The sequence below is a fragment of the Talpa europaea genome, assembly GCF_964194135.1.
Source record: "Talpa europaea genome assembly, chromosome: 3".
Taxonomy (NCBI): Eukaryota; Metazoa; Chordata; class Mammalia; order Eulipotyphla; family Talpidae; genus Talpa; species Talpa europaea.
Genome location: NC_140069.1, coordinates 88,382,692 through 88,526,870, shown reverse-complemented (window position 1 = coordinate 88,526,870; position 144,179 = coordinate 88,382,692). Strand labels below are relative to the sequence as shown.

Genomic DNA, 144,179 nt, shown 5'->3' with positions numbered 1-144,179 from the left:
GTGAGAGAATTCACCAGAGCCAGAGCAGGGAACAGAACAGGCACACAGATGAAGTACACTGCTGAGGCGAGCAGCGGGCACGGCAGGAGAGGTCTGTGCACCATGTGGGACCCTTGCAGGTGGCCAGGGATCGAACCGGTGCTGCAGAGGCTGCGGGCAGCTTCGCAACCCAGCGCTCAACCGCTGCACCACCGGGGAGGCCCAAAATGCTTGATTTCTTTAAAAAGTATTTACCTGTGTGAACTGACGTGCACACGTACAAATGCACACACAAAAACAGACCTATTTATTTTATTCTTATTCTGTTCCATCTAATTTAAATGCTTTCAGACTTCACGGTAATTTTTCTTCAGAAATAATTCATTTTCATCTTACAATATAAGCAATACTAATATAATGGCATTAAATAATGAAATGAAATTATGACTATTCAAATTGTATAGGTAAATTAGTGAAAGATAGTATTACTGCATTAGGTATTTCTTAGTAAAATGATTGGCAATGTGAAGTCATATCAGAAAACTAGTCTAATGTTGATTTAATCAAATAAAATAATGCTAATATTTTGTCTTTCCCATTGTGTTACAAAGGGAAATGTCCTGGGCAAGAATTATTTGTTGTTATTGCTACATTGTTGACATTATTTGGAGCGTTGGTACTGTGTTATTACAAAGTCCCATTACTACCTGGAGTGTGAAAGGAATTGGAACAATTTTCTTTTTAAAGATTTATTTATTTATACAAGAACCTGGGTACGGGCCAGATGAGCGGAGGGTGAGAGGATTCACCAGAAACAGAGCGGGGAATAGAACAGGCAGACTGACTGGTGGCGCAGCAGTTGAGCGCTGGGTTGCTAAGCTGCCCGCAGCCTCTGCTGCACCGGTTTGATCCCCGGCTGCTCCCCGGCCACCGGAGGAGGGTCCCACATGGTGCGCAGACCTCTCCTGCCGCCCACTGCTCCCCTCAGCAGTGTACCTCGGTCCTTCTGCCTGTTCTGCTCCCTGCTCTGGCTCTGGTGAATTCTCTCACCCTCCCGCTCTTCTGACTGTACTCAGTGCTTGTATAAATAAATAAATAAATCTTTAAAAAAATTAAAAAAAAAATAAAAAGTTTGAAAAAAAAAAGAACAGGCAGATTGATTGAAATACACTGCTGAGGGCAGCAGTGGGTGAGACAGGAGAGGTCTGCTGCACCATGGGGGTATCTCCCTGGCTGGCCGGGATTGAACTTGCACTGCTGAAGCTGAGGTAGAAATTTACAAAATAACTTTACAAAGAGGTGGAACAGAGTCTTGGAATCCCATAACCTCAGTAAATGCCTACTGAATGAATAAATGATCTAAATCGAAATTTCACAAATACAAGTATTCAGTATACACTGTTAGTGTAGACACTATTACATATATAAAACAGTTTTTCTTGGGGCCTCCCCAGTGGCGCAGCGGTTGAGCGCTGGGTTGCGAGGCTGCCCGCGGCCTCTGCGGCGCCGGTTCGATCCCCGGCTGCTCCCCGGCCACCTGAGGAGGGTCCCACATGGCGCGCAGACCTCTCCTGCCGCCCGCTGCTCCCCTCAGCAGTGTACTTCGGTCCTTCTGCCTGCTCTGCTCCCCGCTCTGGCTCTGGTGAATTCTCTCACCCTCCCGCGCTTCTGACTGTACCCAGTGCATGTATAAACAAAAAAAACAAACAAATAAAAAAAAAAACATGCCTCTAAAAATAAAATAAAATAAAATAAAACAGTTTTTCTTTAATCAAATACATCCTATACTTGGATTTCAATAGCATAAAATTTATTGTCCTCCTCTCTTCCTTTAGAAAAAAAGAATGCTTGTCTCCATCTTATTGCTATTGTCAAGCTCCATCATTATCGTTGGTCTCCATCTTTAGCAAACTATTTGTTCTTCTCTCTGACTGCTTCACTCTCTAGTTTGTGTAGATTATGTATTATGGGAAGGGTTTTTTTTAGCTTTATTTATTTATTTATACATATAAGAACTGGGGTACAGGCCAGAGGTGTGGAGGGTGAGAGGATTCACCAGAGATAGAATGGGAAACAGAACAGGCTGAAATACACTGCTGAGGGGAGCAGGAGGCAAGCCAGGAGAGGTCTGCTGCACCATATGGGTTGTTCCGTGACTGGCCAGGGATCGAACTTGTGCTGCAGAGGCTATGGATTGCTTCATAGTGCTGTGCTTAACCCCTTGCACCACCAGGGAGGCCCTATGGGAAGGTTTTTAAGTCTGTAATTTCTTCAGGAAAGAAGATAAGTCTATGAAGATATCTTCATAGACTGTGTCTGTAATGAAATAAGTCAAAAAGTAGAAATAGGGCTACTTGTGTCCTAGTTATTCAAAAATCTAATTCCATGAATTGAGATGAATAGTTTTGCCAACTGTATTATTCATTACATTAGAAATAGCAACTGACTTTTGATAGAGCAATTCTGTGGCACATGCCTTGATGAGAAGCAACTTCCTGCTGTTCATAGTCAGAATAGATGTTGGGAGCAACTAATCCTAGGTACTAAGTGAGACCACTGTACTAAACATGACATTTATTTAGATTATATATAAAGAACAAAATAAAAATTTTGGCTTTCCAATTAAACTATAAATTAAATCAGGGTGCTTTAAAATAATTAAGCACATGAGCAAGGAAACACCAATAATACTGTTTTATCTTCAATCAAGACAAAAGAGCCTGGACCACAAAACATCATTGACTTCAGTGAAAAGAATGAGATTTGGGAAATGGATTGGATACTACAAAGTCCTTTCCTTATTGCACCAAAAAAAATTCCACATTCCATTATTCAGCAATCAAAAAAGATAAACTCATGCAATTTGCAGTAACATGGATGGAGCTGGAAGGGAGCATGCTCAGCGAAATAAGCCAGAAAGAAAAAGAAAAATTCCGGATGGTCTCACTCATAGAAGGAATCTAGAAAACCTAAATAAGGGACCAGGAAAAAGAATAACTATAAGAAAGAAAAAATCAACAAACAACAAACAACCATGAACCAGAGACACACTATGGGGGGGGGGAAGGAGGGATTGGGGTCAAATTAAGGGGGGTGCAATTGTATGGAGAATATAAAAATAAAAAAAAATTAAAAATCCCACATTCCCACACTCGAATACTACTCAGCAACAAAAAAAGATAAACTCATGGCATTTGCAGGAACATGGATGGAACTGGAAGGGATTATCCCAAGTGAAGTGAGTCAGAGGAGAAAGATAGATCCTGGGTGGTTTTTCACTTATATGTGGAATACAGAGAAACCAAATAAAGGATAAAACAAAGGCAAACTTTAAAACTGACCCTTCAAAGCCGACCATAGATCTGAGGCACCTATGAGGGAAGGGGAAAGAGGAGGAGGAAGAAGGAGAGGAGAGAAAAGAGGAGGGAAGAAGAGCACAATAGACTACGGTGGAGGACTATGGGTGCTTTGGTGGCAGCAAAACTCTAGTGACCACACCTGAGGGGAGCAACCCTTTATTGTGAAAAAACTAACAAGGATGTAAAATAACGGTATGTCATTATTTAAAATAAATAGTTACAATAGGGGAAAAAGAAAATGAGAGGGTAGAAACAATGGTAATTTTTGTTATTACCTTTAAAAGATTATTCTATATTGTGGTACAAATACTTTAGGAGTTGTAACTAATATTTTATTAGTAATTAACTGATGAGTGCTTCAAGAAGATTGACAGGGAATTCCTGCAGGAATAGCCAGAGGAGCAGGTTCTTTTGTCAAGGGAACAAAAGATGTTACCAAAGACAAATTTAACAAAGTACACAGTTTTGCTCAGTGACCAGCAAATCAAACTGTAGAGGTCAGCATGACAATCTCTATATAGATCAAACTGGAAGAATTGCAACAATGAGGTATTATCATAGGTGCCCCAAAATACTGAGTAATTAAGAGAAAAATGGATTTTTTTTAAAGATTTATTTATTCATACAAGAACCAGAGTACAGGCCAGATGCACTGGAGGGTGAGAGGATTCACCAGAGACAGAGCAGGGAACAGAAGAGGCAGACTGACGAAATACACTGCTGAGGGGAGCAGCCAGCAGACAGGAGAGGTCTGCTCGCCATGTGGGTTGCTCCAAGGCCAGCAAGGATTGAACCAAGTGCTGCACGGGCTGCGGACAGCTTCACAGCACTGTGCTTTACTGCCTGCGCCACCAGGGAGGCCCCAAGAGAAAAATGGATTTTAAAGGACTTCCTATTTAATCACTTTAGTATTAAATAGTATTGTGTCCTTAGTATTTATGGGCCAAAAAAGCTTATGTAGTTATTCACTCAAAGGCAGATGTATAAATTAGAATATCTTCAACTTTAACTTCTGGGATCTATTACATCTATGCATAAACCATCTGACCCACCCCCACCCCATAATTTTAGGCACTTGCTGCCACCTAGGATTAAGAATAGAGAATTACAGTTTGAACCACAGTGCACATTAGATTTTGGCTTGAGAGTCATAACATTTTAGTTCAGATTAATTCAGTCTAAGTAATATCTACTATCATATTTAGACACTGATTTAGGACTGGACATTCAAAGATCAATAGCAAGACTTTAATTTTCAACTTGCTTATATTCTAGTAGGTGACATAAACTAGAACAGATATAATTTTAATACCCTGAGACAAAAGAAAATGTGTGAGCCTTCTTGGTGGCACAAGTGGTTAAGACACAACCTATGAAGCTATCCTCAGCCACTGTAGCACAAGTTCAATCCCCAGCCAGGGAGCTACCCACTGGCGCAGCAGACCTCTCCTGACTTACCTGCTCCTCCCTCAGCAGTGTTTTTCAGTCAATCTGCCTGTTCTGTTCCCCACTCTGTCTCTGGTGAATCCTCTCACCCTCCACACCTCTGGCCTATACCCCAGTTCTTGTATGCATAAAATAAATAAATCTTAAAAAAAAAAAGAAAATGTGCTCTGGGTCAAAGCAGAATTAACTTTTAATAATGCCTAATGTGAAGCAGGAGGCTTAAAAAAGTAGAGGGAGAAGAGAAGAGAAGAGAAGAGAAGAGAAGAGAAGAGAAGAGAAGAGAAGAGAAGAGAAGAGAAGAGAAGAGAAGAGAAGAGAAGAGAAGAGAAGAGAAGAGAAGAGAAGAGAAGAGAAGAGAAGAGAAGAGAAGAGAAGAGGCCAAGAAGTCAGACATAGCCTAAATGAATAATTGTGTGTTTTAAGGCAGAAAAAAATTCATATAAATAAATACAGCATAAAAGTGTGTGGGCATATGCACATGCAAACACATTAAATCCTGAACATTTGGATGCAGATGTTGAGTATATGAATCTGAAGCCCAGACAAAAATTCAGGACTGGAGATTCACACCTATGAGTTGATGAGTACAGGTATAGTTAAGCATGAGAAAGAACGGATGACAAAGTCCTACTATATAGACAAAGTGTGAACAATGGACCAAGAAAAGGAGTTAAGAAAACATTTAGTTAGAGTCAGAAAGCAAGAGATATACCAGGTGATAATTTATAAGGGTAAAACCAGTGATCCCTTGGCTACTGAATATAAAGTTCTGTATTTTTTTCTTTGACAGGGTTTCTTTAAAAAAGTTTGACAAAGACTGGGTGGGTGCTAGTTCAGTAAAAATCAATATAAAATAACATTAAATCAAATACATAATGTTAAATAACAGCCGTTAATATAACCAATATAATCAGTACTAATTTGTGGAAGTTAATATACTTAACTCAGTTACAGAATACTAAATCAATACTAACTAATAGTTAAAATTTGTCCCTCTAGTTTTATATTTTTAAACAGAGAAATGAAACTTGGAAGCAAGAAAAAGCATAGTTTATAGGAAAGGATGTTGTTATTCCAATCTCAATTTGCAAATAAGATTTTTATGTGTAAAACAGCTGTTATACTTGACAATAAAATAATATTTTACTTTAGGGCCTCCCTGGTGGCACAAGGGGTTGAGATACAATATATGAAGCTATCAGCAGCTACTGGGGCAAGAGTTTGATCCCTAGCCAGGGAGCTACCCACATGGCGCAGCAGACCTCTTCTGACTTGCCCGCTGCTCCCCTCAGCAGTGTATTTCAGTCAGTCAGCCTACTCTGTTCCCCACTCTGTCTCTGGTGAATCCTCTTACCCCCGCACCTCTGGCCTATACCCCGGTTCTTGTGTGCATAAATAAATCAATCTTTTTAAAAAATTAGTATTTTACTTTAAATAGCAACAAGTTCTGAAAACCTGGATTCATAAAATGATATAACTTCACATAGGAAAAAATTATGAAACCTTTGGCAGAAAAAAGTAGGTAAGTATAACATTACATCAGATTTTACCAAAACTCTATACTGAATTCATTTTATATCATTGCTTCTGTCCTCAGATCAATGGTTACTATTTTGGCAAAGTGTCTCCTACTAACGATGTGTGATTGCCAGTTGGCAGTGTCCTGGGAACCCTGGAATGAAACTCCAGGATTCCCACTCCATCTTCAATGAAAGCAGGAGACACGATTTTATTTGAATTTATTTTTAATCTTTGATAAATTAAAAATACACTTATCTAGATGATTTCTACAGTTCTAAAAAATGTTATTGTTTACTGAATTTAGAATGTATTTTTATGCTGGTTGATTATTGTGTAGATTAGAACATACAGAAGTTCTAAAGAGATTTGCCTTGAATTTCAATATAACAAATAAACAAATTCATATAAAAATTAAGAAATAACCACTTGGTAATTGTCAACAATTTTGAATGTAATCTGCAAGGAATCTGCGAGCAAATCATGGCTGGTATGCCAAGAAAAGAAGTGTCCTGTAATAGTAAAATAATTTTTATTGTAAGACTGCTATAGTAATTTGTTTACAGATTGTTTATGACTGCTTTTGCCTGAGAATTGCGGAAGTAAATGTGGTATATATATAAATATACATATCATATACACACACACAATGAAATATTACGAAAGAAAGAGATGAACTCTCGCCATTCGCAACAACATGGATGGAACTGAAGAGAATCAAGCTAAGCAAAATAAGTCAGAAGGAGAGAGATAAATACTGGATGATTTCAGTCATATGTGACAACAAAGGAAGAAAAACAAAGGAACAGATAAAACTAAAACAAACAAACTCTAGAAAGCTAACCGTAGAATTCAGGCTATCAGAGGGGAATAGATGAGGAGCGTGACACGAAGGGGGAGGGGTCACAATGGACTATGGTGGTAGTGATGGGTGTGGTATGGTAACACACATCCAAAAAGATGTAAACTTATACCTCTAAAACATATTCAGTGTTGTAAACTAACATTACCTCATAAAAAATACAATTTTAAACAATGGTTTAAGCATTGCCATATTTCATTTTTTAACATCCTCTTTATTCATACAGAGGGAATTTGTTTCTTTGCTGCAAGAACTAAAAACTGCTACTTTTAATCAAAACTGAAAGAAAATGTGAGATAGACTTTCAGTAATATAAAATGGTTCGTTATAGTTAGATACTATCATGCTGTCAAACAAGAAAGTAAAATGATAGTGACAGTTGTTTTGTCTGATACTGCTCAATAAGAATCCATAAAGAACCCCTTTTAACTTGATCTTGATTATAACTAATACTTGATTACGGGTAATTTAAAAAATAGACTGGGAGAATTGTTACACTTTTTTTTCTTTATGAAACACTGTAAGTTGATACTAAGATCTCAACTAAAAACCTCTGGAATTTTCATTAAACATTCATTACATGTTTTCATAAATTAGAATTTATGTAAGAAGTATCTACTCCCCCTCCACACAATGTTATGTTTCATTTTTGCTCTGAAAGAATGGGTATCTTGTTCACTGAAAAATATTTTTCTCCAAGATCACTTAGTATTTTACTTTCAGAAACATTATAAACTTTTAAATGATCATTTCACTTTAAAATAAAATGATTATATTGGGCCTCCCCTGGTGGCACAGTGGTTGAGTGCTGGGCTGTGAAGCTGCCCGCAGCTTCTGCTGCACCGATTCGATCCCCGGCCACCGGAGGAGGGTCCAACATGGCACGCAGACCTCTCCTGCCTCCCGCTGCTCCCCTCAGCAGTGTACTTCATCAGTCTGCCTGTTCTGCTCCCCACTCTGGCTCAGGTGAATTATCTCACCCTCCTGCACTTCTGACTGTACCCAGTGCTTGTATAAATAAATAAATAAATCTTAAAATAAAATAAAACATGTTTAGGCATTTCAACTCCTCCTCCCCTTTCCACTTTGCCAGTCTGAGTAAGATCCTCCTATCTCTAGATAGACCTGAGCCTTGAACCATGGTGCTACCAGAATAAGCAGGTCAGACTCTAAGGATTATTTTCTTTTCTTCCTTTTTTCTTGCATCTAACAAAGGTCCTACTAATGATTCTATTTTTCAGGGTCCCAGAAGATGGAAAAACACCTTGAGGACTGGGACAGGCAGAGAAAAACAGGATAGTGATATTGCATTTAACCACTTAAGAGTTACTGAATCAGCTGGAGGACCTGCTCCCTCTTGAAAAGCATTCGTACTCCAGAAGATATGACCGACTGGAGACCATCCTCAGGACAATCTTAGTGGCTATGTGGCCACATGTTGAGGATGGCAGGTCTATATAAAGAACTATGTGACACTGAAGATGTCAGGTCCTGGGTAACTGGGTCACAACTAGAGAAAAATGGCTCCTACCCAGGAATGCTTGGGCTAAACTGCAGCACACTGGCTCCACTAGAACACTATACAACGTGAATATGAGACTGACTGACATCTTTCAAATTCTTATCACTGAAACCAAGGTCATTGAAGTCCTTTGTTGAGTGGTTTCTTTCTTCTGAGCCTAATCACTTGATCTAACAATATAAAAATAAGGTAGATATTTTTCCACGTTAGGGACATGTCTGTGATCTGCATAGAATGATCAGTCTTCCAGACTGCTGAAGGACACTTTAATTCAAAGAAGAATCACAGCTGGAGACATGTGTATACTAGTTTCGTATTGTTGCCTGCACCACAATTATAGCACTCTGTGTATAATGGCACTGTTTAGATCCCCTAGATTTCCTGTGGTGCCAAATTAACCTAGAGTAGCCCTAGCTAAGAGGCTGTTCTATTCTGGCTTTCAAAAGCTTTTTCCATTTCCCCCAATATTTTGGACAAACATCACTTTCTACTTGGCTGTACCAGAGCACAGCGAGAGAGCACATTTATAAAATCTGATCACCCTGCATCATTCCTACTAATGCTCTACCCTGGTTGTCAGAAGCCTGTCTGGATTGAAGGAAAACACTTGCAGATTTCCATGTGGGCATTTGTAACCCACAAACTGATGTCCACAGGGCCTCTAATGCCATTTGGAGGCAAGCAGGGCCTCCTGACAGCAATGAAAATGTCTTTCCAGCTGGTCCTGTGGCAGTTGTACTCTGATGGTATTGTCTAAATTATGGACACAGGCTCAACTCAATTTGGATTTCTCTGTGATTCCAGTTTTTGCCATGTGGTCCTTTTGCACCTGCAATTTCAACACGCAGTGAAGGGGAATGGCCAGAGAGGGTCAGGGTATCCCCTGCATTCTCAGGCCTAGGGAAGAAGAAGCAGGGATATGAGGTGAGGGCATAGGAATCCAGGGTGATGTGCACTTTTGGTTCAGATTTAAAGCAGATGACTCCAGCACATCCACATACATAGCAGGACATCTGATTTTGATGGCTTTCATTCCAGTGTAACTCTTGCCCTTTAATTGATGATGCATTTTCTTTTATCAAAGTTTTATGCATAATAACTCCCAAGACAGTGATTCTAAAACATAGATGGTTGAAATATAATTCTTATTAATGCATGATTTCCATTTCATTGGACCTTCTAGAATTAGATTGTACATGTATTACATTTCTTTTTTTAAAGATTTATTTTATTTATTTATGCATACAAGAACTGAGGTGTAGGCCAGAGGTGTGGGCTACGGGTGAGAGGACTCACCATAGACAGAGTAGGGAGCAAAACCGGGGGATCTAATGAAATACACCGCAGAGGGGAGCAGCCAGCAAGACAGGAGAGGTCTGCTGCGCCATGTGCTAAAGTTAGGACAAACTCAGGCCCAAAGTGGCTGGTGTTAGTTTGATAGAGCTGAGACTTTAACCCCTGCACTACCAGGGAGATTGTGTATGTATTGTATTTCTTAATAAACAAATTGGTCCACAATAACTTTAGCCATAACTGAAGTCTGACATACCAGCTGGGGATATTTAAAACATTAAAATCTATTTCTATAATTATCAAGTATATGAAGAAAGCTGTAAAAGCAACTTAATAATTACTTTAACAACTGATAATTAGTTTAAAACTAGCACAACATTGGGCCTCCCTGGTGGCACAAGGGGTTAAGATGCAACCTATGAAGCTATCTGTAGTCACTGCAGCATGAGTTCGATCCCTGGCCAGGGAGAAACCCACATGGCGCAGCAGACCGCTGCTGACTAGCCTGCTGCTCCCCTCAGCAGTGTACTTCGGTCAGTCTGCCTGTTCTGCTCCACACTCTGCCTCTGGTGAATCCTCTCAACCCCCACACCTCTGGCCTGTACCCCCGCTCTTGTATGCGTAAACAAATAAATCTTAAAAAAAAAAAAAAAAAAACTAACACAATGCCCCGGCCCACAACGAACCTAGCAACAACAAAATTCCTAGAAAAATGTATTAGCATTTTTGTTCATTCTCTTTAAGAACTTAAAAAAAATATATTACTTTTGCTGAGGTAACTTTGACTTGCAGCACTGCATATAACTTAGGGGTACAGGTCCACAACTCTTCATATGTTATCACCCCTTTTCCACCACCAGAGACCAATTGTCCTCATTTTTAGATGCACTTTATCTTTCACAGATGTGTCTGGTATCATTTGATTGAGTTGTTTTCCTACCACCCAGCAAAAGCTATTAAGTTATTTTATTAGTTTAATAATAATTTTATAGACCAATTTACGGATGTTGATTTTTTTTAGTGTTGTCTCATATCTAAAGGAAAGCACACATATATATTTAATTAGGCCTTCTTTTTACATACTCATTAGAATTTTCTTCATGTGCAACACAATTATTTTTATACTTATTTTTAGGCATTTTTAGCTTGTCAATAATTACAAAAATACAATATTTTAAGATGTTAATCATTTCCTTCACTTTTCCTTCTTTCTTTTTTAAAATTAGGTTCTTTGTATAAACCCTTAGATTCTGAATAAAACAGGAATATACGAGAAATCTGCTCCATACAAACTAGCTTTATTTCTTGAAAATCTTGAAACATGGAAGAGAAAGAATATTTGGAGAGTAAATACTTATCTTTGGGGAAAAAAAAACAAACCAATGAAAACAGTGAGCTCCTCTTCCTCTGTTGGCCCACGCAAACAAAGACAAATGAACACATGCCAACCAGACTCCTCCAGGTTTGGATAAAGGAGAGGGAAGCCGGGGGAAAGCTTTTAAGAGAATGACTGTAGTACCGTTCTAGAAAGACCATGATCAGCCTTAAAGAAAGTTTCCAGTGCCCACTTTTGACTGGAAGCTGCAGCAAGTGGAAAGGATCCATGACAACTGAGACACGCCTCCAGTAGGTGGCAAGTACAGAACCCCTAGTCTGACAAGTCTTGCTACAATGTAGGGGCCCCAGTACCTTGACAACACCAAGGTTTTGTACCCACAGAAACAAGTGTTCTCTTATTTTCCCAAAAGCCCTCTCTCAAACACACACACACACACACACACACACACATACACACTTTCATTATATTGATGGTATGCTTCCTCATTTAACCCTTACATGTTCCCCTCATTTTGAGACCTCATTAGATTTTAGACATGTGACCACATCCCTGGCTTTGTCATTTTAGGTTACAAATAACATATTGAAATTTCAGTTGCTGCCTTCTATTTTTACTGAGTTCTGTGAGCTTTTCAAAATTTTTAGTTATGCTTTTTTTTTTTTTTTTCAGAATTTGCCCTCTATGTATTCCATATTTCACAAAACTTGTGATTTATTTTTCATTCATTAAAAATTAGGAATGAGATTATTTATGGATAAGATTTTTAAAATTTTATGAACCTTTAATGTCATATATAACACACATATAGAAATGTAAATAAACCAGAAGTATGCTGTGCTATATAAGTATACAGCACTCTAGTTAAGAGAAGGAAAATTGTCAGCAATTTCTCCTTAATCCCCACAACCCCTGCAAATTTGGACAGTTTAATCACAAACAAAAGTTTGGTTTATGAGCATTAATCACCAATGTGGCTACTTGATAATTTTTTTTCTTTTAAAAAATAACAATTTCCTGAGCCTCCCTGGTGGCGTAAGGGGTTAAGCACCCACTATGAAGCAATCCACAGCCTCTGCAGCACAAGCTTGATCCCCAGACCGCCAGGGAGAAACCCACATAGTGAAACAGACCTCTCCTGGCTCGCCCGCTGCTCCCCTCAGCAGCAGTCCATCTGCCTGTTCTGTTCCCCACTCTGTCCCTGGTGGATCCTCTCACCCACCACCTCTCTGGCCTGTACCCCAGCTCTTGTATGCATAAATAAATCTTTAAAAAAATAAAAATTAAAAAAATTAAAAATAACAATTTCCATACACTAAATGTATCCAATTTTTGTACAGGTCTGAGGGTTTAACTAAACATAATCTGTAAGTACCTACCTCTCTAAGCAAAATATAGAGCAGATATCTCAGATAGTATTGCCATGACAATAATGACATATAAATGAAATCAAAAACTCTGTAGTCTCGTTTGAGGATGTCTACTTTCACATAGCATACTGCAACTGAGATTAATCCTTATAAAAATGCCATGTATGCTTTATAGCTCCAGTGCTGCCTGTTCAGCAACATTTTTTTTCCAAACATAGCCTGCCACTGTGGCTTATTTGCAAGAAATAAATCATTTTTAATGTTGGAGAGAGACATATAAAGTTTATTAAACACAGCTTGACAATTACTGTGCAAGTATGAATGAAGATTAATGGGTACAACAATGAGGGGGCATAGAGAGCAATGATTGTGACATTCTGGAGATGACTTACTTTCCTTGGACCAGAATTTATATCTCCTTTTATCACTGGATTATTTCAGCTGAGTCATGAGGAATAAAAAATAGTGGGAAGGCAGTTGAGGCAAAAGAAACTGTGGAAAAGGTTAGGCAATATGTGAACACATGATACATTTGGATGTCACTGTGCAATCGAGTATAATTATAGAGAAGTTTGTGCATCAATTTTTTAATTCAAATACAAGACCTCTCTATATTCTGCTAGATTATTGAGATAGAAACCCACATACTTGAGTCATAGCATGCTAAGCAAGTATCAGTGGAATCAATTAGACCATGACTTGAAAAACAATGATAGACAGATTCTTGAGAATATGATTAATTATTGAACATTTTCTTGAATTGGTAGGCAATTAGAGCCAATTGGCAATGATTGTACATAAACTTAGGTTTTAAAAACAAAAAAAAGTAGAGGACAGAGCAGTAAGCAGAGGACAGTGCAGTTACATTTGTAAGCAGATTATTGGCATTCCCATGTATCAAAGATAAGTTTCCAAATTGAGGCTGCAGAAGCAGCTCTGTCTTTTGAAACCAATAATGGGCTTTATTCCTAACTCTTTCATAAACCTACTGAATAAGTGTGTCCACTCAGATCTCTAACCTGCCTTTCCTTATCAGCAAAGTTCAAACCTTTACTAGACTCAATTTAAGTAGCCAGGTATATACTTTTTAGTATTATCAATGTTTCAGTTACTGAACCATCCTCTAGGGATAACATGTTGATTCATTCAATCCTTACTTCCAAGGACTTAGCAGTTTCGTGGCATAGACAGGTGAGAAAATGGGGAATTTCCATGCAGTGTGCAGAGATAAGAGATGTGAGAAAGCTAGGTATGTACAGCTAAGAGAATCCTTCTTGGCAGGTCAAGAAAGCTTTGGGGAAAGTGATATTTCTGCTGAGAGCTAAGCCTGGGTATCTGACTGTCATATAAAAGATAAGGAGAGTCCAATCATAGGAGGGAAATGTGGGCTCTTCAGTGAGACAAAGGGGTGCATCAAGTGAGACAAAGGGGAAAAAAAAGAGCAAATAAAAATGGAGAGGAGGGCCTCCCTGGTGGTGCAGGGGGTTAAGAGGCAACCTATGAAGCTGTCCACAGCCACTGCAGCATGAGTTCTATTCCCAGCCGGGGAGCTACTCACCCGCTGCTCCCCTCAGCAGTGTATTTCGTCAGTCTCCTGTTCTGCTCCCCACTCTGTCTCTGGTGAATCCTCTCACCCCTCACACCTCTGGCCTGTACCTCAGATCTTGTATGCACAAATAAATAAATCTTTAAAAAAAATGGAGAGGGACCCACACTGAAGATTTCTGTAGTTTATCATTTGAACATGCACCTTTATATGAAGGGCGATAGGATGTATATTTATATTTAAATTGGAATGAATGGGAGAAAAAAATGAAAGAAAATACTGTCCATAAACTAATGGGGATGTGATGGCTATCTACCCATGTAGTATCAAGGGTGGGGGAAGAAAGTGAATGTAATGAAGTGGTGTTAAAGAAACAGAAGGGGGCCTCCCTGGTGGTGTAGGCAGTTGAGTGCAGGACTGTGAAGCTGGCCACAGCCTCTGTAGTGTGGGTTCGATCCCTGCCAGCTGCAGAGATACACACATGGTGCTGCAGACCCCTCCCGTCTTACCTGCTGCTCCCCTCAGCTGTGTATTTCGGTCCTTCTGCCTGTTCTGTTCCCCGCTCTGTCTCTGGTGAATCCTCTCACCCTCCCGCACATCTGGCCTGTACCCTGGTTCTTATATGCATGAATAAATAAATCTTTAAAAAAAAAAAAAAAGAAGCAGCAGAAGGTGTGGGAGGTGCAGTGGAAGGAGGTGCTGTGGGAGGTGCAGTGGAAGGAGGCCAGATGATCTACAGGCTTCCAGCTGAGGAGAAATGAGCAAATTATTCCAGAGATAGGAAGTCATGGCTAAGAGAAATTTTGAAACAGGTGCAGATACCTGGGATTGGGCATGGGATCTGGGAACAAAAGGATAGCTGTTCATTAGGCATTTGGTTTTATAGTTATGAATTCAGGAGATATTTGTAGTTACTCACAAATCAGACACTTCCTTTCTCCTGTCTTAACCTCACACACCCTCCATCAACTGCTAATAAGAAGAATATACCTTCCTAGGAGTCATTTCAAGCCAACCAAGAGAGGTAGATCCAGAAAACTTTGCTTCCCTTTTTTCTATTTTGTCCTTTATCCCCTAGTTCCCACTGACAAAGCACACACATCCCTAACAGATTAAAATGACCTTGTTAACTGAATGAAGTGAACATTGCTTCCACCTAGTGGATCACAATGAAAACAAAAAATTGGAAAGGAGAAGTTGGAAATTGATAGTGCTCTAAAATTTTCATTCAGTACATGATGCAGGCCACCAGCAATGGAGATGGTTTTGGGTTTTGCTTAGTTTTGAAATACAATTAGCATATAGCATTATGTAAGTTTGAGGTGTATAACATAATGAGTTATATACACATTTGCAAAATGTTTACCACAATATGTAGAATTATTGTGTACCAATAATAAGCAAGAACAAGTTATTGCTTATTGTATATCACAATAAGGTTAACACTTAACTTCATGAAATTACCATTTTTGCTGTTTTTATGGTGAGAACATGTAAGATTTACTCTCATAGCAAAATAATTTTTTAAAATGAAGAAATTAAATCTTTCCAATATAACTAACAGCTGAGGAAGTTTGTTGCTAGCAAGCCTACCTTTTAATTTCACCTTTAGGTGAGAATTAAAAGACATCAGACTATAACTCAAAGCAAAATTAAGAATTAAAGCACCCTCAGAAGTTAGCCACAAAGGTAAATAAAAAAGATGGTATTATATTTTTGGTTTGTAACATCTAGCTTTTTGCATGTGATTCAAGGGACAAATGCCTAAAACAATAATTATGTATTTATGTAAATGGACACACAATGTACAGAGATGTAATTGCAATAGCAAGTATACAGAAGGAGAAGGATCAGACTGTTTAGATGTATTAAAAATAGATTTTTAGCAAACATTGTTTAAAAAATAAAAAAATAGATTTTTATAAGTTAAAGAGATTATTTTTTAAAGATTTATTTATTTATGCATACAAGAACCGGGGTATAAGCCAGAGGTGCGGGTATGAAAGGATTCACCAGAGACAGAGTGGGGAACAGAACAGGCAGACTGACAAAATACACCTCTGAGGGGAGAAGTGGGTGAGTCAGGAAAGGTCTGCTGCGCCATGTGGGTAGATCTCTGGCCAGCAGGGGGATCGAACTGATGCTGCAAAGCCTGCAAACAGCTTCATAAGTTGTGTCTTAACCCCTTGTGCCACCAGGGAGGTCCTAAAGAGATTAATTATTATCTTGAGGGCACCCACTATGAAAATAACTAAAAAAAACTATACAGAAAAAAAAGAATAACAATACACTGGAAAAACATCTAAAAAACAAAATAAAGGGAAAAAATAAAGAAATCTATATTAAGCAATTATGTAGTATATGTAATATACTATATGATAGTAAATAGTAATAGTAATTATATATAACATATAGGAAACAAATAGAAAATTTTCAGAAGAAAATCATTTCTTTTTTGTAATACTTGGCAGAAGAATTAAATTCTCCAATTAAAAGCCAATCTTAGCAGAAAAGATTCAAACATTAGATTTTAACTCTAAGGAAAAATAGGATGAAAATTAAATTTTGGAAAGGGGCCTCCTTGGTTGTGCAAGGGATTAAGTCTCAGCACTATGAAGCTATCAGCAGCCAGTGCTGCACGAGTTCAATCCCTGGCCAGGGCGCTGACCCACATGGCACAGCAGACCTCTCCTGTCTTTCCCACTGCTCCCCTCAGCAGTGTATTTCAGTAGATCTCCCTGTTCTGCTCTCCACTTTGTCTCTGGTGAGTCCTCTCCCTCACCCCATCTCTGGCCTGTAGCCCAGTTCTTCTATGTAAAAATAAAGTCTTTAAAAAAAATTAAATTATGGAAAAAAGACATTCCATGCAAAGCCAAAAGAGATCTGAAGTAGCTGTATTACCACACATAAAGTATACTTTAAAACACACAAACAAAAAAATGTTACAGAAGACAAAGGACAGTATATTTTGATAAAAAGGTGAACATATCAAGAAGAAATTTTACATTATTTTGTGTCAGGACAAGTGATGGTAATAATCACTGAAGTTGAGGTATGAAAAGATGAATTTAGTAAAGTATAAGATGTTATTAAAAATCTATAAAAATCACCCAGGGATATTTCAGAAAGATTATAATCTTCAGGTGCTTAATTAAGTATGCAAATAATTTGAGTGGATAGAAGGCAAATGATAAGTACAAAGAAAAAGTATAACTAGATCTCATTATTATAAATTTTGGGGGTGGGCCTCCCCGGTGGCACAGCGGTTGAGTGCTGGGTTGTGAAGGTGCCAGCAGCCTCTGCGGTGCCGGTTCAATCCTCAGCTGCTCCCCGGCCCCTGGAGGAGGGTCCCGCATGGCACGCAGACCTCTCCTGCCGCCCACTGCTCCCCTCAGCAGTGTACTTCGGTCCTTCTGCCTGCTCTGCTCCCCGCTCTGGCTCTGGTCAATTCTCTCACCCTCCCGCGCTTCTGACTGTACCCCAGTGCTTTTATAAATAATAAATAAATAAATCTTAAAAAAATCAAATTTAGAAGTGAAATAGAAAGTGCTTTCCTTATAAACTAGATGGTCAAAAAAATATAAGGTGATGGGAGGATCCAACAAGATTTTGAGACTCTATGGATTCAGTTATGATGTGAAGTTTCAGAGGACACACAAAATTGCTGCAAATAAGGAGAATCAGTTAGGGAAACAGGGAATTGAGATAAATTGTGTGAGTGATCGAAGAATACTGGGGTCTGGACAATACTTTACTCATGGTATTAGCTGATTTGTTGCTTTTATATTGGATATTGTCCGCTGATACTCACCTTTCATTCCCATCAACTCCACATCTGCTTTCCTTTACTACAGCAGCCAAAGAAAGCAATTTGCTTTCAAGTCTAACTCTAGGTAGCCTTTCTAGAGGCAGATTCAGTTCCCACCATTAGCCTCACTTCAAAGACATGTGTGAAAGCTTGCTGCAGCTTTTATATCCTTTCTTCAGGAAGAAAAGAATGTAAAGAAGCAGGTCTCAGTAGCAGGTCTTCATCCTGGTACCATGTCTTCAGTGCCTACTAAGAGTTATGGCCAGATTTTATGTATCCTATTTTCTATTTCCCAACATTTTGCCAATTAACAGCAGTGTTGATGGCTGCAGGGGAATCTGTAACTTCCTCACCTTCACCTCCAAATCCTGCTTTGTATCTAAGGCAATGGGTGTTTGGAGCAAATATTTCTTTTTTTTTTAAAAGATTTATTTATTTATGTATACAAGAACTGAGGTATAGGCCAGAGGTGCGGGAGGTGAGAGGAGTCACCAGAGACAGAGTGGGAAGAGGCCTGCTGCACCACGTGGGTAGCTCCCTGGCCAGCTGGGGTAGAACTCATGCTGCAGAGGCTGCAGATAGCTTCACAGTGCTGTGCTTAACTCCTTGAGCCACCAAGGAGGCCCCAGGAGCAAATTTTTTTTTTTAAGATTTATTTTAATTTATTTATGCATACAAAAGCTGGAGTACAGGCCAGAGATGCGGGGGGTTAGAGGAGTCACCAGAGACAGAGTGGGGAACTGAATAGGAGACTGACTGAAATACACTGCTGAGGGGAGCAGCAGGTGAGTGAGGAGAGGTCTGCAGCGCCATATGGGTTGCTCCCTGGCCGGGTGGGGATCGAACTTGTGCTTCAGAGGCTGCAAATTGCTTCATAATGCAGGTGCTTAACCCCTTTTGCCACCAGGGAGGACCAGGAGCAAATATTTCTTAAGGCACACATTAGTCACCTTTGTGACAATGGCAGTGAAGCTCCTATCAGATCTTTGTGATATGAAATTGTTGGGACCCACACTACAGCCATTTTTTCAATCCCTGCAGAGATTTCATAAGATACAATTCCTCCATTTAACTTCTCCTACTCACAATATCATAGTGTCATTTGTTTCCTGTCCTGCCACTTGACTGACACAACTTTCTTTTTTTAGGTAACCCATGTATTATTTATTACAGTTTCAGCTATAGCATCTAACAAATCATGGCCCATATAAATATATATTTAAATGAAAATTGCAATAAATATTACTACAATTTCTTGGGAATTTTATCACAATTAGGAGACAACAAACCAAACTGTGAAGCCAATTTGATACTCCATTCTACTGTTTTCTGAGATTATTATTATGACTAGGTTGTGCTGATTTATTAAAGCAAGCTGTTCACTATTTAAGAAATGAGGTTTAAAGAGAATGGTAAACAGTATTTTTTGGCCAAGGAGGTCCAGGAATCTTCTTATTAGATATCCTGCTCCTAATGGTGAGCTACAGACATGTTTTTAAGATACTTGAACATATTGATTTGTTTTTTGAAATCTTTCTTCATTTAATTCAGATAATGTCCTCTATCATATACAAAATCCTTTTATTACAGTGCTGTAAAAGTTTATGCCTTTTTTCATTGCTACCTGAAGTTGAAATTGCTACTCAATAGAAATAACTTGCGACTGTAATAACAGACAGGAAATTCATGCATCTGAAAAAGACTGAATTTTCTATGGTAGTTAGAGGGGAAGATAGAGTTCTCATTCAAAGGCTTCAATTTTTTTTTTTTGGAAGGCTCTCATTAAAACCATTGCTCAGTATGGTGTTATTCATAAGAAGCTGCATATTTCCCAAACATGAATTTTTTTGTTTCCTGCTGTAATGAATTATATTCATAGTTCATTTATTTTGAAATATAGTTTCTTTCTTATTCAGATTGTGGTACAACATGATGGTGAAACTGAGATACATAATGTCTCACTGACACTGGCAGATATCCTGTATGGTTGTACAGGAAATGTCAGTGTTACATATGTGGAAGGCTACAGTCTCACACCATGCGTTTTTGGAAACTTCCATGGGTACTCATATTGCTGTTATGTCTTCCTGATTGAAAATCAATGAAGTAAAGGTAATAACATAAAAATTAAACATTTTCTGATTTATGTAATAATTTTTGAAGGCATTGGTTCTATAGTCCCCAAAAGATAAAAATGCATATATGTGCTTAATCACTCTTAACCAATGAAGCTGTTAGACCAATGAAGTCGTAGTAGTATTTTCTCATTACCTCAGATCAAAATTTTCATTACCATCTAAAATTTAAGAATAGTTCCCTGTATTTGGTGGTAACTGTAAGCCAGGATGGAGCTAAAAGTTTTCTTTGAGGTATATATTATTTATCCCCTTATGCTACAAATAAGAAAGCTGGAAAACAGTAGGGTCTAGAGGTGGGATTTCTAGATCAAGTCTGCCTAACCACAAAGCTTTCACTCTTCACTGCTACAGCATCAGCTCATTTCTCCCAAATCAAAAACAATGTGTTAGTGAAAAGTACATATGGAAGGCCTCCCTGGTGGCTCAGCGGGTTGAGCACAGCGCTGTGAAGCTGTCCGTAACCTCTGCAGTGCAGGTTCGATTCTGGGCCGGCCAGGGAGATTCCCACATGGCTTGGCACACCTCCCCTGTCTCGCCCGCTGCTCCCCTCAGCAGTGTATTTCTGTCCGTCTGCCTGTTCTGCTCCCTGCTCTGTCTCTGGTGAATCCTCTCACCCTCCCACACCTCTGACCTGTACCCCAGTTCTTGTATAAAAATAAATAAATCTTTGAAAAAAAAAAAAGAAAAGTGCATTTGGACACTATTGTCAAAGAACATATTCCAACCTCACCCAAGTCCTGATTTCTGATCTCCCATCTATAAAATGAGGACCTTGATCCTGAGCAGAGGTTGCTGACCAGCAAGGGTTCTCTAGAGTTGTTACTCAATCTAAACAATATATCTTTTTTGTTTGTTTTAAACTATTTGCTACATTTTAAAAGTGGAGCATTTCATAAATATAAAAAGTAAAAATAAAAAAAGAAGAGAAGCAACATAATGATTGGCTTATATTTAAAAAAGAGACCATCTGGCAAGATAGGCCCAAATTCTACTAGTACAAAAACCCTTGGTACTGTAACAGGGTGGTCCCCAGGAAAGGGGGAGGTTCCCTGCCCCACCCAAGGGAGGGTGGAGCTGAGGAGGAAGAGGGGAAGCTGCAGAAGAGACTGAGGAAGGAAGCAGGATGGAGCCAGGAAACCTGGAGGAGGCGCATGGAGCCTAGAGACACGTGAAGAAACTGCGCTTGTCTTTTGGTCGTGGACTGGGTGACACAGATGTGGGTGAGACCCATGGGGAGGTGACAATGGCAGCTTTTATCTTGATGTTGATTTTGCTCTTTTCCTTCCGGGCTTGTCCGGTTGTTTGTGACCCTTTTCTGTGGGTCCCCACTGGAAGATGCTTTAGACTTGTGGCAGGCCTTGGGGCCTTGCTCTGGACCAATCCCATTTGGATGGACTTTTACCCACGAGGGGATGGGTAAATTTGGGTGCTTGATTTAGAAACTAGATTTTTTGCCTTACCTGTATTGTTTCCTAGTTTTATTAAAGTTCCTTTTCATTAAAGTCTCCTATGTTTTGTGTTGATGCGGCGGATGGCAGAACCCATTTAGAATAGGCAGTTTTGCGGGGTTTTGGGCTGCCCCTCTCCCTGTCCTATAACAGTACCAGCAGCACTACACATAGTCAAACCATGCTTCCTGTCCTGGCTGCCACCTCTCTCAGTCAGTTGTTTTGCACTACACCATAGGCACATGTTTGTAGCTCCCATTCTGCCTTTGTGGACCATGTACCCTGCCCTCAAACCATGCTTTGAAAACTATCCTCCCCAGAGCTAATGGGCAAAGCTCTGCAACTCTATTTCATTTTCAACCAAAGCTTTTCTTTGAATACTGATTTCTTCGAATGAATTGCTCATCTTAAAATAAGCTTATTAACTTTTGCTCTGGATTTTTCCAGCTTTAAAATAAATAACTTTTATTAAGATATACATGGTAGTTTTTGTACTGTTTTATTATTATGTAGGTCAGACGATATAGAAGTTCTAAGGTAGACTTGAAATGTATCCATAAAATAAAATTTTAAATCATATTCTAAAATTAAGAAAGAAATAAGGGCCTCCTTGGTGGAGCAAGGGGTTAAGATGAAGCCTGTGGAGCTGTCCACAGCCTCTGTAGCACAAGTTCGATCCCCAGGCTGCCAGGGAGCTGCCCACATGGCGCAGCAAGCCTCTCCTGCCTCGCTCGCTGCTTCCCTCAGCAGTGTACTTCAGTCAATCTGCCTGTTCTGTTCCCCACTCTCACGCTGTCTCTAGTGAATCCTCTCACCCCCCACACCTCTGGCCTGTACCCTAGCTCTTGTATGCATAAATAATCTTTTAAAAAAAAAGAAAGAAAATTACTATTTGGAGGGCAATTAGATAATACATATAATCTTTTAGTCATCTGTAAGGTATCTGCAGAGCCAAGGCCTACAGGCTGAACATGATGGCAGTCTATTTTAGGAGATTAAGTATTATAACACAGCCAAACTCAATCATTTACCTATTGTCTATGACTCTTTTTACTTTAAAATGATAGCAAAGTAATCTCAATGCAGATCATATCATCTGAAAATATTTACTATTTCTCAACAGAAAAAAATTGCCAAACCTAGAGCAAACGTTGGACAGCAACCTTAGAGCAAAGTGTTGTAGCTCAGGTAAGACTAAGTTTGTATACAGATTTCCTAGAGTTGTGATGATTAAGACTGCCCCTACCCACTTAGATTTCATATTCTCATTGGTACAGTTACTCTATCACAAACTGCTAAATAGGATATTTCAATAACTATGCTTATGAACAATACAGAAATAGGGCCTCCCCGGTGGCGCAGCAGTTGAGCGCTGGGCTGCTAAGCTGCCCGCAGCCTCTGCAGCACCAGTTCGATCCCCCGCTGCTCCCCGGCCACCAGAGGAGGGTCCCACATGGCGCGCAGACCTCTCCTGCCGCCCGCTGCTCCCCTCAGCAGTGTACCTCGGTCCTTCAGCCTGTTCTGCTCCCCGCTCTGGCTCTGGTGAATTCTCTCACCCTCCCGTGCTTCTGACTGTACCCAGTGTTCAAATAAATAAACAAATAAAAATAAATCTTTAAAAAAAATACATAAATATATAGGAAGTAGCTCTGCCATTTATTTAGCATTTATTTAGCCATTTATTTAGCATTTATTTAGCATTTCAGGCATTATGCTAAATCTATATGTACGCTTATAAATGGTTATAATGTATTTAATTTTTTCCCCTCACAATGATAAGCACTTATATATAATTTCCATTTTCCAGATATTGTAAGTAGTGTGCTTAACTTAAACCAAGGCATCAATGTACCTAGGTCATGAAAGTAAATGGTGAGAGTAGGACTTTTATCCGGCCTACACGTTCAGGGAAGTTTGCTAGAGGTGCTGTATTAGTTAAATGATAAGGGGTTGTAGGGTAAGGAAAATGTCAGGCTTTTCTGCCCTCCCGCCATCAGGACAGATGATGGATCCTTGCGGTCCTGAATGCATGCCTGACGGCGGGCACTTAGAGTAGGGTGTGGGCATAGGTAGATGGGATTCACCTGGGCTGAGACTGTGCTTTTGAGGGCGGCGTTACAGGGACGCCAGCAGAAGCCAAGAAGCTGAGACTGAACAGAAGTCGAAAGAGAAGCCAAGAAGCCAAGAACGAACGGAAGCCAAAAGAGGAAGAGAATGTCAGAGAGTCCAGACAGAGTAAAGACTTGCTGGGGGAAGGGAGGCCTGCCAGCCTCCCAGCACTCCTGCCTGCCATGTTATGCTAAATCCCAATAAAAGCCTGCAAAAAACCACTGAGGACTCTGACTCTTCCTTTACCTGGTCTGCTGGTCAGAAAACCTGCACTGTGTCCCGTCCTGCCCCTACAGGGGTGTACAGGAGAAAAACAGTAAAGAGGAAAGGAGTTGGGGATTTATGAAGGCACTCTCTAAATTTTCTGGCAACTTCCTGTATTTTTATCTTCTGTAGGCTTTAGTGGATAGCTGTGCTCAATTAATGGGGTTGTGCTGCTGGAATTCATAAGAAATAATATTAACAATAATAAAATCATTAATTATTTATTGAACATATTCTACATGCCATTTGTAGGGGCAGGATAGGCCACGGAGCAGGATCTCTATGACCGAAGTAGACAGGGTGAAGGAGAAGTGAGTCCTGGAGCCCTCGGTGGCTTTTGTAGGCTTTTATTGGGATTACCAGGTACATGGCAGGCAGGGGTACTGGGGGGCAAGTCCACTCTATCTGGGCTCTCCGGCATTCTCTGGTGGTCTGCTTCTGCTTCTCTGCTTCTCTTCTTCTGCTTCTGCTGGTGTCCCCGTGACACTGCCCTAAAAGCCCAGTATTAGCCCAGGTGAATCCCATCTACATATGCCCACTCCCCACTGCAGGTGCCCGCCATCAGGCATGCATTCGGGACCGCAGGGTTCCGTCATCTATCCTAATGGTGAGAGGGCAGAAAAGCTTGATACTTTTTACCTTACCCTACACCATGTATGCTAAACCTTCACTCTGTGCACTAAATATAGGCAATTATTATTATTAACTTTGTTTTTAAATAAAGAAATAAAAGACAAAAGTAATTAACTTACCCAGAGTTTCCTAGGCAGAAAGTGCAGAGTCAGTTTCCAAATGAGGCTTTCTCATTCCAGAACTCATGATCTTCACCACTCCACTGAATTGCTTAGCCTTATTTAGCCTCCTCAGTATAATCCAATAGTTTGCAAAGCAATGGAGGTCCAGGTTTAACATTCTATGTCCAGAATTTAAATTCTCCAAAGGTGAGGATGTAATGGGGCTAGACAATCTATCTGAATTAGAGCCGCCCTTTGGCAGAATGTTGATGAGAGATTTCTTCAGGTGCATCAGAGGGATACCTGGTCCCATCAGCTGTAACAAGAATTCAATATATTCAAAGAATTAGGAAGTCACAGGTTAAAGGTGGTGGTCAATTAGAGAGATTTGCATACCTCTCTATTTAGGTAGTCTTTGGGTTGAAATCTCACTTTACAAGTCAAGAAATAATATTTTTGAGCTGTTAAACATCTTGTCCAAAGTCATACAACTGTTTAAGTATAAAATCCCAATCTTGAATCAAAGTTAATCTAATTCAATAATCTTTGCTCTTTTTTTCATATTATGTTAATTCACAGAAGTGCACAGAGTTTAATTTCCTGATACCTAAGTATCAGAAAGTGCAGAACTCTAATTAAGTATATTAAAGTCTTTAAAAAATATTCCAAGAATTTGAAGTCTGAGTTTGTTATTAGACAAGTTATGCATGATAAAAACAAAATTTCAAAAGTGTTGGTAATACTTTCAGGTGCAAAGTTCATAAGTTTGAGGATCTTTTAGAAATTAACTTCAAATTTACCATCCTGATTTTATACAAAGACAAATCTTGAAGAGATTACTTTACTTCATCTAATATCAAATGGAATGCACTGACATTTTTGAGGTAATCAGTTGTTATCTTAAAATCATGGCTAAGGTATTAGGACACTACTGCCAAGAAAATTTCAAAATTAAATCATGGGGAAAAAACTGAAACCTAATTTTTTTTTTTATTAAACCATGTCTGAGGGATTTTTACTTATTATTGAGAAAAGTAAATATAAAATTTACTTTCATTCTTAAAACAAGTTTGTTTGGAAAACAATATGAAAGTTTCTTTTAAAATGATACACAGGTTTCTCATATTAACTAGAACCACACACCCACTCATAGAACTCTATCCAAAATAATGAACACTATTGTCCACATAAAGTCTTCCATGAAAATGTTCATGGCAGCATTATTCACAATGACCAAATACTGGAAACAAACCAAAATGTCCATCAACTGATGAATAGATTAACAGATCATAGCAGATCCATACAATGGAATATAACTTGTTTGTACAAAGGAATAAAGTGCTGATAAAGCTACAATGTGGATACTCTCAAAAAATGAAAGAAGCCAGTCATAAAAGGACACGTATGGTTCCATTTATATGGAAAGTCAAAAAAACGCAAATTGCAAATACATACAGACAGAAAGGAGATTAATCGTCTAAGACTGATTGGAAAAGAGAGCAAGGTTTGTCTGTAGAGTAATGGAAATGTTCCAAAATTAGATTTGGTAATGTTTATGTTACTCTGTGAGTATGCTAACATTCAAGGAATTATACACTAAACACAGGCGAATTTTAATGCTATGTCAATTACATCTCAGTTGCATCCTTATAAAACTGACTTATTTCAAATTGGATTAGGATGGGTATTTGGGACAAAAAATGAATTTATTGACATCTATTAGTTTGTGTTGCCAATCTAACTATGCATTTTCTAAATAATAAAACTACTGCTCCAATATTATCAAACATCCATTAGATGGTTATAGAATTTAACTAATTATATATTACAGCTTATAATTGTAAGGCTCAAGATGCTTGGTGATTTAGAAAGGAATTATAACATAAATTATATAAACAAAACCAGAATTGTCACATAGCTTTAACCACCTGCTACAACATTTTATTTAAGGTTTTTAGAAGTCTTAGATTCTAGAAAAATCTAAATAATATTCAAATATAATTATACACTAGCCAAGCACTTTAACTATAAAGGTGTTTATAACATATACTTAGATGCAAACAGTATTGCTTATGTATATAAATGGCTGTTGCAAGAGAAAATATACATCTTTCCAACTCCATTCAAAGGAACCTTAGTAGTCCAATCACATTTTTAAATCACATTATGGAAAATATTAAGTCAAACAAGTTAAATTCTTTATTAAAATAGTTGTTTTTATTGCATAAAAATGACATTAACAAAACCTCTGAGAAGTAATTTGTCAGTTTTCCATAAATATGCTGTACATTGAATTTATTTTTCCATATTTAAATGCTCAAATTTTATAGTAAAAAAGGGTCCACTATAATCACAGAGTATAATTTTCTCATGTTGCTGGTGAGAAAACTGTTCACCAAGGACTGCTTTGAATATCTTCCCTGATAAATAAAATTTGTGTTTCTCCTTTTAGGGTAGTAATATGCTAGCATATTAATGTGTCTGTGGAAGATACCTGGGATTTTGAAAGTCTAGGTATAATAGAACAAATAATGAAGTTCCAGCTCCCAAAATATCAAGGTACAAATCCCAGAAATTTTATGAATATGTTATTTTACATGGTATAAAGACTTTGCAAATGTGATCTCTTCAAGGATCTTGAGGTGGGAAAATTACCCTGAATTTTCCAGATGATCCCATTGTACTCACAAATGACAGCCAATTATAGATTTAGGAACTGAAGCAGAGGTCAGAAAGGAGAAAATATGAACTGTTGGCTTTAAAGTTGAAGGAAGGAACCATGAACTAAGGAACCATGAACTAAGGAGGCATTTAGAAGCTGGAGAGATATAGATAGATAGATAGATAGATAGATAGATAGATAGATAGATAGATAGATAGATAGATAGATAGATAGATAGATAGAGTAAATAAATAATTATTCCCTAGAGCTTCCAGAGGGAAGGTAGACCTGCTAAGACCTTGATTTAGTCGACTGAAATTGATTTCTTACTTCTGTCAAGATAATAGATAAAGTTTTGTTTTGTTTTGTTTTAAGCCCTTTAGTTTGTGGTAATTTGTTAAAATAGCCATCAGAATCAATACAGTGTTTAAAGAAGAATCAATGCCTGAGATTGGGGGCCTCTTGGATGTGCTTGCTTCTTTTTGTGTGCGTGCAGTCTTGGAAACAAGAGTGCTAACAACAGTGCATATGAATCACTGCTCAATGAATTACTGCAAATCATAATTCATAGCAACTTTTTTGTTTTAGTCAATTGTCTTAGCACTCAGTGACTACAAGCAGAACTCTTGGGGGACAGACTTGCCAATCAGTTGGTGGCATATGCTTCGTAAGAAAAATAGTAAACCTTTTCTGACCTTGTCTTGATTATCATACCGAGGTCTCTGCCTCTGGGTGGGACCTGTCCTCCATTTTCTGAACACGGGATGCATGAAGAAGCATGTTCTCCTACAGTGGCTGATCCAAAGGCTGATCCAAAGCCTATCTCTCCCACACCTCAAACCCTGTGCAGAATAACATCATTCCTTTGTTTGGCTTCATGTGGCTTATGTAAGGGAGAGGCTGTTGTCCTTTAGAGAGACACTCCCCCTTGAGGTCTCCCTGGAGTTTCCTGTCGCTCTATCGTGTCGATAAATCTCAGCCTCAAAAATCAGCTGCTGTGGTTACAGTCCTCATTTCATTTTTTTAGATTTATTTATTTATTTATACATGCACTGGGTACAGTCAGAAGCGCGGGAGGGTGAGAGAATTCACCAGAGCCAGAGCGGGGAGCAGAGCAGGCAGAAGGACCGAAGTATGGGTGGCCGGGGAGCAGCCGGGGATCGAACCAGCACCGCAGAGGCCGCCGGCAGCTTGGCAACCCAGCGCTCAACCGCTGCGCCATTGGGGAGGCCCCTCATTTCATTCTTGAGTGAGGAACTCAAGAACCTATAATGGCCAATACTATGGATAATAAATGTGTCATGGATACTTACTTTATTAACCTAAATCAAATAGGGTGTTTCTGCGAACTGATATGTTTAATTCAAAGTAGAGTAAACTTGTATCTTTACTCCTTCTTTTAATGTGGACATTATCTAGGCTTCATAACTTTAAAATACTAATCTCACTACATTCATTAATAAGAAGAAAACACAGTGAACATACCCTCCCTACTCCCCTTATCTGTATGGAACTTACATTCTAGTAAACAAACAAAACAAACCCAGATACTAGGCAAAGATGTTGATTAGATATTTTGTATGTTTTAAATTCTAAAAAGGAATGAAGGATATATTGGTTCAAAATTACCTGGGACAAGGACTTTTTTAAAAAGGGTACTCAGGAGGTGAAATCTGATTGAGACCAATGTGATAAACAATCAATCCTGCCAAGGGCAATGATTGTTTTGATTTAGAAACTGTCAGAAGTCTCACTAGTTGAAGCACAGCACCTGTGGAGGCAGAGTGGCTTGGAGGAAGGAAAGAAACCATTTGAATTTGAAGAGATTTGTAGGCCCACAGTGTTACAGGATGCTGTGGACCTAGGACTTGCTAGCTTCAACTTCCTGTTATTGAGCCCCCAGGGTAACAGGCCCACAGAAATAGAGCCTCCACACTCCAGTTTTCAGGCTATGGATCCTGAACCACCTAAAACCTGATGCCCCCAGGCCTTCCCAAAAACTGACCTGTAAATGACCCAGGTCTCATTAACCTGCCAAAGCTCACACCCCTGGATGGAGACCTGAGATGCTACTGCGACCTCCAACAGAAGCAGCATGTATTTCTCCTGCATGTACCCCAGTACAGTTCACCCCAAAACATGCTCCCCACTACTCTGTCCTGGTAATCAACTCCATAAAACCAGGAACCCCATCACTCTCAGGCCATGTGGCTCAAGGTACTTCCCTCCCCTGTTCTATTGTGTGATCAATATTCCTCACTTAAAACCTCAAAATTAGTGGGAGATTAATAGTTGACTCCACAAAAGATCTAAGGAATTGGCAACAATACCTATTTATATTTTCACTCGTTATCAGTGGGATGCCAGTGAGTGATTTCAGAGCAGAACCTTAGTGCGATTTATGATTTGAAATCCCATCTGTCTCTTTCATGGCAAAGAGAGATATAGATTGAATGACAACAGAAGCACAAAGACCAAGTACATGAGCAATGGTGGGGGCTTTAACCAGGGTGGTAGCAAAGGTGATACAAAGCAATAGGTGGTTTTATTTGGACATCTTATTTATGGACTGAATGAAAAGGTGGAGCACTAAATAACAGAAAGGGAGGAGGTCTCACATCTTCTGCCTAGTGTAATTGGAGGGATAGTGAATAGCGCCATCAAAAGAAGTTAGGAAATGGGTATAAACAGTCAGTTAGTAACAGGGTACCCCAAGCTCCAAGTCCATTTATCAGCCTGCTTGAGAAAATAGGTTGGAGCCAGTGAGTCCTAGGGCAAGTTAGGGTTAAGTAGGCAGCTTCAGGTACAGTGCAGGCAGGGACTCTGGGAGAGTTAAAGAGGCTTCTGAGGGCCTCCCCAGTGGCGCAGCGGTTGAGCGCTGGGTTGCGAGGCTGCCCGCGGCCTCCGCGACGCGGGTTCGATCCCCGGCTGCTCCCCGGCCACCGGAGGAGGGTCCCACATGGCGTGCAGACCTCTCCAGCCGCCCGCTGCTCCCCTCAGCAGTGTGCTTCGGTCCTTCTGCCTGTTCTGCTCCCCACTCTGGCTCTGGTGAATTCTCTCACCCTCCTGCACTTCTGTCTGTACCCAGTGCATGTATAAACAAACAAATAAAACATGCCTCTAAAAAAAAAAAAAGAGGCTTCTGAGACAAGGGCAGAGAAATCTAGGAGGGCTAGTGGGGGCAGTAAATTTTAAGAGCACTTAGATAGGGGCAGTGAAAGAAAGACTCAGAGCTGTAAAGCTGGACACAGCTGCCCCGGGAAGCACAGCCACTGAGAGAGTGAGCAAATTACTAAGAGGATGACGAGGTTTTAGTACAGAGAACAAATGTTTAAATATCCCCTAGACATGGGCCATAATGGCATCTTTGCCCCTCCTTGGCATCGCTGCCTGGGAGTCTTCACTTTACCTCTAAATAAACTTTTTATTTACTCTCTAAATAAAATTTGCTTCTCTCCGCTTATTTATCTGAGGGTTCGTCTGCAAATTCCCTTTCACGCCTTCATGGGGCAAGAACCTGTGGTGATTTAGGGGTTAAATTCCTAGCCTTTCACCACCAGATAGATTGGGGTGAAAAGCAGCGGCAGCTGCTGTAATCACAGTCACAGAACACGAGGACGACCTGCCCCAACCCAGTAAAGAGTGGAATGTTCATGGACAAAAGTTGGTCTTGGGAAGGTGGGCTAGGTAATGTGGGAAAACTCAGTGGGCTTCAGTAGGCCTAGGACACCCCTACCTGCCCAGTCAATCAGCAAGAGACACTACACGGTGACATTGAACAGCAGAGCCCCCAACACTCCAGGCCCATTGTACCCACATTAAGCACCTACCCCTCACCACCTCAGTGGCTACCCACTCGGGACTCCTCTCTGCTCGGAGGGCTTGCCTGTCCTTCTTACCTATCAATACCTGTCCATCCTCTTGTCTATCAATAAATCTCTTGCTTTTCTGTAACTCTGGTCTCGACATTGAATTCTTTCCTGCCAAAGACAAGAACTGAGAAAGGGGCCACTTAGGGTCCTCAGACTCCAGGCCTGCTCCCCAAAACCCCCGATTGACCATTTACCCAAACTAGAAGACTAGGGCGGAACTAAAACAGTTAACCAGTGGCCAGGCTTGGGACAGGTCACTGCCTGTGGGTTCTCATCCGAGCACTCACAATGGCAAGAGACCCCTCAGGCTCAGGATGCAACATGGGATTTACTAGCAAACAGGAGATGGGGGGGGGTGGGGCAGGAACCAGTTCGTAAGGCCACAAGTAGAGGCTGTCTCACCCCAGATCGTGTTCGCATATCCCGTGTTCAAAACAAAGGCCCCTCATTCAAGATGGCGCAGGCCGTGTAACCAGAGCCTGGGGCACGGCTTGAGGTGGAGCAAGATTCAAGTCATGGCGGCTGCTCAGGTGGTGCCCCTGCAACCAGCCACACCTTTTCCAAGGCCAGACTGGCCATTGCCAGACACAGGACCAGAGAGTGCCTGAGCAAGTAGCCCCAAGGTGTGAGCCGAGGATCAGACACGGTGCCCAGCTCTCCGAGGCAGCCCTCCTGGGTCAGCACTTCCAGCACCCCCAGTTAAGGCACCAGCGCCACAGCCCTTGGAAAGCCCCGCCCGGACCAACGGGCAGAAGATCATGGTTCCCGCCAGCAGGTGGCGCTGGAGGTGGTTCGCAGGCAGGAGCTGCGATCAGACGGAGGGTTGAAGCGGAGATCAGGTGCGAAGGTCTCTGAGCTCCAGGACCTTCGCGGAGGTTGGGACAATTTCCCAAAGAGTCCGTCTGTGAAGGTCTGGCCAGGAGTTGGTTTGAAGGGGCATTCTAGGCACAGCTAAATTCACGATTCATTTTAATTCTGTTCCTTTCAAGATTATGATTTTTCCTGATTCTAAATCTACGTGAAGTGGGGATGCTGTGCTAAAAACATTTTTATAATGCAGATTTCAAGGCACCCTCTTTTCAGGATCAATTTTCTTAATCTATTTTATTGACATAAAGTCACTTCACTTCATTCCTGTCAGTTTGTTCTCAGTTATGTTTACACATTGTTCAAACCTAGGAAATTCGTTGCTTAAAAAGCAGAAAAAGGAAAGAGGGAACAAAAGAGAAAGTTTAGCCTATGAATGAAAATTTTAAGATAGAGCATAGTTGGCAAATTTTAGTCATTTATTTTTATTGATTGTTGGTTTATGAATCTTACTTCTGCCTTTAGTATAGTTATTTTCACATACAATCTCTATAAATGACCACAGTCAAATTATAGATTGTTTACAGTTAGCCACAGACTTTGGAAAGGAAAAGAACTGTGTGTTCTAGTCGTCCCATAATCTTCACGTGAGGAGTATTGAGCCTGTTGTTTTTTTTTTTTTCCCCCTCTGAGAATAAACGAACTACATATTTCCCTGAAATTTTTAATTATTTAATTTTAATTATATAGGTTCCATAAATTTCCTTCCTAAACAATTGCCATGTTTATTTACTATTTATTGTTTTAAAAAGATTATTTATGCATACAAGAACTGGGGTACAGGCCAGAGGTGTTGGGGTGGTGAGAGGCTTCACCAGAGACAGAGTAGGGAATACAACAGGCAGGCTGGGGCCTCCCTGGTGGCTCAGGCGGTTGAGCACCACACTGTGAAGCTGTCCACAGCCTCTGCAGCGCGTGTTGGATCCCAGCTGGGCGGCAAAAAAAATCCCACATTGCACAGCAGACCTCTCCTGTCTCGCCCGCTGCTCCCCTCAGCAGTGTATTTCAGTACATCTGCCTGTTCTGCTCCCCACTCTGTCTGTGGTAAGTCTGTTATAGAGCAACCCCGATATTAAACGGGTTCCTGGCTGTGGGTCCTCACCCGCGCGCTTTAAAGGGACTTATGAATACTCTACTACAGACACACACAAAAGGGTTAATAAAAGGTTTATTTACAAGAGGAAAGGAAATAAGGAAAATGTACAACTCAGGGAGAAAATAGGGAAATAAAGTCTTTAATGCGTCCTACCCGATCCGACGACCTGGAAACCCCAAAGTCACTCTCAGAGCTGACCGGACGCTGCTGCTGGCCAAGAGCCCAAAATGGAGAGCCCCCCCAAAGCCCACGTGTCTGCCTTTTGTATCCACCTGGCTGCTTAACCCCACCCTCAGGTCCCAGCCACCTTCCCTTTGGTGGTGATGGGATTTGGAGTTCCCAGTGTCTTTGGCTTTGACCTGGGGTGGGGGTGGAGTCCACAAAGCCTGTATGGAATTTGCTTTGGGACCGCCTTTTCCCCCTAACAAGTCCTCTCACCGTCCTGCACCTCTGGCCTGTACCCCAGCCCTTGTATATATAAATAAATAAATCTTAAAAAAAAATACAAAAACTATTAAGTAAAACAAAATATAATCTTATGTAACAGGGTGGTCCCCAGGAAAGGGAGAGGTTCCAGGTTCCCTGCCCCACCCAAAAGGAGGGTGGAGTTGAGCAGGGAGAAGAAGCTGCAGAAGAGACTGAGGAGGGAAGGAAGCAGGATGGAGAGCCAGAAGGAGCCCAGAGGAGGCACATGGAGCCAAGAGACTTGTGAAGAAACTGCTCTTGCCTTTTGGTCTTGGACTGGTTGACACAAATGTGAGTGAGAGACCCGTGGGGAGGTGACAACAGTGGTTTTTGTCCTGATTTTGATTTTGCTCTTTTCCTCACAGACTTGTCTGGTTGTTTCTGATCCTTTTCTGTGGGTCCCCACTGGAAGGTGCTTTAGACCTGTTGCAGGCTTTGGGGCTTTGTTCTGGGCCAATCCTGCTTGGGTGGACTTTTACCCACAAGGGGATGGGTAACTTTGGGTGTGTGATTTAGAAACTATATTCTTTGCCTTTCCTGTATTGTTTACTAATTGTATTAAAGGTTCCTTTTCATTAAAGTCTCATATGTTTTGTGTTGATATGGCTGATGGCAGAACCTATTTAGAGCAGGCAGGTTTGTGGGGTCTGGGGTGCCCCTCTCCCTGCCCTGTTAACACTTATACCAATTTTTGATGAACCTTATTTTAATTATTTTTCTCTTTCCCATAGTTCTGTTGTTGTTTTTGGAGTTATTGGGTTTAGAGTATGGGGCCCTTGGGTTCACTCTGGGCAAGGTTTCACCAGAGCTCACATTTTAGCAACACGTGCCGAGTTTCTCCATGAGACAGAGATGTTAGTTATATTTAAAGAACAGGTTTATTAGGGAAAGGGACAAAAGAGTAAAAGACACTTGCATAGTGAGACAGGGCAAGCTAGGGTTATTAGGCAGTTTTAGGACAGTGCAGGAGGGGACCTCTGAAGAATTTAGGAAGGCTTCAGAGATAAGGACAAGCAAGGAAATGAAACCAATTCCACTGGGAAAAACAAATGTCCTAGCACCACAGATAATCTTGTTAAGAATGGTCCTGGTTTTCTTCAGATGATAAGATAAAGTGTAAAGATGCTCACCAGGAGGGCTAGACCATAAAGATAAAGATATAACAAATGGGGAAAGACAGACCTGTTAGATAAGGAATGTGAAGATCTCCCACTCAGTAGCAAATTAAGTGAGACAGCCGAAAACTGACCAATCACAAAGAGACTGGTGGAGCTTTAGAATAATCAGGGAAAGAAAGTATATATTCCCTGAGACACGACCCCACTTTGGCTTCCTTGCCCCTCCCAGGCCTGGTTCCCTGGCCTGGGAGTCCCACTTTATTTCTGCTCTTTTTCTCCTCAATAAACTTTTTTTCTTCTAAACAAACCTGCGCTTCTCGCTTGCTTGCCTGAGCGTCTGCGAAGTTCCTGCTGCGGCTTCGTGAGACACCAACCCGAGGGGGGTCTAGTGGCTAGGGCTCAGCGCTGCCCTGCAGCCTGGAATCCGTTCCTGGCTGGGAGACTAGGCCTGACAATTCCCGTATCAATAGACACAGTGGGCAGGAAAAGCTGCCCCGGAAGGAACAGGTTTGCTGAGAGAGGGCTGCATGGTTGAGGGCAGGCGACCTTGAGGAGACCTTTACTGCCCCTGCTGAGGGAGGTCAGTAAAGAGAAGTCCCAGCATAGTACAGGTCATGGGCAGGCAGGAGGCTGCTGCCCTGAAGAGGGAGAGAGTTGGCACCTGCATAGGCACAGGTGGGCAGACCTAGTGCTGCCTTGAGCCTGTGCAGACTGCGCTGATAGTTTTCTTCTGCCTGGGAGGGACTCACTCCTTGTGAGTTTTAGGTTAGTTGCTGATTTGGGATAACTATGCAGAATCTGAAAGGGACTGGAGATTCCACAGTGAGCCTAATCTCCATATCTTCACCTTTGGGGTCGGTTGGGCTCAATCTCCATATCTTTACCCTTGGGCCTGTGGTCTAGATACTCCCTACAGCAGTCTGATACCTCCTCGGATCTTATGCTTTGTAATCTGCGCATTGGTGGCTAAGGATCTTGGTTTCCTTAGCTGTGTCAATGGTTATGCTAATCTCTTTTACCGGCACCTCTTTGTGTGAGCCAGGTTTCTGGTCTTGTGGTGCCTCCTTTTCAGTTTTTTTTTTTTTTTAATTCCTGTCCTCCATCAGTTCTATGATTAATTTTGATTCAGTACATTCTTGTAGGCCCAAACCAGTTTAGGTAAAATTTCCACAAAGATAGGAAAAACAATGTAAGTTGCTTTTTGCCTGTCTTAACTCACTTAAATGAAGGAAAATTGTTTCTTTGTTATAAATCTATTGTAAACTCATAAACTAGCATTCATCAATCAAAAAAACTGAACAGAAGAGAAAGGGACAGTGATATCTACTCTCCCTTGCCTCCTCAGGGTCTGTTGAAAGTTAGCTGATGATGTCATCTAAAAAAGTATGAGTTATTTGCATTTCTACAGACACTGCTAGACAATAAATTTGCAAAAAGTCTTCTGATTTGATCCTGATTATAACCATCCCTTTATCTGGTGATTTTACAAATAGATTGTGAAAATGTATGTTAATTTTTCCATCTCAATTTTATTAGGGTTTTATAAAAGGAAACAAAAAAGTATACTGTATACTAAAAAATCTCTGCGATTTCATCCTGCCCACATTAAATTGCTCTTTGCTAGTATGGCTTTAAGATAGAAATCATGCCTGCTCCCATCAAAAAACTATTTCATTTTTGTCCTAGGAAATACAGTACCTTGTCTCATGAAAAGGGATGCAAACATCTAAGTTTTGTGCGGCACAACAAATTTTTTTTCCAAGATGGGTTAATGTTTTTCCTTTTGGAGATAGATTTAAGCTACTTAAATGGTACTTTGTTTCTCAAATAAAGAAAGTTATAAACTATTTTTACAAGATCCTCTTAATGCATTTGGGCACCTCGTGTCTAGTGCTGGTAGTCCAAGTCTCAGTCTTACCACTTGGAAAATGGGATGTTGGCAGGACCCTGACTCCCCAGAGTCCGCTGGGCCGCGCTGGGCGTGGCTTTCGGGCTGGGCGGCCAGAATTGCAGAGGAGGAGCAGGAGAGCTGGGACCCGGGAAAGGCTCGCCCAATAGCTGCAGGAAAGCGCGCTGCACTCGGAGCGAGGACGCGCAGCGACCCTGAAGTCTAGCAGAAACAAACTGAAAAGTCTGTAATAGGGCTTTGGGAATTCGGCGGCACCCTCCTTTTCTCCATGCATTGCCAGGTCTCCGCGATGCCTTCTTCCCTAACCCTGGCAGCGGCGAAACCCGGCGGAATCTGGGCGCTGGCGCTGGCACTGACGCTCTTGGCCCCCGGGGCGGGTCAGCGAGGTAGGGCACTGGCGAGAGGAGCGCGGGGGCGCCGGGACATTGGGGGCGGGTGGCTCCCCGATGCCGGGCATGCCTGTGCATCTTTATGGCAGCATCTCATATTTGTCCCTCATCGACCTTCCGCCCTGTCCTAACGTCGACATTATGAAATTATGACTTTAGAGCCTCGGTGCTCTTAAGTTTTCCTTTGCGTACAGGCAGTTTGGTCCTCTTCTGCTCTAACACTGTGGTTTGTGTTTTTGTTCCTGTGCTTGGTTCACGCTGCTATGCTGCTCGTTAAGTTCCCTTTAACTTACTCTGAGAAACTTTTGCTGGCTCTGCCAGGTATGTTAGCTACAAGTGGGTCCAAATTATCCGAAAATAGTTCAGCTCCGAACTACGAAAATAGTTCCGTTCACTCCATCTCACCTTCAGAAATAAGAAACTGATTAGCATTTTAACCCTACCAAAAATCAGTTAAGTCACTTAAAAAAAGTATTTCTGTGGGGGAAAAAAAAATCACAAAATAGCCAGTTTATGATACATTTTGCATATCTGTTATGCAAATCGTAACAGTTTTGCTATGTGAGTAACCTCTATGTAGAGACTAGAGCCCCTTGCACTTTGAGCCACCAAGAAACTTAGTTTATAATACAGTAAAACTAAAATAGAGCAATGTTCATTAGCCCTTCTGATTACTTTTGGGTTCATACAGATAGGGACATTAAATGAAAGGTGACTAGTTCTCATATTGTGGATTCCTTTATGTTTCTCAGAAATCTCATTTCTGTAAAACTCTGCAGCTTGTAAAAAAATTTACATGCAATATTTATAACTGTTTAAGGTATTTGATCTTTTTATCGTCTTGTTGATCTTAATATATTTTACTAAGGTAAATTTGCTCTGTAAAATAAAGGAGGGGAGCTAGCATGCTCTTATATAAAATTGTAAGTTATTTCCTGAGATAATACATCTTAGCAAGGTATCATTGGCCTGTGCTTTTTTGGGTTTGCTTACACATTGATTAGATATTCGTGGAGAACTGTTAAAAATACATCTAATAATATACTAAATATGCACTATTACAGTTAAAGAACTTTAGGAAAGATGAACAAATTTATAAAGTAATTATCGCCAATGTTTATTTAGATCACATAAAAACCTTCTTGCTTCTATAATAATAACTTGTAATCTCGCAATTGAAGGCTGATAATAATCCCTATGAGAGTCGAAGCTCAAACATGATTAAGTTGCTTGTTTCTTTAATGTTTAATAGAGTAGAAAATAGAAAGGGAGAAGAATATAAATTATTCAAACAACTTTATTAAAATAAGGTATTTATTAAAATAAGGTATTTATTAAAATAACGTGCAAATTTCTCATTTACAGTATACATGATTTATGACTGTGTACAACAGTCTATACTTTTTGGTATGTTCACAGATATGTACAACCATGAACATAGATTAGAAAATTTTTATGAAATATCACACTCTAGTTTTCCTCCATCTATATGTCTGTCATCCTTACCACTTATCCAACTGTAAAGCCATCACTACTCTATTTTCTGTACTTTATTTTTTTAAAGATTTGTTTATTTATGCACACAAGAACTGGGGTATAGGCCAGAGGGGGGAGGGCGAAAGGATTCACCAGAGACAGGGTGGGGAGCAGAACAGACAGACTGATAAAGGTTTTCCCTGCTATTTCAAAGTAGTGTGTTTCAGTGAAACCGTCCATTAGCCAAAATGGCCTAAGGTGAAAAAGCTGTTACCATTAACTATATGGAAATAGTTCAGCATATTTCCAGACTCCAAATATAGCCTGCCAAGTCAGATCAAATAACTCATATATCTAAAGCATCAGTAACATGTAAAACCAGAAATGATGTGACACATAACCAGTTGGTATGAAGTCATTCCCAGGGAAGGAGCTTGGGGTGCTTCTCCAGCTGCTTGGGAGGTGTGCTGCCTCACAGCAGCCATAACACAAAACTGACACTACTTTTGCTTTTGAAATAAAAATGAAAATCTGTTTGAGATTTCTTTCCATTAGTGAAAACAGGTACTAATATATATCTTTTGTTAAAGTGAAGGTGGCATAACATGAACTTTCAAAGAAGAGGAAAATAAATTTAGTTTATATAAATGATATATAGTAATCTTTTTGTGACTTCTTTGACTTAACATGTATATAAGATTCATCCATGTTGTAATCTGTATTGGCACTTCATTTCTTTGTGGTGGTATGACATTCCATTATAAGTACATACCACCTTTTGTATGTGAATTCATTGGCTGATTACCATATGGTCTGTTTCTACTTTTGACTATTGTAAATAAGGCTGCAATAAAAAGCTGTCAAAAGTTTTTGTGTGGATACATTTTTATTTGTGGGGGGACAACATATATGCAGGAGTGGTATTTTAGATCATAGGGTCATTAACTCTGTTTAATATTTTGAGGAACAGGCAGAATATTTTCTATAGCACTGTTTTATATTTATTTCAATGGTAGTCAGTTTATGAGGGTTACAGCTTACCCACATCCTCATCAATTAATCCCTGAGATTTTGATTTTAGTCATCCTAGTGACTGAAGTAACACCTTACTGCACTTTGATTTGCTTTTCTCTGTGGCTCATAAATTCAGCATTTTTTTCATGTATTGATTGGACATTTGGATGTCTTCTTTGAGAAAATATATCTAGAAATGTCAATATCTTTAGTTTATCATGCTCCTTATTAATTTACATTTGCAAATTGATTTATTTAAAAATAACTCTATAATCCAGAATCATGTGATAAGTGAACATTTTATTCACTTAAATTTTTTACCACAGTGAGGTCTTTTAGTAATGGCTAAATTTTTTCTTTCACACTTTAATTTCTTACTTTCTTTATATGAAGTGTCAATAATAGCATTTGCATCTTGAGAAGCTGGCTCAAATGGAATGCATTGTAGGGTCTGTCCCTTCAGGTGGTAGGGATGAATAAATCCTAGCATCAGCAATATTACTAGTTCAAGTGAAAAGAAAATAAAACTCTTGAAGCTTAATTTCCTCAAAAATATATTTTAAAGAGTTGTGTTGATTTATTTTATTTAGGCAATTAAAGTAAAGTCACCTTTCATTTGCCAAGAGACCCTGACATTTCAGATGTCAGGTGGTCTCTATGTGTGCCTAAATTAATTTGCTTTACTTCTGTTTGGGGAATCCATTTTAATTGATGACTGATCTATGTTAATGATGAAAACACACACATAAGGACACCTGTCTCTGCGTTCTAGCTCAGGAATGCTCTCCTGAAGGACACCAGCTTCTTCAGAGCCCTTATAGAAGTATCCACTTTGACTCGTTGCACCTCCAGCAGTCAGCCATTCAAGGCCTGATATGTGACCATTCCCTCTCTCCTGGGTGGTACCGATTTCTCATCTTTGGGAGACATGCTGAGATGCCAACCAAATGCGTTGAGGTATTGCAAATTACTAAGAACAACATGTGCTTTTTATTATGTATGTTTTCACATATAGATTGAAAAGTGTGTTACAACCAATTTTTTTCTCATCCTGAAAGGTTATTTTAACTTTGAATCAAGATTGAATAAATCCTGAGTATTCCTGTTACACATTTAATAATAATAGTAATATTTAATATAATGCTAATGCAATTCATCAAATATTTTTACCTACATTATCTAGAACTGTAGAATACATTTTAATTATCCTTATTTCCATGATGATGAATTACAGGAAATATATTCTCAGGTGTAAAACTCCAACAGTCACCCATCTGGAAGGTCCCACAGCCAAGTTATAATTACAGACTGTCATTCTCCATGACTCAAGTACATAACAAATAACCTACAAACAATAAAATATTGCATGTTTTTATACAATATGCTTCATTATTTCTGAAGATACGTCATTATTTCTGTCTACATAGAAGACTAAGTTTTACCCATTTTGCCAATATAATAAGAATTACACCGAAGGAGGAATTATTTTCCTGCTTAAGCATGTAATGTATAAAAATCCTCAAGAGAGATATCCAAAATTTAACAGTATTTTAAGTTGTGACAATGTAGCCATTTTATATTTTCCTTTTTGTTTATGTGCTTGTCACAATTTCAGCTGCAATAAATTTTAAAAAGATCAAAATTTAAGTAAAATTTGAAAAAGTTAGAGGAAACTTACTGCATCCTTAAATATTTGTATCTTTTTCTTTGACAAAATTAATTGTGATTGATTCTAGAACCTCAAAATGATTTCCCTCTCTCATTTCCTGCAAGTCAGTTAATACGTGGTCATTTTGTGTTCCATGAGCAATGTTCCCTATCGCCTCTCTCATACTCTTCTTGAACCAAGACTTTAGAGTATCCGTTTGGAGAACTGATAATTTTTTTTTTTTGCTTTACAGGATAACACGAGTCTATTTAAATTTCTATTTATTATGTTTAAGATAATACATTCATTCATTATATAAAACTTGGAAAATTAAGAAAGGACAGGTAATAGAATAATATTCACTCATAATCCATAAACACAATCATACTACCACTAACATTTTGCTACTCTCTCTTAATTATATTGTTTTATCAAGATCATGCTATGTGTTAAATTATAACTTTTTCAATTGCCGCTATAGCATTAACATTTTCCTGTTATTAAGAAATTCTTTAATATCACTTTGAAAATGTTAGTCTGTCACATCTATAACATATTTATTTAAACCATTATTTTGTAGGCTTTGCTAGAAGTAATTTTGTGATTATCAAATTGTGCTTATTAATCACTGTTATATGTTAGTGTATTTAGAAAGGTTGATTTTTTTTAAGGAAAATAGTCAAGGTGACTTTCTCTTTTTCAGGTTTTTATACATATAGTTTATTTTTATGTGATGCTGATTTTTTTTTTTTTTTTTTTTTTTTTTTTAATAGAGGCATGTTTTATTTATTTGTTTGCTGGTTTGTTTGTTTGTTTTTGTTTATACATGCACTGGGTACAGTCAGAAGCGCTGGAGGGTGAGAGAATTCACCAGAGCCAGAGCGGGGAGCAGAGCAGGCAGAAGGACCGAAGTACACTGCTGAGGGGAGCAGCGGGCGGCAGGAGAGGTCTGCGCGCCATGTGGGTCCCTCCTCCGGTGGCCAGGGAGCAGCCGGGGATCGAACCTGCGCCGCAGAGGCCGTGCGCAGTTTCGCAACCCAGCGCTCAACCGCTGCGCCACCGGGGAGGCCCTGATGCTGATTTTTAATTCTAATAGCTGGAGGTAAAAATATCTTTTCTAATATTGAATATTATGATATATTCACTAAGTATCTGCATTTCTTCTGTGAATTATGTTTATATATTTCATGCATTTGTTGCCTTAGTTTTCAAATAAACAATATATGTGTGAAGAAAATAAGAAATTTAACAATAAGTAAATAATATACTAACTATAATCCTAGTCACAAATAATTTTCTCCTCAGTTAGCTATTATTGTTTTTTTTTTTTTTTTAAAGATTTATTTATTTATTTATACAAGCACTCGGTACAGTCATAGGCACGGGAGGGTGAGAGAATTCACCAGAGCCAGAGCGGAGAGTAGAACAGGCAAAGTGACGAAGTACACTGCTGAGGGGAGCAGCGGGCGTGGTAGGAGAGGTCTGCGCGCCTTGTGGGACCCTCGCCTGGCGGCCTGGGATCGAACCAGCACTGCAGAAGCTGCGGGCAGCTTCCCAACCCAGCGCTCAACCGCTGTGCCAACGGGGAGGCCTGCTATTATTTGTTTTACATATTTTAAATTACTATTTAGTCATATCTCAACCTTTTATGACTTTTTCCTTTGTTTGAAGTATAATAGTAAGTATACAAAGAATTGTAATCTGGATGGTTGCACTGCGGGGGGCGGGGGTGGGTGTAGTGCTATCTACCTCATACAAAAGCAAAGGATTTTGAGTGCCTTGCCTAAGATCGTGCATTTATTAAGAGCCTCAGTCCTCCCCCAAATCAAATATATGATCTTATTTTTTCTGTATTAGTTTTCTATTTAATTCTGTTTTCCATCTGGAAATGATTTTGATTGTTAACTTCAATTTTTTACAAATTATGATCCAATTATTCCATCATCAGATTTTTGATAATCCTTTCCTAATCCTGTGATTTTTGATGCTTCCTAAAGTATGTGTTAATTTTATAACACATGCCATTTTATGCAATATTTCATGAAATCTCTAAGGTCAGTTTATCTTTGTGCTATATATATATTGACTTGTCTTAGAATGTATCAATATCTTAGTAAGTTGTCTGATGCTGAATTTCTCTTGTTTTTAGTACAAACATATCAACTGGAATAAGGTATTTAAATCAAGTGAAATTATTTTAATTATGAGGGATCTACCCATGTATTTACTATTCCATAAAGTTACCTTTTCTTTTGTAGTATAGGAACAAATTATTAGATTTAAAAGTAAAGACTGATAATTTAATATCTTTAAGATAGTTTAGAAGAAAATGCAAAGCTACCATCTATACCATGTGTGAAAATAAACTGGATTTCAACTTCTGTTTCCTCTGATGCAAAAGATGAACCACTGTGGAACACAGGCCCCCATCTGGCTGTCTCTGAGAGATGCAGAAACACTGCCTCTGCCTGGGGAGATCAAGCAACTGACAGCTTGTGCCACATGGCAATTTTTGTTTAGCTCTACAAAAGACTGCTGTCTTTTTCAAATCCCAGTGTCTGTAAGAAACTGTGGAAACTTTTTTGTGTACTTGCTACAACCCACTCAGGGATGTATGGGATATTGTGCAGAAGGTAAGAAAACATGAAAAATACACAGGAACTGCTAATCATGAAGCTGTGTGTATTGGTGTGTTTGTGCTGTTCTCTGGATAAGGTATATTGAACAAATGCAGATCTCAGACTTGGTCTACCATCTTTGCTAGAATGAAGTTAATTTTTGGTTTAAGTTGTTACATTCCTTTATAACTATCAAGATCTTAAAATTCTTTTTTTTAAAAGATCTATTTATTTATGCATATAAGAGCTGGGGTACAGGCTAGAGGTATGGTGGGTGACAGGATTTACCAGAGACAGAGTGGGGAACAGAACAGGCAGATTGACTGAAGTACACTGCTGAAGAGAGCAGCAGGTGAGTCAAGAGAGGTCTACTGTGCCATGTGGGTTGTTCCCTGGCCAGCCAGGGATTGAACTCATACTGCAGAGGCTGAAGACAGCCTCATAGGTTGAGTCTTAACTGGTTGTGCCACCAGGGAGGCCCCAAATTCCTTTTTTTAAAAAAAAGATTTATTTATGCATATAAGAGCTGGGGTACAGGCCAGAGATGCAGGGGTGAGAGGACTCACCAGAGACAGAGTGGGGAACAGAAGAGACAGACTGACTGAAATACACTGCTGAGGGGAGCAGCAGGCGAGACAGGAGAGGTCTGCCTCACCATGTGGGTTTCTCTCTGGCCGGCCGGGGATTGAACTTGTGCTGCAGAAGCTGTGGACTGCCTCACAGTGCAGTGCTTAACCCCTTGCGCCACCAGGGAGGCCCTCAAATTCTTTTTTTAAAGATTTATTTATTTATACAAGAACTGGGGTACAGGCCAGAGACATGGGAGGGTGAGAGAATTCACCAGAGACAGATCAGGGAGTATAACAGGCAGACTGATGAAAACATTGCTGAAAGGAGCAGTGGGTGAGACAGGAGAGGTCTGCCGGGCCATGTGGGCATCTCCCTGCCAGCTGGGAATCGAACCGGCGCTGCAGAGGCTGCAGACAGCTTCACAGCGCTGTGCTCAACCTGCTGCACCACCAGGGAAGCCCGATCTTAAAATTCTTAAAAATGCTTTCCTTTTTTTTTTTTTTTAAGATTTATTTATTTATGCGTATAAGAAGAGGGTACAAGCCAGAGGTGCGGGGGGGTGAGAGAAATCACCAGACACAGAGTGGGAAACAGAACAGGCAGACTGAGTAAAATATACTGCTGAGGGGAGCAGCCAGCGAATCAGGAGAGGTCTGCTGCGCCATGTGGTTTGCTCCCTGGCAGTCTGGGTATCGAACTCATGCTGCAGAGGCTGCCGACAGCCTCATAGGAAGCATCTTAGCCCCTTGTGCCACCAGGGAGGCCCAATACTTTCTATGTGTAAGTATCAAAACAGATTTCTTATCATTCCTCCACTGATCATAATGATTATGTTAAATTCTTTGGTTTTTCATGTTTCACCCTTTCGATTAGGGGATGAAGGGTGGCAAATAAAAGTTCCAAAGAAAATAAGTGTTTTATATTTAGCCTTTCAGTCAAGAAAGAATATTCAAGATTATACTTGTAATTAAAATTATTCAAATGAAAAGATTTATATGTATTATTTATTTAAAAGAATCCCCGGGGGGAAATATTTTCAAATTTTTCACATTTTTACAAACTAGTTAAGTCTCTGTCCAATGTGTAAAAGGTGTGATTTACATGAAAGTAAGCTGTAAGAAATTAAGAATGTATGCTATAAACTGTGTAGCACCCATTAACAAAAAAAAAAAAAAAAAAAGAAAACAGAACATGGTAAAATGGAATCATAAAATATATCTGTAGCACCCCCGTTAACAACAAAAAAAACAAATAGACCAACATAAAGTGAAATTGTTAAATATATTCAGTGATGTAAAGCAGTTGAAAAGTGCCAATAAAAGAAATAGAAGGCAGCAACATTGGTAGATTTAAACTTTACAGTATCAATAATCAAATTATATATGGTCTAGTACCCTAAGTGAAAATCAGAAATGATTCGATGATTCAATTGAGTACAAAAAGCAAGATCCAACTATAGACTGCTCTAAAAAATAATTTCTCTCTCTCCTCATATGCTTTTAAGTGTAAGGATAGAAAAACATATATCTGGGTCATGAATCACCATAAAGTTAGAGTGGTTATCTTATTAGATGAAGTAGATTATAGAGAAAAGAATATTATGTGGAAAAACAGGGATAATTTCCTAATGATAAAAGGTCAATTCAACAATAGATTATAACAATTCCAAATATTTATGTACCTAATAACAGAGTCTGAAATAGGGGATAGATGTGTTTATTATCTGTGACTCAGGAGGTTAGAACTGGGGCTAATTGGAAGAATTTGAGAAAAGTCTGAATTTTAGTGTGAGAGACACAAACTCTGGAGTTTGTTGACATTCCTGTAGAGCTAGGGTATTAACTTGATTCAGCTCCAAAAAGAAATCTATTGATTTTTTCTTTGTTTAGGTAGTCACCAATGTTCCACTGAACTGAGTTTTTTTTTTAAAGGTTTAATTTATTTCTGTGTAGAAGAACTGGGGTACAGGCCAGAGGTAGGGGGGTGAGAGGATTCACTAGAGACAGAGAGGGGAGCAGAACAGGCGGATCTACTGAAATACAGTGCTGAGGGGAGCAATGGGCCAGACAGGAGAGATCTGCTGATTCTTGTGGGTGAGCTCCCTGGCCAGGTATTGAACTCAGGCCTTCTCAGTGGTAGGGCTGAGACAATTCCTAGGCCACCAGGCAGGCCCCTGAACTGAATTTGAAATTGGGTTTATTATAAATATTACTCTAACAACTGTAAAACTCATTTCTGTAATCCTGTGCATGATTATGGGGGATGCAATTCCCAATGAATGTATATCAAACCAACTGTTGTATAAATTTCTGGAAATTGTAATGTTTCATTACTTAATAATGTGGACAAAAATGTGGAAAACTATAATTGTTAGAAATGTCCCATCGCCACTTATTTTTACTCTGAAAGGGAAAATAAATTATTATTAAAAATAAGAAAAAATCTTAGCCTGTACCAAAACATACTTCAAACAATTTCATCTTAGATTTTATGTAGGTATATAAACATACACATCATGCTGAATTGAATAGATATACAAACTTTAACCTTTGCAGTTATTTCTGATGCAAAATTACAACCATGTGACCCTGATGAAATTGAAATTGGAGGTGACTGTGTTCGTAAGTAGTGCATTTTGTTTTAATATTTTTACAAAGTAATGATTTCAATAAGATTTTATGTGCTGAGATTTACTTTATATGTCAAAATAATGCTAATACTTGATAGCATCTCAACCTAGTAGATAACAAAAATAAAAATCACTTAATTTTGCCCTTAAGTAGTAGTCCCGGATTAGGCAAAGGTATGGAGAATGGGTATATTCAGTCCTTACAGACAGTTGTATATATTGGTAGCATCCTTTAATGAGAACACTTGAAAAGTTATGCCAGCTATGATAAAAAGCCACATATATTTGTTCTAGCAATTAATAAATATAGCTTAGAAAAGTAAAGCTTAAAAAATATAGCTTAGAAAAATTAAGAAGTGTGCAAGTATAAAATTTATCAGCATTTTTCTAATAATTTGAAAAATAAATGGAAAATATCTAATAACTGCTAATTGACTCAATATTTTTGAGATAGTAAAATAAAATAATAATAAAATACTCTAAACGATATTAGAATACAGGATACAGGAATACACATTCTTTGATATTAGTAGATATTTATGGTGTATTGTAGCTAAGAAATCAGATTATTTAATGCATTCTCATTTTTGTCTTCTACAAATGATTGTATTTATACCAAATTGAGTCTTGAAAGATAGAGACCAAAAATATTTATTTATTTATTATTTTATTTTTTGTATTTAAGGAACAGGTTTATTAGGAGAGGGACAGAAAAGTAAAGTACACTTGCATAGACACAAGCGGGCAGGAAGAGCTGCCCCAAAGGGACAGGTTTGCAGAGAGAGGCCTGCACGGTTGCAGGCGGCGACCTTGAGGAGAGCTGCCTGGGCTGAGGGAGGTCAGTGAAGAGAAGTCCTGGCATGATACAGGTCACATGCAGGCAGGAAGCCACTGCCCTACAGAGGAGAGAGTTGGTGAAAGAAGCACCTGCATAGTCACAGGTGGGCAGAAGGGAGTGCTGCTGAGACCAAAAATATTAATGGGGATCACAATTTTTCTCTTTTGTTCAATTTGTAATGTTCACTCTTTTTTCTTTTTTAAAGATTTATTTATTTATTTATTTATTTATTTATTTATTTATTTATTTATACAAGCACTGGGTACAGTCAGAAGCGCGAGAGGGTGAGAGAATTCACCAGAGCCAGGGCGGGTAGCAGAGCAGGCAGAAGGACCGAAGTACACTGCTGAGGGGAGCAGCGGGCGGCAGGAGAGGTCTGCGCGCCATGTGGGACCCTCCTCTGATGGCCGGGGAGCAGCCGGGGATCGAACAGGCACTGCAGAGGCTGCGGGCAGCTTAGCAACTCAGCGCTCAACCGCTGCACCACCGGGGAGGCCCTCACTCTTTTTTTTTTTTAAAGATTTATTTATTTATGCGTGCAAGAGCCATAGGCTCTTAGGGGGTATAGGCTTTAGGGGGTATAGGCCATAGGGGGTATAGGCCAGAGATGCTGGGGGTGAGAGGATTCACCAGAGACTAAGCGGGGAACAGAACAGGCAGATTGACCTAAGTGCACCTTTGAGGGGAGCAGTGGGCGAGACAGAAGAGGTCTGCTGCGCCATGTGGGTTTCTCCCTGGCAGGCCAGGAATTGAACTCGTGCTGCAGAGGCTGCGGATTGCTTCATAGTGCTAAACCCCTTGTGCCACCAGAAATCCCCTTCTATAATATTCCATTAAAAATCACTCTAAAAAGATTATCTAATAAGATTAATGATATCTATCTAAAGGATGGGAAGAAATTAAAATTATTTATTGAAACATTAGCCTTTTTTTGTGGGCCCTATCAGCCCAATGTGGAAATTCTCAATGAAGAGAGATTGTTGACATACAAACAATTAATAGAATTAATAAAGGCTTTTTAATTGTGAAATTAGCCATAAAGATATAAAACAAGTCAGGATAGATCATATAATATTCAGATAAGAGGTTTGAAAAGCAATATATTTTGTCTTTAAAAGTATTAAAATGATCCTAAAAATAAATTGCTCTGAGTGGCTTTTCTATATACTATTCCAGTTGCAAACATATTGTCTAACCCCCTTCGCTCATGTCCTTAAATAAGCAATTTTCTTATCTGAAAATCTTAGTATAATTAGACCCTGTGACTCTAGTTCTCAGGAGAATAGAATAATATACTAATAATAGTAACATAAACCATATGTGTAATTGCTTGGCTGTTCTGCATAATAGGATTGAATTTTCTTTATCTGATACATAGGGTAAAACCACTTTCCTCCCTTGAATAAGCAATAATTTTATGTTGCTTGTTATGTTGTTCAGAACATTTATGCAATTAGTTGGAAAAATTGCTATGCAAAATCTTACACAATTTGGGGAAGTAGCACTAATTGAAAATTTTGAGTTGAAGTAGTTAACAGATAAAAGGCTTCATGATAAAATAATGTGTTAACATATCTAGTGTATGCTAGTAGAATTGACAAAGCGATCATAATTGTCAATTATGGCCGTCAAAAAATTTTAACAGATTTTTTTTATAAACATTGTTCTGAGCAATAATCAGCTCACACAGATAGTTGATGTTATTTAAAATATAAAGTCAAGGCCACGCCCACCAGGAGGAGACCAGCACCAGCACACAGCCCCAGCCGCCCGGTAAGCTTGCGCGAAAGCGGCGCTCGGATTGCAGCTGCCCAGGTCCCCGCGCCTGCGACCTAGGCTTGCGGGGAGACGGCGGAGGCCCTCCCTGAGTGAGCAGGAACAAGGTGCCCAGGCAGGGGAGCGGGATTCAAAAGGCGCTATTCCCGCGCCACTGATCTGGGCTACAGCCCGCGTCCTGGAACTGAGGGCTTTGGAACTGAGACCCGGACGGAGGCCCTCCCTGAGTGAGCAGGAACAAGGCGCCCAGGCAGGGGAGCGGGATTCAAAAGGCGCCATTCCCGCGCCACTGAACTGGGCTACAGCCCGCGTCCTGGAACTGAGGGCTTTGGAACTGAGACCCGGGGCACGAAATTAGGGGCGTGGGTTCCCCACGACGGTGGGGCACAAGGCAGACACAGCACCCCAAAGCCGTTGAGGTGTACCCTACCATCCCCGCTCTGCTCCCTGTCCCACGGGGTGGAAAATCAGCTCCCCAAGGGCTCTAGGAGAGATCTCTGGCGCCACCTAGTGACTTGACCCCAGCACAGGCTACTGAAGGAGCTAGTGGCCAGCTGGGGAGTTAGCCCACACCGGGCCCCTTCCGAACAAGTAGTCTGAGCCCACAGGGAGAGCGAGCACCCACAGCCGGGGCAGACCAGGCGCGCAGAAGAGTGTGCCTGAGACCAGAAGCGCAGGGAGTGTGTCCCACATCACCATTTTAGAACAGGGACATTTCTTCAGTAAAGACTACCTGCAGAAGGCTTCCTCAGGAGCCAGAGGTGAGCGGGGGAAGTTTGCCCACGCCAGACCCCCTCTGGCCTGCAGTCCAAGCCCAGAGGGGAGCAGGAACCCACCGCCGGGGCAGACCAGGCGCACAGGGGAGTGTGTCCCCACATCGGCATTTTAGAACAGGGACCTTTCTCCAGTAAAGGCTGCTTGAAACTGACAGATGACTCCTGGAAGAACCAGAGGGGAACAGAGAAGCCCACCCAAGATGCCGGCCAGTCCCAACAACACAGTGTCCCAACGCATACGGCAAATTAGAAAACAGACAGTAGGGAGGAGAAGAACCACACGCAACCTAGCAACTCTCCAGAGAAAAAGCACACCACAAAAAGAAAGCCATCCCCCAGATTGCAACGACAATAACTTGGAAGAATTTCTGAGCCTTCCAGAAAGAGAATTTAAAATTGCCGTGATTAAAAAACTGACAGAAGTCATAAAGGAAAACAATGATAAGGGAAAAATAATCAACGATCAGAAGAATGCAATTGAGTCCCTAGAGAGGGAAAACAATGGTCAGAAGAAAGAAATTGAGTCCCTAAAGAGGGAAGTAAAAGAAATGCAGGAGATCAAAGAATTAATGGAAGAACTAAAGAATTCTGGGAAAAGCAATGAAAGCAGAATAGATGAAATGGAAGAACGAATAAGTAATCTTGAAGACACAGAAATAAAAAGAACCAAAACAGAAAAGGAAAGAGAAGTACGAAGGAAAAAGAACGAAGAAAGACTTCGGGAACTATCTGACTCCATGAGGAAAGGAAATATAAGAGTTATAGGAATACCAGAAGGAGAGGAGAGAGATGTAGGAACAGAGAAAATATTCAAAGAGATAATTGAAGAGAACTTCCCAAATGTGAAGAAGGAGCTGAAAATTGATATACAAGAAGCAAGAAGAACACCAAACTTCCATGACGAAAGGAAAAATACAGCAAGACACATAATAGTAAAGCTCCCAAGAATCCAGGACAAGGAAAAAATAATGAAGCTGGCAAGAGGGAAGAAACAGATAACATTCAAAGGAAAACCAATCAGGCTGACATCAGACTTCTCCGAAGAAACACTACGGGCAAGGAGAGAGTGGAGGGACATAGTCAACAGACTCCAAGAAAACAGATGCCAACCAAGAATACTCTATCCCTCAAAGCTCTCCTTCCTCTTTGAAGAAAGAATATGGACCTTCCCAGACAAACAGAAACTCCGGAATTTCATTGCAACTAAACCCCCACTCCAAAAAATACTACAAGGAGTCCTAAAGCCAGAACCTCAGAGCGACGAATAACAATGAAAGAAGGCCAAAAAAAAAAAAAAAGTTATTAAAAGAATAAATAAATAAAATCAAAGGAAAGACAAACACAATGGCAAATACAGATGTTAACATATCAATATTAACTCTAAATGTAAATGGACTAAACTCTTCAATAAAAAGACACAGAGTTGCAGCCTGGATTAAGAAACAAAACCCAACCTTTTGCTGTCTCCAGGAAACACATTTAGCTACAAAAGATAAAAATAGGCTCAAAGTTAAAGGATGGAAAACAATCCTACAAGCAAATGGACCAAAAAAGAAAGCAGGAACAGCTATACTTATATCAGATAAAACAGATTTCAAACTCAAAAAGATAAAAAGAGACCCCAATGGTCACTACATTATGATCAAGGGGACAATACTTCAAGAAGAAATAACACTCATTAACATATACTCACCAAACGAAGGAGCACCAAAATATATCAGACAACTGTTGTCCTCTCTGAAAACAGACATCAGAGAAAACACATACGTAGTGGGAGACTTCAACACACCACTATCAACAATGGATAGATCAACAAGACAAAAAATAAGTAAAGAAACCAAAGCTCTAAATAAAGACCTAGAGCAATTGGGCTTAACAGACATCTATAGAACACTAAACCCCAAAAAAACGGAGTACACATTTTTCTCAAGTGCACACGGATCATTCTCCAGGATCGATCACATACTGGGGCACAAGACAAACATCAACAGATACACCAAGATTGAAATCATATCAACCATCTTTTCTGACCATGAAGGCATCAAACTAGAAATAAACCATAAAAAGAAGGCAAGGAACTTTCCTACCTCATGGAGATTAAAAACCACACTACTGGAAGACCATTGGACTAATGAGGAGATCAAAGAAGAAATTAAAAAATTTTTTGAATTGAACGACAAGGAGGACACCAATATCCTAAATGTATGGGATGCAGCAAAAGCAGTAATAAGAGGAAAATATATAGCGATAGAAGCTCACATCAAGAAACAAGAAAGAACGCAAAGAAACAACCTAATCTCGAAGCTCAAAGATCTAGAAAAAGAACAACAAAAAAACCCCAAAACCAGTAGAAGAAAAGAAATAATAAAAACCAAAGCAGAAATAAATGAAATTGAAACTAAAAAAACAATCCAAAAGATCAATGAAACCAAGAGCTGGTTCTTTGAAAAAATCAATAAAATAGACAAACCCCTAGCCAGGCTCACAAAGGAAAAAAGGGAGAAAGCACAAATAAACAGGATCATCAATGAAAGAGGAGAAATCACAACGGACACAGCAGAAATCAAAAGAATAATCAGTAACTACTATGAACAGTTATATGGAAACAAGTTTAACAATCTAGAGGAGATGGACAAATTCCTACAACTCTACAATCACCCAAAGCTAGATAAAGAAGAAATAGAACACCTAAACAGACCAATTACAATTAGCGAAATTGAAATGGTAATCAAAAACCTCCCCAAAAACAAAAGCCCAGGACCTGATGGATTTACAAATGAATTCTACCAAACATTCAGAGACGAATTAGTGCCTATCCTTCACAAACTCTTCCAAAAAATTGAGAAGGAAGGGACAATACCAAACACGTTCTATGAAGCCAACATTACACTAATACCAAAACCGAACAAGGACAACACAAAAAAGGAAAACTACAGGCCAATCTCCCTAATGAACACTGATGCAAAAATCCTCAATAAAATTTTAGCTATCAGAATCCAACAATGTATCCATAAGATAATTCACCACGACCAAGTTGGATTCATTCCAGGGGCACAAGGATGGTTTAACATCCGAAAATCAATCAACGTTATCCAACACATCAACAAAAAGAAATATAAAAACCATATGATAATATCAATAGATGCTGAGAAAGCTTTCGACAAAGTGCAACACCCATTCATGATAAAAGCCCTTGAAATTCTTGGGATACAAGGAACATACCTCAACATCATAAAGGCCATCTATGACAAGCCAACAGCCAGTATCATTCTCAATGGTGAAAAGCTGAAAGCAATTCCATTAAGATCTGGAACAAGACAAGGATGTCCACTCTCACCATTGCTTTTCAATATAATACTGGAAGTCCTAGCCAGGGCAATAAGACAAGAGAAAGACATCCAAGGAATCCAAATAGGAAAAGAAGAAGTCAAACTATCACTATTTGCAGACGATATGATATTATACATAGAGAACCCCAAAAACTCCACAGAAAAGCTAATTCAACTCATCAATCAGTTCAGTAAAGTGGCAGGATACAAAATCAACACGCAAAAGTCAGTAGCCTTCCTATACACAAACAATAAATCTGAAGAAGAAGAAATCAAAAAGACCATCCCTTTTGTTATTGAAACAAAAAAAATCAAATATTTGGGAATAAATCTAACAAAAGAGGTAAAGGACCTATACAAAGAAAACTATAAAACACTGTTAAAGGAAATAGAAGAAGACACAAAGAAATGGAGAGACATCCCCTGCTCATGGATTGGAAGAATAAACATTATTAAAATGGCCATCCTTCCAAAAGCAATATACAGATTCAATGCTATTCCAATCAAAATTTCAATGTCATTCTTCAAAGAAATAGAACAATTATTGATGAAATTCATATGGAATCACAAAAAACCCCGAATAGCCAAAGCTCTCCTGAAAAAAAAAGAAGGGAATGGAGGCATCAGACTCCCAGACTTCAAACTATACTACAAAGCCATAATCATCAAAACTGCATGGTATTGGAACAAGAACAGACATACAGACCAATGGAATCGAATAGAAAATCCAGAAATAAACCCACAGATTTATGGTCAACTAATCTTTGACAAAGGAGCAAAGAATATGCATTGGAGCAAAGAAAGTTTGTTCAATAAATGGTGCTGGGAAAACTGGGTCGCTACATGCAAAAGAATGAAGCTTGACCACCACCTCACACCATACACAAAAATCAACTCAAAATGGATTAAAGAACTAGACATAAGACCTGAAACCATAAAATATATAGAAGGAAATATAGGCGAAACACTACGTGATTTGCACATCAAAGACATCTTTACAGACACATCACCCAAAGCAGTGATAGTGAAGGCAAAGATAAACAGCTGGGACTACATCAAATTAAAGAGCTTTTGCACAGCAAAAGAGACAATAACAAAAACAAAGAGAAACCCCACCAACTGGGAGAACATTTTTGCACCCAACACTAATGATAAAGGACTGATCACAAAAATCTGCAAAGAGCTGATGAGACTCAACAACAACAAAGAAAATAATCCAGTCAAAAAATGGGCAGAAGAGCTAAAAAGAAACTTCTCTGAAGAGGAAATGCAAATGGCCAACAGGCATATGAAAAAATGTTCAACATCACTTGTCATCAGGGAAATGCAAATCAAAACTACCATGAGATACCATCTTACACCAGTGAGAATGGCACATATTAAAAAAACTAGCAACAACAAATGTTGGCGAGGGTGTGGAGAAAAAGGAACTCTTCTGCACTGTTGGTGGGAGTGTAAACTGGTCCAACCACTGTGGAAAGCTGTGTGGAGATTTCTGGACCTACTAAACATAGAGCTTCCATATGATCCAGCAATTCCACTCCTAGGTATTTACCCAAAGGACACAGAAACATCAATTCCAAAGAACACCTGCACCCCTATGTTTATAGCAGCACTGTTTACAATAGCTAAGCTTTGGAAACAACCCAAATGCCCAAAAATAGATGACTGGATCAAGAAGATGTGGTACATATATACCATGGAATATTACTCAGCATTCAAAAAAGATAAACACATGCAATTTGCTGCAACATGGATGGCGCTGGAAGGGATCATGCTCAGCGAAATAAGCCAAAAAGAAAAAGAAAAATACCGGATGGTCTCACTCATAGCAGGAATCTAGAGAACTTAAATAAGGGACCAGGAAAATGAATAACTATAAGAAAGTGAAAATCAAAATCAACAAAAAACTATGAACCAGAGACACTTTTAGGGGGGCGGGGGCGGGAGGGTATGGATTGGGGTCAGAATGGGGGGCTGCAATTGTATGGGGAATATAACAATAAAATTTATAAAAAAAAAAAAAATAAAATAAAATATAAAGTCAAAATAGTAATTTTCGTGAATTATTTTCGTTTCATTTATGTGTCACCCCTTAATTCAAAGAATAATTTCCATAGATAGTTTTTCACTTTTTGGAAATAAAGTCAATGTTTCCCCCTAGTTTACTTAAGAGGAAATTTTTACTCAGATATATATAATTGAAAAAAATCATTACATGCTTAAACATACTCTAAATATGTTTCCTACAAATCTGAATACGATGATTTGGCCTAATGTTTAAAATGTTTAGCAAAATGTTTATTATTTAGACTAAACTGAGAGCAATTCAGTTACTATTAGGATTTTGTATTCTGATATTTAACAAAATAAAACTTTAAGATATCCAAAAGTATTTAATTTTTTCGCTATACATTAGGTTAAGGTCTTAGAATTTTCCCCAAGTTGCACAACAGTATGAAAACGGCACAATTTTATCATAACATTACCATGTATGTTCTAGAAAATATATTTGTACATTTAAAATTAACAATTTTAAATTTTAGAAATTACTCAGATTTTTTTCTCTTTTAAAAACAGAAAAAAAGAGGGCCTCTCTGGTGGCGCAGGGGGTTAAGACACAACCTATGAAGCTCTCCGCAGCCACTGCAGCACTAGTTTGATCCCCAGCCAGGGAGGTGATCCACATGGTGCAGCAGACCTCTCCCGTCTCACTTGCTGCTCCCTTCAGCATTGTATTTCAGTCAGTCTGCCTCGTCTATTCCCCACTCTCTCTCCGGTGAATTCTCTCACCCCCCACACCGCTGGCCTGTACCCAGCTCTTTTATGCATAAATAAATACATCTTTAGAAAAAACAAAAACAGAAAAAAAGAAATCAAAAACTCATTAAGAAACATTTTAGATATCCATATTAAATTTTGCAAATGCCCCAAGTTAAAAATGATAAAACCTTTTTGAGATCTTAAAGAAATTTTCACACATTTTCAACCTCAGAAAAATGAAGAGAATAAGACTGTTGTTAACAATAACACTTGCCTAAGACAGTGTTGACACTCCTGTGATGAACAACTCTTTTAAACTGGAGTAATGGTGGGTTAAGAGTAAAATTATAAGAGTAAAATGATATCATGTGATTTTACATTGTAGTCGTTATTTTTTTATAAATAGATATTATAATTTACAAAACCTTAACCTTATTTGTTACATCTTTTTGAAACGGTAAATTTACTTAAATGAAAGTAACTTACTTTTACTTTCAAGAGCCAGACTTTTCAAGGGTAGATATATTCAATGTGCATTAATATAAGTTTGAGGTGATAAATTTCTTTGCTATCAATATTTGTAGGATTATAATCAAAATAAGAACATTACAGGATAATTATTTTTCTAAGTGTATTTTATTTTTCCTTAATATAAATCCCTGCATTGCAGTCTTTATGAGCTTTCCTTTTAAGCCAGTCTCCATTTTTTCAGATGCCCAAATATAAATTATACATTTTTGTCCCACCAGGTCAGCCGTCTGCCTCATTACCACCACCACCTCCAAGAAGGCCAGAGATTGTGGTGGAGTTGATTGAATCCAGGGTTTTCTGTAGGTGTGCTTTTGATGTTTCGCCTACAAACAATTCAGTGGGATTTCTCATAAACTGGTATAGACTTTCTTCTCAAGAAATCAAAGAGGAGGTGAAGCAAGAGACCACAGTTCAGACATTCTCTCTTTTAGAACTGGATGGTATAAATCTCAGACTTGGAGATAGGGTATGTTCAAAAGACGTATTTTTTTTTTCTTTTTATAAAAGTACTTATTTTCAAAAATAGATTTATCATATCCTATAAATAGTTTCTGTCACCATAATATAAAGCACTGACATTTTCTCTTTATTTCTTCCTTGGCAATTGTGCCAACCCCAGTGATAATCAGATGTCAGTAATCTTAGTGACTTAAATATGGGGTTTTGCTTTTAGCAGTGTATTGATTATTATCACTAATCTGTATCACTTTTTGTCTCTTTCTGATCTAAAAATGATATACTTTTATTCTAGGAGCAATGTTTTTTTTTTTTTTTTCAGGGATATTACTTATTGTCTTATATCTTAAATACATCAGAAATTTAAAGTCTATAACACTTTATGGTGAGGTTTGAATAAATAGTATATAATGATGAATTTTTTCTCGTATTTCTAGCAACTTTTTAAAATTAGTTTTTGTTATTTCTTATGTACTGTGTATCAAAAATTAAAATTAAGTACTTAAATATATATATTTCCTGTGTAACTGCTTTGTTAAATGATAATTTATTAATTGTGTTCACAGATATTCTGTAGTGCTTCCATGTTTTTCTTAGAGAAAACACACATACACAGTATAGCTATTGAAAGTCAAGAATTTTTTGCAGGCATTAAGGTATGTAACGGTGGGCCTTGGTCAAAAGATTATTAATCTGGAACTGTGTTTTTCAAAATCTGATATGTGGGTGTTGGTTCCAGGGCATCATCTAAATGCTAAAACCCAAGTCTGTGTTTTTGAAAAGTAACCCTAATAAGTAATGCGCAACAAAGTTTGAAGACCCTTTTTAATGAACTAAGTTAAGGTTGGAGAATATTTGGATTTTATTTTCAGAAATAGCTCATATGCTCACAAAGCACAAGTTATATTCCCATAATTCATTCCATTGTATAAATAAACATATGTCAATATTTGGTTAGACATTTTGGAAGCTGTCTAACTCAAGTGCCCACTAAAGTAATAGAACCTCTTGATTAACACCTGGACTTTATGGACTGCAAAGATTAAGCTAACTAAGCAAGACAATACCTATGGTAACTGCTGGTGGCCTTGAAGTCCAAGAACTGATGAGCTATCTAGCTCATATTTAGAATATGAGTAGAGGTGACAGGGAATCCAGAAGTGGGGAAAGGCATGCGGACAGTATCCAGAGGTCTAGGCAGGCAAGCACTGTGTATCCTCTGAGGTTTCAGCCATGGGACTATAATTTGATCTAGACTCATTTCTAGTTAAAGGATGAGATGAAGGAATTGATAGATTGTGATAATAGAACTCAAGAACACTACAAAACTTGTTTCTGGATGAGAAGAGTGAATATGTTGACAGGATAGCATAAGCATAAGAACAGTAGAACATGAAACAGAGCTCAGATTTTGGGACACAAAATCTTTGACTCTGTATTAGTAAGGAATCAGCAGACAACATCTGGGCCAGTGGTCAGCCCATGTTATGTTCTGAGTAAGCTAACCAGGGAGACTATTCGAAACATCTGTTTTGAGATTTAGCAAAGAACTGTGTATAAACTTCATACCTCAAAAAATAATTGGACTGCAAACTCCCAGGGAGTACTCAGAAAATCCAACTGTGGGAAACAGTGACTGAGAAATAAGCTGAAGGTGGAGGTCTTTCAAGTGACAGTAATATTTTGATTTATGCATTGAAAAATACTGAGATTTCTAATTGACATTGGTGATATTAATCCCTAACACTAAGCATTAGTGTTTCAGAAAACGTTAGCAAACAAATGGAAAAATCTAGCAATTTTTCTGTTTCCTCCAGTCTCTGTACCCAATACAGAACCAGAATTACTAAGGTAGGTTTTAAATAGACAGCCTAACATGTGCTAGAGAAACAAATTGTACCTGAACTCAGAGCAGTACAACTGCTCCATATAATCTTCTGCACGTTGCTGATGTTTTCAAGAGTTTGATACTGTTTTACTCAAATGTTCCAGTGCTGCACTCTTTTCTATAGCTAAACTATGGAAAAAACCTAGGTGCCCCAGAACAGATGCGTGGATCAAGAAGTTGTACATATACAGGATGGAATATTATTCAACAATCAAAAAAGATAAATTTATGCCATTTGTAGCAACATGGATGGTGCTTGAATGAATAATGCAAAGTGAAATAAGCCAGAAGGAGTACTGGATGGTGTCATTAATATGTGGAATATAAAGTAGCTAAATTAACAGTCAGATAAAGACAAGCTAAAAAATTAGCCCTTTTGACTACAGAACTTTAGACAGGAGGGAGAGAGAGAGTGGGGGAGGGAAGCAGACACATAATAGTCTATGGTGGTGGAGTATGGGTGAGTTGGTTGTGGATGTACTGTGTTGGCACTACCTGAAGGGGATACCCCAATGTAACCTCAATTAAAAATAAATAAACTGATTAATAACAAATATAATTTTTGCATATGAGAAATTAAACAATTTTAATTTGGTATTCCAGTTGGACTTTGAGCAAATAGATCTTCATATGACAAAGGTGTATGGGTGCTCTGGTGGTGAGTGGGATGTGGTGATACTTAAGAAATAAAAACCAAAAAACGAAAGTTCCAGTGCTTGTTAATAACACAGGTCATTTAGCAAAATATGAGCTGTTGAGTAAAATACCCTTTCAAAATTATTATATCTCAGAAGTAAACTCTATTTTTCCATGACTGCTTTGCATATTTTTTTATCAGTTGCAACCTGAATTGAGCACTATATCAGAAGATGGGAGAGAATACCAGTTGAAAATAGAGAGCACAATTCCTATTGATTGTTCTGAATTCAGTACACTTGATCAAGAATGCAAAATCTCATTAAAACTGAAAACTGTTGATCAAGGTATTGATTTTATTATTAGATTTCAAATACTAACTAATGGTCTTTTTTCTTCTAGGGGAGGTCAAGAGGTCATGATTATGTTGCTTGTTCACATCAAATTATAGCTCAAGCATACTAATAATGCTGAGAAAAATTTATAATTGCCAAGGCATTTGATATTGTAATACACATTTACCCTCCTGGAATCAAGGCATACGTTAAAAAACAATGATGCACAGTCTCCTCATCATCATTTTTCTCCTCTTCTTCCTCTTTTATTTCCCTCCTCTTTTCTTCATCTTCCTACCTACTGTCCTCTTTGCCTTGTTTTTAGAGACTGAGGGACAAACTGCTTTAGATTTTCTAGATTATGCCTCATAAGACATTTTAAGGTATGCTAAATGTTCAGATATATGCAACATGGATCTAATAATGCATTCTTTGCAGTTCTCTCCCTAATAGAAACTTATGAGCAATATCTTGTTTTAAAATTCTTCTATTTAAATTATTAATTTTATGCATTTCACATTACACTATTGCATGTAGCATACATGTCACTTTCCACCATAGAGAGAGCAGAAATTCTCCTTCAGAACAAGATAAAATATGAGAGGACAAACCAGTTATAGCAGCCATTGGGTTGATTTGGTTCATTTCCACTCCCAAAAACCTCTGATGTAGGAGCCAAAAGTAAGAGCTACATAAATTATAACATTAAGAGAGATTGTAGTTTTGTTCCCATACTTTTCATGATAGGACCAAAAAAATGTAATGTAAACACATTATGTATTATGTAATGTAAACACATTATGTAAACACATTATGTAATTTAATGTAAACATTACATTACCTAAATAAATCACAGAAACAAATGAGAAAATGCAAGGAGAGAGGGTTTCTTGGGAATGACATACCCAGGAAAAAAGATGGATATGGAGATATAAAGAGGGCTGAAAAGAACCTATCCCAGACCTCCCTGGTGGTGCAAGGGGTTGAGCACCGCACTATGAAGCAATCCACAGCCACTGCAGCACAAGTTCGATCCCTGGGCCGGACAGGGATCTACTCACATGGCGAGGCAGACCTCTCCTGTCTCGCCCACTGCTCCCCTCAGCAGTGTATTTCAGTCAGTCTGCCTTTTCTGTTCCTCACTCTGTCTCTGGTGGATCCTCTCACCCCCACATCTCTGGCCTGTGTCCCAGCTCTTGTATGCATAAATAAATAAATCTTTCAAGAAAAAAAAAAGAACCTATCCCAAAATACTTGACATAAAATAGCTTAGACGATACTAAGCTCTTAGATTTCAGGAGCATCATAAAAAACACTTTTGAAATGCAGCCCAGAAAGATGAAATTAAACTTTTTCTTCTAGAATGTTTGATAGAATTCTATTTCAAGCCACTTCTGAAAAGCAAATTTCACTATAGTTTATGGGGGACAATAGGAAGGGATGATGTTTTTGATATTTTCCAAAATTGTGTGTGGCAAAGATAATGTTCAATGGCAAATCAATGTTTTATTTGAATATTCTCAATTCTATCAATAAGTCAAGCATTGCTATGATAATATAAAAAACAACTAAATGTATTGTTACATTTGAGAGGTTTTCATATTTTGATTCATTGTCAGTTAAAATGATTTCCCTTTTTGTTTTCCTGGAGATTTCTTGGACTTCATTCCAGAGATTCCTCATCATCTTTAAGTATACTTCCATCACATTTCTACTTTCATAGAGAATAAGGTGGTGTCTTGCTCCTAGTATGTTTCTGCAAAGACTAAGTGGTGCTTTTCACCAACTTAGAGAGCAATACTGGGTCCTCATACCATACACCAGGGGAAGTGACTGAGGGGCTGTATCTAAGTCTGATATGTTCCATATTCACCTTACGTAGATAGTTAAAGTTTGGAAATTTTTATTTTGTATGTGTATGGGTAAGGTGTTTTTAGAAAAAACCTTTTAGAAAGGTTTTTTTAGAAAAAACATTTTTTCAGGAATTTTGAGTATTGCATTGTACTTATAAATGACTACTATAATTTTATACCTGACAATGACATGTGAAAGAAAAGATGATCGCATTTTTTAAAATTTATTTATTTATACAAGAACCGGGGTACAGGCCAGATGCGTGGGAGGGTGAGAGGATTCACCAGAGACAGAGCAGGGAACAGAACAGGCAGACTGAAGAAATACACTGCTGAGGGGAGCAGAGGACGAGACAGGAGAGATTTGATGCGCCAGGTGGGATTCTCATCTGCCGGCTGGGATCGAACTGGCGCTGCAGAGGCTGCGGACAGCTTCACAAAGCAGCGCTCAACCGCCTACACCACGAGGGAGGCCCAATAGCAATTTTTTAATGACTTCATTCTTTCCTCCTTGTTTCTTAGATGCTGGAATGGATGTCAGAGCAAAATTCCTCTATTGCCAGGTTTTGGAGGGATCTATTCTTTTTGTTTAGTCATATAAATTTCTGGAATTACTCCTCTTGTCATGGCATTTTCTCTCCAAATTTATTTTTCCTTGTTACTTGTTCCATACGCAAAGGAAAATCCTGAGATTCTGAACATATTGGGATGTTTGAAAGGTGAAAAGAAGCAGAAAAGAAAGCAAATTATGTTTCTTAGTGCTAGAGAAATTATGTTTCTTTTAAATATCTCAAATTATGTTTCTTTTATAGGGAAAAAGAGAAATTGTATATATTGCTTTGAAATTTTACCTAGCTATATATGGATTTATAACCTTATTGAAAATGTAGGGCCTCCCCGGTGGCGCAGCTGTTGAGCGCTGGGTTGCGAAGCTGCCCGCGGCCTCGGCGGCGCCGGTTCGATCCCCGGCTGCTCCCCGGCCACCGGAGGAGGGTCCCACATGGCGCGCAGACCTCTCCTGCCGCCCGCTGCTCCCCTCAGCAGTGTGCTTCGGTCCTTCTGCCTGCTCTGCTCCCCGCTCTGGCTCTGGTGAATTCTCTCGCCCTCCCGCCCTTCTGACTGTACCCAGTGCTTGTATAAATAAATAAATAAATAAATCTTTAAAAAAAAAAAAAAAAAAAAAAAGAAAATGTAGTATATATGTACACATGTATTGTGTACATGTATTGAAGCGCATTGATTATTTGTAAAGATCAGGTATAGACGAAGAGCTTTGGTTTTATTCAGAGAAAAATTACAGTCATTTTTAAAGAAAATAACAATAATCTCTTGATTTAGTATTCCATACTAAAATTCTTGGTAAAATTCTCAATGTGTTTCATTAAAATAGGTAAACAACAACTGGGCTTAAATTTGGCACTGTCCTCATGTCATGTGGATCTTCGCCCGACATCATCCTGTGCTAATGGAACCTGTAGCCTTGCTTTTGTACACTACACAGCTGTAACAGACTTTTCTCAAGATGGAGACAGAGTTACAAGCATTGTAGTGGAACCTATAGTTAATGAGGATTTCCTGTGGAACAGCTACATTCCAGACAGCATCCAGGTTGACAAATACCAAAAATATATTTAAAACTGATTCACTAAAAAAGATGTTTCTCACTACGCCTGGCAATGTTAAAGTTATTTTAATAAGTTATATTGGACTTTAATTGATTCAATTTTAATGACTAAGATCGAAATAATCACTAATTGTAAATTTGTTGAGATTGCTAAGCAAATGATTATGTATCATTAAATAAAAATTAATGATACTATTTACTGAAAATATCTTTTCTTTCAAGATCAGAGTGAAGGATGTGCCCACTGCTTACTGCTACTCATTTACTGACCCACATATAATTACATTTGATGGCAGGTAACTTCCTGAAATTTTTTTCGTTTAGTAGTTTTTTTTTTCTTTTGGATTTTATTGTTGTTTTATTGTAAACATCATACTATTTTATTATTTCTTAGTTCTGTTCACCTAAAGGTAATACAGGAAGGCATGTGTGAATGTCAATGACTTGTTTAAAATAGTGTTTTACTTGTGTGCAATGTTTGTTTTAACAATTTAATTCTAAGAAAAAATACAGACTAGTTCTGAGGCTCAATTTGTAAAAAATAGATTGCTACAAATCCAAACTCATTTTAATTTGACCATTTGCTTGTTATTAATAATGATTAAATTGTTTGCTATAAAGAGGTAATTACCGTATTGCTTTTCTACATGATACTGAAATGCTCTTTAAAGTTCAGTCAACATGAGTAAACTTACACATTAGAATTAATAAAAGAACAGATCACTTCTAATTCATGGCAAAGATACTGAAGGGATTTACAATTGTAGCCATCTTGAATACCTGGATATTTACCTCTGGAATTTGAAGTTAAAAAGGCAAAATGAGCAAAGAGTAATCCAAACTATCTTGCTATTATTATCTGCAGAGAAGAAATTAACTTAGTTATATTGTTCTGGGTAGAATTCATTATCCTTAAATGTCATTAAAAAATGAGAAGAACACTTCATTTGTTGAGTTAAAATTTTCTTTATGATGGAAAGTAGTTTATACTTAAAAAAATTGTGATTATTGTCAATGCAATTATTCAAAATGAGAGAATGATGTAGAACCTCTCCAATAGCAAATGATACTCCAAAGGTTTAGACAAATATTAAATAGTTGTAGGAACTAATTCTACAAACAAGAATCCTTTATGGTTATAATGAAAGTTTCAGAAGTTTTAGTGGGAAAGTCCTCTAGAAAGAGGGATGGCAATGAACAAGGCAGACAAACACCCCATCCTATCCCGTGGAACTTACCTTTTAATAATTGAAGAGCTATATATACAATAAATAAAATATATAGTGTGTCTGAGGAAGAAAGATGCTAAAGGAAATTAAAGCAGGAGAGGAAACTGAAGGCTGGAAGTAGGGATTGACTGAAATGTTGAAACAGAAGAGTCATGTGGGAGATTTAGGTGTTTATTGCTTTGTTTTATTCAGTATTAAATAAAGATTCACAATATATAAAACTATTAAAAATTTAGGTTTTCATTCTTGTATCAAAGTATAATAGATGCTTATGCACAAATTTAATATCGCTTTTGTTTTATACTATTGTGATATTTTATATCAACTCTTAATACAGCTGACTTTTGTTAACGATAGGGTATATGATAATTTCAAGACTGGAACATTTGTGCTTTATAAGAGCACGTCACGTGATTTTGAAGTCCATGTACGTCAATGGGACTGTGGAAGTCTACACCATCCTGTGTCCTGTAACTGCGGGTTTGTTGCCAAAGAAGAAGGTGATGTAGTTACTTTTGATATGTGCGGTGGTCAGCTACATGAATCACAGCCATATTTATTTGTAAAGAGACAAGATGTAACCAGCAATATCAAGATAAGTGAATCTTACCTAGGAAGAAAAATCACAGTATGTATATTTCCTTACAATTAAAATATATTTCCTTTTCATAAAAGATTTTTGATTAAAGTCTGAACATTTTTTCATGTCTATGAAATAAGGGGCTATCTTTTTTTTAAAGATTTATTTATTTATGCATACACGAGCTGGGGTATAGGCCAGAGATTGGGGAGGTGAGAAGATTCACCAGAGACAGAGTGGGGAACAGAACAGGCAGATTGACCAAAGTACACTGCTGAGGGGAGCAGTGGGTGAGTAAGGAGAGGTCAGCTGCACCATGTGGGTTGCTTCCTGGCCGGCCAGGGATCGAACTCGTGCTGCAGAGGCTGGGGATTGCTTCACAGTGTGGTGCTTAACACCGTTGTGCCACCAGGGAGGTCCTCTTTTTTTTTTTTTTTTTTAAGATTTATTTATTTATTTACACAAGAACCGGGGTATAAGCCAGATGCACAGGAGGATGAGAGGATTCACCTGAGACAGAGTGGAGAACAGAACAGGCAGATTGAATGAAATATACTCCTAAGGAGAGGAGCTGGTGAGATAGGAGAGGTCTGCCGCGCCATGTGGGACCCTCGCTGGCCAGCTGGGATCAAACCGGTGCTGCAGAGGCTGCGGGCAGCTTCACAGTGCGGCACTCAGTCGCCTGTGCCACCAGGGGAAGGAAGCCCTGTTTTTTTTTTTTGTTTTTTGTTTTTTTAATAAGGATTTATTTACATATTTTTAAATGTAGCCTCTTTTCTTTCTCTTTCTTTCTTTTTTTTTTTTTTTAAGATTTATTTTTTTATACAAGAACCAGGGTATAGGCCAGATGCATGGGAGGTTGAGAGGATTCACCAGAGACTGAGTGGGGAGCAGAACAGGCAGACTGATGAAATACACTGCTGAGGGGAGCAGCGGGCGAGACAGGAGAGGTGTACTTCGCCATGTGGGATTCTCGCCGGACTGCCCGGATCTAACAAGCGCTGCAGAGGCTGCGGACAGCTTCATAGTACGGCGCTCAACCACCTGCGCCACCAGGGAGGGCCTATAAAGATTTATTTATACAAGAACTGGGGTATAGGTCAGAGGCATGGGAAGGTGAGAGAATTCACCACAGACAGAGTGGGGAGCAGAACAGGCAGACGGACCGAAAACACTGCTGAGTAGAACAGTCTGCTGAAGGGCAGACAGGAGAGGTCTGCTGGGCCATGTGGGTATCTCCCTGGCTGGCCAGGAATCGAAGCTGCACTGACGGGCTGCGGACAGCCTCACAGCGCCGTGCTCAACCCGCTGTGCCACCAGGGAGGCCCTATTCATGTCATTTTGTCTAGAACTTTCCTTTTGAAAATTTGTCATGACAATATAATTATGGATATGTGTAGCCCCAATGATGCCATTTCATCTATCCTTCTAAGAGGGAAAAATTGTCATTAATCAGTGACCAATAAAAGGGTTTAACCAAATGTCACACATTACAACACTTTGTTGTCTCAAAAATCTGGTAGTAGATATATATTTATTGACAGGGAAATACATTAATGAAACATAGGAGAAGTTTTTGAATAATTCATACTAATATCTTAATGTTTTCCACCTCAGATTGAAAAGAAATATAAGGTTTGTTTGTTTTTAAAGCAATTATTTTTGTAATGGACTCATACCATTATATAAAGGGCTATTGATAATTTTGAAAAATTAAAAGGAGGTTGGGGAGTCAGAGGAACAATGATGGTATGTCCTCAGTGATTTTTAGAAAAGTGTTCCTCAACCAACACATCCACGTTCTGGTCTGGATGAGGAGATGCTCCCCTATAATGAAGTAAGGGGGATCATAATTAGATGGCACAAGCTATAGTGATAATTCAACAAACTCTCTTTGTTCTCATTCCAGTTCCCAAAGCAACATTTCGGTTATAATTTGGCTTCTGATTCTGTTTGCCTACTGGCAGCAAGAGAATGCTGATTAGCTGCAGGAACATGTACTGCTCTGGAATTTCATTTTTCTATGTACATTAATTAATCTACAGTCCAGTTCTTAAGTAATTATTAAATAATTATTATCAGAGGTATTACTTGATTAACCACAAGATATATATATATAGCTGTTTGAATCATACAAAGTATCTGCCTTTTAAATTATTTTAGGAAAGAAATTTGAACAAAATATCTCAATAAGAAGATCAATATAGAGATCAAATTTTGAGTTAGCAAAATGAAAAAACCCATTTTGACATCCATCATTAAGAGGAAATTTGTAGGGCCTCCCCTGGTGGCTCAGCGGTTGAGCGCTGGGCTGCGAAGCTGCCCGCAGCCTCTGCAGCGCTGGTTTGATCCCTGGCCCCCAGCGAGGGTCCCACATGGCATGACAGATCTCTCCTGCTGTGCCCGCTGCTCCCCTCAGCAGTGTATTTTGTCAGTCTGCCTGTTCTATTCCCTGCTCTGGCTCTGGTGAATTCTCTCATCCTCCCGCACTTCTGACTGTACCCAGTGCTTGTATAAATAAATAAATCTTAAAAAAAAAAGAAATTAAATTTAAAAAAAGGAAATTTGTAGTCTAAAGAAACCTAGTAATTAATTCTTTTTCAGATTAAGGGAATAAATAGGTTTGTTAATATCTTAAATATTAACGTTTCCCCCTAATGTGTATTGAATAATGTTTCAACATCTTTGTTTCTCTATTTCAGATCTGGTTTTCTTCTGGAGCATTTGTGCGTGCCGATATGAGTGAATGGGGTATGAGTTTAACAATCAGAGCTCCTACCTTGGATTACAGAAACACTTTGGGACTTTGTGGCACTTTTGATGAAAACCCAGAAAATGATTTCCATGATAAAAATGGGATCAAAATTGATAAAACTTTTAATAACTGTAATGCCTTTATAAATGAATGGAGGTATGAAAGTAATTTTTCATTCATGTTTATATTAACGTTAACGTTAAAATTTTAAAATTGGTGATGGGGATTATTTTGCTTTGTTTTGCCACACATTACTGGGATGAATGTTCTTGTCTTAGTGACTGTTCTGTTTTCCTTCTGGAAGGATTTTACCAGGAAAAAGTATGTTTGACACAATGCCAGTTTCTCTGCCATCACCTGAAAAACACTCTTATTATAGCTGCTCACTGGACACTACTTCATTGTATCCATCTCTAAATCATCTAAGCAGTGTTTCTCAATCAGCAGTTATTTCAGCCTGCAAAGACCTCAGACATGTCAAATTCTTTTCCTTAATACCAGATCTAGATGTCACCTCTGAATATATATATTCAGATGCTCTTTTTAGAGGGATAAACGAGTATATCTCACAAGAAGAAAACAACTTGAAAATTGTTCCTCAGGAAAATAAGCATGTAGACCAAACCAAACTGGACTTATATTTGCAAAAACGTCCTCAGAATGAAAATCAAGATGGACCAAAAACCTTGGATGATGGGAGACATATGACAGACAGCCACAGTCAAAAGAAGAGGTGGGATCGACAAAACAGAAAGAAACGGCGAAACTTTTATGAGTTTCTTCCACTGTTTGCTTTCCCAAGTCTCAGCAAAAGTGACCTAGAAGAGTTTACTTATTTCTTCCCTGAAGATCATATTGAGGATGTCCACCAAGAGTTTGCCCTGACGTGGCCCACACCCTCTGGCCTCAGCGAGCACAGCACCTGGGTCCTGTGTCAGCAGACTCTAGCCAACTCCAGCATCGGAAGGCACTGTCTCATTTTTCTTGGCAAGAGACTAGACAGTGTCATAGATATGTGTGTTAAGGATGTTCTCTTAAAAGATGATCTTAGCTGGGCAGAAGCAGGCTTGGCACTTTTAGAAAATGAATGTGAAAAGAGGATGTTGGAAGAGGGAATATACAACACAGAAGAATATGGTGAGTCGATTGAAGACATTCTCTCGGAACTAAAATGCCCCAATTTATGTAGCGGCAATGGGCAGTGTATGGAATGGGGCTGCTTGTGTTCCCCAGGCTTTAGTTCCTATGACTGCAGTAATTCGCATGGTAAGTAAATATCCTCCAACGTTGATGTTGTACATGTTATTTGATAATGAATTATCTTTCTTCTTTCTTATCTGTTTTTCTTACCTGATAAAATAAGGTTTAGTCTGATTATGTAATAGGGAAAAGGTTATATTAATACATTAATAATATTCCAAAAGTGTCTCATCTTTTTCAAAGTTAAAACTGAGTATCTTATAATATCCCATAAGACACAATGTGTTCTGGTACATTTAGGAATCTCATGCCCTGCTACTTTACCTCTCTCACTCATTCCATGTCACCGACGCTGCTCTCTGTGCTGTTCCTTCATAATACCCAGTTCTCTTGACCTCAGAGCTTCTGCACACAACTCACTCGTCTATCTGCTTGAAGAAAATGAATGTTTGACTAGAACTTAGTTTTAGTATTTTGAAGCACTGTATCTATAATATTTTGTCAATTACATTAATTTGCTTAAATGTTTTCTCTAATCCATCTACATGGTACAAACTATTTTGCATCTTTTTTTTTTAATACAAGAACTGGAGTACAGACCAGAGGGATGGGATGGTGAGAGAATTCACCAGAGACAGAGTGGGGAACAGAACAGGCAGACTGACTGACTGAAATACACTGCTGAGGGGAGCAGCGGGCAAGACAAGAGAGGTCTGCTGCACCATGTGGGCAGCTCCTGGCCAGCCAGGAATTAAACCTGTGCTACAGAGGCTGAGGACAGCCTTACAACCCTGTGCTCAACCTGCCACGCCACTGGGGAGGCCCTATTTTGCATCTTTTTTAATGAAGTACCATTGTTTCACATCCTTATTAATTTTTTGACAATATAAGATTTCTGCCTCAGGTGTAGTCTCCATGGCTCACTCACCACCAAAGCACCCATAGTCCTCCCCCATAGTCCATTGTGCTCTCCCTGACCCCCTTTTCTCACCTCATTCCCTTTACATCCTCCTCTCCCTCCCCTCATGGATGCTTCAAATCTTACAGTCAACTTTCAAAATTTGATATTAAAGTTTGTCTGATCTCTTGTTTGGTTTTTCTGTATTCCACATAAAAGTTAAACCATCCAATATTTATGTTCCTCCTTCTGGCTTATTTCGTTTAGCCTACTCTTTCCAGCTGCATTCATGTTGCTGCATATGGCATGAGTTTTTGATTGCTGAGTAATATTCCATTGTATATATGTACCACATCTTCTTGATTCACTCATTTGTTTGTCTTAATACATGTGAAAGAAATTTTTTAAAGTCCATTTGAGTCTATTACCCACTAATCCAATAACTCATGAATTTTCTCCTACCACTATTATGGTCATTCAAAATAGAACTTTTCTTACAGTCTCATAAACTTTGTCTCTCTTAATATAGCTAATATACTTTTTCTTCCTAGTCTTAAAAACACACTTCATTTTTTGTCCTCCCATGTTAGAATGTGAGTTACATGAAAGCAGAGACTTTTGTCTAATTTATTACTATTGCCCTAGTTCTTAGAAAAACACCAAGAAAATTAGAAGTTGCTCAGTAAACATTTGTTGAATATATGACGTTTGCTGAATCAATGAATGAATAAGCCAACACATGTTTTTTTCTTAATTTTCATGAATATTTTTAGGGTTCTGAGTACACATAACTTATTCCGTGTCCTACTGTCAGTGAAGTTATATTTACTTAGATTTTTGTATTTGGACAAAAGACTCAATTGCTTTTACATACTGTATTGATCTATTTTGACAATTGGAACTTATTGATAGAGATAATGTATGATCTTACCAAGATCAGGATGAGAGGTAGAACCATATGAAGGTCAATTAACTCTGACTACTAGAAGAAATTTTTTTCTCTTATGATTGAGAAGTACACCTAATATAATAGTAACATGTAAGATAGCAATAACACATTAAATGTCAACAATACTAAATATCAGCATGCATAAATTTTGGAATTACATCTTAAATTAAGAGGTTTGAAATTTTAATACATTGCATAGCTAACTATATTATTTTGTTACAAAGTCCTTAATCTATTACCTACCTATAAAATAGGCCACTCTAGAGGTAATTTGTTAACACTTTATTGTTAACTATAAAACATTAATTTAACCAGTACATTTAGGCACTGATAGTAACCATAATGCTATTTTCATTGGTTTTATGATAGGTAACATTTCTTTTCATACCAGATTACTCTTATCATTTAATAGTTTAAATAATGTACTGAGTAAATAGGGTAGATTTTGAACTACTGCTTTACATGTGCTTTAATTTTTCATCTTAAAAATAGTTGTTTTTTTTTTTAATTAAAGAAAACATGTCCTATCTTGTTATAATTTCTCCAAAGACAAGGTTCCTGAAATTATAGAAGTTGAGAATGCTGGATTTTGTAATATTCGAAAACATAATTGTATGATGGTGAGAATTTTTGGTCAAGGCTTCAAAAAATCATCTTCAAATAAATGTGAAGTTACTGAACTGAAGGTATGTTAATTATAGTGTTGAAAAACTATATTATAACTATATTAATCTGTGTTATTCAGATTAATTTACCTTGGTTTAATTTGGCATATCAGTTACTGACATAATCCCAAATTTGCCAAATTCACAGAAAACTGAATGGTAAAATGATTAAGATGCTTAATCTTAAAGCTTTTCTATTTGTTAACTATTTGTTTATAAAGTATTGTTTTTATTGAGGTATGGTTCACTGTTTTAGTCATATAAGAAATTTAAGCTTGTTATCAAGCTTAAAATGTAAGCTTCTGTATTTGTTGAATTGTAAAAACACAAAAAATAGAAATAATCGTTTCTAAGACACTCTTCATGAATTATAAGATACAGAAATATGAACAATTTACTTTTACAAACCAAAATGTAAAGGTTGGTTGTGCTTATCCCCTGTGTTTCCCTTTTTCATATTTAATTTTTATGCAAAAATATATTATTTTTCTCCCTGGAGATCACAAAAGATAGACATGATCATTCAGTCTGAACACAGTATATCAAATTATAGCTTATATTTGATGAGTACTGATAGGATATTTTTTTTGTTCAAGTGGAATTTTATTTTAAGGAGAGCTCTTTGGATTTAGAAAGTTCTTAAATGGGTAAACAAAATTAAAGCAGCAAACCATATTTCAGTATGCTCTACTTTTTTCTCTAAATTGATAAGTCTGATGTGCTTTTGAGATTGAGGATTTAAGAGGGTAATAACTTTTGTATGTATTCTTATCAGTCATAATGAAGAGTTTGATTATTTCATAATTTTTAACTAGAGCCTTTCTAAATGAGCCATTAAATATTTTAATCGCAATGAATGAATGGCACACAATAGAAACTGTAATAAATGTAAAATGTTAGCCACTTAAATTTCATTCAAAAGAACAGACATATTATTCTTTGCAGAATAATGCATATGACATCAATGTACAATTCAGTGATTTTCCAAAAGAGAATTTTATAGGCTTATATTCTCTTAGAAAGTATTTCCTTTCAAATATATTGTTATGTTATATATATTCTCATACTACCTACTTCTTCTAAACATCTGATAAATAAATATTTTTATTTTTTACATCATTCTTTATTTTTATACAATGTATGCTTTATCATCTTGGGTATAGTCCCTGTGGACTTCCCACCACCAATTCACCCGTGCACCATCACCATAGTCCCTTGTGCTCTTCCCACCTCTGTTTTGGTTCAACTCTCTCCTTCCCCCCTGTAGAATATCTCTGGCTTATAGTTGCCTGTTGATTTTTATTTTTACTTTATTATAATTAGGTTTATTTTAATATATTTTTATTCAATTTTGAATTTCCTCTGCATGCCTGTTGACTTTAGTTATTTGGGAAGTATGCAAAATATTTGTTTGTAAGATTAAGCACCATATAAAAGGTATGAACAAAAAAATGTCACTTCTCATCTCTACCACCTTCTTTCCCTTCCCCCTTTCCATCCCATTCCTAATCCATCCTTTAAGGTATCCATTCTCACTATTTTCTTATTCACCTTCACTCTATTTCTTTTGCACAAAGGAGCAGAAACATGCCTTCTGTTTTACTTGAAGGATAGCATATTGCAGATGCTCTTTTCAACTTTTGCAGTAGTAATTTTAAACAAGTTTTTTTAGCTGGAGACCCAACTACTCAGTATTTCCTTCACTTCTTCTCTGAAAAACAGCCAGGGTTCTAGAGAATTCAATTTTAAATTACTTATTTATGGGATTAATTCCAATATATTATCTTAGAAATGAAGACCCTTCATGATCTGCTCTTTTCTGCTTTTGCAGACTTGAACCTCCTGCATATGCTTTATAAAATCCCTTGTAGAAAGAGTTCATGCATCACTGTCTTTTCATATCTCTAACCATGGGGAATTAAGCTGTCTTCTTTTCTGTTCTCTGTGTCCAAATGGCAGTCTTCTATTTTTTTTTTAAAGATTTATTTACTTATACAAGAGCCGGGGTACAGGCCCAAGGTGCAGGAGGGTGAGAGAATTCACCAGCTACAGAGCGGGAAGCAGAACAGGCAGACAGACCGAAAACACTGCTGAGGGAGCAGTGGGCGAGTCAGAAGAGGTCTGCTGCGTCATGTGGGTAGCTCTCTGGACGGCTGGGAATTGAACTTGCACTGCCAAGGCTGCAAACAGCTTCACAGCACTGCGTTCAACCCCCTGCGCCATGGGGGAGGCCCACATTATCACTTTTTTCTTATTTATATAATTTATATATTCCGTTATACCAGACATGTATATTCAAATTTATATTTTGATTAGATGTAATTTACTAACAAAATATTTTCAAAATTTAACAGAGATTAACTGCTTTCTTACTATTCCTGCAGTATAATGGCAATAAGTGGGTCCTTGGAGAAACTGTCTATACCCACACTGTTTTTCAAAATAGTGGAACTGTTGATTGTCATCTGCCCACTGATATTCAGCAGTCTGACACCATGGACCTGATGGGTGAGAAACCAATGGCAAAGTGGCAGTTAAAGGTAAAGGAAAATTATTCCCATATTATAAATAAAACCCTTACATATTAAAACTTGATGATATGAAGCTACATTCTTAACAAATCATCTTATTAGAGAACTACATCTTACAGGTGTCTAATGATGGTTATAAATTCAGTAATCCCAAAATAATGATCATATATGATGGGATGTGTCAAGTTTGTGGTCCCTATGAAAAGGACTCTTGTACTATAAAGGTATGCATCTTTTCACTTATTTTCACATTTACATCATTTTTTTATTTCCCATGCTATTTGCATATTGATGTATTTTTTTACCTTCATATCAAAAATAATAATAGACAAAAGACCTCAGGTTTCCTTAATTGAAATTATTATTTTGCCTATAACTCTTGTTGGAATGGCAAGGAAGAGGTTTCTATTTTAAGTTTTTGAAGTAGAAGGTTATTTATTCCTTTAAAAAAATAAAAAAAAAATCAGATTGAAGTTTCATTCCTCTATACAGTGTTTTAAATATGAATAATGATTTTTGTAATAAGATTTCCTCATGGTTACCTAATCATCTTTGTAGCAAGTAACATGTATTTGGATAGAGTGTAGAATATATAAACCTAGTACTTCTATAGGGAGTTTCTGTGGCAACTAAGCTCATCGAAACATTTGAGGGATTATAGAATATCATACCTGCACCTTCTTACACTATATCCAGCCTGTGCAGTTTATCAATAGCTCTCTCACATCAGTTACACAGTTAACAGATACCATAGATCTAACATCATTTGGTTTTACAAAATATGTCAAATAATGCTTATGTAAATGAAATTAAAAGCATTATTATTTTTAATTTTAAAATTACTTTTCCCTTGAGATTAGGAATCAGGTTGTATCAGTTTGTTTGATTTTTATTTTCTCCTAAATATTCCATTTTTACATGTCCTACAATAAACTCTTTTGAAATTTGCTTTTCAAGTTGTTTTATTTTCTTGGGTTATTTTGTTCTCATTCTGTGCGATAATATTCCATAGGAGTTTATAAAATGAGCAAGGCTTATACATCTTGAAAAAATCTTGTCTTCGTTGCAGGTTAGAAATGATTGCTAAATTTAACATTATTTCTGTGCATGTTAGCATCTCTTTCCACTATGTTGTGTAGTGATATCCATTGTCATGTGTGGATCATCATGACATAGATTAGGTGCAGTTTTGCTGTGTTCACGAGATATTATACAGTCCTAGAGGAGGGAAGGATTGCTTGAAACTAATGTGATTTTAGATGTGCAGAGAAAATCTCTCTTTCATTTCTTTATAAGGGAAGTATTTCCAGCGTGAATTTAGCAGTTAAATAAAAATGTAACAAGAAGGATTTTCTTCCATGATACTTATAAGCTATATGTTGTAATTCTTCTGCACAGTGATACAACTGTATGTATTTTCTTATTTCCTCCATAGTAATTGTTCCAATGACATTTATAAATAAAGAATATAACTTTTTTTTTTTATTTTTTAAAGATTTATTTATTTATGCATACATGAGTTGGGGTACAGGCCAGAGGCGTGGGGGGTGAGAGGATTCACCAGGACAGAGTGGGGAACAGAACAGTCAGACTGACCAAAGTACACTGCTGAGGGGAGCAGCCGGGTAAGTCAGGCGAGGTCTGCTGCGCCATGTGGGTTGCTCCCTGGCTGGCCAGGAATGGAAATCGTGCTGCCGTGGCTGCGGATTGCTTCATAGGTTGCGTCTTATCCTTTGGGTTACCAGGGAGGCCCTAACTTGTTTGTTTTTTTAACATCCATTTATGACTGGAGATGTGAAAAATATGTTTTAATCAAAACATTGAAATATACTTCCATTGGAATCATCCATACATGTGCTGCTATCTTCCTATGTATAATTTCCTCCCCCCCAAATACTAACCATAGATGTAACCTTTTTTAATATGTGTGTTTTCCTTTAAAAAAATTTCATTAGGAAAATGTTTGCATTATTGATGGATTCTGCTACATTGAAGGGGATAAAAATCCTACCAGCCCTTGTTTGACTTGTAGACCTAACATTTCAAAAACTACTTGGTCACTTTTACAGAGTAAGTTGTTCTTTATTAATCCAAATATTTCAGATACAAGATATTTTAAAATTGATTTTAAACTACAAATTTCATAAGTGTGTTTAAGGTGAACCTTGTGTTTAATTTAGCATCTTTCCTAACTGCATAATTTACTTTGCTGGAAGGAGAAATAGGATGAAATTGTTTTCTCTTATATAATCTCTATAATTATTCTACAGTGGGGTGTAGGATTGTTATTTAAATATTTGCAAAGGAAAATAAATGTAGATTATTAATGGAAGAATGAGAATGATAAATCTAGCTACACACAATCTGGGCAAATCAAATAACTCCTGGCAAAATGGCCTCTCGAGTACTAGATAAATACACAAAACTCCATCAGTAGAGATCAGTGGGTTTAGCGGAAAAAGAAAATTATTTTGAGACCAATGGTTTAAATCCTATTTTAGTGTCAGTCCTTCTGCCCACCTGTGACTATGCAAGTGCTTCTTTTAACCAATCATTTCCTTTTGTAGAGCATAAGCTGTGGCCCTTCTATCCGCCTGTGCCTATGCAGGAGCTCTTTGCTGTCAACTCTCTCCCTCTGCAGGGCAGCAGCCCTCCTGCCTGCCTGTGACCTGTGTGCCATGCAGGGCTTCTCTTCACTGACCTCCCAGAAGTAGCTCTCATCAAAGCTGCTGGCCTATGACCACGCAGGCCTCTCTTTTTGCAGACCTGTCCCTTTTGGGGCAGCTCTTTCTGCTTGCTTGTGTCTACACAAGTGTCCTTTTCCTTCTCTCCCTTTTCATAATAAATCTGTTCTTTTGAATATAAAAACAAATCCTATTCTTAGCCTTACCTCTTTTCAGTTTTGTGACTGGTATTTAACAATTTAAGTTCCTAAGGTCATTCATTATCATCTGTTAAATAAGATTATCTGAATTCTTTTATCTATAAAATACCTTCCAGCCCTCCCTTTCTGTAACTCTGTAAGGATATTATTGAGTATAGATAATTTCTGGATACATTTTCTACCAAAAAAAAAAAAAAATCCCCTAAATTATAGTTAAATATTGTATTTTTTTTTTCACTTCCCTACCTACAACTTTGTAGAATTTTGCATGGGCATTCCTCACATTGTTTCCTTGGTCAAAAAACCAGTTATCATAAGATAAAAGATGTAATTATTCTCTCTTCCCATGTAATTTTATCTGAGGGAAGTCTAAAACCTTATGTTTATACAGTGCCTTACAATATTACTACGTATGTTATTCTTTGTGCAAATTTCAGTTGAAAATCTGGCAACTGTCTGCATGTAATTTTTTGACCTCCCCCAAGCATAACTACTAATAGCTACTACTGATCAGAAGTCTTACCAATAATTTAAATATTGAATCAGCACATATTTTATATGTTATATGTGTTATGTGCTATATTCTTACAGTGAAGTAAGCTAGAGAAATGAAAATTAATTAAGAAAATCATAAAAGAAAATACATCTATAATAATGTACTGTACTGATCAATATCATATGCCATCTGTCTATAAGTACCTACATCAATACTGTCTTACATGGTGCAAAACACCATAGATGTTGTATGTATTACTAACACTGGACATCAAAAACAAACAGGTATAATGATTCAAGCATTGGTAGCAAAGAAGCAGGAATATTATTGCTTTATGGTAGCCTGATAATTGATACAATTGCTTCATGGTAACCTAAGCTATACACTAAAATTTCTTATGGTATACATTATTGCAGTCATTAGATTTACGCCTATTTTATGGTAATAAATGATAAAAGATTATTATCTACATATCTACATCTTATGCAGTCATGACATACTTAACTTTTTCTTATATTTCATTAAGGCAAAAATTGCCAGGATGATGTTGATGAGTGTGAATCTAGACCTTGCTTTCCAGAAGTAGAGTGCCTCAATACCATTGGTTCCTATCATTGTAGGTCATGTCCAAAAGGATTTTATGGTGATGGAAAAGTATGCCATGGTAAAAATCCCTACTTTCTTCCATGAAATGTTTTTTGTTGAATTTAATTAATTCAAACCAGATAGTTCTTTTACTTGTGCATTCATTCAGTATACACATATGTATGAGATGTGTCATACACTAAGCTAGATGCAGAGGATGTAAAAGTATATATGACCTCTGACTTAATTTGAGTATAAGAGCAGGGAATATGGTGTTTAAAATCATTTATTACACAATACAATATTATTCTTTGTATTTTGATAGGGGTCCCTGGTGTGAATAGTAAAAATATTACACAGGGACCCATGTTTTCTGGAAGGATAATGAAAAGTTTAAAAAAGTTAAATCTGGTGTATGGAATCAACAGCAAGAGAAATATTCTAGACAGAGGAAGCAGCATCAACAAAGGCCCAGTGAGCTGTGGCATCACAGTATACCTTGACCACTGTGACAATTCATGTGCCTGAAGTAAAGGAAGTCAGGGGATCTCCTGCAAAAGTTGGAACTAGAGAGATAGTTAATGGCCAGATCAATGAGAAACCATGAGAAATACCTTCTTAAGGTTTACACTTGAGAAAGGTTGTGTCAGAATAGTGTGAAGTACAGACCTCTTGAGGGTAAGCAAATCTGTAAGCCTGAAGGTGAGAAAAAGTGCTAAAGCAATATTGAAAAATATGTAAGAAAGACATGAAAATATTCTTTTTTTAATTAATAAATTTTATTTTTATATTCCCCATACAATTGCAATCCCCCCATTCTGACCCCAATCCCTCCCCTCCCGCCCCCCACCTCCCAAAAAGTGTCTCTGTTTCATAGTTTTTGTTGATTTTGATTTTCACTTTCTTATAGTTATTCATTTTCCTGGTCCCTTATTTAAGTATTCTAGATTCCTGCTATGAGTGAGACCATCAATATTCTGATCTAATTTGAGGGCAAATAAATGAAAGAGATCCTGAAGAAGCAAGTGGGTAATATTTGTTCAGTGATTGAGATTAGCACAGTAAGTTACTAAGGCTCAATTGCTTGGTTTAGGTGAATGAGTGTATATAATTGATTCACATTGCTATAGCACCAAATTCCTAAGTCCTAACCCATGCTTTGGCTATATTTGGAATAAGGAAGAAGTTAAGGTTAACGAGATCATAAGAATGGAGCCCTGATGTGGCAGCATTAGTGTCCCTGTAAGAGTAGATGCCAGGGAGCTTGTGCTCGCTCACTAGCTTGCTTGCTCTCTCTCTGCCTCTCTCTCTCTTCCATGGGAGGACATAGGAGAAGGTCGAAACTATGAGTCGAAAGTAGTTCTCTCCAGAAACTGAATGTGCTTGCACCTTGACCTTGGATTTCCTGCCCTCCAGAACAGAAAATGAATTACTGTTGCTTAAGAAACTCAATCTATGATTATTTTGTTATGACCTTGAGTTGACTAATATGCACATGAAATATAGGAAAGAAGTATTAATAGTTTTGGAAGTATAATGAATTCAGTTTGGATGCAAAGAGACTGAGGTGACAATATCCACGTGGAACTCAGCGTACATGATTAAGTTAAAGGCACAATTCTTAGGGTCATTGATCATGGATGAAATTGCCCGGGGGGAATACTTAGATTTAGAGAAAAGGGGACAAAAAAATTGGTGGGTATCTATATTTTATTTATTTATTTTATTTTTTAAATATTTATTTATGTATGCATTCCAGAGCTGGGGTGTAGGCCAGAGATGCTGGGGGTGAGAGGATTCACCAGAGACAGAGTAGGGAGCAGAACAGGCAGATTGACTGAAATTCACTCCTAAGGAGAGACGCGAGTGAGACAGTAGAGGTCTGCTGCGCTATGTGGGTCACCTCCCTGGCTGGGGATCGAACTCGTGCTGCAGTAGCTGCTGACCGCCTCACGGTGCTGACGCCCGACCCTTTGTGCCAGCAGGGAGAACCTGGTATCTATATTTTAAAGGATTACAAGAGAAAAATAAACTATAGAAAACAGTGTCAAAGAACCATATCTTCAGTGTCATTAAGGGAATGAGTTTGAATATTGATGGAAGAAATAAACACACACATAAATGATGTAATACCACTTGTGCTTCAAATTGTGTGGGCCTGTGTAGAGCTGGAGATAACAGATACAAGAATAGTGCAGGATGGAAAGTGGAATTTCCTACTAGTTCAGTTCTTTACTTCCCCTTCAGTATCTAGTCTCAGATACTCAACAATAACATCTGGGATGAAAGATACCATGTACACCAAAGCGACTAACACTGGGCTTTTTCAGAGACTCATTCTCTCCATAAAACCTTTATTAAATGTAATTTAAGATAAAAATAGTTTGAACCAAATGTTACACATGAGTAATGAAGTTTCTTGACTGTCAAAGTCATTTGTTTGTTTTAGGAAGATGTTTGTTAATGCATTTTTTTTTTTCATTGCTGATAGTGTTTACTTAGTTTTGGGGTAGGCACCAGAGTCAGTGAATGTGAAGTAAATACAGCACAGTTCTTATTCTTGCAGTTGCTGATTAGGGGAGAAAACACACACACAAATGTCAATATCGTGGAGGATAAATTTCTGTGGAAGAACACAGATGGGTGAAATTGATTGGGTGGCTTAACAGATTTATTTTCTTACAGGTCCAGGGACTGGGAGATCTTGGTCCCAATAGGTTTGGTTTCTGCCTTCTCTCCTTGGCTTGCAAATGGTTGTTTCTCACTGTGTCCTCACCCATCAACTCTCCTTGTGCCTCTCCTCCTATAAGGACACCGATCCTAATGTGTTAGACGCCATTCCCATGACCTCATTTAACCTTGATTTACTGCCTTAGAGGCACTGTATCCAAATACAGTCTCATATACAATAGGGCTGCAATATATGAATGTCAACAATTCAGTCCACAACAGAATGTTTTGCTGAAGAGTGACATTTTAATGAGTTCTCTAATCTGCTTTGCAAAATGTTCAAGCCAAAGGATATTTTTAATGTATGTTCTTACTCACAGTGCTTGGGATTATAGCAGTTTAAATCTGATGTGTTTTTATTTTCACAATTACAGCTGAAACACAGTTTTTAAACGAATTTAGTAAACATGATGGAGTTCTCACACAGTCTGACAGCCCGATAACTAAGGAAGAGGATGGTAAATATGGCAGAGAGGGAGAGAGAGTTGTTCATCCAACATATAGAAACGCCTCTGGTAAGGAATGATCTTAGTTAAATCTGATGACAAGTAATACTACCCATTTGTTTTCCAAAAGATTGATGTATTTATTCCTCATATATTTTCATTTTTAGAAAAATTATGTAAGGTTATATAATGAAGTTTATAAAAGATCATTTTGCTAATCTGTGGAATCTTCTGACTTACAGTCTATAAAAATGATTCATATTGTATAATGAACAACTGACATCATTATTTAAGGTATTTTCAGAAAAACTTATGGTTGGAAGTAAACACTTTAAACTTATATTCAATAAATCCCTCTCATCCAATATCTGTTCAAGAAAAAGTAATAAGCATGTTAATTCCCAAGGCCTTATCCTTTTCATAGTTTTCTTTGTAACTCTCATTTTACTGAATAACATTTATTGTTTTCGTAAAGATTTTCACATTCACCTTAGCTTTCTTTATGCCTCAGCATTGTATATTAGTTGCTCAACTCTTGCAAGATGTTACTGCTGCAATATAAGAAAGCTGTCTTGATTTTACTAAAATCTCTTATTTATGCTGTTTTTTATAGTTGATTCTTCCTTTATTTTATATTTAGTAATAGTTTTTTTTAAATAGTGAGTTTGTATTTTGCTTTTATTTACTTATCATAATAATAATTAACATATAGTCTAAATTATGCTGTGCCTATACTATGCAAATATTTTTTATATAGTATCTCATTTGATCACAAGTGCTATATTCAGTAACTATTTCTACTTTATAGATGACTAAACAGAGAGACATAAACCAGTTAAGTAATTTGTTTAGATTTACAGAGTTTGTAGATTACAGAAGAGAGATTTGAACCCGAGAAATCTAACTGCAGAGTCCCAGCTCTCAAATTAGGCTCTCATTGCAGTAGTGGAGAACTCCAGGACAAAGCCTGTTAGGATGAAATAGTTGTGTTCTTAATGATTTTAATGAAAATTTCCCCCACGTTTCACCAATCAGTAGGATACACATTGAGAAGGTTTTTACTAAATGCCCTTCATCCATTTGAAGAATTTCCCCTTTATCTGTTACTAGTTTATAGTTCTCTTTAGTTCTAAATCAGGAATGAGCCTCTTAAGCTTAAATCATTTAATAATTTTACCTATTTTCATGAAGTGTTGACTTGGATTTTGCCACTAATTCCAAATGTTTATAAAACTTCATCTCTTTCTGTGCATTACAATAGTTTCATAAAATATTCTTTCTTTGATTAATTGAAACTTTTTATTAGGTTGTAAATCAGTTAGGGGAATGATTTTAGATTATTTTTCTATTTCTTTCACAGTTATTGTTCTATATACTATATTATCTCTTGAGTCAATGTAATAATTTATATTTTGTAAAGAAATCTATATAATTGAGACTTCACATTCTTAATTTAAAATTATTAATAGTAATTCATGTATAATTTAAAATTCTCTTCATATATAGATTTTTCTTATTTCAAAGTTGATTTATCTTTCTACTGTTTATTTTTTTCATGTGATCTCCCAGCTCATCAGTTATGCATTTGATGGCTTAAATTCTATTATAGTACATTTATTATTTTGTATTTTATGTCTAGTTTTTAATCCACTGGAATTTATTATTTTATGTGAGTTTGAGGCCCAACAATATTTTTTCTTCTAGATGAATATGCAGTTATGTATTATCATTTTGTAAAATAAGCCATAGTGTTCCCAATGAATTTACATACCATGATTTTTATTTATTAAATTGATATATATATATGTGGAGATGTATTTCCTATTTTTCCATTGGTTTTTATTATTTAGCTGTTACTAATGTTTATTTACTAATATATACTCCTTCCTTTCTTTTATTATATATTTTTGTGGGGTTTTTGTTTAGAATGGATATTATTCTTTATTTTTTGCATTCTATGAGAATTTGATTAGTTAATGAATTAATTTTTTAACTTACTCTTATTTGAGAGTGCATTGGGATCCTCCCCATCAGGTATCACCACCATAAGGTACCTGCCACCATATCACCTACAGTCCACCACCATTAAATCCAACATTCTCTACTTCCTTGTCTAATACTAAGCAAAAACTCTTCTATGGAGATGGTTCACATAAAGCAGTTAGAAGCAGGTGGGAACAGTTCTTCAGTATCAATGGACCCAGGAAAGGGAACAGTCATTTGACCGACATAGGTGTCAAGCAGGGCTTTGAATCATTTCACTGGAGGATTAACAGCTAGGACTCTCTTGCTCCTTTTATTTGTTTACACCTAACCATGTTTATTGTTTATGTTTGTGGCTATATTTGGTACATCTTGTTTCTCTATTAGTTTAACCCATATATGCTTTCTGTGTTTTATGAAATCCTTCAAAATTCTCCAAAATTTTTCATTGTACTAGGTAGTCAATAAATCTTCTTTGGCTATTTCTAATGCTAATACAATTATTAATTATTGTTCTTTAATTTTTTTTAAAGATTTATTTATTTATGCATACAAGAACTGCAGTATAGGCCAGAGGTGCAGGGGGTGAGTGGATTCACCAGAGAAAGAGGGGAACAGAACAGGCAGGTTGACTGAAATACACTGCTGAGGGGAGCAGTGGGTAAGACAGGAGAGGTCTGCTGCTCTATGTGGGTAGCTCCTTGGCTGGGGAGCAAACTCATATTGCAGAGGCTGTGGATAGCTTCATAGTGCTGTGCTTAATCCGTTGTGCACCAGGGAGGCCCTGTTCTTTAATTTTTTTTTTAAAGATTTATTTATTTATGCATACATGAGCTGGGGTACAGGCCAGAGATGCAGGGGGTGAGAGGATTCACCAGAGACAGAGTAGGGAACAGAACAGGCAGACCAACTAAAATACACTGCCAAGGGGAGCAGCAGGCGAGATAGGAGAGATCCGCTACACCATGTGGGTTGCTCCTTGGCCAGCCGGGGCTTGAACTCATGCGCTGAGGCTGAGGATTGCTTCATAGTGCAGTGCTTAACCCCTTGTGCCACCAGGTAGGCCCCCCTGTTCTTTGATTTTTAAACCATTTAAAGTCCTGGGTTATTTTAAGTATCCAAATGAATCATAAATACCTTGAAGGCAGGAACTGTATAATGACTTCATATCACTACAGGTTCCTACTAAATGAAGGAATAAATTGCATAATGTTCACAACTATGGATAGTAGAACATTAAAATATGTGTGTTTTTTTTAACTAATGTTTTTCTTTTTGTTTAGGTATAAATTTTCAGTCATCATCAGCAGAGCAGTCACCAGTTGATACTGGCTTTACCCACAGTCCAATTACTATCAAAAACTTACTGGATACCAGCAGCAACTCACTCTCCTTGCTAAAATCAGTTACACCTTCAGTGAATAATTCAAGGAAGGCTATTTCCCATCAGATACCAGATTTTGAACTTGCGGATCATACTCTTAGCATAAATCTCAGCCTGGAGGATTTGAAAGTTCCTATTAGTAACTGCAGTCCTTCATGTATTGTCCCTGGCAACTCCCCTGGTGAAGTAAAGGGTATGATGCAGAACACGGTCCAAACAGAGATAGGAGGGTATAATGATCAAGTTATCAGATCTGCCCCAGGTTACGAAGAATATGAGGATGGATTTGCATCATCAATTACTAGCACAATTACCATTTTGCCAGAAAAGCCTGAATCTACCACAACATCATCTGCTTGTGCCCAGCTGCCTTGTTTTCTCGGTGTTCCCTGTGTGCCAACCACAGATGGTCACTTCCAATGTGGGCGCTGCCCCTTTGGGTATTATGGAGATGGCATCAATTGCAGAGGTAGTATGAAAACTCTTCAGAAGATACAAATTATCATGTTTTAAAAATTATCATCTTTAGGGCCTCCCCTGGTGGCACAGTGGTTGAGCACTGGGTTGCGAAGCTGCCTGTAGCCTCTGCAGCACCGGTTAGATCCCTGGTAATCAGCGAGGGTCCCACATGGCGCGCAGACCTCTCCTACCGCCCGCTGCTCCCCTCAGCAGTGTACTTTGTCAGTCTGCCTGCTCTGCTCTCTGCTCTGGCTCTGGTGAATTCTCTCACCCTCCCGCGCTTCTGACTATACCCAGTGTTTGTATAAATAAATAAATAAATAAATAAATCTTTAAAAAAAAAAGCAGTCTTTAAAAAAAAATTATCATGTTTAGATAATTAGAAAGAGATGCATTTCTATACAAATTTCTGTTTATCCCATTAGGTTCACACATTTATATTCATTTCAGTTTACTATTTGTGTACATTTTCTTTATAACAAAATTGTGTGGTTTTGAGTTATATTTTCAAATAATTTTAATATTAAAAATATTACAACTATATAATATGTTATAAATGTATTTATTTAGTCCCAACTGTATTCCAGGGTCTGTGGAAACGTTCTTTATCCATCATATCATGTAATCCACAAGGACCCCACATATTGAGTGTTATATTTCCCATTTTGCAGATAAAACATCAAAGCCTTAAAGCACAGACTTTTCTGGTGTTAAGCAGATACAGACAACAAAATAAGGATTTGAATAACATTGTGATCTGGGCTCTTTTCAGCTCACAGAGGGCATTTAGTACTGTAAATTACTTATTTTGTCATATTTGCTTATTTGCATAAAACAGATTTCTCTGTAATTCCTTGACCTTGAAAATAAAACAAGTTGTGTATCATTTTAAACTTGAAAGACGTTGACTCCTTTTCACAATCAGCGTGTTTTCTCTAATGCAAATCAAATTTTTGACTTTGATAACATAGAAGTGGTTTTTTGTTTTGTGCTGTTTACTATTATTTTGTTTTTCTTGTGTTTTGATTTAAGTGATGGAGCTGTTGCAATATTGTTGTGTTCTCAGTATTACCTAGAGGAACTTTAATTTTGTCTTTTTCTCTGTAGGGATATAATAATAACTTTCAACATTTACTGCTTATAACATTTCTTATTATCAATAAATAACATGAAACAGACTACTGAATTTTAATGTTAAATGCCAAGTAGGTAACTAGAAAATCTTTTTTTTTTTTTTTAAGAGGCATGTTTTATTTATTTATTTGTTTGTTTGTTTGTTTGTTTATACATGCACTGGGCACAGTCAGAAGCGCGGGAGGGTGAGAGAATTCACCAGAGCCAGAGCGGGGAGCAGAGCAGGCAGAAGGACCGAAGTACACTGCTGAGGGGAGCAGCAGGCGGCAGGAGAGGTCTGCGCGCCATGTGGGACTCTCCTCCGGGTGGCCGGGGAGCAGCCGGGGATCGAACTGGTGCCGCAGAGGCCGCGGGCAGCTTCGCAACCCAGCGCTCAACCGCTGCGCCACCGGGGAGGCCCTAATTTGAAAATCTTAAGGGATGCAGACCTATTAAGTGTATAAATGTGTTCCTGGCATCTTGTTCTTTGAAATTATGAATATCCCTGCCATTAACAACATTTACCTGATAAGAATCTGAAATTTGATTGTCTTCTGAAAAGGACATAATCCTATTTATGGGTTAGGAGCCATCTCCAACATCAGGTTTTGCTTGGGGAGAATTAACGCACTTGGAACTTTTCTTACCCTGTTAATCTTTTCCCTCAGCAAAATAAATATGAGGGAAAAAATTTATGGAGCTAGTGTTATTGCTTAATAGTATCAAAATTTTCAAATTTCAGAGAATTTTACTTTAATTATAACTAAGACTATAAGCAATACATTATTGTACCAACAATTCAGTCCTTTTTTCCTTGACTTTTACAGCCATTTGCAGACATCCCTGTGGAAAAAGCAGGGAGTGTGTTGCCCCTAACACCTGCAAATGTAAACCTGGTTACACTGGATCCAATTGCCAAACTGGTAGGTATAGTACTAATTGGTATGCGTTGTGAATTTTAATTGGTACCTGATATTTCTAAACCACGAACTTTATTTTATACAGCTGTGTGCCATCCTGATTGCAAAAACCATGGAAGATGTATAAAGCCTAACATTTGTGAATGTCCCCCAGGATATGGTGGAACAACTTGTGATGAAGGTAATGATTCAAATTAAAAAATCAAATAATAGATCTAGAATAAAAGAATATTTCCTTTAAAACCTTTTCTAAAAGATTACTTGGCAATAACTTCTAAAGATTTAGTTTTAAGGTACATTATCTCTACAAATATTTTAGCTTCAAGCAAAAGACATCTGATTAGTGAATGACTTATCAAACAGTTTCAAGGAAGTGTTAAATGTCAAATAATAAGATGTAACCATTAGAATTAATTAGAAGTAGTAAGAAGTCTAAAGTGATTTTTTTTTAATGTCTATAGTCACATAATTTTATTGCTTTGGTTGAAATCTGAAGTGAAGCGTTTATAAAATGGGATTGCTAAAATGGATATTTTGAAGAAACAAAATTATTATTTATTTCTTAAAAAATTTAAAGACTAGGGCCTCCCCGGTGGCACAGCGGTTGAGCGCTGGGTTGTGAAGCTGCCCACAGCCTCTGCAGCGCCGGTTCAATCCCTGGCTGCTCCCCGGCCATCAGAGGAGGGTCCCACATGGCGCGCAGACCTCTCCTGCCGCCCACTGCTCTCCTCAGCAGTGTACTTCGGTCCTTCTGCCTGCTCTGCTCCCTGCTCTGGCTCTGGTGAATTCTCTCACCCTCCCGCGCTTCTGACTGTACCTAGTGCTTATATAAATAAATAAAAATAAATCTTAAAAAAAAAATAAAAAAAATTTAAAGAATACATTTTGGCATATGGCACATATAATTATTAAACTGAGGGCCACATTAAATTATTTTCATGACAAGGCAAGGTACAACTTAACAAATTAAAGTAAATTTAGAGTGCACTAACAAATATTTAAGATCAATAGCATATGAACATAACCATGGAAATATAGAAGTGTTCTATTTGTGGAGAAGAAATGTATAAGTCCAAGTCTCACTTTTCAGTAGCAGGCTAAGGTCAACTATTTCCATTCATGTAAACAAAATTTTTATAAACCAATGTGAGTTTTCAGAGCGAGAAGCCATATAGTCAATTCCACAGAACTAAATTTTCATGGTAAAAGTTCATTATTATAATTTAGCTAAGTTTGTTGTATGGCATTCTTTTTTTTTTTTAAAGGTATATTTATTTATACATACAAGAGCTAGGGTACAGGCCAGAGGTGTGGGAGGTGAGAGGATTCACTAGAGACAGAGAGGGGAGCAGGGAACAGGCAGATTGACTGAAATACACTACTGAGGGGAGCAGCAAGCAATTCAGCAGAGGTCTGCTGTGCCATGTGGGTAGCTCCCTGCCTAGCCAGGGCCAAACTTGTGCTGCAGTAGCTGCAGATGGCTGCATAGGTTGCTTCTCAACCGCTTATGCCATCAGGGAGGCCATATACGGTGTTCTTAAAAGAAACGTGTCTTGTGCCTGTGCTATAAACTGACTTAAAATCCAGAGATGACTTACTAACATGGTTTGTGTTGACAGAACACTGCAGCCCACCTTGTCAGCATGGTGGCACATGTTTGGTTGGCAATCTCTGCACTTGCCCTTATGGTTTTGTAGGACCAAGGTGTGAAACAAGTAAGCAAAACTCTTTTGCAGTCTAATATAATTAAATATTTTTTTTAATATTTGATGATTTTAATGCTAGCAGAAATAAGCCCTAAGCATAACTCTGAGAAAAAATTTTTACATTTCTGCATACACTCTGCATACACTGGCAGCACTGGGTGCCATTGGCTAAGGAGAAGAAATCCATTCTTAGAATCAACTCTCTTAACTCTATGGTCCCTTTCTTTGAGATAACAAGAATTCTAATTTGATAATTCATGTATAATTTATCTCATTGGATTTCTGTCTGTGGTTACTTTCATAACTAAAAGATTTTTCCCAAATAACCAGCTCTTATTTATCTATTTAACTTAATGATTTTTTTTTTTAACTTTTCCCATCTTGGTTAGTAAGAAAACAACTGAATATAAGAATTGGAGACCACTTAAAGCCAAATTATTTTTAGTTTTTACTCTGCTTTTTTTTTTTTACTAGAGAATATAATTGGTAGTTATGAGCTAGCAAAGTAAAACCCAATAATTGACTAACTTCAATCCAAATTTATCTTTCTTTTATTTTTGTCTTATGATATTAGTGGTTTGTAACAGGCACTGTGAAAATGGAGGTGAATGTCTTGCACCAGATGTCTGCCGGTGCAAGCCTGGATGGTATGGACCCACCTGCAGTACAGGTAAAATCAGAAATATTTTCAATGAAAACCAATTAAAAGAAATCTTAAATGCACCTGAGTCCTAAAGACTTATACCAAGAAGTATGAAACTAATCTTGCAATATCAGCATGATGGTTTTATTTTTTAAAACCCTGTATTCCATTGATTTTTTTTTCATAGTAGAACATAGAGTGTATTTCAGCTTTACTGTTACACTAACCAACCAATCATTTTATTTATATCTTTATATTTTCCTCATCCACTTGCCTTATTGCAAGATATCTCGGTTGCATCTTTCAAGATTTTTATCACAACACAGACATTCTATTTCATTAAACATTAAGCATTCAAGCAGACACCATCACATCATTCCGCTTAATTATCACAGTATCAAGCTTACTTCTTTGGTAGCAGCATTCACAATTATCTATGTTTAATCTGATCATTGTGATCTAATGACTTTTCTCAAAATAAATTTAATTCAACAGTTATAGCTTGCTAACTATGTGTGAAACATGATGCAAGGGGAAAGAAAGATCAACTTGATTTTTGATCTGACTTCAAGTGGATATCATTAGTGAAGGACACACAGGATACAGTTATAAAAATGACTAAGGTACAAGTTGGGTTCTAATAAATAATGTAACATAGTTCTGAGAAATCAATTCTGGCACCAGCAGTTATGAAAAAAATATTATTTGAGGTGGACCTTGGAGAATAGGTAAAATGTAGGTAAAAAAAAAAATGGAATTGCAATGCTTTTCAAAGTAGAGTAAATGTAAAGACACAACATGTGTTTGAGTGTGCTAGCTCGGGCTAAGTGCAGTGTTCCTATTTGAATTGGGAAGGATAAAGAAAGGGTCACATATATTTAAGCATATTATAGACAATTTGGCTAGTACTGTGGAAATGTCTTCTAACTTCCAATCATTTTTTAGCTTACCGAGAGTACTCTTAATTTTAATCATAATCCCCACATTCTTAGCTTGGTGGTATTTGTAAACTTAATGAACATACTTCCAAAGCTGTTTTCCAGTTATTTCATTCCCTTTATGTTTGGCAAAGTCTAATTAATTATAGGTTGTGGGTTTTAATTGCAGTAAAAATAAACTATTTCATCATGCACTATTTTGGACTTCTGTGTAGCTTTCATTTTTAAAATAATAAAACTTTTATGAACTCTTTCCCTCCTGCTGTTCATTAGCTTTGTGTGACCCCGTTTGCCTCAATGGTGGTTCCTGTAATAAGCCAAACACTTGCCTGTGTCTAAATGGATTCTTTGGTGCACGATGTCAGAATGGTAATTATTCTTTCCTTACAAATAAAAAGGCAAAGGGAAAGTCAGACCTAAACAGAGCTCTGAGTGAACACAAACAGACAGGTTTCAAAGAAGATGCTATTTTTCTATTTCTTCTGATATTGTAGGTTTTGTCCCCAACAGACTGTTCAGATAAACATATCTGAGTTGCTATGTAAAGTGGTTATATTTGTTCAGCATATATTGGGCTTCTAACCTTTGCACTTGTCCTTACAGTAACTGTAATCCTTACAAAACTGTTAATCCTACAAAACTGTAGGATGGGTAAAGTTCTCTTTAGCAACTTATTATATGAAATGGCATAGTTTTTGTTGCTTTACAGCAAAAAAAATGATTGATTTATGCTCACTAATGTCTACTATTACCTCACAATCTTTTTTGACTTAAGTTTTATTAAAAATTTATGAAAAAACTGTTATGCACAGCACTATACAAGATGTGTGGGGATGGACAAATACATTGATTTCCCCCTTTCATGGCCGATTTTAACGCTTTCCTTTGTACAGTTAAGAATTTCATAATAGTGGAAATATCATGATACCTGATGGCATAGGTGTGAATTAATATCAATAAATGAAATATAAAATTTATTTTCTGCATTTTCATATTTTGAGTTTATGCAAGATATACAACAGGTTTTTTAATAAAAACATGTCAGAACATGTTAGAATTTAATTCCTAAAACATATACTATCCTTGCCATGTTACGCTTTGACTTGATCCTTTTATTTGAAGCTTGGCTAACATTTGTAGGTTACTGCTCAGGCAGAGAAGAAACCATTACTGTAATACTAGATATGTGGGCATAGGAAATGAGTTCCTCTAATTCAGATTTTCCCTGAAGGAACCATTTTGTGAAATGGAAAAACAATAAAGACTGTTAAGACAAATATTGAAAATTAGGAGACTAAATCTAAACCAATGTTTACAAGTAAATGGTATAGCTTCCAGTAGAGAATGTTAAAAGGGAAATGAAAAAACTTACACTTCTCATGTACTTGCAGTAGATGTAAGTCACAGTAAGAAAAATTCTCCTCTAAATTTATATGCCATCCATGTAACTGGGAAAGGAGGGAGATCTCTAAATTATTAAATTGAACTAAAAATTATCTTTGAATATATGTCATGTTAGCAGGTATTAGAATTAGTCTCTACAACTTCTTACCTGGCATGAATTATGGAAATTCACCGAAAGTCTCCAGACTTCAGTCTTCTTGATTTTCAAGTTTGAGCTAAACAGTTGCTTTGAGGCGGACCACTTGCACATACAGTCAGCACATGGCTAGCTACTCTTAAATAATAGAAATATTGTCATTAGATTTACAGCAGAAGAAGCAGAAGAAATAGAAACGTGATCTTTATTCTTTTTTTTTTTAAAGATTTATTTATTTATTTATTTATACAAACACTGGGTACAGTCAGAAGCGCAGGAGGGTGAGAGAATTCACCAGAACCAGAGCGGGGAACAGAACAGACAGACTGATGAAATACACATTTGAGGGGAGCAGCAGGCCTGGCAGGAGAGGTCTGCGCCCCATGTGGGACCCTCGCTGGTGGCCGGGGATCGAACTGGCACTGCAGAGGCTGCGGGCAGCTTTGCAGCCCAGCACTCAACCACTGTGCCACCAGGGGAGGCCGTGATCTTTATTCTTATGAGAGCACATCTCCTGTGGGCCTTATGTGAGTCCAAGTGGTGGGAAAGTAGATGGCACATCAGTCAAAAGTCATGGAGTAAAATTAGGTAGAATATAGTCCAAAGTAAATATGAGGGATATATACTATCATATAGAATTTCAAGAAAGGAGGACAGACATTGAGGTAGAAACATCACGAGAGTTAAACAATTCTATTAATAAAAAAGGTTTATCGTGTGTGTCTAAGGAAATGCTCAAATACATCTTCCAATTTCTTTTGTCTCTTGAATGCCCTTGAGTTCAATCCACATGGAAGGTGAGTTCTCTTACTTGACTCACTTTGGAATTTAATGGAAGATTCATCTGAGACCTGGATAATCTCATAAATACACATGTGAAGGAGGACTTCCTCCTAAACTTCCTTTTCCTAAAATACAATTAGGGCTAGGTACAGTCAATCATAAGTTGTATATCATTTCTCTATATTATTTTAGTTATATATACATTTTTGTAAAAACATAGTATTTGTCTCTATATTAAGTTTTGTGGGGTGGATGAGTATTTTCTTTTATGATTTATTTATTTATCCATACAAGAGCTGGGGTACAGGCCAGAGATTCAGGGGGTGAGATGATTCACCAGAGACAGAGTGGGGAACAGAAGTGGCAGACTGACTGAAATGCACTGCTGAGGGGAGTAGCAGGCGAGACAGGAGAGGTCTGCCGCGCCATGTGGGTTGCTCCCTGGCCGGCCGGGGATTGAACTGGTGCTGCAGAGGCTGCGGATTGCTTCATAGTGCAGTGCTTAACCCCTTACGCCAACAGGGAGGCCCAGATGAGTATTGATTATAGTAAAGTTACCCATCATAAACAGGTCTTTTATTCTTGTTTTTTTAAAGATTTATTCATTTATGCATACAAGAGCTGGGGTACAGACCAGAGGTGTGGGGAGTGAGAGGATTCACTAGAGACAGAGTGGGGAACAAAACAGGTAGATCAACTGAAGCCCACTGCTGAGAGAAGCAGCTGGTGAGACAGGAGAGGTCTGCTGCACCATGTGGGCAGCTTCTGGGCCGGCCGGGGATCAAACTTGTGCTGCAGAGGCTGCAGACTGCTTCATAGGCTGCGTCTTAACCCCTAGCGCCACCAGGGAGGCCCTTTTATTCTTGATTTTAATTTCAGATTTCTAACCATAGGTACTTCCTGTGGTGTTTTTATGATAGAGAGAACACATTTTCTGTTAATAAGTAGAAATTATCTTAAACTTTAAAAAGGTTAGGAAGCAGAAAATATAAGAGCATTTCGACTGTAGTGTTGACCATAAAGACTGGCTCTAAAATATTGGAAATTACTCATTTGTTAAAATTATTCCGTTATATTGGTTTTACATGTGAAGTGCTTATTTATTTTTATTCGTATGTTCATCTGAAATCAGCTGAATTTTCCTTACAGTGGTTGAAAATAAAGAAAGCAACTATTAAAGATGGATCTAATTCAAAGTGGAAATCAGTCTACAATAACCCTGTTATCAAAAAGTGTTCATTTGACTTTTATTTTTAAATTATAAAATAAAATCCATTTAGTTACCATTTTGGAAAAAAATTAAAAATTTCCAGGCAAGTTTGCCTGTGTATTATTTTTCCAAATAGCTGCATTTAATGATTATATGTAGGATAAATGTGAAGTAATAAAAATCATATCAAGCAGTAAATATTAAAAAATATCTGAATTCTATGGAACAGAATCATGACCTCATAAGTCTTCAAAAGTTAGCTGGAAAGTGTTTTCTAAGTGTCACATGACAACTGTTTGAGAGTTTTCTAATTTCCACAGGAACAGATATATTCTTACTTTGAGCTAGGCTTTGAATTATTTTCTTAGTTTTTCCCGCATCATTTCCCATTTTACTTCAGAATATGATGAAACATAGGATAAGGTTCGTAACAGATGCACTATAATACCAAAGACTCAATTTCTTATGAACACTTCACCAATATATTTCAAATGTGCTAACATGCTAGCAGCAGCTTATAGCTATAAGCATTGCCTTTTATGATTTAGAAAGGACAGTTTTAATGACTTGCATTTGTGATCTTTTATTTTAATAGCACATTTCTCTGCCTGATGGCCCCATAGATAACAAGCACATGATGCAAAATGTAGCGTATAATAATTGATTGTGATATTCACAGATGCTGCTTTGTGTTTTTCAGCTATCTGTCTCCCTCCCTGTAAGAATGGTGGTCACTGCATGAGAAATAATGTGTGTGCCTGTCGTGAAGGATACATTGGTAGAAGATGCCAGAAAAGTAAGACACCTCTAAATTTATTTGCCAACTACAGGTAAAACAAATACAAAATTATGGCTATTTAAGTGTTGATATTCCATTCTTTTACCTGAAGGCATCTGTGATCCCATATGCATGAATGGAGGAAAATGTATAGAACCAAATATTTGCTCTTGTCCTTCTGGTTGGAGAGGGAAACGATGCGATACACGTAAGAGATATGTTCCTGTAATGTTAGAGTCTATGTCGTTCATGAAACTAGAAAGCTGAATTTAAGACAAAAAAAATTTCCTTGATTTTTGTTTGTTTTTATTTTTGCTTGTTACTACTTTGGGAGATTTCTTTTAGAAGTAGAATAAGTAAAATGCCAAGTCCTCTGCACTCATTTTTTCTTAGCAGACTAAGAAGGCATATTGTATTTCTAGTCTGTCCACTATATTTGCCTGGATAAATGACAAGTTCTGAAGTCCTCACCTTCTAGTGTTAAGTAAGGGTCAAGGGAAGGTTTAAAAACTTACTTTTTATTTTTTGGTCCCACCACAGACCAACCAATTCAGGCCTCCCAATTGGGGTGCCTCTGCTCTCATGACTGCTGATTTTTGAGTTGGTGGCAGCTCCCCTTCATTCAGATGTTTCATTTTTTTCCTTTTTATATAATTATTATGTAAAATTAGAAGGTATAATGTATTGATAAAAGTGAAAAATAAGAAGCTGTCCAACAATTAGGAAACAGTTAAATCATGATGCATTTAATTAGTGAAACATTGTAAAACCATGGTTTGCATGAATAAGTAGTGACATTGGAGAATGTTCTTGATAAAACATTAAGGGAAAGATCCTCTAATCATTGACTTTATATTTTTTAACTTCTTTTTTATCTTAAATGTTTGTGGTTAATAATAGGACTTACCAGTAAATTAAGTTTTTAACTTGTTTATATTTCTATTTGCAGCTGTCTGCTATCAGAAATGTAAAAATGGTGGTGAATGTATTGCTCCCAGTGTATGCCATTGTCCTTCCTCATGGGAAGGAGTCCAGTGTCAAACACGTAAGTCTACAGGATTTATTTACTGCTACTTGTTCTGAACTTGAATCAGTAAACTATAATTGTCAAATAAAATATAGTTTTAGAGGAAATCATAGGAAAAAAATTCCAGCACCTTGATCCATGAACAGGGGGTTTTACAAATAAAAAGAAATCTCATCTATTTTTTTACTCCACTTAAAAGAAGAAACTATAGTATAATATGCTATTCTATATGATATACATAGTTTCAAATTATGCCAATGATATTTCCTCGGGTGGGTAATGAAGATTTTAATATGCAGTATAAATATTTTCTCATTTTGTAAGATCTCTACATATCTATCATGGATATTATAGAAAACATGAAAAAGTTTTCAAAAATTAATGATTCCAAATTTTACCACTCAGAACTAATTTCTGTTTTGACTTTAATATTTTGATATATTTCATTCTTATTTAGTCATACGTTTTTATATAGATGAAATCTCAAGATATAGAGGAAAATCAAATTTTATGTAATTTTGAAATTTATGAAACATAAAATATCAAGAGATTAAATAATAGGAAACATGGAAATCACCCCAAAATATTTTTAAATGTTAGGAAATAACATTTCTACATTAATTTTAATCTGATCATCCAACTGCATTATAAATTGAAATTTCACAGTTGCGAATGCTCATGCCTTTTATTAGAGTTATTTCCAACACTCTTGAAACTTCTAAATATTGACATTATTTGAATAGATGTATTACTGCCATCTGCTGGAGATTGTAATAAATATTTAAATCTATGATGCCTGTGAAGTTTTGTGCATTATACATCCTGCTCAACCACACTACATCTCTGATATAAATATAACCTTTCATTGCTGTTTTTATACCAAAGGGAGTATTATTCTTGAATTATACTAGCTTATAACTTGAGATATTAAAACACAGAACTCTTGTATAAAAAAAAAACTTGTATAAAATTTTATGCTTATTTTTACCCTATTACTTAAAATCATTTTCGCTATCTTTAAAAACATAATTTTAAATGATAGATTGATTTCCATGATTAAACACTACAATTGAATTTTTATTTATGTCATTGCTATTGTTTGTATTATAAGCATTTTTTTCCCATAGGTGGGTACGCAGACAGATGAGAGATGATAATAGATATTAGCTATGTTTTTATTTCATTGGCAAAGATTTTATGGAAGTCAGTGAAAATTTTTAGGAAGTTTCAATAGAATTGTTTCATATTAAATGTCCAATATTAGTATATGAAATACACAAAATTGTACTTTTTATACTTTTGCTAACTTGTTAAAAAAACAGCAAACTATAAAAGCTGTTTTCCATTACTGATTTGAATCTCTTTGAATAGAAAGCAAAATATATTTTAAATATTTTTAAATGCTACCAGTGAAAATTTTTGTTTGCTTTAATATTATCTTTATAAAATCATAAACAAGTTGTTTCAAATTTTAAGTGTTTTTGTTTTTTGGGTGTGTGTGTGTGTGTGTGTGTGATCTGATTGTGGGGAGATGAATATTTAATTCGTCATTAGACTCATATGACCATTTTTCTTGTTGTGATGTCACTGAATCATTTCAGACCACTGAAATATAAACTATGCCACAATCATTCATGTCAAAACATTGTAACTGTCAAAATTTGTGTATTGCAGCAATTTGTAATCAAAAATGTCTTTATGGAGGTAGATGTGTACTTCCCAATGTGTGCTCCTGCCGTAGTGGATATTCTGGAGTCAAATGTGAAAAAAAAATACAGGTATTTTAAATTTTAAGGAGAAAATATATTAAATATTAACATTTGCTATCTATTCCAAGTTCAATTAGACTCCTATTCATTAATAAATTTTATTTTCTTTTATTTCTAAAACAAACGAACAAAGCAAGGAGTTACTCTTTGCCTCTGAAGCTGAAAATAATATTATTTAGTGTCATTATAGAGTTATTTTATTTTACAATTTTGATGTTCACTTAAGGAGTTTCAGCTTGTGGTTAGAACAGCCAAATGTAATGTAGCTTTCATGACACTAGATTTGAAAGAGAACAAATATTTCACTATATGGATTTAAGATACCACTAATTTATATTTTGCTCAAACACTAGAACACAAAAAGTCACCCTCAACCCTCTCAAAAGCTCTACCTTTTAAAATGTCCACTTCATTCATTTGGGCCTGGCCCTAAACATTTTCAGTGAATGAAATGCCTCATTCTTTTCCCCAAGAATTGTTCTTTCATTTGGACCCTGGTAAAATCAATTTTGGAAAGCAATAGAGAAACTTTTCACATCATTAAAACTAGAATTTATTTATTTGTGCTTCAGAAATCAATAAACCAAAAAGGAAGAATATAAGCTTTATTAGAGTTTCTGAAATTGCTCCATACTTACTTGTAAGACCAGTATTATCTCTATCCCTAAAGTTTCTATGATCATATCTGTGCTTTAAGATTAAAGTGAATTTCATTTGGTTTTCAGTCTTAAATTTCTCAATGTCAACAGCCAAGGTATATATTCAGTCCTAATTCCTACAATACCAGGGTAGCTCTAACAATCATACACATACACAAACAGCAGAACTCTCAAAAATTTCCTAATCTGTATTAGTTTTATTTTATTTTATTTGTATTGTGATAACATTGGTTTATAGCATTGTCAATTATACAGCTTTGTCCTTTGACATCTATATATACTACATTATAATCACCACCAAAATAAATTAGTTTTAATTTAAAAAGCAATTTTATGTTATTTAATGTTTTTTTTTAAACCTAAATTAATGAATATCATAATGTGTTGGAATACTATAATCTGAGATATGATAGGGAATTCATTCTTGAAATGTGATACGGGATCAGTGATTGATTCTGTATCACATTTGTGTGATCATTTGTGTTTTGTGGATTATTTGTGTTTTTCTCCTAGCTCTAATGTTTATCCTGGAAGTTTAAAAAAAACAAGATTGTAATAATACTACGGGTTGGAAACCAGGAAAAAAAAGTCACTGAGAAATTATCTGATTAACTTTTCGCAAAAAAACAAAAAAAAAAAACAAACAAACTTGACTGTGCTGCTTTTGAAAGCAACTCAATATATGTTATATTTTGGTTTGAGATTTGTGTAGCGTTGGAAACCCTATGACTTCAAAAGCTTTCAATTCCCTATTGACGGTGCTAAACTTCGTTGCTTCTCTATACGTTTGTTTATGTATTTATTTATCATCCAAATCCTTCCTTGTATAATCAGTAGCAGTCAGTAATGTTCTTTCTTGAGATTGCATCTAGAACCACATTAAGGGAAGGAAGAACAAAAATTCTTGGGGAAGGAAAAGGAAAATGAAGAAGAAGAAGATAAGCTCAGGAGCATGTCTGCTTGACATAAGCTGTTCTCCTAAGTTCTTCAGTTCTCACTTTAGCTTTATTCCATTACTGGTGTCATTATTTTCATTTGCTTTTTTTTTTTTTTTTTTTTTTTTTTTTTTAAAGATCTATCTATTCATGCACACAAGAGCTGGGGCACAGGCCAGGCCAGAGATGGGCGGGGTGTGTGTGAGAGGATTCACCAGAGACAGAGTGGGGAACAGAACAGGCAGACTGACTGAAATACACTGCTGAGGGGAGCAGCGAGGAGACAGGAGAGGTCTGCTGTGCAATGAAGGTTCTCCCTGGCCAGCCGGGGACTGAACTCATGCTGCAGAGGCCGCGGACCGCCCCACAGTGCGGTGCTCAACTCCTTGCACCACCAGGGAGGCCCTGTTTTCATTTGCTTTTAATATTTCTTTGACTCCTAAACATAGGGGTAAAGTTAATTTCTTTCTAGCAGGAAAAAAAAAAAAAAAAAACAATTGCCATCTACGGGTGTTCAAAGAACCTTCTCTAACTCCTTCCTGCTCCCCTCTTGCCTCTCTTCCCCAAGGAGAGTCCAAGTTGACAGAGAGAGAGGATGTGGGTAAGGGAGGTACTAAAGAGAGGACAGAATTGGATGTTTATGGGCAAACCGACTGTAGTATATATACACATGTTGATTCACAATGATGTACACTGGGAAGTTATATAATGGTATAATTTAATGTTGCATCAATAAAAAGTTAATAAAACAAATAAATAAAAACGAAGATGGTGGGCTGATACAAGCATTGAGAGATTTTACAATTTGCTGCCTAGCTTATGAGTGCACTTATCATGACTCTGCCCTTTGTTTGCTCTGTGATCTTAGACAGATATGAAACCCCTCTGCACCTCAGTTTTCTCATTTATAGTATCTGGCAAGTAATAATACCTTATCAAAGTTGTTTTAAGGATTAAATATGTTAATACAATGAAGTACCCAGTGTACTAGTACATAGTGCCTGGTACATAGAAAACACTGTAAGCTTTGTTATTAGTAAATAATAAATCAAATAGAGGAATAGAGAGTAGAGAAGGAAAAGATGGAGAAAGACACTTGTGAGAAATGCTGCGATACAGTGGAAGACAAACATCTTTTCCTGAAAAATATCAGAAGAAAGTTTTGTTTGCTTTTACTGAGCATAGGTGTTTCTTGAATGTAACTCTTTGCTAAGATGGAGTCATGCAGATTCCAAGTGTCATTCAGTCACCCGTGCTTTGTTTTTTAAATATAATCTTGTTTAGATCTCAATGTTATGAAAGCAGTACTTATTCCCTAGTGGCAAACATAGAACTGAAAGGTCTATATGTATCATTTAGGAGAAATGGGGGAGCATATAATGCATTAAGGGTTAAACAATTTTCTAATACTCATTGACACTGATCTTCCTTTCCTACTACAGGTAAAGCACCATTGAGTAATATCAAGTACATGTATTACGAGTTTGTGTCATCACAGTGACCGTTTTTATTCAGAAAATGTCGAAGATAACTACTTAGTTTATCAGAACATCATTTAAAAAATTACTTTAAAGACTGAAAAAAAATATATAAGCTGGCCTTAGTTGTTGGAGAAAAATGAAGACATTCAGGTAACCTAAATTTGACTTCGGAATGTAATCAATATTTACATGTTGAGATGATGTTTCTGCTATTACTGTCATTCATAATATTTAATAAACAATTTACTTTTAATGTATATTTTTTAGGTTAAAAAATTACAGTTACTCAAGAATGTATCTGAATGGTCTAAACTTATACATTAAAATTTTCATAAATATTCCCTAGATCCACTTCAAGAATCTCAAGCTACACTTAAAATATTAATCAGTAGACTATCATTTTTAATAGATTTAATGGACCTGTATATGCTACTAATGAAGAAATGCTATGGTTTACAGACTTTATATGAAAGAACTCCTTATGAAGGCTAATGACTCATGCAAATGAGTAATGTTTTAGAAATACAGTGTGAGTTTAGAAAAGCAAGTAATTTGATAAACTTATGGAAAAGAAATTTAATTTTTTTCTTTTTTTCTTGGTGATATTTTCATAGCTATTAACTTCAAAAAGTATTATTTAAAATCTAGGTGGAAAATACTTTGAAGAAAATGAGTATTTAAGAATTTAATCAAAACTATTTTAAAAGGTATAACTGTTAATGTTTATTTTAAAACATTTACCAAAAAGAATTCAGATCACAAACCTTGTTTAATATGCTTGCCTATTTTTTAAAAGATTTATTTATTTATGCATACAAGAACTGGGGTACAGGCCAGAAGTGTGGCGGGGTGAGAGGATTCACCAGAGAAAGAGCGACGTACAGAACAGGTGGATTGACCGAAATATACTGCTGAGGGGAGCAGCGGGCGAGTCAGGAAAGGTCTGCTGTGCCATGTGGGTATCTCCCTGGCTGGGGATCTAACTCGTGATGGAGTGGCTGCTGACATCTTCATAGGTTGTGTCTTAACCCCTTGCACCACCAGGGAGGCCTGCTTGCCTATCTTGTGTTTATTTATGTTAACGTTTAAATGAATCTTTGCAGTATCAAATATTCTTATCTTTTCTTTGACCCTCTATTTAGAATTTTAAAAAGTCTCTAAACTATGTATAGTTGCATAGTTATTCTAAAATATTGAAATATTTTATCTTAAATATTGAAGTATTTTATTATAAAATATTGAAGTAAACATAGTCCTCTTGATAAAACCATGAATGTGTATTATTTTCCATAGTGACAAATTATGAAGTATATCAAAATCACAACATACTAAATAGAATTTTAAAATTCAGGTTAGACTAATTTGGGGATATTTGAAGCCCATAATGGAAACATAAACACAGGATATGCACTACATCCATTTTATAACCATCATTTTAACTATGTAATTGTTTTTAAAGTATGTATGTGCTAGAGGTTAAAACATGTATATTTATATTAACCAAATTAATAAAAAATTGCTTCCCTTTATGACAATAATTTATTCCTTATGCTATACATGCCAGTAACTTGGAAAATGAGATTTAGCCACTTAAATATTGAACATGACAAATAGAGGAAAAACAGTAAATACCAAAAACCTATATGGAGAAACACAATAAAATACACAGAAAATGCAGGCAAAATACTCCACAAAACTGACTTCAATAATATCTTTAGTACTAAACTTGGATAGCAAGGAAACAAAGGGAAAAATAGACAAATGTGACTTCACCAAACTAAAAAGCTCCTGCACAGTGAAAGAAACTATTGTTAAAATGAAAAGACAGTCAAATGAATGGGAGAAAATATTTTGCACATCATACACCCAACAAGGGGCTAATATTCAGAGTGTACAAAGAATCCATACAACTCAACAAAAAGTAAAGAAAAAAAAATAGGCACTTCTCCAAAAGACCCACAGATGGCCAAAAGGCAGATGAAAAATGCTCATTGTTTATTAGGGAATGCAAATCAAAACCACAATGTGATACCACCTCCTACCTGTTAGAATGGAGATTATCAAAAATGCCAGAAACAATTGTTGGCAGAAGTGTAAAGAAAAACGAACCCATGGGGCCTCCCCAGTGGCGCAGCGGTTGAGCGCTGGGCTGCGAAGCTACCCACATCCTCTGCAGCGCCGGTTCGATCTCCGGCCGCCTGCGAGGGTCCCACATGGCGCGCAGACCTCCCCTGCTGCCCGCTGCTCCCCTCAGCAGTGTACTTCGTCAATCTGCCTGTTCTGCTCCCCTCTCTGGCTCTGGTGAATTCTCTCACACACACACACACACCCCCCCCCCGCGCTTCTGACTGTACCCAGTGCTTGTATAAATAAATAAATAAATCTTAAAAAAAAAAAGGAAAAGAAAAATGAACCCTGATACACTGCTGGTGTGAATGCAGACTGACTGGTCCAACTCCTGTGGAGAGCAGTATGGAAGTTTCTCAAAATATCAAAAATAGATCTACCATGGGGTATTACATTTCTACTCCTAGCTATCTTTGAAAAAATGCAGAACACTCATTAGAAGGGATATATGCATGCCCATGTATACAATAGCCAAAGTGTGGAAGCAGCCTCAGTGCCCTAGGACAGATGAGTGGAATATGATGTGATATATATACACAATGGAATATTACCTAGCTGTAAAGAGAGATGAAATCTTGCCATTTGTGACAGCATGTATAGAATTGGAGGGGATTATGCTAAGCTAACTAAGTCAGAAGGAGAAAGACCTACCAGATGATTTCACTCATGTGGACTATAAACAGACTAAACAAAAGTACTCAACAACTCCAAACCCAAACAAATCCTCAAAACTTGACTGCAGAATTGATGTCGGTAGAGGAACAGGGAGCAAAGGGGAAAGAGGACCCGTTGGACTATGGCGGAGGATTATGGATGTTTGGGAAGTGGATGTGGTGTGGTAACACACCTCTGAAGAGGTGTGACTGCTTTTCAGTTACTCAGTGCTGTAAATCAGTGTTTCCTCAATAGAAACAAGGAGAAGGATAGGAAGAGCACCATGTAGAAATAGAACTGAAGTCAAGAAATCATGATGCTGTGGGTTGAAGTTTTAGGTCATGGGAACTGACTAAAGTTTGATTCAACCCCCAATTCTTACTCTACCTCTTCCCATGTATCTGGATTTATAAGAGAAATTTTCCTCTCTTAATATTTTAATTTCTTCTTTTCTAAGATAGTATAAATAACATTTCATAGGATAACTGGGTAAGAGATTATAAATTTTTAAAATGAACTATCAAATAAATTCCCAATATATAGGAATTTTTATTTTATTACATGGCTAAAACGGAATAAGTAGAACCAGCTGAGAAAATGATGAGAGATAAACTCCCATTTGGATTTTATATTTTCCAATGATTACTCTATATACTGGTATTTCCTCTTCCTTCATTGAATAATTTCTATTTATAAAGCATTGATAAAACAATAGATGAATTACAAAACAAGATAAAACATGAATATAAATTGTAAATCAACTCTGGTGTACAGTTAGTAAGAACTGAACTTCTTAAAATGCTAAAATAAGCTATAATATAATGATTAAGATATGAGAGCTGCACGTCAAACTGTTTAAAGTGGTTTACAGGGTTAAGTGGATTAGACATCGAGACTCACTTGTGAGAAGGTGCTCTTCTAGTTCTTCAGCACTGAGCAGTGAGTCTGCCAGGACCACCTCAGTAATACCTGTGGACCCGGAGCACTACATGTGCTCTGTCTCCACTTAGAAACTTTGAATATGCATTCCATAGTTGGATTGGTTTAAGTATGAGTATACAAATACCATATTTAAAATGTTTTTCTTTGACTTAAAAGGGGTTCTTTTGTATTTTAAAAGAAACTAAAGTGTTTTTGTGTGTTTTTAAAAGTATTGTTGGCTCTAGTTGCTAGTTTAAAAATAAAAAATGGTCCTGCCTGCCGGAATGTAGTGGGCTAAGGCACATCAAATCATAAACCAAGATCCTTCTTAAACAGCCATTGTGGCTGTCCTGAGAGAATGAAAGGAAGAGAAGAAAAATTAGAGGTAATGTAATGTATGAATTCAGAATCAGAACAATCTCTGTCATTGTGGAAACTATTTTAACCATAGTTGTAAAGCTTTTTAAAACTCCTTTCAACTGCCTGATGAATTTAGCAGATTCTGCCTGCAGATGGTGCCAGATCCTTAGTTCCAAGGTGACACATTGTAAATGCAAAATGACCACTTTGGTAAGAGAGTGTATTAAATATTTAATGCATGCATGACATTTTTTGAAAGTAAAATTCTTGACTAACATGACATCAGTCTTTGCTGTGAGCCTAGAAGTGTTCGTTACATGTGGTGATTACTCAGTAATTGCAGCCACTTGACTGAGTGCAGTTAACAATTCCCATTGTGCTAGTAAAAGATACTGCTTTCATTCAAAGATTTGGTGACATACTGAATCTGTATGAAATTTAAATTGCTGTAAGAAAGGTAAGCATATTTTTTCCTGTATACACTGAACTTGGAAAATTCAAGCTATTAAAATAGCCTAGAGTTTCGTCTATTTCAAGATTAAACCTTCCCTCCCTCCCATCAAAAGTCAATATTTTGCATGCCTTAACAGAAAAAAGTCTTTGTAAGGGATAATGTTCTCCTGAATACACATCTTGGTACCATAATTTCATTTGAAATTAGTACAGTTCTCCTAGCTACGTGACAATACTGGACACGCTGTGACTCAACACGCTGTGAACTTGAGAAAAGTAGTAACACTTACTGGATACACACATTATAGTGAGAATTATCCCAACTCTTCTATTTTGTAGTTTTCTCAGATAGATAGATAGATAGATAGATAGATAGATAGATAGATAGATAAAAATTTATATAGATATACATTAGATTCTGATACCAAGCATTAGTCTTCCTCATCAAGGAATTGTTGGTTATCCTTGCTAATATCCAAGAGGTATTATTATAGGGGCCTCCCTGGTGTCCAAAGGGGTTAAGTGTCAGCACTATGAAGCAATTCACAGCTACTGCAGCATGAGTTCGATCCCCAACAGGGGGGGTGAGACACATGGTGCAGTAGACCTCTCCTGTCTCACCCGCTGCTCCCCTCATCATTGTACCTCAGTGTATTGCCTGTTCTGCTCCCCACTCTGTCTCTGTTGAATCTTCTCAAGCCCCCTGTTCAGTGCCCCCCCACCCCTGCACCTCTGGCCTGCACCCAATCTCTTGTGTGGATAAATAAATAAATATATATATTTTAAAGTTTACAATTGTTGTTATAGTCTACTTTGGATTCTTACACTAGGATCTCAGGATTATCATCTGCATTTCCTCATTGCTTTGGTTGAAGGTTGCCTGTTTTGTTGTGTTCCTCTCTTGATTGAGAACTCTGATGATTAATCAAAGGAAATTCTTAGGATTTGTTTAGTCAGTGGCCACAAGTTGTGTTTTTAGTCACAAAGGCCTGGCATTTATTTCTCAGGAAGACCTTGCTGTACCTCCTAGATTAGTAAAGATGAGGGATGCCTCATTCTCCTGCTCTGACTGCTTTTTGCAGTGTCAGCATTCTCTGCTGGTGCTTGCTTATAATGTCAATTTCTGAGGACTGTGAAAATGAATAAGGTTTTTGTTTTTCAAATTCCTCTTTGCTTTAAAAGTCAATTCCTTCTTTGGACTTTACCTGAAACCTATTTTTCATTTCCAATGCAAAGTCATAAACATACCTTGCTGCAGCATTACAGATGAAATTATAAAAGCATTTGAAATGTGTAGTCTGATCACTTATTTCCTACATAGTGGCCTGGCAGAAGAGTAAAATAATTCAATTCAGGAAAAAAAAAATTGGCAAGGCAGTTTCAAAGTTTGGGGACAACTGTGGGCACATTCACAGAAAAAAAGAAACCCAACAACTCATCATCTGTCACATGAATCACAGATTTTTTTTTTAAAGATTGATTTATGCATACAAGAACTGGGCTACCGGCCAGAGATGCAGGGGTTGAGAGGATTCCCCAGAGACAGAGTGGGGAGCAGAACAGGCAGACTGACTGAAATACACTGCTGAGGGGAGCAGCGGGTGATTCAGGAGAGGTCTGCTGCACCATGTGGGTCACCTCCTTGGCTGGCCGGGCAATGGAATTCATGCTGCAGTAGCTGCGCATTGCTTCATAGGTAGTGTCTTAACGCCTTGCACCACCAGGGAGCCCCCTGAATCACAGATTTTTGAAAAACATTTTGGTCTTTTTTTTGTTGCAGCAGAAAACATGATGAGAGACACAGCAGTCGTGGAGCAGGTTTGCGAGGCAAAACTCTGCTACTTCTCTAACAGAAGTTTTGTGTCATTTATTGAAAGCACACAGGCTAGTAAAAGCTGAGCATGTGACAACGGTATGAGGAACAAAGTCCCGGGGGCAAGGGGATAAAGATTTATGAGAAACAGAAAAGGGGACATCGTGACCATATGTCAAGAAAACATTTGACCATACATCAAGAAAACATTTGTGTCAGCAAAGTATATGTGTTGATGTTATCATAGGCAGAGTTATCCCAAGACCACCATGGAATTAGTCAAGCAATCAGGCCAACCCTGGCCTAGGCATCTCAGGGTCTGCTTTGTGATGCAGGCTACTGTCTGTAGGTATCCAAGCAAGAATGCTCTGCTGTGATTTGCAGAGAGCAAATAGGTCAGTTGCCCATAAGTGGCCAGCTCATAGGAACCCATGTTTTTTTCTCCCCATAAGAAGAATTAGCTGTAAAAAATGGAAATTTGGATTACCAGAACATAAAAGCTGAATTGCTCATTTTAAGGGTTGGCATATGGTTGTGTGCTTGGCTCTGCAGAGCAAGAGTGGGGTTTTTCTAGAGCCATATGGTTGAATCAAGAAGGGCAACCGCTAGAGCTGACAGAAGGCAGTTTACAGTTAATGATAAAGTCCTGATGCATAATATATTCTAAAAAGCTTTTCATCTTAGATTCACATTGAAAAGGAGGAGGAATGCATTGCTGAAGAATTCACTATTTTTTTCTCCTGGAAAAAGAGAACAAAGATCCCAGAAAGAGCACTATATTGGATGACCTAATCTTCCAAGCATTGTTAAACCAAACAATTAAGAGAAAATTCCTATTTTTAATTGTCTTCGAGCTGAGTCAATATTGAGTTTCCACTAGAATACAAGCATCCTTTACCAACTCATGGAGGCAGGCAGCTTACAGGATCTGCCAATCCACATCACTAAGCACTAGTGACACAGGCTATTTGCTAGAAAGACAAAGTTGGTATTGTTTCTCCTTTTGTGGAATACTAAGCAAGACTGAAACCAAAATGTATAATCAGGTTGTAACTTCTTTTTTTTTTTTAAAGATTTATTTATGCATACAAGAAGTGGGATAAAGGCCAGAGGTGGAGGTGGTGAGAGGATTCACCAGAGACAGTGGGGAACAGAACAGGTAGATAGATTGACTGAAATACACTGCTGAGGGGAGCAGCAGGAGAGACAGGAGATGTCTGCGCCATGTGGGTAGCTCCCTAGCTGGGGGTTGAATACGTGCTGCAGTGACTGCAGATAGCTTCATAGCGCTGCATCTTAACCCCTTGTGCCACAGGGAGGTCCAGGTTGTAACTTCTGATTGACGACTCTCATAGACCAAAGTCCTAGAAATATACATGTTAAGATCGTGAACTAATTTGGCCCCAAAGTCTTGGTAAAATTTTTGTTGCAGTTAATTAGGATGATGGCTGCTTAATCTTTTTAAAAAAACAAAATGAATTCTTTATTACAGGTACAAAACTATAGGAGAAGAGTAAATACTCTTACATGACCACATTATAGTTTTTATGAAATAATAGACAAAATAATCAAGGCTAACTTCATTATTTCAAATTGTCCATTGGGTTGATATTGGCATACTACTATGAAGACTTTAGCTAATATACAAAATAATTGAATTAACAAATGAAAATGAAAATCAAGATTTGTAACCTTCACTGAGGCTTAAATTTAAAAATAATCAGGGCCTCCCCTGTGGCGCAGTGGGTTGACCGTCATGCTGTGAAGCTATCTGCAGCTTCTGCGGTGTGGGTTCGATTCCTGGCCGGCCAGGGAGAAACCCACATGGCACAGTAGACGTCTCCTGCCTCGCCTGCTGCTCCCCTCAGCACTGTCTTTGGTCCATCTGCCTGTTCTGCTCCCTGCTCTGTCTCTGGTGAATCCTCTCACCCTCCCATGCCTCTGACCTGTATCCCAGTTCTTGTATAAATAAATAAATCTTAAAAAAAAAATCACATCTATTAAGTTCAATTTTGTGAATTGGGACTTATATGTGGGAACTTGGAAATATGACCATTAGTACATCAGTTTTAAATTATATCCTCTGATATATTAGTTTTCTAACAATTTTATTTTAATTATTAGGAGAATAACTCCACAGCCAAAATATTTGTTATGGCATAGTTTCAAATGCTAAAAAATAAAAATTGATAAATAATAGACTATTTTCAATAAACATCAGTAGGAAAATAGTGACATTATTATAAATTCAGCTATGAACTTGCTCTACAGCTAATAAAAGAATTAGTAAAGCAGAATTATGTTTTATATCATAAAGATGGTTATGCTATATTAAATAAAAGGGGTGAAAAGGCAATTTTCAGACAATTACAATACTCATTAAAAATTATATGTGTTTTGCATATTTGAAGACACATTTTTAATGCCAGAAAATTTCTAAAAAGACAAATATCAAAATTTTAAACTTGCTTACCTGAGGGAAATAGAATTAGAAGCTGAGGAATGATTTAGTAATTTTGTTTATCCATATATATTTGAACTGCTAAAAATTTTACAATAATCTTAAATTATTTTTGTAATTTATGTTTTTGCAGAATCTCCAATTAATTTCAAGCAATGCAGCTTTCTCAAAATACTAATTGAGACATTCAAATAATGTGAGCTGAAAATCAAAGAACCTGTGTATAGCTTTTAGCTGAAAAGGGGCGTTAAGAATTCACTAAAAATTTAATGTTATTTGAATAAAATTTTAGTTGTACTTACACCATTCAGAATAAAATTTGTAAGCTCATTATAGCATATGTATTTAAGTTGAAAAATATTGTATTTAAATTAAGGAGAAAGGTTTACAGTCCCGTGAGTGTTACAAGATTAAAATTAATTACTCAGAATTTTCATATGAGGCCAAACTGGACAGGTAATCAGTCATAAACTAATGTTATTTGCATGATTCATGTTATCAAACTGTATTACTGATAATATCAGGTGAGGGATGGGTGAGAGAGAGATATTCTACTATCAAAATGATGGAACCAAGTTTTTTTATATATGCTAGTTCTGATATTTAGGGGTCACATTTACAACAAAGACTTGAGTTTATTATTAGAACTATTCAAGCAGAAACTCACATATGCCTAAATTTATGGGAGCAAACGCACCACAAAATAATTTTTGCACTTTAAAGTTTGTAGAGTGCCTCATATGTGAAACTTTAAAGGAAACTTTAAAGGACTGAGTTAATGATACTTTTCAGTGAATTAATATATATTTTACTCTAAAGATAGTTAAAACACACTATTCATTTTATATATAATCTGAGTTGTGCAGGAGTGAAGCAACCTTCCCCAGAACTCATAAATCAGATGAATGGCTAATTTTCAGTAGATACTGAAGTTATTAAGGGTCAGTCTTAAATAGAGCAGAGATTTGTTTCAGAAGATAATCACTATCTTTTTTAAATGTGATAGTTTTACTTGCAAAAAAAATAGTGCTAGATCTGTAAAGTTATAAAGTACAACAAAATGCATGTTCATAATTCAATCATCTAATTCAGAAAAATATGCTTCTGTAACTATCTTATGCTCCTCATAAATCTGCTTCTCGTTCCTCAAACTCCTGACCTGTATTTTGTGTTTATTACCTGTCTAGGCAACCTCTAAAATGGCCCCCAATTACAACTACTTTCTTGCTTAATCCCCTTCCTTTAAGGGTGGACTGCACATAGTGATTCACTTCTAACAAAAATAATATAGCAGAGGTAATGGTTATCATTTCTGAAATTAAGTTATAAAACAACTATAGCTTCCACCTCTCTCTGACTCACCCTCCCTACACTGCTCTTCTCTCCCCTCACTCTTCACGCTCCTCTCCCTCTCTCAACTCTTGCTTTTTCTGAGAAAGACCAACTACCAAGTTGTGAATCTGTCTTTGGAAACGACTATGTGGCAAGGAAATGAGGGAGGCCTCCAGACAACAGCCGGAAAGAACTTGGGCCTTCAGTCCAACAATCAGGAGGAACTGAATCTGGGCTATCACATGTGTGATTTTAGAGTGAATCATCCCCAAATTAAGCCTTGATATGAGAACACAATCCCAGGCACCGTTGTGATTGAGGGATGGTGACCCTTTAGGATATCCTGTTAAACTATCCCTCAATTGATGACCCATAGGAAAGGTGATAAATGTGTGTTGTTGGGGCCCCCTTGGTGGCCTAGGGGTTAAGTCTCAGCACTATCACTGCTATAGCCTGAGTTCGATCCCTGGCCAAAGGAGTTAACCCACATATGGAATAGCAGACCTCTCCTGTCTCGCCCACTGCTCCCCTTAGCAGTATATTTCGATACATATTCCTGTTCTGCTCCCCACTCTGTCTCTGGTGAATCCTCTCACACACCCCCTCCCCACCCACCCCCACATCTCTGGCCTATACCCTAGGTTTTCTATGCAAAAAAAAAAAAAAGGGGGGGGTTGTTGTGAACTGCTATGTTTTGGGGTAATTTGTTAGCCAGCAGCAGATGACCAATATATTATCCTTGCCTTTTATATAGTTTTGATAAAGAGTAAAGTGTGTGATAGTTTCTCTTAAATTTGTTTTTCAGTTAGTCATCTTCAAATTTTTCATGACTGTGCCCTGCAGATTGGTATTCAAAGAGTACTTTCCTAGGTTCTCATGCCCTGTGGTTCTGGGGGGTCCAGGATAATGGGAATCAACAGCAACAGATTGAAGGTCAGGAGGGAAGTGTCAAAGGAACTTAAGCCTCTTCCCCTTCCTGTTTTAGCATAACATTTGTATCTTAATAGGATTAACATTTTACTTTGCAAAATTAGCATTTATTTTTTGTCATATGAAAGACATAAAAGCAAAGGATATTTGTTCCTCCAACAAGACTCAATTGAATTAATCAGAATCATGATCAATTCTCAAATAAATCAAGAAAAGCAGATCATTTTTGCTTCACCTGAACATTGCCATAACCCACCATCAGTGAGTGTTTTATGGGCAACATTGCTTTAAGCATGTTGAAGATAAATAAGCAAGTTCTTTCCACTCTAAATAAGAAAGTCAGAGCAATTCTTTTTAGATGTAGCACATCTGGTAACAGAATAGACATTATTGAATGAAGATATGGAATCTGATTACAAGGGAAAAAAAAGAGATTTGGCATGGTGTGATCAAAATCTTTCAGAAAAAGAAAAAAATAGAGATGAAAAGTGTGTTTATGAGCTATGATTTTTTTCCTTGCTGACATAAAAGATGGATGCTAATCATAAAATGCTTTGTTGCTTTCTATATAGTTTTATTACTTATTTATATGCAATTACTACAATATTAATGACATACATAAGGTAGAAAGATTATGAATTAATTTCTAAGCTTAAGAAGGAAGAATAGAATTTTAAAATTAATTACACACCTTAAGGGAAAACTGCTGTGTTAGTACAAAGATTCACCCCCAACAACCTTTTACAATCATTTCCTGACCACCTAAATTTAACAAACATAAGAATGGGAACTTACCTGCAAAATTTAAGGGAACTGAAATACATATATACGTTATTTCCAGAGCTGCTCATTCTCAACACCCCTGCTTTGAGTTAATAACAAGAATGTTTAGCAGACTTCCTCTTTCTTCCTATTGATCATTTTAGTAACCCTAACCTGTCATAGTCTCATCAAGGTCCCTGAGGCGAGAAATAACTAGGTCAGTTGGTCCACTCCACAGTTATTTTTAGGGGCCTCTCTGGTGGCGCAAGAGGTTATGTAACAGGGTGGTCCCCAGGAAAGGGGGAGGTTCCCTGCCCCACCCAAGGGAGGGTGGAGCTGAGCAGGGAGAGGAGAAGCTGCAGAAGAGACTGAGGAAGGAAGCAGGATGGAGCCAGGAAACCTGGAGGAGGCGCGTGGAGCCTAGAGACATGTGAAGAAACTGCGCTTGTCTTTTGGTCGTGGACTGGGTGACACAGATGTGGGTGAGACCAGTGGGGAGGTGACAATGGCAGCTTTTATCTTGATATTGATTTTGCTCTTTTCCTTCCGGGCTTGTCTAGTTGTTTCTGACCCTTTTCTGTGGGTCCCCACTGAAAGATGCTTTAAACTTGTGGCAGGCTTTGGGGCCTTGCTCTGGGCCAATCCCATATGGATGGACTTTTACCCACGAGGGGACAGGTAACTTTGGGTGCTTCATTTGGAAACTAGACTCTTTGCCTTACCAGTATTGTTTCCTATTTATTAAAGTTCCTTCCCATTAAAGTCTCATATGTTTTGTGTTGATGCGGCGGATGGCAGATCCCATTTAGAATAGGCAGGTTTGCGGGGTTTGGGCTGCCCCTCTCCCTGTCCTATAACAGTTAAGCACTGCACTATGAAGCAATCTGCAGCCTCTGCAACATGAGTTCGATCCCCTGCAGGCCAGGAAGCAACCCACATGGCACAGCAGACCTCTCCTGTCTCGCCCGCTGCTCCCCTCAGCAGTGTATTTCAGTCAGTCTGCCTGTTCTGTTCCCCACTCTGTCTCTGGTGAATCCTCTCACACACACCCCGCCCATCTCTGGCCTGGCCTGTGCCCCAGCTCTTGTGTGCATGAATAGATAGATCTTTAAAAAAAAAAAAAAAAAGCAAATGAAAATAATGACACCAGTAATGTAATAAATAAGTTTTTAAGAAAAAGTTATTTTTATTTATGTATGCATACAAGAACTGGGGTCTAAGCCAGGAGTGCTGTGGGTGAAAGGACTCCCCAGAGACAATGGAGAACTGAACAGGCAGATCTATTGAAATACACTGCTGAGGGGAGCAGCAGGCAAGACAGGAGAGGTCTGCTGTGCCAAGTGGGTCAGCTCCTTGGCTGGCCTAGGACTGAACTTGTGCTACAATGGCTGGCGATAGCTTGATAGCACTGAGACTTTAACCCCTGCTCCACCAGGGGGCCCAGTTCCTCATACTTGAGCTTTCCTTCTTAACTGTTTTTAATGGATTATAGTGACATAAACAGTAATGAATACTAATACTACAGTTATTTACCCTGATATGCATGTGTCTAGTTGTTAGGTCAAAGATGTCCTATTACTTACATAAAGGAAATTATCTACAATATTTCAGCATATATACAACATAGTTCACTATTATGAAAGATTTAAATCAGGAAAGGAAAAAAATCTAGTGAGATCTGGTCTATAACAATTCAAGAGACTAAAATGAACTGGTATTCATGTTTTAGAATTTGCAAATTAAGCTTGTCTCAGAAATTTTAGATTTATCTAAACAGATCATCTAAATTCAAAGTATTATTGACTGAAGCAACAGTGTACTTCTTTGGGGGGATAAAAATGCTTAAGTGAAGAGTCACATCAAGCCAACAAAGGAATACCTTGTGTTTTGAAAATGCTAAGGATATGGTAAGTATGAATACTTCTAAAACCCAACCCCATTTTTTCTAATTTTAAATAAATTGACGAGAGGATTTCATCAAAGAGGAAATGTGAAACAGCACTCTTTGTATTGCTGAAAGTTAAACAGGGAAAAGCATGAATAAATCTACCTGTCTTGTAAAATATGTAACTGGACTCAGCAAACTAGATACTTTTTATCAATTATTAAGGATGCATGAACAGGGAATTTTTCAATGTATGTTCCATTCCTCTTCTGCCTTCTAGTTTTAAAGGTTCTTTGTTCCTTCTGATTTATTGTCCTATTTGTACATTCTAGCCCCAGAGTCATAGTTAAGGGGACAGCTAAAATTAAGGGACTAAGGAATAGTCTCAATTTTTGCCCCTTGGGTAGAAGGCTGCTATAAAGCAAATGAAAAATGAACCATCATTAAGAATAAATTGTAGGTTTTGAGTATGTTCCTTTATTCTCAAAATGGGTTTTCTTTTTTGAGAATCATCTCCTTCCGTTTGAATTGGTTTGTATTATAAGCTGATTGTAGCATTCTGTTTTCATTTGAATTTGCCCAGATGTTCCTTCCATTTACAGGAAAATTCTACTTCACATTCAAAGTTCTGTATCTTTTAGCCTCATCTTATGAGTTAGGTTTCAAAGTCCTAGTAAAATTTTCTGAAGCATATTTCCCCTTTGTGTCTAAATTTTGCTTTTTAACTTGAATAGACTTTTTGTTTTATTTAGTTTTGAACGTATTCTTGCATTTTACCCATAGTTAAGTTTTATACTTGAAAGCAGCATCTTCATGTTAAAAATTATAACCAAATGTTCAGTTTTAAAATGTGCTAACAGCTTTGTTTTTGCTTTTTGTTTCTATTGACAATTATTACAGGTTGAACCTTTAATATTTAGTTTCTTTAATTGAACAACAGAAAATCACATATTAAGGTAAATAAATATAGTAAGCTGAGGAAATGATGAACACACATTGATAGTAATGCATGGAAAGCAAGAGGAAAAAATAAAGCCTAATCTTTCAACAACATTATTAGAAACCATTTTAATAAAATTTTTCTCTAAATAATTTGAAATTAAATCAAATCAATGGAATTAACATGATAGAGGTGAAGTAAAATTCTTTAAAGGGAGGAAAAACTTGCAAAAAGAAGGGTGCCTGCATGTCAGTGCAGTGATAGATTGTCCTATTTGAAGCCAGGTGGAGTGTTTTTTAATTCCTCTAAAAAGTCTAGCACCTTTTCTCTAAACTCTTGTCATTCTAAGCATCAGGATGTTGGTATAATGCAGGCGATGTATGTACTTGTAGCGTTCCTAAGTCTGAGTTACTAAGGGGTCAGGTGTGGTAGACATGTGTAAGTCCAGTCCCAACTTTATTTTGGATGTTTCCTTTATCAGTTTGGATTCCATTATTTCTCCGTCATTTTTACAAACCAAAAGCAATTTTTTTAAAAAAGATTTATTTATTTATACAAGCACTGGGTACAGTCAGAAGCATGGGAGGGTGAGAGAATTCACCAGAGCGGGAAACAGAACAGGCAGACTGACGAAGTACACTGCTGAGGGGAGCAGTGGGCAGGGCAGGAGAGGTCTGTGCGCCATGTGGGACCCTCACCGGTGGCCCGGGATAGAACCAGCGCTGTAGAGGCTGTGGACAGCTTTGCAGCCCAGCGCTCAACCGCTCCGCCACCAGGGGAGGCCCTAAACCAAAAGCAATTTTATGGTATCATCTTTCTCAGTAGCTAGAATCCATGGGGCTAGTCCAAGGTAGGCAAGTAGAGTTTGAATCTTTCATCATTACTCCTACTGACCCACTTGGAGAACATGTGTTTCACTTTTCCATAAATGCTGAATAAGAGATCCTAGTTTGGGGAGAGATATGGAATGTGATGCTTCTTTCAAGGAACATAACAAAGGTTTACTGCTAAACCTCCAAGTGTGTTTGCCAATTGGACATGTTGGATTCTTGATACCAGAAGACCAGCAGGCAAAGAAAGAGTTACTCTGCTGAATGAGTAATGAGGCCTGATTAACATGAAGAAATGAAGTTGCTGCTAGTATTAAAGACAGTGAAGAAGATGTCTGGAATTTAAATGGTTTGCTTCATGTCTCTTGTGACTCTGTCATAGCTGTGATTTGGCACTGGTATCAACTTTGCCTGGGGAGCAAGCCAACTCAGGGCTCAGGGATGACTGTTGACTGTTGACTCACTCCACCATGCAAGTCACCAGATTACCCTAAAACTGTTAAGAATCAGTAACAGATTTTGCTGATTTACTTGGAGTCATAAATGGACTATAGAAAATGCCATTGGTGTTCCATCTTTACCTGCATTGGAAAAATATAACTAAAAATGAAATCTTTTCCCAATCCAAAATTTTCTCAATAAAGGTAGTATAGAAAGAAAAAAAAAACAGTTTTTATTAAATAAGTGTTAATGCAAATATGATGCTTCAGCATCACCTGGGTAGCTTGTTAGAAATGCAAATTGCAGTTCCTATCAGAGACCTGCTAATCAGAATCTGCATTTTAACAAGAAAGATCTCCATGTATTTTATATGCACAGCATGGAAAGCATGGAGGTTATATATATATATATATATATATATATACACACACACACACATATGTAAATGTGTATATATATATATATTTAAAGAGGCAGCATAAGAGTTACATTCTGCTGATGACAACAGAAAACCTAACCACTGTAGTTCAGAGGGATTAATTTTTCTTGCCTAACAATTTCATGGGTTTAAGTTTGATACCACAAACTTGATACCACAAGCAGGCCAGGATCTTTCCCTTTCCACTGCCATCTGAGCTCTTGACTTCATTCTCATGACTGCTGATGCATGATCCTAAGATAATTCTTCCAGGTTCACATCATGTCATGGACTGGAGAAAGAATAAGGTAGGAAAACTAGGTGTTGACTCTATTAGGGATAGTGAAAGTATTACAAGAAACCTTCAGCTTTTTTCTTGTGGGACAAACCTTTGTAAGCAGCAAACATGTCTGGAGTAGTATTATGTCACCACAAATATAGTTGAGGTTTTGTTAGTAAATAAGGAAGAATAAATAATGAACAGACATCAGTCTTCACTACAGTAATGCATTTGCCTAGATAGACACTATTTTTATTTATTTAGCACAAAGTTACAATCATTCAATTACTTGCAATTCCATTTTGAAGGGTAATGAATTATAAGGAACAATAATTAATAATAATACTTGTAATCACATGCATATAATTTTACAATATAATTACATAATCATATACAAGTGTTATTAACATATAATGCAATAAATGATAAATAGATTATCTATAAATTACCACATTGTGCTGTGTAGGCACACACTTAAACTGCTTTAATAATAAGCTGGACACAATGAGTTATCACACTGGTAAGGGAAAAACAACATAGTGATGCTGGATTGACATAAATAACCCAAGGTACTGAGGGAAAAAGGAGTTTCTAAATTCAATTGAAATTGAATGAAATGTAATTGCTATCCTGCTTTTTTGGGGGGTGTCCATTATCATGCAATATGATTTTTAAATTAGAAAATGGGTTATGGATAATGCACAATTAAAAAGAGTTAAAACTGCCTCTACATAATCTACTTTTCTTTAACACTCGAACTTGTTTCCAAAGCTACAGTGTAATAAGACCTCAACTGAAAATTGAGTGTTAAGCTATTTATTAGAGAACATCTATTTCTAATTTCAAAGGTTATTAAAATCTATTGAAAAACTCTGTCTCGCTACATCCTTTCATTCCACTTCGTAGCGCTCATATTGAACCCCACAGGGCTTGGATGATCATGGCAAGTCGGTTATCATGCAGCCACATTTTAAAGTCTATTGGCTTATTACATAGTCATTAAGAATATTGATTTTTTCTACAGTGATTTTCATATTTCTGATTAAACCATTTCATGAATTTATTTAAAAATGTGTGGACACATCAAAGATGTATGAAAAAGTTAAGCCCAATTGGAAACCTTACTTAAAGCACTACTTTTTATTTTATTTTAATACATAACTGATTTGTTCCTATTGTGGACAAGTTTTTAAGATTTTTATTTATGCTTTGCTTTCATTGCTGTGCTGAACATCCTCTGTAAGTCTCTAAAGATACCTTTCCATCTTTTTCCACTTTTTGTATCCCAATATGCTGAGCCCAGGAGACATTAATGATTCCGTTGCTTTCAGACTTTGGATTCACTTAATGTGACAAATCTGAGAGTTTGGAGAGACAGGAAGAGAAACATCGAGATACTCATGCTTTCATTTTTCTACATGTGACATCACCTCTGGTTGTCTGTTGTCTTCATTTTCCATCTGGCTTGTTACTTTTTTTCATAATAAATGAGTAAATTATAGCATCATCTTATCAAATTAGAAACTGTGTCCATCCTCAACTTCTCAGTTTTTCTTTCTCTGACATAAAGAAATAATGGTTATTAAGATGACAGGATCAAGCATAGGCTGTAAAATCAGTACTCCAGATAAATTATTTTAAGTGACATTTAAAATAATAGGTAATATTTTAGGAAATCATATTAATCAAGCACAATACTAAGAGTTTAATTTATATTAATTCTATCTTCCTAATATATAAATGTTAAATATTATCTCCATTTTTATAGACAATACTAAAAACAATAGTAACATAATTTCCCAAAGTTACACAGAAGATAGCTGGCATAGCTTGAGTGTAGGTAATTAAGTTAAAAATTGCAGGCTGTTATCCACCAAGTTATTTTCTGTTTCTGAATGCATGTAGGAGAATTCTTATCATAATTTCACTGATGAAGGAACTGATTTCTAAAGATGCTTAACAAACTTACCCAAGATTGCAGAGCTAGTCAGAGGCGAACATAGCTGCAACCACAATTTCTCTTCCAAAAATTCCCCAAAACATAACTTTTGTTAAAATTACCTCATAGATCCTCTGGAATTTTTTTCTTTTAAAATGTCCTTCAATCCTCACTATTTGAGGTAATTTGAATTAAAAATAATATTTATGGACACTTGTGAGTAAAAGTTTTATGTAACATATATACCCCAAACACTGGTGTTTGATTATATTGAGTCACACTTATAGTCTGTCAATTTTTCAAAAAGTTAAATCTAGACTTATGTTACTGATCAACTCTGCTTCTTAGCATAGACCCAAGAGAATTTAAAATACAAGTTTAAACAAAAACTTTAACATGAATGAATGTTCATAGCAGTATTAGTCATCAGAAAGGTAGAACCACTGTTCATAAAAGTGGAAACAACTGAATGTTCATCAATTAATGAATAAATAAACTAAATGTGACATAGCCACACAGTGGAATATTATTTAGGCATAAATAGAAATGACATATGACATGAATGAAACTTGAAAATAGGATTCTAAGTGAAATAAACCATTTGTAGGAGGCTACATGTGATTTCATTTATATGGAGCATCAGGAGTGGGAAAATCCATAGAGCCAGTAAGCAGACTCGCTGAGGCCAGGGACTGAAAGGAAAGGGAGAATGGGAATTGGCTGCCAGTGACTATGAGATCTCTTCTGGGGTGATGAAAATGTTCTAGAATTAGATGATAATGACATTTACACAGTTTTATAAATATACTGAAAACACTGCATGTGTTCACTTTCAAATGATGAATTTAAATAATTAAGTGGGTTTCCCTGGTGGCACAAGCAGTTGAGCTCAGCACTGTGAAGCTGTCCACAGCCTCTGCAGCATGGGTACGATCCCTGCCAGCCAGGGAGAAACCCACATGGTGCAGCAGACTTCTCCTGACTCGTCCACTTCTCCCCTCAGCAGTGTATTTCGTCAGCCTGCCCGTTCTGTTCCCCGCTCTGTCTCTGGTGAATCCTCTCACCCTCCCGCACATTTGGCCTGTACCCCGGTTCTTGTATAGATAAATAAATCTTTTTTAAAAAGTAATATTCTATTGCGTATATATACACCACAACTTCTTTATCCATATGTCCATAAATGGGCAGTTAGGTTGTTTCCCTGGATGGCTTAAGGTGATGATGTTAAGTGAAATAAGTCAGAAAATGAAGGGTAAATATCAAATGGTTACTCTCACGTATGGAATATAAAAAACCAAAGCAAACAAACTAACAAATTACTCCAAAAGAGAAAAAACCCTCTTAGATTCTGTGAAAAATACAGTGTTTACCAGAGTGGGAAGGAGAGGAGGGTGAGAGGGGAGAAGAGGGTGAGAGGGTTAGAGGGGTTCAGTGTTATAGAGGCAATAGAACTTGGGTGGTAGGTAAGGCGAGGCTTATACACAACTAGAGATGTGAAGATATACTGCCGAAATTTATGTAGTATTGCTAATGAATGGCAAATAAAATTTTCATAAAAACATACAGGGCCTCCCTGGTGGCACAGCGGTTGAGCACTGGATTGCGAAGCTGCCCGCAGCCTCTGCAGCGCCAGTTCGATCCCCGGCAGCGGGCAAGGGTCCCTCTTGGCGTGCAGACCTCTCCTGCCGCCCGCTGCTCCCCTCAGCAGTGTACTTCGTCCATCTTCCTGTTCTGCTCCCTGCTCTGGCAGGGCTCTCTCTCACCCTCCGGTGCTTCTGACTGTACCCAGTGCTTGTATAAATAAATAAATAAATAAATAAATAAATCTTTTTTAAAAGAAAAAAAAAAACATACAACAAATGAAATTAATTTCATGCCCTGTCTGAATGGGGGAACAAGAGAATCTTTATGGAGGAAGTCTGGAATGTTTTATATATTGATTAGGGTAGTGGTTACATGAAGAAACAACAGGTAGAAATTTACCAAACTATAGACTTAAGATTTGAGCACTTTATTTTGTGTACATTGTATACATTTGAAAAGACACATTCTTCTTTCTCATGCAAATGCAAGAAGTTTGAAATCTTCTATGCATGTCTTTAAACAAAATGTAAACATTATCTTTAAAATACAATGTATATTTCTTTAAATTTTAATTGCTAATGTATTTTTTTAAAGCAAATTTTCTCTTTTTTTAAGATTCATTCATTTATACAAGCACTGGGTACAGTCAGAAGCACGGGAGGGTGAGAGAATTCACCAGAGCCAGAGTGGGGAACAGAACAGGCAGACTGAAGAAGTACACTGCTGAGGGGAACAGCGGGTGGCAGGAGAGGTCTGAGCGCCATGTGGGACCCTCGCCCGGCAGCCGGGGATCGAACCAGTGCTGCAGAGGCTGCGGGCAGCTTCGCAACCCAGCGCTCAACTGCTGTGCCACCGGGGAGGCCTTGCTAATGCATTTTTGTAATAATAGTAAGCTTCATTTTAATTGTTCATGCTATTAAAAAAAAAACTGAATTAGATTGTTGCCAAGTATATACAGAACCATCTACTCTGAAATTTTAGTCAAATATGGAGATGTGGGAATGTAATACTCATCAAAGATCTAAAGCAAGCATATTTTTAGGGTTGAATGTAAGTTTCTGCTGGTTATTGTCCCCAAATGAAGATATCTTATTTGGTGGCCCCTTCATTGTCTAGTGGAAGTCTTAAAATTAAGAACTAAGGGTGATCATTGCCCAGTGAGCCCTTTATAGTTCTCCTTTAGTTTGCAGAATATTTGTTCAATCAGTCACTCCTAGTGAAGCCATTAAACCATGTGACAAATCATGATTGTAGATATGTGGGGAAAGGAATGCTTGCAATAGTTTAATGGTAATGTAGTGTGCAATTAATGTTAAGTACTTTGTGATGCATTTTTATGAATGATGAAGCAGCCATTGGGAGGGTTTATAGCAGAAGGTTCTTTAGAGAGGAATCTGGTGTCAACACAAATTGTGCCTTGGCTGATGTTCTGGGTCTCAGGCTTCTTTTACAAATAAAAGGTTATGTTTCAAATTCTCCAATTCTATTCCTAAGACAAAGTTCCACAGTAATTTTTTAATATACTATATTATAAATTCCTACTATATATGCAGCTTATTAGGAATTTAATCACTTTTTCATTTTATAGGCTTTGCTACATATGAGAAAAAGCCATTTTGATATGTGTGACAGTATAACTTTAAGAAAACTTCATAGTATGCATAAAATTCCCATTTCCATCCATTCTCCTTATGTAATACTAAGAAAATAACACAAAAACATACATTTTAATAAATACTTTCCTTTCAACACTATACCAAAAATTGTATCCAGGAAGGCCACAAGCACCCAGTTACATAATCAGGTCCAGCCTGTCCAAATATAAAAGATCTAATAAATGTGCTAACAAACTGTTGAATGAAACATTGCCTCCTTTATAAAAGTAAATATAGCTTTATGGCAAAATTTTTTAAATGTAAGTAAAGCATCATTGCAAAATTAACTTCATTTTCAGCCAAACACATTGTGGGGCAAGGCAGTCTAAGCCGGGGAGGAATTTCTTGAAGACTTACTGACCCCACATCCTACCCCTGGGCTATGCTTAAAAGTTTTGAAAGAAGACTGGGTGGGAAAGACAGGTTTTAATTGAGACTTTTCAGGTTTTCCTTTGCTTTTCTTTGCTTTAGTAATGAAAGCAGTGATGGCATTAGGTGTCCCCCTACCGCTAGCTCTCCCTACTCCATACTCATTTCGCCTTCCCCCACCTTCCCACCTCAACATCGCTTCACACTTAGGGGACTTCCAAAGCCCACAGCCACTCCCGCACTGAAGATCCATGGACACTTTGAGAATAGCCATCCCTCAATAACCATCAGGAACTAAGAGTGAGGACACCAGCTGCAGGCAGCCCCGTTGAGAAACTCCAGGAAAGAGTGCTACCGGGTGAAAAGTGGGCTCAGGAATTGTGGAAAAATCCAGTGTCCAGTATATCTGACATGGTCTAGAAGGTAGAATGCTCTGGTTAGCCATGTGCCCTTTACCTTGATGGGGTAGAGTGGCAAAACAGGCTCTAGTACCCTCTGGGATAGAGGCCCTGTGAATTTTGTCACTCTAGTAGTACTGTGATCAATTCAATTCTTAGACTTGGACACACACACACACAGAGTTGTGAAGTTGAAGTATATTCAATATGGAGCATTAAGAATACTATCATATTGCACAGATAGTATTAGTGATAGCAGGGAGGATGGAAAGGCAAAATGGAAGACAAAAAAATAATGTACACAATTTCTATTAAGTAATAAGAAAACATTATCATTTCTTCAGTGTGAAGAAAAAAAAGTCTTAGCTATCTCTTCTGTGAGGAAAAAAATGAAGAAGTGTCTAAAACTCTTTATAGACAGTTATATCTTAAGTGTCTATTCCAGATTCTCATTTTCCTGCTTTACTACCTAAGAATGACTTTTTAGAGGTGCAATTAATGACTCCTTTCTCTTTCACTAATATGAGAGTATAATTATTTCATTGGAAATCACTATTATATATTATTTTATACTTCATATTTTCTGTAACTTTGTTCATATATTAGTTTCATATAGTACTTAACCTTACAAGATATTATTATAAGATAAGAAATTATCAGGAGAGATTTAATGCAGAAATAACAATGGTATATGGTGTTCCTACTTATTCATTTATGCTTACATAACTTTGAAGGTGCTCAAAGGGTTCCACAAATATTGAGTCATTAAACCTTAGTACCCCTGTGAGGTGTATTTGGCTATTATCATTATAGCTTATTATTATTCAGACAGATCAAGTGTTCCCTGGTGTCCTGAATGGCTTTTGCAGAAAGTGTTGACTTTTTAATATTCAGCATCTGAGAATCACGTATCAGGTTTATAAAATTAACTCATTTTTCTGAGGATTGTCTCTTGTGAGTTATCAGCCATCATCCACTTCAGGTAGTATAGCAAAAATAATACTACCTGGCCTTTAGAAATCCTCCTAGTTGAAAAGTCATTTTGTTTCCTTCCAGAGATAGGGAGAACAAATACCTAAGGGCTAAAAAGTAATCAGTGGATTGTTAGCTTTCCAATGCCTCTAAGCAATTCTCCAATTCTCAGCAGACACCTACTGGTTATCCTATATATTTAATTCAATTCTGACACTCTACCTGGAGATAGGATCAGACCCCACAGGTTAAGGGTTCATTTCCAAGAATCCGCCACCACTTCAGGCTGTCAACAACACTTCTGACTAACTGGTATGTCAACTGAAGTCCCTGTGACCCCTTATTCAGGTCTGGCAATTTATTTAAATGACTCACAGAGCTCAGGGAAACATTTGCTTAACATCTACCAGATTATTATTGAAGATGATTATAATGGCTAGAGATGAACAGAATATTTAATTGGGACGAGGTGAGGTCTAGAGGGTTGTGAGCACAGGAGCGTCTGTGCCCATGGAAATGAGGCTTACACCCTTGGCATGTGTATGAGTCACCAAATTGGAAACTTTCCAAACCCAGTTATTTTGGGTTTCTATATAAGCTTCATTACATAAGCACGATCCTGAATGAGTGACCTCAGTTTCTAGCCCTTCTCCCCTCCTCAGAAATCTGGGGCTTGGGTTGAAAGTTCTAACCCTCTAATCACCTAGTGGGCTCCCCTGGCAGCTAGCCTCCATCCTTAGAGGCTTTCAAAGTCACCTCGATAACAGAAACTTAGGTATATTTGGACCAGAATTGTTATGAAAAATGAAAGACACTTTTATCACTCTACCACTTAGAGAAATCCAAGGGTTTTATGGTGTGAGGAATGGGATGAAGAACAAATATGTATTTTTTTACTATGAATCAAAATATCACAATGGGTGACAAAAGAATTATTGGTATGTTTGCTAGCACTCGTTTAGAAATATGCAATGTGCCTAGATTGTACTAACTCCATTCCAGATACAAGGAAACTGAGGTTTTGAAAGTTTGAACATTTCGGAAGGGCACAGTTCCCTAAGTGAGAGTTGGAGGTAGACCTCTAGTCTTTTGTCTTTTTTTTTTTTTAAAGATTTATTTATTTATTCAAGACCTGGGGTACAGGCCGAGGCACAGGAGGATGAGAGGATTCACCAGAGACAGAGTGGGGAGTAGAACAGGCAGACAGACCAAAAGCACTGCTGAGGGGAGCAGCAGGTGAGGCAGGAGAGGTCTGCCATGCCATATGGGTATCTATCTCCCTGGCCGGCTAGGGATCAAACCCACACTGCAGAGGCTGCGGACAGCTTCATAGTGCTGCGTTCAACCCCCTATGCCACCAGGGAAGCCCTAGTCTTTTATCTTCCAGCCCAATTCTCTGCCTTCCATTTCTGACATTACCGAAGTGTGGAAGACTTACTACAAGTGGCCCCGGATTTGATTTTTCTCTCTACAAAACTATATTTTAATTGAATGTTTACATGTTTTAAAAATATTTTATTATTCCCATCAAATTGTGATAACATTGAAATTGTTGCTTAGAAGAAAGCTAAAGTAGGTAGACTCTGTGGTTGGGGTAAGTGGAAATGATGACTATCATTAAGGAGGCGCATTAAAGCCAAAAGTTTGGCAGACCTACTGTGTCATTTCAGATTTTGTTTGAAGTGTGTGTAGTGTGTAGAGGGGTGAGTGAAAATGAAAGGATGAGGTGGGTAATGTAATAGGGGGCTGAAGCCAAAGACTGTTATAGGTGGTGCCCCCTTCAGGGGGCGGTGCTAGTGAGGCTTGATAGCCACAGGCTAAATACAAAGTATCAGTGGGGGTGGAAACTTTGACAAGAAATATAAGGGACTGCAGAAGCAGCTCCCCCTGGGATTTAGTATCAGGGATCCAGCATTCAGGGTTTCAGCTTTTTCAAATCCTCAGTGATGCTGGGAGTCAGCAATTTCTGCCCTCACCATGCCAGAAGGCTGTTGCCGGTCTTAGAAGGAGGTGGAGAGGCTTCCAGCAGCCAACCTCAGAGAGGAAAAGTTCTGAAACTTTGCAAGCTGTGGAGTGACTGAAACTGTTGCCACTTTTGCTGCTGTTACAGTCTGGAAGAGAAGGCGGAGACCTGGAGGTGGGCTGTTTGAATGTGGCCACTTGTCAGGTAGTTTGGCTGCTGCAGCTGCTGTTTAATGTCAATTTGTCTGGTGCTGTGCTGGGGCATCTTGGCAGCTCCATGAGCATCTCATATCTTCTGCTATCTTTGTGAGCTGGATCCTGGTTGCCACATGCTCCTGGCCCTCTGTGGCAGGAAGACACCATCTTGGGAGAGTTTGTGTTTAGGACCTGAAAACACTGGACACTGCTTTGGGTGAAGTAAACGGCCATTTGTGGCCTCAGTAAATCTTTGTTTTCCCAATAAATCACATTGTTGTTGTTCTCTGAACCCGAGTCATCTTGCAATTGTGCTTGCGGGTGAAGAACTCAGACAGTGACCAGTAAACTACTTTGGGCAGTGTCTGTGGTCAGTTTTAGTGCCCCCGACTGACCTGTATCAGTAACTCTAGCTCTAGTTTCTATTTGGCTTTCTATTTATTTTCTATTTTAAAAATATTTATTTGTATAGTAATACACCTTATTTTTCTAATGAATTATATTAATTCTCAAAGGGGAGTGCAAGATTATGAAAAAGTGTCATTCCCTTTGTTGCAATAGGAACTTTGTTGCTGCTTTGCAGCAGGAACAAGATGAAGGAAAAAACAGTTGTGGAGCAGGTTTGCAAGGCAAGACTCTGCTACTTGAACAGAAGTTCTTGTGCCATTTATTGAAAACACACAGGCTAGTAAAAGCTGATCATGCAACAGTGGTATAAGGAATAAAGTCCAGAGGGTAGGATAGGAATGGGGGACAACATTTTATGAGATACAGGGAAGGGGACATCATGCCCACATGTAAAGAAACATTTGCATCTGCAAAGTATTTGATGTTATCATAGGCAGAGGTATCCCGAGACCACCATGGAGATAGTCATGTTGCCATGGATTTAGAAATGAGCTCCCAAGGAAGATTCATAACCCGCGTTAAGGTAGAGTGACCTTTGTTTCACTGATTCTATCTCTAATGTTCTTCCTTTCTTTATGAAGATCTTAGTTTCTGACCTAAATCTTCTCTCTAAAGATGTTCTTTGAACATTTCTCATCAGGTCAACAGTGGCTTAGGGATCCCTGGGCCTACCTCATAAGATGGGCTATACTCTGTAGGTAGTCAAGGAATTCTCTGCTGTGATTTGTAGATAAGAAATAGGTCACAGTAGCTAGTAGGCAGCTCATGGGAACCCATATCTCTTGAAGACGATCTCACTCTCGGGATATTTAACTATGAGCCCTCATAGGTCCTAATCCAATGTTGGTGTCAATTTACTCTCAAGAAAGCCTTACAAAAGGTCTGTAGCAGGATGGGTCAGGGTTGGGGGGATTTAGAAATGAGCTCCCAAGGAAAATTCATAACCCGCGTTAAGGTAGAGTGACCTTTGTTTCACTGATTCTATCTCTAATGTTCTTCCTTTCTTTATGAAGATCTTAGTTTCTGACCTAAATCTTCTCTCTAAAGATGTTCTTTGAACATTTCTCATAAGGCAGGTCTACTGTTTAAAGATGGTTTTTAAAATAGATTCCCTCAAGGGCCTCTCCTGGTGGCGTAGGCGGTTAAGTGCTGCACTGTGAAGCTGTCTGCAGCCTCTGCAGTGTCAGTTCAATTCCGGCCGGCTGGCGAGGGTCCCACACAGCGGCAGACCTCTCCTGTCTCGCCCGCTGCTCCCCTCAGCAGTGTATTTCAGTCAGTCTGCCTGTTCTGTTCCCCACTCTGTCTCTGGTGAATCCTCTCACCCTCTGGCACATCTGGCCTGTACCCCGGTTCTTTTATAAATAAACAAACAAATAAATAAATAAATAAAAATTTTGTTCATTTGAGAAAGACATGTTTCTTGTAACACCTGTAGTGCTGGTTTCCAAATTCACAGGTCCTTTACAGTCCAAAAAAGCCACTGGAGTTCCTGATATTAAGACTGGGTTCCAGATAATAGAAAATAGGATGCATGAGAAGAGCATGTCCCCTTTATCTCAGACCACGGTAAAAAGTCTCAGAGGTAATGCTTCCACTTATATATTATTGCCCTAGACTTAGTGATATGTCACACCTAGCCACAAAACAGGGTGGTAAAGGTAATGTTTTACAAATTGGCACTAGGGTCGCCTAAAACTCAGTGCTTAAAAAAAAAAAAAAAGAGAGAGAGAGAGAGAGCATCATGAGAAAATTGCATCTCTAACAAAGGAAGTAGTGACATTATTCTTGTAAGGAACTGTGCCATTAGATCATAAGAGTCCCCATAGATAGATGACTAATGAACAAGGAAGCTATTCACACAAAGAGCAGCTGATTTATTAGTCCTTTAGCTACTCTGTTCTTCAAGCTCACATAAATCCAAATACTATAATCACCCCTACAGTGTCAGCACAATTCACCTACATTACATTGTTTGTATATAACTCATAAACGGCATATTTGTTTCAACAAGCATACTTCATGAAAGATTGACTAAGCAATAGCAACTTGATTTCCATAATCTTAAATTGTCTAGCAAGATCCTTGCTTCATGAAAATCACTTAGTAACATAGAGAACAAAATATTAAACTGTCTTCATTTAGAAAAATAGATTTTATAAAAGAATTTTTATGTCTATATTACTATATTTATGTAGTATATTAAAATAAAAGATTGTAGAATCTAGATTTAAGAGATATATTAAATCTCTCTATGCAAAATAAACACAGCTGCTTGCACAATATATTTGGATTTATCAAAGTATTCACAAGCAATTATAAAGTCCTGTTTTAGTACCTGTTACTCTCAATGATACTAGAAAGTATGTATGGTGGAAATAACATCTTTTATGTTTTTTCTCCTGAGCATGCTCAGTTCTCTTTGTCTGGAACAATAGTGACTCATACTGTGGTGAGCTTATTTCTTCTTTTAATTACATAATTGATGCCAGTTAATCATAGAAAAAAATAAAACTATAAATAATAAAAGATAAAATTAAAACCACATATCTTGTTACTTGCGATTCCCATGGTTACTAATGAGCATTTCTGAATTTTGGTGTGGCCTTTCTGAATTTTGGTGTGGCCCTTAAGCCCACACTGACCCATCTTTTTCCACAAGCTTCCTCTAGTTCATGACTGTGGTCACAACACTATGCCCCTGATAAAAAGCTGTCTTTTGGGACAAACAGACTCCAGGAGAAAGATTATGCAATAAGAATGCTGGGTGTAGTGAACTGAATAGGTTCCTGTGTCAGAGCCCTACAAATGAACGAAGAGTCCCGCTTTTCTAATTACTCTTCCCCACATTTTTTTCTCCGAAATCTAGAAAAAGCAAAAAGAAGAAGTAGATCAGGGAAGTGAAAGGACAGACCATCCCTCCTCCTCTCTGCCTGTTTTTAACCCAAGAGATAAGGCCTGAACTTACTGGAGAAGTTTTGAATTCATAAAGAGATTGACGCTTTGATTTAAATTCTAACAAGCGTTTTATAGCCTAACATAATAATGTTCTTAAAAATAAATATGTTTTCCCCGTAAGGCACACCACAGCCTTCTTTGTACATTACAAAAATAAGATAGGGGCCTCCCTGGTGGCGCAGCGGTTGAGCGCTGGGCTGCAAAGCTGCCTGCAGCCTCTGAAGCAACAGTTCGATCCCTGGCCACTGGCGAGGATCCCACATGGCGCGCAGACCTCTCCTGCTGCTCCCCTCAGCAGTGTACTTTGTCAGTCTGCCTGTTTTGCTCCCTGCTCTGGCTCTGGTGAATTTTCTCACCCTCCCGCGCTTCTGACTGTACCCTGTGCTTGTATAAATAAATGAATGAATAAATAAATCTTTAAAACAACAAACAAAACCAAAAACTAGATGGTACTTCAACACTATGATTAGGGATCATTTTAAACAACAAAATCACAACCAAACTGTTATAGGGCAGCCTCAATACAAAACGGGGTGCCTGACTGTGGGTCCTCACCCGTGCGCTTAAAAGGACTTATCAATGCTCTACTGCAGGCACACGCGAAAGGTTAATAAAAGGTTTATTTACAAGGGAAGGGCAAATGAGGAAATGTACAGCTCAAGGAGAAAAGTGGGAGACAAAATTTTAAATGTGTCCCACCCGATTCGCCGATCTGTAATCCCAAATGGCACTCAGAGCTGGCCGTGAGCCAGGAGCCATGAAGCCAGGAGGCGAGCGACAGAGTGAGAGAGCCCAAGGCCCACGTGTCTATTTTTTATACCAACCCTGGCTGCTTAACTCCACCCTCAGGTCCCAGCCACCTTCCCTTTGGTGGTGACGGGATTTGTCTTTCCCAATGTCCTGATGACTTTGGTCTGGAGTGGGGGTGGAGTCCACAAAGCCTGTATGGGATTAGCGCAGGACATCCTGTCCCCCTAACAATTAGTACAAAAATGTGAAAATTGTGTACCTAATTTGGGGTCAAATTACACTCAAGAGGGCCTTCCTGGTGGTGCAGGGGTTAAAGTCTCAGCACTATCAAGCTACCACCAGCGACTGAGACATGAGTTTGATTTCCGGCCAGGGGGCTAACCCACATGGCTAACGCTGCTGAAGTCTCCTATGTCACCCACTGCTCCCCTCAGCAGTGTATTTCAGTAGATCTGCATGTTCTGATCCCTATGCTGTCTCTGATGAATCCTCTCAACCCTGCACCTCCGGTCTGCACCCCAGTTCTTGTATGCATAAATAAATCTTTTAAAAAACATTATACTCAAAGACAGATTGTCTTTGCCAGTTTATTTTACACAGGTTTATTGAGGAAATTATAATTCATAAAAACAACACAAGTCAATAATAAGCAGGATTAGAGCCCCTTAACAATAAAAAAAATAACATACTCTACAGTAATAATGGATTCATTGCACTATTGTTCTAGGCAAAGGGCAAATAAAAAGAAATAAAGTGCAAATTTAGTTGTTATATCTTTCTAAAAGTTGGTTCTTCAGAGAGTCAGTTTAGCCAACCAGAACCTGATATCCAGCAGCCAGTACAAAGTGAAAAATCTCCTGCTGCTAAAGATTGATGCTAACCAAGTGAGGGTGAAAGTGTTAGCAGGCAAGATAATCTCCTTCATATGGCTGCAGCAGGATTCTCACCACTTCCAGCAGTCAGTGTCTTTTTTTTTTTTTTTTTTTTAAGACTTTATTTTTTTTTTTATTTTTTTTTAATAAATTTTATTGTTATATTCCCCATACAATTGCAGCCCCCCATTCTGACCCCAATCCCTCCCCTCCCGCCCCCGCCCCCCTAAAAGTGTCTCTGGTTCATAGTTTTTTGTTGATTTTGATTTTCACTTTCTTATAGTTATTCATTTTCCTGGTCCATTATTTAAGTTTTCTAGATTCCTGCTATGAGTGAGACCATCCGGTATTTTTCTTTTTCTTTTTGGCTTATTTCGCTGAGCATGATCCCTTCCAGCGCCATCCATGTTGCAGCAAATTGCATGTGTTTATCTTTTTTGAATGCTGAGTAATATTCCATGGTATATATGTACCACATCTTCTTGATCCAGTCATCTATTTTTGGGCATTTGGGTTGTTTCCAAAGCTTAGCTATTGTAAACAGTGCTGCTATAAACATAGGGGTGCAGGTGCTCTTTGGAATTGATGTTTCTGTGTCCTTTGGGTAAATACCTAGGAGTGGAATTGCTGGGTCATATGGAAGCTCTATGTTTAGTAGGTCCAGAAATCTCCACACAGCTTTCCACAGTGGTTGGACCAGTTTGCACTCCCACCAACAGTGCAGAAGAGTTCCTTTTTCTCCACACCCTCGCCAACATTTGTTGTTGCTAGTTTTTTTAATATGTGCCATTCTCACTGGTGTAAGATGGTATCTCATGGTAGTTTTGATTTGCATTTCCCTGATGACAAGTGATGTTGAACATTTTTTCATATGCCTGTTGGCCATTTGCATTTCCTCTTCAGAGAAGTTTCTTTTAAGCTCTTCTGCCCATTTTTTGACTGGATTATTTTCTTTGTTGTTGTTGAGTCTCATCAGCTCTTTGCAGATTTTTGTGATCAGTCCTTTATCATTAGTGTTGGGTGCAAAAATGTTCTCCCAGTTGGTGGGGTTTCTCTTTGTTTTTGTTATTGTCTCTTTTGCTGTGCAAAAGCTCTTTAATTTGATATAGTCCCAGCTGTTTATCTTTGCCTTCACTATCACTGCTTTGGGTGATGTGTCTGTAAAGATGTCTTTGATGTGCAAATCATGTAGTGTTTTGCCTATATTTCCTTCTATATATTTTATGGTTTCAGGTCTTATGTCTAGTTCTTTAATCCATTTTGAGTTGATTTTTGTGTATGGTGTGAGGTGATGGTCAAGCTTCATTCTTTTGCATGTAGCGACCCAGTTTTCCCAGCACCATTTATTGAACAAACTTTCTTTGCTCCAATGCATAGTCTTTGCTCCTTTGTCAAAGATTAGTTGACCATAAATCTGTGGGTTTATTTCTGGATTTTCTATTCGATTCCATTGGTCTGTATGTCTGTTCTTGTTCCAATACCATGCGGTTTTGATGATTATGGCTTTGTAGTATAGTTTAAAGTCTGGGAGTCTGATGCCTCCATTCCCTTCTTTTTTTTTCAGGAGAGCTTTGGCTATTCGGGGTTTTTTGTGATTCCATATGAATTTCATCAATAATTGTTCTATTTCTTTGAAGAATGACATTGAAATTTTGATTGGAATAGCATTGAATCTGTATATTGCTTTTGGAAGGATGGCCATTTTAATAATGTTTATTCTTCCAATCCATGAGCAGGGGATGTCTCTCCATTTCTTTGTGTCTTCTTCTATTTCTTTTAACAGTGTTTTATAGTTTTCTTTGTATAGGTCCTTTACCTCTTTTGTTAGATTTATTCCCAAATATTTGATTTTTTTTGTTTCAATAACAAAAGGGATGGTCTTTTTGATTTCTTCTTCTTCACATTTATTGTTTGTGTATAGGAAGGCTACTGACTTTTGCGTGTTGATTTTGTATCCTGCCACTTTACTGAACTGATTGATGAGTTGAATTAGCTTTTCTGTGGAGTTTTTGGGGTTCTCTATGTATAATATCATATCGTCTGCAAATAGTGATAGTTTGACTTCTTCTTTTCCTATTTGGATTCCTTGGATGTCTTTCTCTTGTCTTATTGCCCTGGCTAGGACTTCCAGTATTATATTGAAAAGCAATGGTGAGAGTGGACATCCTTGTCTTGTTCCAGATCTTAATGGAATAGCTTTCAGCTTTTCACCATTGAGAATGATACTGGCTGTTGGCTTGTCATAGATGGCCTTTATGATGTTGAGGTATGTTCCTTGTATCCCAAGAACTTCAAGGGCTTTTATCATGAATGGGTGTTGCACTTTGTCGAAAGCTTTCTCAGCATCTATTGATATTATCATATGGTTTTTATATTTCTTTTTGTTGATGTGTTGGATAACGTTGATTGATTTTCGGATGTTAAACCATCCTTGTGCCCCTGGAATGAATCCAACTTGGTCGTGGTGAATTATCTTATGGATACATTGTTGGATTCTGATAGCTAAAATTTTATTGAGGATTTTTGCATCAGTGTTCATTAGGGAGATTGGCCTGTAGTTTTCCTTTTTTGTGTTGTCCTTGTTCGGTTTTGGTATTAGTGTAATGTTGGCTTCATAGAACGTGTTTGGTATTGTCCCTTCCTTCTCAATTTTTTGGAAGAGTTTGTGAAGGATAGGCACTAATTCGTCTCTGAATGTTTGGTAGAATTCATTTGTAAATCCATCAGGTCCTGGGCTTTTGTTTTTGGGGAGGTTTTTGATTACCATTTCAATTTCGCTAATTGTAATTGGTCTGTTTAGGTGTTCTATTTCTTCTTTATCTAGCTTTGGGTGATTGTAGAGTTGTAGGAATTTGTCCATCTCCTCTAGATTGTTAAACTTGTTTCCATATAACTGTTCATAGTAGTTACTGATTATTCTTTTGATTTCTGCTGTGTCCGTTGTGATTTCTCCTCTTTCATTGATGATCCTGTTTATTTGTGCTTTCTCCCTTTTTTCCTTTGTGAGCCTGGCTAGGGGTTTGTCTATTTTATTTATTTTTTCAAAGAACCAGCTCTTGGTTTCATTGATCCTTTGGATTGTTTTTTTAGTTTCAATTTCATTTATTTCTGCTTTGGTTTTTATTATTTCTTTTCTTCTACTGGTTTTGGGGTTTTCTTGTTGTTCTTTTTCTAGATCTTTGAGCTTCGAGATTAGGTTGTTTCTTTGCGTTCTTTCTTGTTTCTTGATGTGAGCTTCTATTGCTATATATTTTCCTCTTATTACTGCTTTTGCTGCATCCCATACATTTAGGATATTGGTGTCCTCCTTGTCGTTCAATTCAAAAAATTTTTTAATTTCTTCTTTGATCTCCTCATTAGTCCAATGGTCTTCCAGTAGTGTGGTTTTTAATCTCCATGAGGTAGGAAAGTTCCTTGCCTTCTTTTTATGGTTTATTTCTAGTTTGATGCCTTCATGGTCAGAAAAGATGGTTGATATGATTTCAATCTTGGTGTATCTGTTGATGTTTGTCTTGTGCCCCAGTATGTGATCGATCCTGGAGAATGATCCGTGTGCGCTTGAGAAAAATGTGTACTCCGTTTTTTTGGGGTTTAGTGTTCTATAGATGTCTGTTAAGCCCAATTGCTCTAGGTCTTTATTTAGAGCTTTGGTTTCTTTACTTATTTTTTGTCTTGTTGATCTATCCATTGTTGATAGTGGTGTGTTGAAGTCTCCCACTACGTATGTGTTTTCTCTGATGTCTGTTTTCAGAGAGGACAACAGTTGTCTGATATATTTTGGTGCTCCTTCGTTTGGTGAGTATATGTTAATGAGTGTTATTTCTTCTTGAAGTATTGTCCCCTTGATCATAATGTAGTGACCATTGGGGTCTCTTTTTATCTTTTTGAGTTTGAAATCTGTTTTATCTGATATAAGTATAGCTGTTCCTGCTTTCTTTTTTGGCCCATTTGCTTGTAGGATTGTTTTCCATCCTTTGACTTTGAGCCTATTTTTATCTTTTGTAGCTAAATGTGTTTCCTGGAGACAGCAAAAGGTTGGGTTTTGTTTCTTAATCCAGGCTGCAACTCTGTGTCTTTTTATTGAAGAGTTTAGTCCATTTACATTTAGAGTTAATATTGATATGTTAACATCTGTATTTGCCATTGTGTTTGTCTTTCCTTTGATTTTATTTATTTATTCTTTTAATAACTTTTTTTTTTTTTTTGGCCTTCTTTCATTGTTATTCGTCGCTTTGAGGTTCTGGCTTTAGGACTCCTTGTAGTATTTTTTGGAGTGGGGGTTTAGTTGCAATGAAATTCCGGAGTTTCTGTTTGTCTGGGAAGGTCCATATTCTTTCTTCAAAGAGGAAGGAGAGCTTTGCGGGATAGAGTATTCTTGGTTGGCATCTGTTTTCTTGGAGTCTGTTGACTATGTCCCTCCACTCTCTCCTTGCCCGTAGTGTTTCTTCGGAGAAGTCTGATGTCAGCCTGATTGGTTTTCCTTTGAATGTTATCTGTTTCTTCCCTCTTGCCAGCTTCATTATTTTTTCCTTGTCCTGGATTCTTGGGAGCTTTACTATTATGTGTCTTGCTGTATTTTTCCTTTCGTCGTGGAAGTTTGGTGTTCTTCTTGCTTCTTGTATATCAATTTTCAGCTCCTTCTTCATATTTGGGAAGTTCTCTTCAATTATCTCTTTGAATATTTTCTCTGTTCCTACATCTCTCTCCTCTCCTTCTGGTATTCCTATAACTCTTATATTTCCTTTCCTCATGGAGTCAGATAGTTCCCGAAGTCTTTCTTCGTTCTTTTTCCTTCGTACTTCTCTTTCCTTCTCTGTTTTGGTTCTTTTTATTTCTGTGTCTTCAAGATTACTTATTCGTTCTTCCATTTCATCTATTATGCTTTCATTGCTTTTCCCAGAATTCTTTAGTTCTTCCATTAATTCTTTGATCTCCTGCATTTCTTTTACTTCCCTCTTTAGGGACTCAATTTCTTTCTTCTGACCATTGTTTTCCCTCTCTAGGGACTCAATTGCATTCTTCTGATCGTTGATTATTTTTCCCTTATCATTGTTTTCCTTTATGACTTCTGTCAGTTTTTTAATCACGGCAATTTTAAATTCTCTTTCTGGAAGGCTCAGAAATTCTTCCAAGTTATTGTCGTTGCAATCTGGGGGCTGGCTTTCTTTTTGTGGTGTGCTTTTTCTCTGGAGAGTTGCTAGGTTGCGTGTGGTTCTTCTCCTCCCTACTGTCTGTTTTCTAATTTGCCGTATGCGTTGGGACACTGTGTTGTTGGGACTTGCCGGCATCTTGGGTGGGCTTCTCTGTTCCCCTCTGGTTCTTCCAGGAGTCATCTGTCAGTTTCAAGCAGCCTTTACTGGAGAAAGGTCCCTGTTCTAAAATGCCGATGTGGGGACACACTCCCCTGTGCGCCTGGTCTGCCCCGGCGGTGGGTTCCTGCTCCCCTCTGGGCTTGGACTGCAGGCCAGAGGGGGTCTGGCGTGGGCGAACTTCCCCCGCTCACCTCTGGCTCCTGGGGAAGCCTTCTGCAGGTAGTCTTTACTGAAGAAATGTCCCTGTTCTAAATTGGTGATGTGGGACACACTCCCTGCGCTTCTGGTCTCAGGCACACTATTCTGCGCGCCTGGTCTGCCCCGGCTGTGGGTGCTCGCTCTCCCTGTGGGCTTAGACTACTTGTTCAGAAGGGGCCCGGTGTGGGCTAACTCCCCAGCTGGCCACTAGCTCCTTCAGTAGCCTGTGCTGGGGTCAAGTCGCTAGGTGGCACCAGAGATCTCTCCTAGAGCCCTTGGGGAGCTGATTTTCCACCCCGTGGGACAGGGAGCAGAGCGGGGATGGTAGGGTACACCTCAACGGCTTTGGGGTGCTGTGTCTGCCTTGTGCCCCACCGTCTTGGGGAACCCACGCCCCTAATTTCGTGCCCCGGGTCTCAGTTCCAAAGCCCTCAGTTCCAGGACGCGGGCTGTAGCCCAGATCAGTGGCGCGGGAATGGCGCCTTTTGAATCCCGCTCCCCTGCCTGGGCGCCTTGTTCCTGCTCACTCAGGGAGGGCCTCCGCTGTCTCCCCGCAAGCCTAGGTCGCAGGCGCAGGGCCCTGGGCAGCTGCAATCCGAGCGCGGCTTTCGCGCAAGCTTACCGGGCAGCCGGGGCTGTGTGCTGGTGCTGGTCTCCTCCTGGGGGGCGGGGCTCTTTAATGGCGGCTGGAGCTCACCTCCGCGGCGGGTCCTGCAGGGTTCGCCTCAGCTCCCGTTCACGGGGTGTGGTGGCTGAAATAGTTCCTTTCCACTCACAGTCCCGCTTGCTGCATCCGTTTTTCTTGTTGGGCGTTTTGGTTTGTTGTTTCCCTTGTCTCTGCCGGTCGGAGAGTGCCGCCTCTGTGGGCGGGGGAGGGGAGCAGGGTTCTGCGCTTCCCTCCCTTCTCGTCCTCTTTTATGGCAACTTTCTTCTTCGGGCAGTCCGCTGGAGTCGTCCGTTTATCTTCCGTGTCCCAGTTCTCACTGGGACCCGCTGCTTCTCCTCCCTATTAACTTTTTTTAATGGGAGATCTTACTCGCAGCGTCTCCTCGCCGCCATGTTGCTCCGCCCCCTCCTCCCAGCAGTCAGTGTCTTCACAGAAGCTAATGCCCCAAGGCCTTTGGAGAGCTATTTATATCAGCAGAGCAGTCTTGCCTGGATAGAAAATTCTTTAGAAGTCCATTACAAGATCGACACCACTGTAGCTACTATGGTGTCAGGGACATAAAGGTCCTCTCTATGTTCATATGGATGAGCACTCAGTAGCACAATTTTGCTGACATCATCGGGAATGCTCATATCAATAAGAAAATCCTAATATCTAAATTTAAACAAATTTATCTAAATATGTCTCTCAAAACAAATTCAGGGCCTCCTTGGTTGCGCAAGGGGTTAAGCACAGCACTGTGATAGTGTCCACTGTGTCTGCAGCACGAGTTCAATCCGCGGCCAGCCAGGGAGCTACCCACAAGATGCAGCAGACCTCTCCTGGCTTGACCGCTGCTCCCCTCAGCAGTGTACTTCAGTCTGTCTGCCTGTTCTGTTCCCCACTGTCTCTGGTGAGTTCTCTCACCTCCCACACCTCTGGCTTGTACCCCAGTTCTTGTATGCATAACTAAATAAATCTTAAAAAAAAACCCCACAAATTCAAACCACAACCAACCTTGTCCAAAATAAGTTGATACCAATGAAAATATGGAAACATGTTTTTATGGATATGAAATAACAATTCAGAATACAACACAAATATGCATGAAAAAGATACCTGTTTACAATGCCAGGGATTAAACAGGAAAGCAGACCACTGCCTCAGACAGAAGCGTGTACATTAGATGACTGAAAGTTTAGTACCCCTGCGAGTGTTGATTTTGGAGTTACAAATACATTTTAGAAAGGAAGCAAATTTGCAAAGAACTATAAATAATGGATTCTGTGTGTGTATGTGGGTATGAACGTGTCTACATTTTCATTTTTCTATCCCTTATCATTTAAGATGTATTAATAAGTATTTAAGTTAAAGAATATCAAAGAACAGTGAATATCACCTAAAGGCCTTGAATCCTTTTCTGGGCAAAGGGTGTGCTTTCAGTCGTAATTGAGACGGTTGTCTATCGTATTAGGTTGAAGTATAATTTTATCATTTTCTGTATTTCAAGACTAAGCATGGCTTAAGGAGAGATGTATGGGTGACAAGTTGATAAAGGGTGGGCTATGATAGCGTCATTCCTGTATCAACTTGAATAGGATATTATTTCCAGTTACTCAATCAAACACTAATTGAGATGTTGCTTGAAGGCATTCTGAAGACTTTAAGTAAAGCCACATATCAGTTTCCTGTAACAAAAAATAGAATTCTGGATAATGTGGTTGTGCTGACTGAATCTGTTGGAAGATCTTAAAACAGTGGGCTGAGGTTTTCCCAGGAGAAATTCTACCTATGAACAGCAGCTTCATCCTAAATTGTGGAGTTTTAGTGTGTGCATGTCTCTCTACCAGGGGCTTGCTTAGCCAGTTCTCTGTTTGTGTAAACCAAATCCTTGAAATACATGCATACATACGAACTTACATCCACACATAATATAAACACAGATACTTAATCTTACTTGGTCTTTATATCTCATTTCTCCTTCCCAGTGTCAGAATTAAGTGTCGAGTTTATTAAGTGATGGAAAAGAAAGCTGAAGAATGGACAAAGTAGACAGAGGAATGGTAGAGACTTGATCTACACTAATGTGTATCTATTCTCATAATCTGCCTTTACAAACCTCCTCCTAAGACTTTGAAGGAGCAGTTTTTGTAGTTTTAATACTTGGTGATACACTGGGCCCTTTCAATCTGAGGACTTACTAGTTTAGGGAAAATTAAAATGGTTACTATTTGAGGTATTTCCCGTTTTCTGTCTGGCACAGATACACCCAGGATCTCTTTTCTTCTCCACGTGTCCGAATTAGTATTTGACTCACATCCTGATTGTCTGACACTTCGTTCTGGCATGGACCAGTGGCCCCATGGCTGCTTCAGGCCTATGTTTTGTTGAGCTGTTTTGGTAGGCTAGCCACTACCATTCCAGCAGTTGGACCTGAGTTTAGCTGCATATGGAGATTTTAAGTCCGAGGTGAGACTACTTTCCCAGCTTCCTGAGCAGTGTTGGTGGAGGTATGAATGAATTCTGTCTAGTGGAATGTGGGCAAAAATGATGTGTGATAGTGTGGTAATGTAACCTAAACTGTCAGCCAGTTTCATACTGCTTTTGAGTAGTTATTCCTCTTTCAAAAATTAACTTGTGTAAGGAAGATATATTGCAGTCTGTTCAATCTGACATGTTACAATTGGAAATCTATACTTCTACATTTACTCACAAAATACTGCAGAATGAAAAATTCTAAAAGCAGCGTTGTTAGGCCCAGATAAACATACATTTTAAATTGAGAGATGACAAATTGCTCTCCGATAGGGTTTTATTCAAATGAAGCGTGCATGATGAAATTAATTTCCACACTTCTCCTAACAATGGTTAATAGTAATATTTTGTTATCCAGTTGAAAAAAATCAAAATTTATTTGCATTTATTTGTGAGTTCAAATGTAAAGTTCAGCACTTTGATTAGTGTTGATAATTGAAATAAAGGGATTTAAATTACAAAGGGTGGGTTTGCATTAGCCTCCTCATTCCATAATAATGAGTAGGTTGAAAATCAAGACCAAATAATCATATTATTGCATTTCCTATGACATGAAATAGAAATAATGCTCATAAAGAGAAAACACATTGTTAGGAGGCTGCCATATGGTCCAATTTTTCAGTCACAAATAACTAAGCCCTTGAAAAATAAATACAAAAGAATGTATCTGTTATTTGCAGTAGAGTTTCAATTAATTCTGGATACAGTCAAATGGCTAGGTCAAGACTGAAATCCTATTACACTGAACTGTCTAAAACTTTAAATAGGTAGCTTATAAAACAATTCAAAGTGACAGCTTGCTGCCAGGATTTAGGCTACAGCTCTAGATAAACTAAATAAAAATGTTTACCACTGAGAGCAAGTGTCCTTGAATTTCTATACAAGATTTTTTAGAAAGCTGAGAAATCTTAAAATCATGTTCAAAAAGAATTTTTTAAGCAACTATTTCTATATAGTCATTTTGACCTCTATGTAAATCAGTACCTGTTATACATACACCACAGATGTCTTCATTTGCTCTAAATAGTAGAATGTGTGGTTGACAAATTATCAGGCAAAAATGCTTTATTTGGGAAGGGTATCCTTTTATATCTAAAGATTAAATAACAGAAGATTTGGGATTAAAATTCTTTGTTGTTCCAGTATTTTCTGACTTTTTATATTTTTGAACATATTCTACTTATGAATCTAACATTAATGAAAATGCTGAAATCCTAAAACTATGATTCACATTGCACAAAGTCACAAATCTTTTTTTAAGGTTTCCATTCAAGAAGAATCGTTTGAAATAAAATGGAAAAACCACTTACTAGAAAAGAATTCCATTTTTCCCAATTATTTTCAAAACTGTATGTATAGACTTACGGTATAAACTAAAGGTTGTAGTTCATTACAATATATATTTCAGTCATAAACTATTGTTAAATTTCATTCTGTAAGGTACAGTTTAAGAATTGCCCATACCCTATGCTAGGCCAATGGTTTCAGGGGTCACTGGTGAGTACTCAGTGACTGGAGGTCTCTGTTGCCAATTAAAATAGCTACTTTTGTCACAATTCAGGTTCTAAGATATTACTTCAAAATTAGATTTCACAAATTAAAAAAAAAAAATCATTGATCAAGGGAATAGAACTCCACCAGGGGGGAAAAAAACCCTTCTGAATTTACTAATGATTCTTTTCTCCTTTGAAAAATTGAATAGTGATGCACACCTAGTAGTGTATGTTTCCCCTATGGTTCTGCCAGGATGTTGTGCAGCACATTTCTTCTAACTTCACATCATGCAACTACATAGAAGGTTTTTAAAACTGAAATAAAACGCTAAGTCTAAGTGGAAAAACATTAAATCAAAAGCTTAAACCGGTTTTTAAGTTCAGTTCAAAACAAAAAGTTTTGGGCCTCCCCTGGTGGCGCAGCGGTTGAGCGCTGGGCTGCGAAGCTGCCCGCAGCCTCTGAGCGCCAGTTCGATCCCCGGCCACCGCAAGGGTCCCACATGGCGCGACAGACCTCTCCTGCTGTGCCCGCTGCTCCCCTCAGCAGTGTATTTCGTCAGTCTGCCTGTTCTGCTCCCCGCTTTGGCTCTGGTGAATTCTCTCACCCTCCTGCGCTTCTGACTGTACCCAGTGCTTGTATAAATAAATCTTTAAAAAAAAAGAAAAAGTTTTGAGTTCAAAACCAAAACCTTTGTGACTTGGCAAATTCCCTTTAAAGTATACATTAGAAAGCCACCAAATTTGGTGGGAGAAAGGAATGGGACATTGATTAGGCACTGAAAACCAGAAAAGATTGTGGAATTCAAGGAATAGTAAAGTATTTTTTCTAAGGAAAGGAACAGAATGAACAATGCATTGATGATTAACTGTTTCCAAGAAATGGCCAACATTTCAGTTTGGGTGGAACACAGTGAGGGGGCATAAGACTGAATTTAAATTGTGCATGGACAATGAAATATTCTCAACATCGCAGCAAAGACTCAGGCTTTTCTTCATTAAAAGCCAGGATGTGAAAGCATCAGAGATTTCAAGTGTAAGTCAAATTTGAGGGATATTACAGAGAAAAAACAGACAGAATTTAGCACAGATTGGAAGCTAAGTAGATAAAAAGAAATCAAAGATGATACTAAAGTGGAGTTTTTAAGAGCTGTAAGCTAAAGGACTTTCAATATTTCTATGAACTTGCTTATGTCAAGGGAATTCAAAAGCATGACAGGATACAGGACGGATACAAATTTTATTTTTCATGCTAAAATTCTTACAAATTTTATTGTCACGCAACTATAAGAGCAACAGTTACAACTCAATTTAAAAAATAGCATTTTGAGGACATTTCTAGTCTTTTGCTATCACAAGCATGTTATGCTACATGAACAGCAACAAGAGTTATAATTACAGAACTGCTCAACTTGAAAATTTAGTGTCATGACAGAGGGCCATTATACAATATAAGCAAAGGGCAAGTGCCCAAGTATAGTCTCACATTCTATATTATTCTGTATTCCACAATTAGAATCAAGGGTGAGAAACTACCCATTAATATCATTCAAATATCTGACCCAGCAGGTCAAGTCAGCAAGCATTTCAAATCATTTTGCAAAATCTTTATTTCAGTTCTATAAGGAAATAGACAAAACACACAAGGTATAACTTGCTGATATTTTATGCCTAAACAAACCATTACATAATGAAATTATGTATCCTTTGCAACTTGGCATTTGTTCCATCTCACACAATAACTATAAGATGAGTAGTACTTACAGCACATAGAATCACCCAACTACAGCTGACGTAGTATCTCCCAGACTTCTAGTTTCTAAAATTCTGGGGGAAGTGGGACAATTTGAACTGTAACAGTCTACATGGTAGTAATATTACCTCTTGGCCATTGGCCCAATACTAATCCTTTTTGTTTCTTAGTATACAAAATATGCTGAAAACATTTCTCTTAAACACATTTCAATTAATGTAATTCCACAGAAGGCAACAATTTCCTTCTAGAAGAGTTAGGTTTAAACTATGAAAAACTTTCCATACATTTGTTAAACTAATTTATGGCATATTTTTGGGGTCAATACAGACCATACTTTATTTTTCAATTCAGAGCCTATACGAAACACATGTAAAAAGAACTACATACATAATCATATTGTTTTTAAAAAAATGGAAATTACCATTTTTAT

At 37.8% G+C, this 144,179-nt stretch overlaps 1 protein-coding gene across 1 annotated transcript; it reads left to right on the top strand.

The window, feature by feature from the left end:
* Window positions 1-37,010: 37,010 nt before the first annotated feature.
* Window positions 37,011-131,814, top strand: VWDE (von Willebrand factor D and EGF domains; the record flags this gene model as incomplete). Its single annotated transcript, XM_084230584.1, has 31 exons — window positions 37,011-37,107; window positions 40,373-40,557; window positions 43,650-43,881; window positions 46,992-47,057; window positions 57,297-57,544; window positions 58,101-58,190; window positions 60,261-60,405; window positions 63,637-63,854; window positions 64,093-64,166; window positions 65,457-65,727; window positions 68,382-68,590; window positions 68,739-69,700; window positions 72,031-72,167; window positions 74,531-74,686; window positions 74,797-74,901; window positions 76,633-76,747; window positions 78,584-78,721; window positions 85,085-85,654; window positions 87,585-87,680; window positions 87,763-87,858; window positions 89,297-89,392; window positions 89,958-90,053; window positions 91,238-91,333; window positions 95,198-95,293; window positions 95,388-95,483; window positions 96,225-96,320; window positions 97,977-98,080; window positions 126,781-126,938; window positions 127,389-127,447; window positions 128,692-128,817; window positions 131,726-131,814. The coding sequence occupies 31 exons, from the start codon at window positions 37,011-37,013 to the stop codon at window positions 131,812-131,814; spliced, it is 5,322 nt and encodes a 1,773-aa protein (XP_084086710.1).
* Between the last annotated feature and the right edge of the window lie 12,365 nt (window positions 131,815-144,179).